Source organism: Schistocerca serialis, chromosome 9 (genome assembly GCF_023864345.2).
Source record: "Schistocerca serialis cubense isolate TAMUIC-IGC-003099 chromosome 9, iqSchSeri2.2, whole genome shotgun sequence".
Taxonomy (NCBI): Eukaryota; Metazoa; Arthropoda; class Insecta; order Orthoptera; family Acrididae; genus Schistocerca; species Schistocerca serialis.
In genome coordinates this window covers 80,088,597-80,232,775 of record NC_064646.1, presented here as the reverse complement: position 1 = coordinate 80,232,775, position 144,179 = coordinate 80,088,597, and positions in this window count along the sequence as shown.

The following is a 144,179-nucleotide window of genomic DNA, read 5'->3' as shown; positions in this document are numbered from 1 at the left end:
AGTTCCGAAATCTCATGAATTGTTCACTACGCCGGAAAAGCATCAAGATACACACTTATTAAATGAAGTAATATTCCGACTTCATCGCTTAATCACTATTATTTTGAAACTACACACCTTCACGCATTTCACATTATCTTCTGAATCATATTAAAAGAATGACTTATGCGCAGTATGTTGTCAGATATCCATATACAATCATACCGTGGGCTAGTCCACAGTTGTACGTAGGAATCCGACGAGATACTGTGTATCGACACTCTTTTAATGTGGTTCTGATGGTGAATTATGCCGAAACGAGTTTAAGTTCATAGGTTTCAAAACTTTAAGAAAGAAGTCCAAGACAGGAAATTACGTTGAGTAGTCACATAATGATCGCGGACTCGTTTAATGTTTTTTTTTGTCATTTACTGACAAAAAGAAACACATTTAATTTCGTCCGTAGGTCCTCTGAAAACTTTCTTATGGCTGCCATATGCCGTAATTGCACGAGAATCTACGGAGGGATTTGAGGTTTAGCCGAAATACTTGTTGCACAGCCTAGGGATCACGAATAATACTCTTCTGTGCCACTGCGAAACGAAAAAGAGTGATGGCAACTTATTCCCCCACCGTGACTGGAACACCTAGTGTGCTGGAGAATCGGTAGGAGTGCGGAAAGCAGTCTCGGGGCTGCAAACGGGTCCGCAACGCCGGGAGGTGTGTCGGGCAGAAGCTAGGCGCGTCAGCTGGCGCCCGCATAAATAAATGAGTCGGCTGACTCGGCCGCGAAGATGCGGCCACCGGCCCTGCTGTCTCCCCCCCCCCCCTCCCTCCCCGAGTCCTACAGGAATAGTGCGTGATTCACGCGCGCCCGCACGCGCTCTGCGAGGCGCCCTTGTCCCAGGTCCGACGCCTGACACGCACTTCACTAGCGTGGCGGCGCCCTGCCGCCCGCCGGCCAATGACGGCAATCAGCGAGAGGCTGGACCTGACTGCTGCGTACTGGCCACTAAGCGTGCAGATGACGAAGACTCTGCGAGTTTGTTGACCAGTGTTAAAGTCTTTCTTTACCCACGAGCAGCTCACTCCCGTTTTCAAGAAGAGTCGCCGAACAGGGGCACAGAACTAAATCGCCGACGCCAGTCTGTTGTAGAAATCTGAACACGTTTCATGCTCGCTTAGTATGACCTTCCTGGACGCCCAAGATCTCCTCTGTAGGAATCAACGTGGATTACCAGACTACGGGTGCGTGAAACGTGGCTACCTCTATTCGTCCACGAGACCCGGAAGGCAGCAGATACCGGCGCCCAAGTTGTAACCGCGTTCCTTGACTTACGGAAGGCATTCGACACACACGCTTTCGTGGCCACTTGTTGATGTATTATGTGTTTAATGTTATAATGGTTCAAATGGCTCTGAGCACTATGGGACTCAACTGCTGAGGTCATTAGTCCCCTAGAACTTAGAACTAGTTAAACCTAACTAACCTAAGGACATCACAAACATCCATGCCCGAGGCAGGATTCGAACCTGCGACCGTAGCGGTCTTGCGGTTCCAGACTGCAGCGCCTTTAACCGCACGGCCACTTCGGCCGGCGTTTAATGTTATAGTTCGGCACTGTTATCTACTTAACGTTACGTATGGAATTAGAGTAGTTCCTCGTATGAAGAACACAGAATGTCGTACGCTGTGGAATTTTTAGACTATTACTGTTTAGAAAACTACTACTGTTTAGAAAACTGCTGTGAAATGCCGAAGTTCAGACGCGCGTGACAGTGGAAGCTGAATCTCCGTATAAACAAAGGTGACGTATTACGCATTAAGAGACAGAAGAACCACTGGCAGCAGGCAGTGACATCTTTTAAACATCCGTGAGTATGCATGCGTACGGAGCGATTTAACTTGGAAAGACCACATAAAACCACATAACCGTAGGAAAGGCAGATGACAGAGTGAGATTTACAGGAAAAATGGACGTGTCATCCACCCACAAAAGAGGTACCGTACAAAACCATCGTTCGGCCGTTACTTCAGAACTGGTCATTAGCCTGGGCTAGCCTCGGAACGTCAGAGAAATTTTGTTGTGACCACCTCTACGGGACCGTCAGCGGAAATTGGCAGATCTCTGCAATTCCATCTCGTGTGAGTTGTCGCTAGATGTATGGAGAATCCATATCCACAGAGAAGTGTCAGAAATCTAAGGAAGCCAGTTGAAGTTAGTCGTCCCTATAATAGCGTGAACTTTTAGATGACTTATCTAGCTACGAGTATAGGGACCTGATGGTGGCAATGAGGCACCGAAGCTGGTAATCTAAAAAATAATTAATAAAATTACTTTTGTTTGTATTTATTTTCTTCACGAAGTTAGCAGATGTGTGCGAATTTCTTTGTCCGGTAGGACTTCTGCAGTTAGATTCGTGAGGATGTAGCACGACATTTGGAGCGACTGCATGGAGATGCCATTCCGCTGGAACTACAGGTAGGGCGTAACCCAGCGATCAGCGCCGTTTGGCAAGTAGGCTGAGGTAGCTCGAAGTCCCTAACAGCTCCTGGGAACGCCATTAGAACTGCTCGTTATAACAAGGGCAATCTAGCCGGTTGCGTTGGCCGCAGCAGGACCGATTGTATCACGAAGCGACACAATAATAATAATAATATTAATAACAGCAAGGCGGGACGAAGAAACAGCCGACCTAATTATACGACGCACGCACTGCCCCGTGGCTAGCACTATCCACCCTCCCCCCCCCCCCCCCCCCCCCACTCCTACGAAACCTTTTTCTTGCCTCTACCCCTCCTTAGGGGCAGCCCGTCAGTGACGTCACCGAAATTTATGCAAGTGTTGCGACCGGCGGGGCCGCTCAAACTGATTGGGGCCTCTCGTGACTATTCGGCGTTTCCTGCGGTACCAATCAAAAGGAAATTTACTACAGACTGCGCCGACTGCCTCCTCCCCCGCCTTTCAGACCCCTGACCACGCTCAGGCTACGACTAGACATCGCTACCGATTCGAAGAATGAAACTGATGTTCGAGCGGCTCCAGCAGTTTTGCTCCTAATTACTCCCCCTAACTAGTTGCTCAACCAAGACTATTATGTGGGAAAAAACGCTCCCGAACTAGTCCTCTCCAGAAACAAAACTGGCAGCAGTTGATTTTAAAACTGCAGAGCAACCGAGTGAATTTCCAGTCGTACCAGCTACTTAACAATCCCATGAACTTCCTTCGTGAATAGCAATTTACAGTCTTCAGCTTCTAGCCTCTCTGCGAACTGTTTGCTGTTACCAAGTTTTCAAACACACACACACACTTCTGGGACCGTCAACATAGGGTGCAAATTTTTCTTCAAATGGTTCAAATGGCTCTGAGCACTATGAAACTTTACATCTTAGAACTCAGAACTACTTAAACCTAACTAACCTAAGGACGTCACACACATCCATGCCCGAGGCAGGATTCGAACCTGCGACCGTAGCGGACACGCAGTTCCAGACTGAAGCGCCTAGAACCGCACGGCCACACCGGCCGGCCGCAGCTTTATCGCACCCTGCCAAGCGGAATCAGTGCAGGCAACCAGGCCATAGGGGGCGCAACAATCATGCTGATAATTGGGCTCACACTCCCAAGTGCTTTGTAAATTTGATTGTATTTGGTAATCACTGAAATAACATCACATATCCTCTCAACATGTGATGTTCCATCTTGTTTCATACTCCCTTCGAGGTGTTTCACTTTTCGCCGCGTGGGGTAGTTAGTTTTATTGATAAAAAGAACTTCGCATGTTTAAAGAAATGTGAACGACACAAATGTGGCAGTACAAATCGGTGGTTGTTGTGGACGGAATTCACCATAGCCATATTCTCCTGTTCGTTCGGAAGCATTCAGAACATCTTCGTTATTTATGACTTTTTATGAGAAAGCGCCTATCCAAAGGTTGCTTATGTTCTTTTCGTAAGACACATAAAGTGGGAAATTACAACATCTGTAGCGTCTTTCCGTGCGTTTAAACTTACATCAGCCTCAAATAAAACATTCTCTGGCCAGCCTTTTTTTGTTTTTTTGCTGTTTATTAGCTGCAAATGATCTTATCTACAGTGAAAAAACGGCAAGAACAGAGTTACAGAAAAATCTAGATAAGTAAATGAAGCTAACTTTTGTTCCCATCTAGTTCAGCGTAACCTGACGACTGACGCTTTTCGCAGACTCACACTTTGCCTTCAGATGTATCCCCGCATCAAACCATTGGATCTGCTTATGCATTTGTTTCTCCCTTAGCTCCTTCCAGATACGGCGCGCTTGATGGCTGTTGGAAACGCTACCTATTAAGAGCCCGATGTCTCTCAGACAACACAGGAGTCGGTCGGTATTTTTAGTCGCCTTATGAGACAGATATTTCTGGCGGCGTCCGTGTACTAGGGAATAACACACGTCCATGCGAGCTCGCCCTGTGTGTTATCCGACGTTCGGTGTGGGGGAGATACTCGACACGCATTTCAAATACTTCTGTGTGTCGCGTCTGAAGACACGACAGAGAGAGAGAGAGAGAGAGAGAGAGAGAGAGAGAGAGAGGAAGGGGGTGGGGAGATGTAGAGGGAGAGTTGGTTTAAGAATAGCTAAGAATGGAAAATTAAAGGCCACTAGTGGCATAGGGGAGCAGAAGAAAAAGAGGAACAACGTTTATTGGAAAACGGTTGAAAATATTTCCTTGTTCGTAGGACGTGTTGTTACCGGCTCGTTATGCTATGAGCGAGGCTACTACGCTGGCAATAGATATATCAAGAAAGACATGACAAGTTGCGTTATGTCGCTCGCTGTTGTACGAGTTGCCGATGTAATTAGGTTTTACTACTTCCACGTGCGAGGAAAAATGTGCAAGAAGAGGCCCATCACAGGGGGCCGTAAATAAACCGCAGTCAGTGGTCACGGAATTGCAATTAGTACACTGATAGATGAAATAGTTTGACCTGGATGTTAAAGCACATCGTGGAATAAGCAAATAAGAATTTTGTGGAGAAAAACCAACATTCATCTGAAATCGCGAATTGTTCAGCTAAGAAGAAAATCAAACATATACTTCTAAATGTAGACAATGTAATATGCCTTGTGATGACGACTCCTGGGGTGGAGGGCACTTCTGGTACAACTACAAGCGCTTTCCCCCTTTGCTGTTCTATTCGCGAGTGGTAGGCGAGAAGAAAGACTATAAGTATGTCTTCGTATGAACTGTTAAAATGTCTGACTCTCTAATCGTGGTCAGTTTGCGATTTGTGTATGGAATGAATATGTTGTGTGACTTGTTATTACGTATACTCTAGGAATTTTAAAAGTGAACTTGACGCAAAACGCCCCTCGAGTAGGATATGCCACCGGATTTTTATGCGAACCCATGGTGAAACGCGCCGCTCTTCGCTTTATCTCTTCTATTAATTCTACCTGTTACGGTGTCCGAGAGAAAAGCAACAGACACCAATCGACTGAACCCGAATTTTGTAAGCCTTTTCTTTCTCGGATGTATTATTTAATATACGATGGTTATTGTGTTAAGTGATTCATCACCAGTAGTGTAATCGAACAATTATGTATCTCTCCGCCTGTTAATGAACAATAAATTACACTTACTTTCGGTTGTAACTGTAAGTTCCTGCTCTAACTGTCGAGCCTCTACAGGTATTCCTGTGTACTGCTGCAGCCGTCTGCGTATATTGTAAACAGCAACATCCTTACAGTACTCTCTTGGATAACTTTCACTCAGTAGCAACTCATGGCACACACCACGCGAAGAATTCGGAGCAGTAGGTGCGCAAGTACTCCTGCCGTGGGTTAACGGAGGCTATATGTCCAACTGCGGAAATAAGATCATAAGACTTTCAGAACAGAGAACGTACGGGGAAGTATTAACTGAAACGGCAAAGTCTGCGAACTGATCGCGTCTCTCTGTAGCCTCTCCCCGACGTTATTCAATCTCTATATTGAGCAAGCAGTGAAAGAAACAAAAGAAACATTCAGAGTAGGTATTAAAACCCATGGAGAAGAAATAAAATCTTTGAGGTTCGCCGATGACATTGTAATTCTGTCAGAGACAGCAGAGGACTTGGAAGAGCAGTTGAACGGAATGGATGGTGTCTCGAAGGGAGGATATAAGATGAACATCAACAAAAGGAAAGCGAGGATAATGGAATGTAGTCGAATTAAGTAGGATGATGCTGAGGGAATTAGATTAGGAAATAAGACACTTAACGTAGTAAAGGAGTTTTGCTATTTGGGGAGCAAAATATCTGATGATGGTCGAAGTAGAGAGGATATAAAATGTAGACTGGCTATGGCAAGGAAAGCGTTTCTGAAGAAGAGAAATTTGTTAACATCGAGTATTGATTTAAGTGTCAGGAAGTCGTTTCTGAAAGTATTTGTATGGAGTGTAGCCATGTATGGAAGTGAAACATGGACGATTAATAGTTTAGACAAGAAGAGAATAGAAGCTTTCGAAATGTGGTGCTACAGAAGAATGCTGAAGATTAGATGGGTAGGTCACATAACTAATGAGGAGGTATTGAATAGAATTGGAGAGAAGAGAAATTTGTGGCTCAACTTGATTAGAAGAAGGGATCGGTTGGTAGGGCATGTTCTGAGGCATCAAGGGATCACCAATTTAGCATTGGAGGGCAGCGTGGAGGGTAAAAATCGTAGAGGGAGAACAAGAGATGAATACACTAAGCAGATTCAGAAGGATGTTGGCTGCAGTAGGTGATGGGAAATGAAGAATCTTGCACAGGCTAGAGTAGCGTGGAGAGCTGCATCAAACCAGTCTCAGCTCTGAAGACCACAACAACAACTGCCACCTTTCTACTATCAAGGTCCTGTACAGCTGAGAAATTCCATTACGATGTAATGAATTGTGCCTCATTTTCTACAACGACTGAGGATCATAGAATGAAGGCTTTCACGACCGGGTGACATGGCTGTTGATATACTTTCCGGTATGTGAGGTCATGGTCCAAGTACTTTTCTGCTCCTTACGTTTCGTCCAGAACTGCGCTGGACTTCCTCAGAGGCGCTGCTCCGCTGAGTCTTGCCGACTGACTGGTCGGGTGTCTGAGAGCGACTTATATATTGTGAGAAAGGGGGGCGTGGTTCAGGTGACACGTGATGAGCAGTGATAATCCATAGCAAAGATAAGGTTGACTATCGATTACCACCTTGTCAAAGATAAAAATTGTTAGCAATTTTGTAGAGCCACTGATAATCCATAGCACAGATAAGGTTGACTATCGATTACCACCTTGTCAAAGATAAAAATTGTTAGCAATTTTGTAGAGCCACTGTCCATATATCGCTAAGTTTCATAGCCTCCTCTTTCCTATTGAAATTATCGTGATGTTTATAAATTTCGATAGCTTCTCTATATAGCCGTGGATAGTAATTTAACGTTGTAGATAAACCAGGCAACCACCAAGTGAAGTTTTCGGATACCGAAGTTTTATCTACAACGTTAAATTACTATCCACGGCTATATAGAGAAGCTATCGAAATTTATAAACATCACGATAATTTCAATAGGAAGGAGGAGGCTATGAAACTTAGCGATATATGCACAGTGGCTCTACAAAATTGCTAACAATTTTTATCTTTGACAAGGTGGTAATCGATAGTCAACCTTATCTTTGCTATGGATTATCACTGCTCATCACGTGTCACCTGAACCACGCCCCCCCTTCTCGCAATATATAAGTCGATCTCAGACACCCGACCAGTCAGTCGGAAAGACTCAGCGGAGCAGCGCCTCTGAGGAAGTCCAGCGCAGTTCTGGACGAAACGTAAGGAGCACAAAAGTTCTTGGACCACGACCTCACATCCCGGAAAGTATATCAACGACTGAGGATCACCCAGAAGCCGAGTGGGGAAGAGTGGGTGGTTTTTTCTTCGGTGGTGGACCGCGGAAGGTGCGGCGCGCCGGCCGCCTCGGAAGTCGCCAGCTGCGCCGGGCGGCACCTTGTGTGGACGCGGGCCGGCCGTGGCGCACCCTGCGTGTTGACACACGCCAGAGGCAGGGCCGGGCGCAGTGTGCTCAGCGGGGGACGGGGAGGATCAGAACACAGAAGGTGAAAGGGTAAATACAACGCCGCGCCGCCTACGACGCGGCTGCCAGGCCCCGGCGCGCGTTTGAAGCGGCGAGGGCGGCATCATTAATTCCCGACACTCCGAAAACAGCCGGTGGGCAGTCTGGCCGCAGCGCGCGACAAAACTGCAAACAGGGCCGCCGCGTGGCCGCTGTTTACCCTCCTCCACCAGCAGCGGCGGCGGCGGCAGCAGCGAGAGGAGGAGGAGCGGCGCCTCTGTGCGTGTCGCCGTCCGACACGAATTAAATGTGCGGCGCTCAGCCGTAAAGCGGGGAGTGCCGTGTATTGTCCGCGCCTAGGCCGCAAACAGGCTCTCCTCCGCCGACAACTGTGTGTCACACCATCCCTACTATCGCTATCAGGAGCGGGCAACGTTTTCATAGAAACATTGCACGGGTTCGGTACCGTCACGTTCTGAAATGTTCCAACCTTTCGGCCGTTGCTGTAGGTAGCTTCCATCACGGCAATTTATACAAGGTGGTTGAAATTAAACTTCGCTACTGGAGAGGCCGTCCACAGCTCGTGGTGGTGTTCTCGCTTCCCGAGCACGGGGTCCCGGGTTCGATTCCCGGCCGTTGCTATAGGTAGCTTCCATCACGATAATTTATACAAGGTGGTTGAAATTAAACTTCGCTAGTGGAAAGGCCGTCCACAGCTCGTGGTGGTGTTCTCGCTTCCCGAGCACGGGGTCCCGGGTTCGATTGCCGGCCGCTGCTATAGGTATCTTCCATCACGGTAATTTATACAAGGTGGTTGAAATTAAACTTCGCTACTGGAGAGGCCGTCCACAGCTCGCGGTGTCGTTCTCGCTTCCCGAGCACGGGGTCCCGGGTTCGATTCCCGGCCGTTGCTATAGGTATCTTCCATCACGGTAATTTATACAAGGTGGTTGAAATTAAACATCGCTACTGGAGAGGCCGTCCACAGCTCGCGGTGTCGTTCTCGCTTCCCGAGCACGGGCTCCCGGGTTCGATTCCCGGCGGGGCCAGGGAGTTTCTCCTCCCCTGAGATGCGTGGGTGTTGTTTCGTCTTCATCATCATTCATTCCCATTACGGTCGAAGGCAACGGCAAACTCCTCCATGAGGACCTTGCCTAGTACGGCGGTGTGGGTCTCCCGCATCGTTCCCCTACGCTGTAAACAAGCATAGGACTTCATGCCACTTGGTCGGCCGGAGTGGCCGAGCGATTCTAGGCGCTACAGTCTGGAATTGCGCGACCGCTAAGGTCGCATGTTCGAATCCTGCCTCGAACATGGCTGTGTGTGATGTCCTTAGGTTAGTCTCTCATATGCGAGATGCATGTCGACAAACTCTTCATTAGTACGCCTTTCCCTACTGCTGTGTTTCAGTGTTGACGTACAACTAATAATGCCGGAGAAACAAGCCTGAGAAAGAACCGAAGAGTGAAGGGGGCATTACTGCTTGGTAGTAACAAGTACTGTGGCTGAATGTAATAAGTTTGTTTCAAAGCAAGATATACTGCACAAAGCGTCGACATTTTCATTGTTGTGCAGATATTTTCAGTGTAAAACAAATACAAAGATAAATAGGGGGAGAAATGAAACGAGCCGGCTGGAGTGGCCGTGCGGTTCTAGGCGCTACAGTCTGGAACCGAGCGACCGCTACGGTCGCAGGTTCGAATCCTCCCTCGGGCATGGATGTGTGTGATGTCCTTAGGTTAATTAGGTTTAATTAGTTCTAAGTTCTAGGCGACTGATAACCTCAGAAGTTCAGTCGCATAGTGCTCAGAGCCATTTGAACCATTTGTAATGAAACGAAGTGCAATTATTCCGTCAAGAGCCACCGGAGACCACTCGTCCATCAAACCAGAATACACAGAATACATCTCTGAACAACCCGAAATATTGTCGTTGGAGTGCCTACTCAGTCTGCGTATGTCACTCTGATGAAGGCTACCTATAGCAAAGGCACCACCGTTGCAACATCCTACACCAATACGAGGCATACATTCAAGTGAAATTCTTATAATTTTTTGTCATTTGCTATGCGCACTTACCCACCAATCGGCAGGGTAAGACCGCTACCAGTTAATGATAAATATCTTAGATTTAACAGAGAGATCGTCAGTCGAAGATCGTTATTACTTAATAATAAATACGAGGGCTATTCGGAAAGTAAGAAACGATCGGTCGCGAAATGGAAACCATAGTGAAAATCCTTGCACAGATGTGTTGGACAGTGTCTGCAGTATGCCCGTAGATGGCGTCACATCGCTCGGTACAGTTCAGAGCGCACAGTCAGCGCGTAAAGATGCATAGAACAATAGTGTCTCCCACGAAGTACGACGCCCTGGTGAGATACGTATTTCTCCTAATTTCGTGCAGCATTTCCTTCTTCGCCGCACACTGCAGGGGCAGTGATGACGCTCCTGCAGCGGTTTCGATGGGAAGCGTTTGATCACCCACCGAACAGATCGGACTTGGTCCTCTCTGATTTTCATCCCTGCTCAAAAGAACCGCTGGCTATGAAGACAACGCTTTGGCACCGACAACGAGCTGCAAAGCGCAGAAAATTTTCGGAAAACATTCTAGGGCGAACGCATTCGAAAATTGGTGCACAGCGCTACTACAGCAGTCGGAGAGGCGACTCTGTATAGAAGTGGCTGGAAGGTGTAGTTAACTCTTGCAAATAAAACATTTCTGGTTTTCAGTGTGGTTTCCACTTCGCGACCGAACTTTTCTTCCTTTGCGAACAGCACTCGTATCTTGTGTCCCACAGAGACCTTTGCTTCCACAGTCTGACCCTTATCTACTGAGCCGCCGAGTCACAAAAATTAAAATGATGCTTGGTGGTGGATGGAGTTGATAAGGGAGAGGACTGATTGCGGCCCTATGGGTCTGTAGCCTCACCAACGTAGCCGCCGAGGCGCAGTAGGCCACAGGGCATGGTAGTGCTACATCGTGGCAGTACTACGAGCGAAGAAGTAGGACAGCATCTTTCAGAGTACTCGGCTCGTCGCAGCTGGATGGGGAGTACTATTCTAGCAGCGGTATCGGGCATCAGAGCCCAGAGAGCACCGACAGCAGCCAAGACGGAACAGATATAAAACAAAAAGGAGGAGGGGAAAGGCGAGGACTCGATGACAACGGCCGTCGGTCAAGACGTGCCAAGAAGTAGTTTCACTTCCAAGAAATCTGCTCCGATACACGCGGCGGAGGTGCTTTGCTTTGATACCGTCGCCGATGACATACGCTGCGTGCTGACGAGTGAATGTACTCCGGGCTTATTTCCACTGCCCTAAAACATGCACGGACAGGAGCTTCAGGATGTTTCGAACGTGCGAAACGACGGTTGCAAGAGATCGGAGGGATCTTACTGCACGTCTTCTGCGCTCTCTCTCTCTCTCTCTCTCTCTCTCGGGCAGAGTTGGGGGACCATCGGTCACGCCGTTTCACGCCCGCCCAGCCGTACAGAAGCATACACGGCGGCTGGCGCGCGTGGATACAAGGAACAAAAGACGCGTCAAAAGCTTACAAACGAGCGAACGCTAAATCGCGCGCAGACCGCCCGCACCGCCGTTCGCTATTGGCACGGCAATCGTCCGCGGCGGCTAAAATAAGATGCGACGAGTGCGGGGCCATTGTCCCGCCTCCTTTCCGTATGACAGAGAGAATCTACGTGTGCGAGTCTGTGTATGTGTGAGTGCTAATGTGCTTGCGTGTTTTATGTGCGCCGTGCGTGGGTGACTATCTATTGGTACCCGCTGGACGTCTTCGCGCCAGTCTCAAAAAGTTGCGGGAGGCGACAACACAGCCATAAATCTGGTAGGCGCAGTAGTCGTTCGCCAATGTAAGCAGCTCATCGCTCGCCCGGTGTGTATTTTTCACCTTTGGTATTTGGCAACACTGATCCAAAACGACAGAGACACTGCGCTCGCGGCTGTTACAGTGCGCAGCTGAACGCGCTACAGGCCACGGCGCATCTCTAGGAAGAGACCAGCTGTGAACTAGATACACAAGCAAGTGTAAGTTCATTGGGAAAACCGAGCGAGGTGGCGCGGTGGTTAGCACTCTGGACTCGCATTCGGGAGGACGACGGTTCAATACTGCGTTCGGCCATCCTGATTTACGTTTTTCGTTGTTCTTGTTGCTGTGGTCTTCAGTCCTGATACTGGTTTCATGCAGCTCTCCATGCTACTCTATCCTGTGCAAGCTTCTTCGTCTCCCAGTACCTACTGCAGCCTACATCCTTCTGAATCTGCTTAGTGTATTCATCTCTTTGTCTTCCTCTACGATTTTCCGTGATTTCCCTAAATCACTCCAGGCAAATGCCGGGATGGTTCCTTTGAAAGGGTACGGCCGACTTCCGTCCCCGTCGTTCCCCAATCCAACGAGGCCGATGACCTCGCTGTTTGGTGTCTTCCCCCCAAACAATCCAATCCATTGGGAAAATGGAAAGAAGACTTAGAAGGTAAGGGTTGCGGATGAGTGCATATGCTACCTGCCTGGAGCGTGGGAATCGTTGCAATACACCGAGAGATATGGAGCAGTAAGACAGTGCGCGATCGTGTACAGGGTTCAATTCACACTTCGGCCATCGAGGTTTAGGTTTCGCTAACAACTTGGGCTTTTAAGTAGTAAGTATGAGATTACAAATCCAAAGATCCGGGACTCAGAACTTTTATCTGTGTTCTATGGCTTCTTTCAGCTCTGGCAACGATTTGTGGAATACGCATATATGTGAAAAAGGTCAAGTTCCACAGTGGTTCGGCGTCCTCATTAAACTGTTGTTCCCCCTATAACTAGTTGTTTAAGCCGGTTCATAGGACGGACGAAGTCAAGGGGATACCATCTACAGAACCACGCCTAGTGAAATACTGTACTGTTCAAACCGAACTTCGGGTTGATGATAGCCCTACTTCGGGAGATTAACTTAAATGCGAACATTTTAGTTTAGGATTCACCATGCCAGCTAAGTAAATCAATTGAAACTAAAATTTTCTGTAATCAGTCACTGTTGATTTACTTCCCGCTAAGCGTTTCGTACCATTGTATCCACATCATCTCATTTAATAAGACTTGGATATATATTATGTACCATTTCTGGGTAGCTTGTGGCAGTGTCTTTCAGTGTTCACAAGTTGCTTTTGCAGTCATATTTACACCATATACGCTTTGTACAAGCCGAACGAGGAAAGATGGCGTGCTAGGAACTGATACAATGCAATTTATAGGAAGTGTATGTGGTGTAAATACTACTACTAAAAACAGCCTGAGACTAATAAAAGGCGGCCACCCAGAAGCCGTACGTACGATACTTACATGCCTTATTAACCAACATAAAACCACCTGATGGGGGAGGTGTAATCCTCCGAAACGTGTAGTGAAAGTTTAATAAATGTGACTGGTTACAGCAATTTGTAAGGCGAGTTGCCGTACGGTGTCTGAGTTGGAAAAAAAAAGGAAAAAGCAAGTGTCACCGCTAATTGCTTGTACAATCCGAGTTTGTGCTCCGTCTCTGATGTCTTGTTGTCGATGGGAAGTTATAGCCTAATCGTTCTTCCTTTTTATGAGAATACGTCGCCACCAATAAAAACCTACTTCGTTCACATGAAGACTAGTACGCAAAACACTGAAAGGGGAAATCGTATTAAAAATTGTGTTTTGGCACAGGTAACTAAAAAGAGGAACAGTGTTTATCGGAAAACGGTTGAAAATATTTCCTTGTTCGTAGGACTGGTTGTTATCAACTCGCTATGCTATGAGCGAGGCTACTACGCTGACAATAGATATATCAAGAAAGACATGACAAGTTGCGATATGTCGCTCGCTGTTGTACGAGTGCCCGATGTAATTACTTCCACGTGCGAGGAAAAATGTGCAAGAAGAGACCTATCACAGGGGGCCACAGTCAGTGGTCACGGAATCGCAATTAATACACTGATAGTTAGCTCCTTTGACGCTGGCTGTAAGTTCCATTGACATTGAAGTGTGTGTAAACTACAACGGTGCAAATGGCCAATCGACACGCTATAGCAGAACAGCTCACCGTCCTAATAAACCAAGGAGGAAACTCGTAAGAGGCGAAAGAAGACTGGGGATCAAAAATCCCATCGATGCAATGGTAATTAGTGAGCATGCGGATGGTGGAAGCATGGGAAACGAAATCGACTGTGTCCTCTTCAAAATAACCACCCTGGCATTTGCCTTACACGATTTAGCGAAATCATGGAAACGATAAATCTTCATGTCCGTGAGCCCGGTCGTGGATTTGAGCGAGAGAGGGAAACACATAATTTTCATGCTAATTTGTCTAAAATTGACAAGTCTAAGAGTACGAGCCATTTCTTAAGAAAAAGCAAAAATGACAACCAGCCACTGTTAATGTTATTTATTAAAAACGACTAATGGCAGTTACCTCTTCGAATCGACAGGTTCATCCTTAAAGACTGTTGTCGAGTTTAAAAGTTACATTAACTAAAGCCGTACCTAGGATGGTGGTTGATTTCCGTTGCGGCTAAAGTTCTTTGTTAGGATATGCTGCAAGTAATTTTAAATGTGAACAGTTGTACGAGGATGTGTCTGTCAGTTTGTAACAGGTTACGGGCGGTATTTGCGCTAAATAAAGAGTCTTATTAACAGTTGCTAGCTGCACGTCTTACTTTTTTGTGATAATTAACCCGTAGATAATTTTCAGCCAGACCACGCTGTACTTTTTTTCGTTGTATGGCAAATATTTTCCTTTTGAAACAAAATTATGTTGACAGTGTTGTAACGTGCACGCCGAGAAAAATGAGCAGATGTCGATAAAAGAGCACGCTCCTGTCACGGATAAATCGAAACACCGGTTGTCCAGTGGCGAGTTGCGGAATCACGAAACCGCGATGATGTTTACGCAGCCGCTATCTGCGCTGGCCGGAAGTGGTAGATAGCCGGCGCAGTTTTCTTACGTCTGCGTGTCTGCGGAGCGTCATTTAAGTGTCGCTAAAACACTTGCTGGTGTCAGCCGCCCTCTCCGGGCAAGTCGCCGATCTGCGCTTCTGGGAGCCGCCACCGTCACGGGGCCAGTCTCGAAAGGTGATAACGCCATGTGGAAACGCTCAGCGAATCGCTTACCAAATCGCGTAATACGCTCCCTGGCAGGAAAGCGCGATTCGTGGAAAGTCCGAGGAATGACTTCGTCCGGGCGAGTGACAGCATTCTTCCGTAGCGCGTTAGTCATTTCCTCCTCCATCTATCTTTGTTTATTCCGAGGAACTTATCGTGATTACATTACAACGGCTTTCACAGTAAAAGTGAGAATTTTTAGTACCCTGATTCTTAAAGGGCGTAGAGCAAACTAAGTATTATTAAGTTGTAAAATAAAAGCACAGTGGCCCTATGCTCCCTGTTTTGTTTGGAAATGCATTATCACCGCTCTGATAAACCATAACTGCATGGAAACGCAAATACCTTATTAAGTAACATTATTAGGTACAATATTGTGAATATCCTGTTTCTGATCATTCGATTCCATTTCTTAATAACTTCTGTAACTGTGTTCATCTCTGTGTACGTATTAAAACTAACATCCTCCATAATCGTGCATGTTCCTACGTTTACCGAACGCCCCTTCCTATCCAGTTTTCTTCCGTCTATCTTACGCTACGTCTAACAGGACTTTTCTAGTTCTTCATCATCATCTTCTTCTTCTACATTTCATGGACTAGCCTACTCCGCGCCTGTTCTTTCTAGTTATATTCTCACAAATACTTCCTGCCTCACCTTTTCTGTTGAATATGTATTGGTTTTTGTATTTTCTCTTTTCACTTACTTCCTGTGGCGCGGTGCTCCAGACTGTACTTTGATTTTTGGTGTGAAATCATAAATATCAAGGAGCATGAAAAATAGATGTAGTCACCTAGAGTGGGCTATCGAATCAAAGGCTTTCTCAGAATTAAGTCGAAGTGACACGAACTCTTGTGTCTTGTCTGTGGCAGTTATTAATTACATTACACGCTATTCTTGTTGTGGCACAATGTCCTTTGAAATATGATGCATAAGCGCAAACAAATTTTTGTTAATTTATCGATGAGTTTCGGTCACTGGCCATTTTCGAAAGGACAGGGAATAAACTGATACAAAACATTTCGTCAAATCGCAAGTGGAAACTCACTTGCACAATGACTGTCCTTTATTAAAATGCTGAAAGTTTTGGAGGACTAATCGTCCATCTTCAGAAATTGTAACTTGGACAGTTAAGCCACATGGAAATGGGGTAAGCGACGAGCATTCAATTTTACTTACGCCGTTGCGCCAAGAAGCTAACATCACAGACCCCTTAGAGCGAAGTAGAAGTATAACATGCCGTATCGCGATCCCAAACTAATCCTATCCACGTTAATAATACCCGAAGGTGTAGGATTAATCTCAAGAAATTGGTAGCATTTAACAAAGGACATTAAAGGAACAAATGGCCGGCCGGAGTGACCGAGCGGTTCTAGGCGCTACAGTCTGGAACCGCGCGACCGCTACGGTTGCAGGTTAGAATCCTGCCTCGGGCATGGGTGTGTGTGATGTCCTTAGGTTGGTTGGGTTTAAGTAGTTCTAAGTTCTAGGGGACTGATGACCACAGCAGTTAAGTCCCATAGTGCTCAGAGCCATTTGAACCGTTTTTAAGGCAGAAATGTACTTTGATTTATTGCAGTACCATGTTTTGTCCCCTCTGCGGAAACGACAGTAGTGTCGAGACAAAAGAGAGAGCACGCAATTAGCCATTAACTGCATTAAATGCGTCACTTGCTGCCGAAGCGGTCTTTGCAGCTCCAATCAGCGACGGCTTCGGTTTGTCTCGCTGGCGTCACGATCCAGGGCGCAGATCGCCGAGGAGTCGCACGAATCGCGGCTCAGCCGACGCCGCAAGCAATTAACCTAATTATGTGGCCACCCACGAGCTGATAGGGCGAGACAAGGTGACAGGAGCTACCGACCAATCGCGGCCGGCCTAGCCGGCGATCTTATTATTCCCGATAGGTGACGTCAGCGCGCAGGGCCGCGAGGCGTGGGTTCGCGGCTCGCGACACTCCTGAGACTGCGAGAGAGAGAGAGAGAGAGAGAGAGAGAGAGAGAGAGAGAGGAGGTGTGAGAGGAGGGACGGGAGAGGCGAGATCCGACCAGTGCTGCCACGTGAGAGGCGAATTCCGCCGGGCTGAGGGCATTACTCAGTCGGACAAACCAGTGGCCACTGCAGGCCGAAACTACACTCGTTGTCGCTGTGAATTACTTACGGCGACGGCCATTCTTCCACCAACTCAGCTAGTACTTCATACACTACTGTAGTACGGTACTCTGACGTGGCGGTCGAAACGCTCCGAGAAAATGCAACGACTGAAATTATAGGTGTGCTTGCTAAGGTATGCCTTATGCGCTACAATGAAACTGTGCGTCTAAGGACAGTGTGAAACTGAATCCCACTCTCCGAGACAAATGCTTGCGCACCGATTCATGCGTCGCTGTGTGACTCAGCACATTGCGAATAAGTTCAGTGTTAAACACGTTAATCGTCTGCAGTTCTCTCCCACAAATCTACGCAAGGCCTCCTGCCTGCTACATGGTTCTACTGTCTTCGTGAGATAGGAAACGAAGAAGAAGAGTGCAGCCAGAAGTTTTGAATAATTTGTAAGCGATTCCTTGTGCTGCTCTCTAGCACTTGCACATACCAATGAAAAGAAAATGTCGAATAGCAAGGTGATAATCATGCCACAGGCACAGGCAATGGGAAACAACTGTCATTATACAAGATAGGAGGAACGACAGCATCGGTCGTACATTTTGATTTTTTTATTGCAGATCGATTTCAGGTACTATGTAGTTATCTTCAGCGCCTTATATATACAAGTCATGATGACTCACCATAAATAGAATAGCACATGGTACCAATTGACATTACAGATAACAAACATCAGTTAAACTGACGAACAAACTCAGTGTAAGTTGTCCAATAAATTTCGGACATGCAGCCGCGCAAATAACATTTGTTCCGCTGATACTTCGGCCACGTATCATCCGGCCATCTTCAGAGTGAGTCACGGCCGAAATATCAGTGGAAGAAATTTTATTTGCGCGGCTACATGCCCGAAATTTAATGATCAGTTCAACAGTTTTTCATTTGTAATGTCAAGTATTACCATGTGCTATTCTATTTATGAGTCACCATGACATGGATATGATGCACATGGCAGCTGAGCTGAAATCTATCTGCAATAAATAGACTAAAATTTACGACCAATGTTGCTATTCTTCCTCTCTTGAGTTTCGTTAATACGGTTGTGGAGCACGCTGTTCCTGATTGAAACAAACCCGAGATACCATTATATTTTGCCAAATTCGATATAGCTATTTCACCAAATACGACGTGGTGTACTTTTCGCGATTTGATCAGGGACAGAATTTAAATTTCGTTATAATTCATTTAACAGACCTGATAGCATAGGAGTAACTACCTATAGAAACTCTCAAATATGATTAACACGAACCACATTTGTACCTGTATCAAGCAAGATAAGTGATTATGGACTTAAAGGACGGAAAACGCCCATAAAACTAAATGTTGCTAGTAATCGGCACTGTCTATCAAATTACTACAACCCACGAGCATGCAGACTGCCGCATACATTTTATCTGTATGATTGAGTCACAACTATTATGTGCCTGTATAAGAACAAGTACTAACAAATTATTATTACACGTTTCTTGTAGTGGCCATTTTCGCATCAGCTGTATATAAATTGCAGTTGTTTCAAAGAAAATGCCTTTTTTGCATGCTGCACATCGAAAATTTTATTTTTATTTATGCACCCAGATGCGTTTCGCCTTTTTATTATTATTAGGTTGGTGCGTAAGTTGGTAGTATTTTTCTTTTTTATGTTGGTATTCCGGTTGCTGTGGATTTATTTATCGATTGTCATTTTTTATTTGTAGTTCACTGTTGCTATATGAGTTTACGTATAGTAATTTTGTGATATGGAGATAGTGAGTGGAGCTGTGGACACCAGAAAATGGAGTGCCAAGAGGTACATTTCGAACATAGTCTTCTGTTTGAGTTCAATAGAGGGGTGACAGCAGTGTTTGCAGACAGAAAATCATTTGCGCCATGTATCTCTGAATTCCAGAGAAGGAAATAAAGATACGCTGAAAACGCAATTTTTTTTTCGATACTGTCTATTTCGCTCGATACGCTTGTCTAATCGAAGCAGCCAGCCTTGTGGCACGACATTAATGTACAGAATTCTAATGCTGCCTGTTCCCCTAGACCACTTGTTAGGCAGAGGGACGCGCGCTGCTGGTGGATGGGTCCGTTGATATTTCAATGCGTTGTTTTCAACTAGGAGAAGGCAAGTAGCTCCAGAATGAAGTCCACTTCATTGATACGACTCCGGGGCCGTAAGTTAATAGAAACGGCACAGTGAGCGGCGGTGACCGGCGACGTGTTCTCTGGCCAGTTAAGAGCCGCGCTGCCCATTGTGCGCCCCTCTGCCGCTGCGTCGACCTCGCGCCCTTCCCGCTACTCGTGTCTTCGCCTGGCCGGCTGACTGACTTCGGGCGTCCCATTGAGCCATTAGGGATCGGGCGCGACGGATTCGCGCCTCGCAAGGCCGGAGGCGGGAGGGTGCCCGAGAGGGTCTGGGAGGAAGAGGAGGAGGAGCAGCAGAGGGAGGTGTGGCCACAAATCGGCGCGACGCGATGCAGGAGCAGAGGGGCAGCTCCGGAGGAATATGCAAAGCGACTGCAACAAGGGCATTGATTCCGGGCGAGACCGAACAATCGCGGGCCGGCGGCAGCTGAAGAAAGCGGATGTGGACGGCACCTCCCTCCGGCGTCTGCTCTTTGAGGTAATAACGTGTTCCAGCGCGACGGTCGCACAGTCTACAACGGCCCAACGACACTCTTACAGTGTGACCAACATATGCGGGGCTGCGCTTGCGAATTCTAACTGGTAAATTCTTTTCTTCTTCTTCTTCTTCTCCCTGTTCTCCTTTTCTCTCTTCTTTTGAATATTCTGGGCACGACACGATAATCCATAGACATGGACATAGAGAGGTAAAAAAATGTCAAATCAAAACACCTTCGCCGGCCGGAGTGGCCGAGCGGTTCTAGGCGCTACAGTCTGGAATCGCGCAACCGCTACGGTCGCAGGTTTGAATCCTGCCTCGGGCATGGATGTGTGTGATGTCCTTAGGTTAGTTAGGTTTAAGTAGTTCTAGGGGACTGATGACCTCAGAAGTTAAGTTCCATTGTGCTCAGAGCCATTTGAACCAAAACACCTTCTGCCGTCTAAATTTCCAATTTTATCGTATTTGTGCAACCAACTTCAGCATCACATTTCATCTTCAGGAATTCTGAAGGACGTGTAAGAAGAATCAACGTTTTGAACAATCGAAATAGGGGCAAGCATACCGTCTAAGAAGAATCAACGTCTTGAACAATCGAAATAGGGGCAAGCATACCGTCAATGGTATTCGTTGGTTGGTTGTTTTTGGGGGGAAGGAGACCAGACAGCGAGGTCATCGGTCTCATCGGATTAGGGAAGGAAGTCGGCCGTGCCCTTTGAAAGGAACCATCCCGGCATTTGCCTGGAGCGATTTAGGGAAATCACGGAAAACCTAAATCAGGATGGCCGGACGCGTGATTGAACCGTCGTCCTTCCGAATGCGAATGGTATTCGTAAATTCCTTTTTAACAAAGCTATCCCATTGATAGTCATTTGCACGCTTGTGACTGTTTGCGGGTCCCTGTTTCCAGTGTACAAGAGGTGAGATTTTTCCTACCTGTCAGTAGTCGGCCTGAAGACGACAGAATGTCACGCCGAAACTAGTGGCTTCATTAAAGTAAAACTGGGAATTTAGAGGGCTGAAGCATCTTGTAAAAAGATGGACTTACAGCAATAAGAAGTTAGAGGTCAATCCCGAACATGTCGTCTTTGAGAGTCCCACACAATTACGAGTAGCAACTGAGGTAAGATAATCTTCTCGCGTCTACAGATATGTGGGCCTTGCTAATGAACTGAACACGCCTTTTAGCATAAAAATAACTGACAAATGTGATATCGATGATATATACAAGGAATGACTTGATGAATCCTTAATGTGAAAGCATTCCATTGCATTTCGTCTACGGACAGGATTGGATGCCTCACTGCTGGTGCCGCAAACCATGGATCAGAGCGATGGGTGCAGCAATCTGTTTATGACGTTTTTCTGAAGGTCCTATGGGTGCATTAAAATGACAAATAAATAGGGTAGCTAAAGTGACTATAGTACATATGTATAACTTTCTTAGCAGTGTTATAAAAGTGGAGAGTGTGGACCAGAAGTTAAATGGCAGTGTTTTCATTTGTAGCAGAGGCTCAATTCTCCGAGACAAGGGCGGGTAGGAAAAGAGAAAAAAATTAACTTGAATTAACTTGTATTTCTTGACAAAAATGTGAAGAATTGCAAATTAAAGATAATTTTTTTTTCAGGCAACTGTCAGCAGCACCGATATAATTGGGGAAATGCACGATACACACTGTGCTGTCTTACAATACATTTATTCACTGCCGGTTTCGAACATGGCCCACCTTCACAGTGTTAGCACAAAAAATTGTAACTAAGTGAAAACTGTGAATCTCAACACGAATTAGATTTTCATGGGAGTTACTGGTCGGACTAACAGTTCTCATGAAAATGTAATTTTTGTTGAGATTCAAAGTTTTCGCTTTGTTTCCACTTTCGTGCAAGCACTGTGAAAATGGTCCATGATCGAAACCGGAAGTGAATAAATGTATTATAACACAGCACAGTGTGTATCATGCATTTCTCCAGTGATTTTAAACAACCAGATACAAAGATGGTGTTGTAACGTAGCAATGAATTGTAGTATTAATATTATAATGCATTTTGAGGCCCATTATAACAGTAAGGTAATGGCCTACAACTTGTTTCGTAAAACAGGAAAAAAGGAGAATATCCGTGGATATTAGTATCATCTCGTGGATGCATTTTTCTAAAGTGTCTGGCGAGTCAAAGCACTGCTCCTTGCATTGGTCTACGTTTCGGAGTGTCTATAAAAGCAAGTGTTTGTCAGGAGAACTCTCTTTCTGGATGAATGGGAGAAAAATTACGAGGTTATCCTTATTCCCACCATCTTTACGTCTGTGACCATGTTCAACAGCTATCTCTGGCGACGGTCAACCGAACGAATTGTGCGTCGCTTCGAACCGATATCGCGCGGGACCAGTTTGCGCCACTACGTCGTACATAATCTGGGCATCATCAGAGGCGTCGGTCAGGGCAGAGTGCCAAACACAACATGGAAGAAGAAGAAGATGAGCACCGTTTATATAAGAAAGAGCCTGGACAGAAAAGACATCGAAAAGAGTGGAAGCATAGCAGTAGGGCCACCATGATCTCCACTTTTTTTTTCTTTTTTTTTTTTTTTAACTCTCGTGGTCAGCGATTTTCTTCACAGGTACAAATGTCAGTTAACTGTAGAATTAAATTATGAAATCAGATGCAGATAAACTATGTGCACATGAGCGATCGCTCTTTCTCGTAAGCTTCCGTTCCTTTCTAGTGCCCCTATCTCGGCCGGGGAGGCATGTTACCGACCAGCAGAGCGGGGAAAGTGGAGAACAACAGCCGAATGTCGAATCCTCGCGGCTTTCCCAGCACAGGCCGCTGTTTTCTTCGATGCGGGGCCCCTTGCGAAAGCACGCTGCAAACGCCAGGAATCTCCTTCCGCGACTGCGCAGATGTCGGCCGCCTCTGACCTCAAGAGCCCCGCTGTTCCCGTTCCCAGGGAATATTCCGAATTCCTTATCGGCTCTCTCGCCAGGTTCTTAATTGGACGCACTGGAACAAAGCTGTCAGCTGGCGACTGCGCGAGGAAAAACGCGGGCCCAGAGCAGAGCAGCTGCACGGCAGAAAGAGGCAGGCTCGCCTCGCCGCCAGCTATCGGGAAGGACTGCCGCTTACACGGGGGCAACTAGTAGGCAATTACTTAACGTGCGCTCGGTGCGGCGGTCGCGGGCCCGAGGTGACGGATAGCTGCGACTGCCACGCACAAGTAAATAATCTGGAGTGGCCGCCTACAGTGACTTTACCGAGTGTTTTCTCGGGTCGCGCTGGTGCTGCGCAGGACGAAGGAGCCAGGTTCGAGTTCACACCTCGAGGCATCGCCGTGGGCTCTGAACGTGCCACTGCTAGTCTCTGAATATCTTCTTCTTTCTTTTGCTTGGTGCCTTGTCCCGCAGTTTCGCAGGGTCGGCACGGTTAGGAACGAATTTGGCAAGGTTAGTTATAAGGGGTGGCCGGATGCCCTTCCTGCCGCCACCCCATACGGAATTAGTGTACCCCAGCTGTCTGTGTCTAGTGTAATCCATGGAATAATGCGAACGTGTTCAGATGTCTGCGAGTGGTGTAACTGAGGCGGAACGAGGGGACCAGCCCGGTATTCACGTAGTGGGATGTGGAACACCGCCTAAAAACCACATCCAGGCTGGCTGACACACCGGCCGACGTCGGTAACCCGCCGGGCGGATTCGATCCGGGGCCGGCGCGCCTACCCGAGTCCATGAAGCAGTGCGTTAGCGCTCTCGGCTAACCTGGCGGGTCACTGCTAGTCTCTGACTATATTAGACTACAGTTTGTGGCATAAACTGCATTCAAGGCTTATGTGTTCCATGCTCTCTAACTGAGTTACAAAGTAGTTCTGGAATATATTTGATGCTAACTAGAGCTGTAAGAAATTGGCGAGACGTTCGGTGAAACTGTCCTCGCTTGAAGATTAGTTAAACGCTACAGTGCCTTCCTAGACACATCACTATCTTAAAATTCAAAAACGTTGGTTTTTTTTTCAATCGATAATTCTGTATCACGTTAGAAATATTGATTCCAATTTTCAGAGCGTATGGTTCAAAATGGCTCTGAGCACTATGGGACTTAACTTCTGAGGTCATCAGTCCCCTAGAACTTAGAACTACTTAAACCTAACTAGCCTAAGGACATCACACACATCCATGCCCGAGGCAGGATTCGAATCTGCGACCGTAGCGGACACGCGGTTCCAAACTGAAGCGCTTAGAACCGCACGGCCACACCGGCCGGCTTTCAGAGTGTAATTCATGCTACAAATTATGTAAAAGCGTTCTTGATCCTACCAATGCGCAACGCCACGAGACCTTTTCTACATGACGCTGCCACCGTTTGCAATATGTTGGCCGGCCGGAGTGGCCGAGCGGTTCTAGGCGCTACAGTCTAGAACTGCGCGACCGCTACGGTCGCAGGTTCGAATCCTACCTCGGGCATGGATGTGTATGGTGTCCTTAGGTTAGTTAGGTTTAAGTAGTTCTAAGTTCTAGGGGACTGATGACCTCAGCAGTTAAGTCCCATAGTGCTCAGAGCCATTTGAACCATTTTTGCAATATGTTGTTATTTCCTGCCATCACGGAAGACATCTGTAGAGTATTAGACGGCTGCGAGCCCATTTAACGATGCGAATAATTACGATTTATTTACAAAAAATGCACGCATAGTGGAACACAAAATTCGAACGATAGCTTTTATAACCACATTTGCAAGAGACGCCGAAAGACAACATTTTGCTCATTTACCAAAGTTGAAATTTCGTCATACGAAGCTTGTCTTGAGTTCAATGATGGCAACACTAGAAAAATCAGGACCCTTACGACACTAGAATCTGATGCAGGTGGCTTCACTGAAAACCTACTGAAGACGATTGATGAAGTGTGTACTGCTAGTTCCGAAATGTCTGTGAAGGATACTACCGAAAGGCACGCCACAAGTTTCAGACTAGAAGAAAAGAGCTACCTGAAGACCAAAAAGAACAAATGTATGGTTATGGTTAACATTTAGATACTTGTTTCAGGCATAAATGCCAATAAACTCATTTTTTCTGCATTTCTCCGATGCTTTCATTTTTCAATGTATAAGGAACATTTTCTGTTGAACCACTGAAGACAAAAAGGAGATATTTGCTACAAACTTGACTTCCTCTGGTACAAAATTTTTCGATGTGTTTTACTGTCAAATTTATTTCAGTTTCTGAGAAATAAAAATTGCTATGTAAAATACACATACATTTTTAAAAAATGTTACGACAGTTCTAAGACTGATATTAAAAACTGATACAGAGACTTGTTTACCAAATTATTAACGATAATCTACCACATTCTGAAAGTGATAAGTAAAGTTATCTTCCACAAAACGTTCTTCATGTGATAGCATGTTTTCTAAAAGTTTCCAGCAACGTCCTCATAAAATAATTTGACAAAAAAAGAAAAATCTAGATTATACCCAATAGCATAATGACAACATATGACAAATTGGGTTCAATTATTTCTCTAACAATAAAATTGTCAACTCCGTTTAGGTCCTGCTCTTAGAGAAAAAGTGAGTGACAGATTTAATTCCAGAAACATCGAAGACTTTTGATTTCTAGGTCCCCGGCGCTTACCCAAAACACAAGGCCACATTCTAAAATAAATATAACAGTGACAATACAGGCAAAAATGTTTGTGAAACAATACATAAACTCTGAACAGGCCTCGTATCGTCCACTAAATCACATTAGTAGCCCCCTTCACATTGCAAATAATCATTTATTTTATTTTGATTCACACCTCAAGATTCGTAGGACCAAATTGAGGTGCAAATCTCCAAGGTCATGGAACGTGTCAGTAAATGAAATTACAACATAAAAGTAATAACAGACAAAAATAAAATGTTTATGAACGCGAAAAAAGTCAAACCATAAGTTTACGTAAACGCAATCAACAATACAACACGACTCAGCTTAATTTTTCAAGGAACACTTCGACAGAATAGAAGGAGTGACCCATGAGCAAACTCTCCAGTTTCGATTTGAAAGCGCGTGGATTACTGCTAAGACTTTTCAATTCGAGTGGTAGCTTATTGAAAATGGATGCAGCTATATAGTGCACAAGAGTTAAGGAAGTGCGATTCAAATGCAGGTTTGATTTCTGCCGAATATTAACCGAGTGAAAGATGCTTATTCTTGGGAATAAGCTAATATTGTTGACAAGAAATGACAGTAAGGAATATATATATTGAGAGGCCAATGTCAAAATACCCAGACTCGTGAATAGGTGTTGACAAGAGGTTCGTGAACGTACATCACTTATTGCCCGAACCGCCCGTTTCTGAGCCAAAAATATCCTTTCAGAGTGGGAAAAAATCCCATACGACATAAACGAATGAAAATAAGCAAAGTAGACTAATTTTCGTATCGAACGATAACTCACTTCAAATACCGTTCGAATAGTAAAAATGACATCACTAAGTCTTTGAACACGATCCTGAATTTGGGCTTTCCACAACTCTTTACTATCTATCTGAACACCTAGAAATTAGAACTGTTCAGTTTCAGTAATCATATGCCCATTCTGTGAAATTAGAACGCCAGGTTTTGTTGAATTGCATATTAGAAACTGTAAAAACTGAGTTTCACTGTGATTTAGCGTTAGTTTATTTTCGACAAGCCATGAACTTAGGTCACTATTTGAAACCAGGCCAATGTTGCACACAACATCCTCTACTACCAAGCTAGTGTCATGAGCAAACAGAAACATTTTAGAGTTACCCGTAATACTAGAGGGCATATGATTTATATAAATAAGGAACAGGAGTGGCCCCAACTGATCCCTGCCCCCCTCCCCCCCAACTTGACCGTACCCCACTCAGCCCCGATATCACAGCCATTCTCAACACTGGGAATAATGACCTTTTGCTGTCTGCTGCTAAAGTAAGAGGTGAACAAACTGTGAGCTACTCCACGTATTCCGTAATGGTCCAGTTTCTGGAGCAGTATTTTGTGATCAACACAATCAAACGCCTTAGTTAAATAACAAAAAATATGCCTAGCGTTCGAAACCTTTTGTTTAACCCATCAAGTACCCCACAGAGAAAAGAGAATGTAGCATTTTCAGTTGTTAAACGACTTCTAAAGTCGAACTGTACATTTGATAGCAAATAGTGTGATATAAAATGATCGATTATCCTTACATACACAGCCTTTTCAATAACTTTAGCAAACACTGATGGCATAGAAATAGGTCTAAAATTGTCTACATATCCCTTTCTCCCTTTTTATAAAGCGGCTTTACTACTGAGTACTTCAATCGTTCAGGAAACTGAGCATTCCTAAAGAAAAAATTACAAATATGGCTAAATACAGGGCTAACATGTGCAGCACAGTACTTCTAATATTCTGCTAGGCACTCCATCATATCCATGAGAGTCAAAAACTCTTCAGTGATTTAATTATTGATTCAATCTCCCCCTTGTCTGTATCACAGTGGAGTATTTGAGACATCAAGCTCGGAAAGGCATTTTCCAGGAGAGTTACATGATTCCCTGTAGAAACCAAATTTTTATTTAATTCACCAGCAATGCTCAGAAAATGATTGTTAAATAACGTACACATATCTGATTTATCAGTAACATAAATATTTTTACTACGAATTGACTTTATATCATCGACCTTGTGCTGCAGACCAGACACTTCCTTCACAACTGACCATATGGTTTTAATATTATCCTGTGTATTAGCTATTCTATTTGCATACCACATACTCTTTGCGTTCCCAATAACATTTTTAAGCACCTTACAGTACTATTTGTAATGGGCTACTGAAACTAGATTATGACTAGCCTACTTCTAATATTTTGATATAACTCCCGCTTTGTTCTACATGGTATCATTATCCCACTAGTCAGTCTCCCGGGCTACCTTTTACTGCTACTACCACGTTTAGAACGTTATAATGGAAAGGAAATCTCAAAAAGCATGATAAATGCGTTAAGGAGAGCATTATATTTGTCATCTATGTTATCGGCACTGTTTAACATCCTGCCGTCACTAAACGATGTAATCAGAAAACCAAATCTACTTCTTATTCGGCCACCTGGAAATTCTTGTGCAAACGCTCCACTCATCCTCGACCAGTAAGTGTTCCTTCACTTCTTCATAAAACTATCATCGGCCCCATCTTGCCCCAAGATGCTGCATCAGACTTTCACGATGACAACCATCTCTGGTGTATATCAATTTCTGAGCTTCTATACCTCAGTTCTCACGTAGCTACTGCACTTGGAACTGGTTATCTACTCTCAGAGACAAAGCCTGCGCAAATAGGCAGCCCTGTCATCAAAAAGACCAAAATCATTGTCACGTATGCAGTCATTTTCCATATCATCGTATCCCAATCGCCACACAGGAAACACAGACTGCTTATTATTTAATCTGCTTCATGATGATCTTACTTTTTTACCTTTCTCCCAGTTTTCTGGTGTGGAGTAATAAAAAAATAGTCATAAAATAATGAGTACAAAGCATATGAAAAAACATATCAAACCGGATAATGGATTCCTAGAAGTTGCAGCTCCTCATCTGACTACAATTCAAAAGTAAAAGTGATTACTTGGAACAGTTTTTACACCAACTTTTCACTACTATGCGTTGATGACCATCAGCCAAATAAGCAGAAAACTGGACGAAGACAATCAATCACACTTCCAAGTTTTTCAGATGATAAACGAAAATAGTTTAGCCCGCGATTACAATTACACACACAGTGAGTGGTAGCTTCTCCTCACAAACAACAAACCTGGCATTTCTAGAGTGGTTTCTAAGCAAAGTCTACGACAGTTGATTCGTTATTGCTCCACATATTTTAAACTAGAGCAAAAGACCAAAGAAAGTCAAATGGATTATAAGATCACTGGGCTCTAATAATCTTCACTTTTTTGTATTGAACTGAGCCCCGTGGTGGTACGAAGGAGAACAGAGTGATTCAAGAAGTGCAAACTGAACGAAAAAAATTCCTTAAGCGTGTCGAAAGGGGAAAAAATGATAAATTGAAGAAGAGAGAGTGAGGATGACGAATAATAGACACACAGTAAAATCAGAAATGGAATTCGATGTGAGCACTAATGCTACACATAAGTTGGCACATTCTATAAATTTCATAGTGAATTAATTACAGGTGGTAGAGAAAACCTGCGATCCAACTTTCGCGGTAACTGGCAAAAGGAAATTAAAGCAACATCTACAACGTCGATGACGTGACAAGTGATCTGCGACTGACAGGATCAATGTACACTTTTTTCTGTCTCCACCACCATCGCTAATCACTTCGGAATTTATCGCTAATCACTTCGGACTTCACGAGTGAAGAAGAAAAGAACTGAGTTTGGGGTCAATAATTCCGAGAGTGGCCATTATTTAATTGCGGTCGTATCGGACGCGACGTGCAAAAATATTTGGCGTGTAGGAGAGCTGTTCGCCAATCCATTACGACCAACTGTGAACCGAAGTAATTGCCAAGTCCGTACACATACTGGTGCCGATGTTTTATTGCAATTAAAAACCGGACAGAGTCAGCTGACACGCTAGAAACGATAATTTTATTTCGTTTGAGGCCCTCTTTTTGTTGTGGTTGCTGAACGCGCCGACACGTGGTCATGCGTTACTGTGCCTGAGCTTTTCCCGCATGTTTTATCTCCCAATTGTCAGACTCGAGCCGTGCAGCACACACGCCTCCCACCGTCCCCGCCGTTCGGATGCACGGCCGGCGATTCTCCATTCTCCGCTTCTCGTTTTCCTGGCTAAATTATCGATTTTGTTTTCATTTTGTTGCGTTTTGGAGCGAAAAAGGAAATGATATTTATGGCCAAAATGTACCTCTTGGAAGAGACTTCAAAGGCAGCCGCCGCAGCTCGGCCACTAGTTAATGACTGGTGTAGCAGAGTTCGACTCCAGATGGTACACTTTTTGTTTTCTTTCTTGCAAACGTGCCGACATGGACGAGATCATCTTCTCATTCTCCCCTCCACCCCCGCCTAACATCACTAATACATACGTCCAAGTCCGAGAAATATTTTGTCATTTTCTTACTATAAAAGTACGCCACTTCAGTCAATTTCTGTTATTTTCGTAATCGACTGAGATGGCGCAATAGTTTAAGGAACTGTATCCGTAGGCGGGAGATGGGCCATGGGGCGGGGGGGGGGGGGGGGTCGGTTCAAATTCCTGTGCGCAGATTCAGATTTAGTTTTTCTTTATTAGTCCAAATAATTTGAGAAGAATAGAGGGATGGCTTATCCAACGATGCGCAGCCTATTTCCTCCCCTACTTGTTCAGCTGTGATTGTTTTTCTATTGTTTCAAGTAATCGCTACGACGATATCCACGATGGTTTGCTCACACGAGCAGCTGCAGCTTGAGTAGTCATGCAAGTAATCGATCACATGCACCGTCGATACAGAAATTCTAAGTTATATAAACAAAAATCGTAAGGACACACATATGGATTCCAGATTCCGATAAATACACTGGCACTGGCTCAAATGGCTCTGAGCACTACGGGACTTAACATCTGAGGTCATCAGTCCCCTAGAACTTAGAACTACTTAAACCTAACTAACCTAAGGACATCACACACAGCCATGCCCGAGGCAGGATTCGAACCTGCGACCGTAGCGTCTAGAACCGCTCGGCCATCGCGACCGGCTACACTGGCATTGCGACTGCTTATTAGAATATTTCATTTATTCTGAGCGTCTCAGGTCATGTGGGCATCCCTAATGTTTCATTAGCTGACCTAGGTATCGGGAAACAGTCTACAGCAAGTGCTAATTGCCAAAAAAGGGATTCTTTTATTAGAAAGCAAGTACTTATATTATATACACCAAGGTATTGGAAAAAATATACAGAAAGGTGAAGCCATATTAAGTGCAATCGCAAAATGTGCGAGTGAAATGGCTTAAGGAGTTGCTGAAAAGCTGAGAAATATGTTTTCTAGAAAAGGTGGGAACATGGCAAGCCACAGCTGCTGACGGAGTGCAATATCCGTCCCATTAGTAGATGTTTACGTGGTAATTGGGTGACACTGCGCTACGGATCAGTTCCTACCTACGTATACACGACATTTATCTTCGTCTGTGCCACAGGTTTCAGTGCAAATTTTGTTACGTGTTGTATCCCCCTCCTCAGAGATCTTGATGGCCTTAACACAAGAGTACATTGTTCTGTTAACAGACAAAATTACTGGATCCAAAGTTTCCATTTATTAAAAAAATACGAGTCTCAGCTATGCAGCAATGTACTGACCTCTTTTCGTAGGGTCATGGCCTCAAAAAATCCTTCGATGTCATCAATAGTTCAAGAGGTATTAGTAGGACAGCGTTTATGGTACAACTTTAAACACTGTGGTTCACTGTTGTTTTAAGGGAACTGAATGAGAAGGCTGAAAAACCTAGCATTAGGTCAGTTCAGTAGAGAGGAGTCTGACAGAACGTGAACACCTGCTGGTCTCGGGGAGTGGCGCCTGGCGGAGCGGAAGAGCGCCGGCTAGCGTTTTCGGGGTTATCTCCGTCGCGAGCATGAAGGTAGCTATTACGCCCGCCTATAAACTACTTATTGAACTGTAAAAAGTTCCCGAGTGCGGGTCGTTTATCAGCACGAGCACCGTTGCGCGCTCATTGTGAAATTAGCAGGCCTGTAGCGAGCGTTTGGCGAATGTATTTGCAACGTTGTGGCCGTAGAAAAATCACGTACGGCTTTGTCCAAACGCGCGAATTTTCACATTTCGAACACATTCATCATCGCTCATTAATGACCAAAGAGATACGTCAGACAGCGTGAGATGCTCTTCGGATTATGTTTATGACGTGGAATGAAATTCATTTTTGAAAAATATTATTTTATGGCCATTACGTGAAGTATCGTACTGCAAGCCTGTTCTTCGTTACTGATGGTGTGGTGGAACCGCCAGACACCACACTTGCTAGGTGGTAGCCTTTAAATCGGTCGCGGTCCGTTAGTATACGTCGGACCCGCGTGTCGCCACTATCAGTGATTGCAGACCGAGCGCCGCCACACGGCAGGTCTAGTCTAGAGAGACTCCCTAACACTGGCGCCAGTTGTACAGCCGACTTTGCTAGCGATGGTTCACTGTCTACATACGCTCTCATTTGCAGAGACGACACTTTAGCATAGCCTTCAGCTACGTCATTTGCTACGACCTAGCAAGGTGCCATATTCAGTTACTATAAGTACTATCTTCAAGAACGTATTCTGAACAGATAATATTGTGACTCATGTACCGTCAAGAGCGACGTTCATCATTAAGGGATTAAAGTTAAGTATCAAACTAATTATGTCCGCTTTCTGAATTCTCATTCCTTGTCATGTTCCAGACCTCACGTCAGTATAGTCCTTCCCTCCTCACGTCAGGCTGCGTGAGCTATAACGCGTGCATTTCGGCCTCCACTCGTAACACGGTGTTGGCTCCTCTGCTAACACAAAAGGTGGAATTTTATAACTCGCAAAAATATTATATACTGAAATCGTGCCCTGACGCCCGGAGAGACAGTCACCATCTGTGTGTGAATCTGTGAATTGTGCGTCTCGATAAGCCTACAGTAAGGGAGAACTCAGCTTCTCTTTTTCTTTTTTAATTTTAGCCACACTGTTTTTTCACTGTGGCTGGCAAGGATACGTATACTTATAAAAATTTCCGTAGCGAAGCACCCAAAGACGGTACCTAATGCAGAGGGTTATTCACTTATTTTAATGTGCGACTGACTTTTTGACCCTGTGTCACAGTTTGTTATAGTTTTGTGTAAGTGAACATTACTTTGCTGCCCACCATATGGCTGCCTTTAGCTATTACTTGCAGACTTTTTTTTAAAAATTAGAATAATATAATTCGGGTCGAACCAAAACTGCTGTAAGACACACAGTTTACGCCTCCTTCTCTACGTCAATTTTGGAACGTGTTCAAATTAGACAGCCTCTCCGTACTATTACGCTTTCCATTTATTCTCCCGCAGGGTTATAAAAGAAGCAGATTGTGCGCACAGCGATGTACTGGGATACCACAGTGCATATCGGGACGACTCGTTTCCAGTCATTTTTCTCGTGGCTGGAAGCCCGATCACCACAGCCAGTAGCACATTTCTAGCAGCACCACCAGCTCGCCAGGAGACCGGCCGGGGTCATGGTACAGCACCGGCTGTCGCCACCGCGTCCTACCTGGGGACGGATTCGCCGTCACCGCCGCCGGCGTCGACAGCTTTCCCCAAATCTGGGCGTGCCGATATATTGTTTGCTAATTCGACGCGCGGCGCGCGCTCTGCAGCCACGAGGCAGTCAGCCAGCTCTGGCGTCCCTCGCGCAGGGCAGCCGACCCGCTCCTGTTTCACTGCACTGCCGAACGCCTCTCCTGTCTGCTGTGCTACTGAATATGTACATACAACCGCATTCTATAAATCGCGTGATGTTATACAGGGTGATCCAGCCGCCCCTAGCGATGTCATTTTATGCAACCCGCAATGTTCTATCTTGCCTACTACACCAACGCGCGTGATTTTCATGTTCTGTCGCTCGCTACGCGCAAACTATTAGTCCTACAACAAAAAAATGAGCGTGACCTTTTTGTAGGAAATTCAATGGAGTTAAATTTTGTAGTAGGATATGTTTTCAAATTATTCCAGAAAAACATACGACAGTGACCTTCAATGGCACCTCCGTTCCCACAGTCGGCCTGCACCGGTCAGGTTTTCTAGTATGTTGTTTATGGCACTGCCTTCTACCACAGCACAAAAATATGGAAATGGCATGGGGAGGGGTCGCCTGACTGTCCACGTGGACAGTTTGCAAAGACTGAAGCGCGCCATCAAGTTCAAACCCCCAGGAATGTTGACGGACGGCATCATAGTGCCCACATCTTCCCAATGTTGTTTCGACTATAGTGCAGAATTTTCGCTGGGAAGCCCTTACACATACTCCATACAGTCCCAATGCGATTTCCATATTTTCGGAGCTATTAAAAAAAGGAATTGTGACTGTCGATTTGCTTCGGACGAAGAGGTGTACGCGAAGGTACAACCTTGTTTACATAGGCAACAGCAAACGTTTCATCCGTGAAGGCATTGACTGTCTTGTGTCACAGTGAGATAAATATATTAACAGTGATGGCGATTACTTTGGAAATACTAAACAGTTTACTTACTTTTTTCCATCAGTCTCGTTTCATTTCACTTCCCCTTATACATTATCTCCTGTCGACGGCTAGATCTTGCAGATGCAAAGCTACTTCTGCCGGGACTGACATGGATGAATATACAGGCAGTGGCCGTCCCGTCTTACTGATGTAGATATTTATGGAAACTCACTGGTTGTTTAAGTCATTCATTCCAAGTCGAAAAAACATCGCCATTTCCAACTGGTTCAAATGGCTCTGAGCACTACGGGACTTAACATCTGAGGTCATCAGTCCCCTAGAACCTAACTAACCTAAGGACATCACACACATCCATGCCCGAGGCAGGATTCGAACCTGCGACCGTAGCAGTCACGCGGTTCCGGACTGAAGCGCCTAGAACCGGTCGGCCACCGCGGCCGGCGATCCCTGTTTTCAGGTATGTTCGAGGAACTTGCTGAAATTCTGAGATATGAAACGTGCCCGTACGTCGTGTGGACCTCCGACTAGTGCTTGCACGGTGTACAGTTGAGATATTACATATACTTCTGCAATTAAAAGAGCGAGAGTGGGGGGACAATCCCCTTTACACGTCGGGAGAGCACCAAGTGGCCGCTCAAGGTTCGTAAGCAGCAGACCCCCCGTTAGTCAACAGTGTCACTGGCACACAGTTGTGGACACATTGCGGTGAGGCTTGGCGAACTGTCTGGTGATCGGGAATTGTAAACCGTCAAATCTGCTGCTCTTCCTAAGCAACTACCGCTGGTGGAAATTACGGGAAACGACGTATGCCAGCCAGACTTACTAGTGACGCTTTCTTGATAATATTGTTTCGAAATACAAATAAAACATGGTGACAGCCGACAGAATTATGCACGACGAAGTAGAGACACCACAATTCTGGATGTAGGGTTTAAAGAGACTGCTTTTTCTCATTTTCTGGTCCAAATATTAGAGTGATGATGAATCCCTACAAAATAGAAAAAAGAAATTTAAGTAGCATGGGCGTATGAAGAGAATGGAAGAGAAGGAGATGCCTAGGAAGACGCAGGAGATGAATATGGAGGGCAAGAGAACAGTGGCTATAAGGAGTGTAGAAAAGCATTCGGAAGAGAGGAGGGGACTGGGCTACAGTAGCGACAGGGAGGCGGTGAGGGGACCAGAGAAGATGGAGAGGCCGGCCGGGGTGACCGGGCGCTTCTAGGCGCTACAGTCTGGAACCGGGCGACCGCTACGGTCGCAGGTTCGAATCCTGCCTCGGGGATGGATGTGTGTGATGTCCTTAGGTTACTTAGGTTTAAGTAGTTCTAAGTTCTATGGGACTCATGACCTCAGCAGTTGTTAAGTCCCATAGTGCTCAGAGCCATTTGAACCAAGATGGAGATTCCCCTGACCCAAGCAGACCCTCCCTCTGGTGGGAAACTATGCGATATGGTGACGATGGTAATTGTAAGGGGTAGAACGGGCACCGAAAGATCCGGCCTATTACAGAGCAAAATAACAAGAGAGGCAGACAGGTTCCTAACAGAGAATCACCAGTTCCGGTGTTATCCTTACATTCTACGGACTGAGACTTACAAACATTGGTCGGGAGAAGCGGACGAGCGTCTACCAACCTCACAAAACGTGTCTGCAGATAGAATACGAAAAAGAGGGGAGAGAGGGGGAGGGGGAGAGTGGAGAGGGAAGAGAGAGAGAGAGGGGGGGGGGGGGAGAGAGAGAGAGCGCGTCCATGTTACCCAGGCTCTGCCCTGGCTGCAGGCCGATAGAGATTTTAGAAACGCCAGACGCGCGCGAGCGCGCAATGACAGCGGCGCCTTATTCGATAGGATTATGTTATTGCCGCGCGCGGGCACGGTGAGGTGGCCGTCGGAATGCGACGGGTCCGGGCGGGCCAGTCAAGAGGCGACGCCTGCTGCGACTGTGGACGGTGGGCAAGTGGCCGGGGGGGGGGGGGGGGGGAAGGGGGGGGGGTCTGGCGGCGTTCCAGAGGCGCTGACGGAGGCGCGCGGCTCACCTGCGGCGCAGCGCGGCGCGGAGCGGGCGCGCTCCCGAATAAATCTGGAGGACCGAGGACCGGCCAGCGGCCACCAGGCACCAGCGGCTGCCACCAGACGCATCCCTCCGGGCGCGGCCTGCCCTCACACCGACCATTTGTTAAGAGTGCTCGAGCAGCCGCCAGGCCGGCTGTGTTGACTCTGCCAGGGTAAACACTGGCCTGGCAGGCACCGAACACCGCCGCCGCACCCTGCGGGGGACGTGGCGGCCCGCAGGTGTCGCGCTCTGCCTCCCCCCCTCCCAATACCGTACCGCCGCCCCCCCCCCCTTCCCGCTACCACATCCATCTCTCTACACACTACTCGCACCGTACATTTTCGCGGTGGAGTGCGGGCAGTATTAAGAAAGAAATAAAATGCTTCGCTTGTAATTACAGGGAGCCAAGAGCTCTGATTACAAATCTCATATAGAAAAAAGGGGATAAGAAAGACCCATCCAACAACAGAGCGATAGATCTACTGAGTTCAGTCCTTGAACTCATAACAAAATTAATAGGAATAAATAGAAACACAAATAGGTAAAATAGAGCGAGTAAATAAATTTAAATACCTTGGAGAAACTATGCAACAGAATGGACTAGAAAAATCTGCAATAGATGTAAGAATTAACAAAATGGAAAGAGCATATGGTTTGACCAGAAATATTTACAACAAGAAATGTATATCTAGAAAAACAAAACTAAAACACTACACCAGAGTGGTACGACCAGAATGTTTATATGAATCTGAATGCCTAACGATGAACTATAAGATGGACAAACTAGAGGTACTGGAAAGAAGGATTATTAGAAAAATAATGGGTGCAATGAAAACTGCAGATGGTTGGAAAATAAGAAGTAATGAGGAGATCTACAAAAATATAGAGAAAATATATGAAGCAATGGCCAAACGAAGATTAACCTTTTTTTGGACATCCCTACCGAATGGATGGAAATATACTAACAAAACAAATACGCCTATATTTCTGGAAGAAGAAATCGACAATAACATGGATTACAGAAGTAAGAAAAGATCTTGAAAGAAACAACATCAAAGATTCAGAAATAGCAGAAAGAAACCGTTTTAAAAACAAAATACTAAATTTGGAAGGCTTTCAAAGCAGAAGAAATAAAAGATCGGGAACAACATGGACAGAAGAAAGGAAGAGACTTCATGGGGAGAAAATGAGGGAATACTGGAAAAATAGGAAACAACAACAAAGGAAGAAGAGGAACTGAAGCTGTTAACGTGATCCTAGTTGGTCAATACGATTGTAAAAATAAAAAAATAATAAAAAAAGCATTACAGCCATTGTTGGCGAGCAGTATGGTTTTTAGATCCGGTAGGCCATGCACAGGTGCAGTAATCACTTTTAGACGGTTTCTAGAAAAGTCCACAGAATACAACAGCTCGCCTTATCTTTGTTCTATTGATTTACAGAAGGCTTTCGATAGGATTCAGTTTTCTGGTGAATCTGCCCTACAACCGGGGGATTCCTTCCAACTTAATAAAAGCAACTGAACACATTTATTCCAACAACTACATCCAGGCGAAAATGGGTCCAGGTTAACTAGCTGCATAGCAGTTACTAGTGATATTAGACGTAGTGACTCAATGAGCACGCTACTTTCTAATTAAGTCGTGGATGAGGGGATAAAGAAGGTATTCGCTGGTAGTGGTTATAGCTTTGGGGACAAGAAAATAAATATCATTTTACTGACGATGCAGTTCTGCTGGCAAACAGACGTGGCAACCTAAAACATAAATATGATCATATTCACTCAAAAAACCAAATGTATGATGAAATCTGCGGAACCAGTTAGATGCAAACTGGTGGTGGACGGAAAAATTATGTGAGAGATAATGACATTTGAATATCTTGGTACTGGACTGTTCACCAGTGTAAATGTCGAAAAAGATGTTAGAGAACAAGTAGCAAAAGCAGATAGAGTTGCAGGGTGTTTAAATGATACTATTTGGAAAAATAAGCATGTAGGAGAATATGCAAAAGAAAGAATATATAAAACAGTACCGAGACAAATTATGACATACACAGCTGAGAAAGGGCTGGAAACATCAAAAACAAAAAGACTTTTGAAAAATAAGGAAATGAAAATTCTGCAAAGGATTACAAGGAACACACTACGTGATAGTACATAAGAGAAAACATGAATGGATGAACGGAAGATTGTGAAAATCGTAAGAAATAAATTACCATCTGGTAAAAGAAACACAGACCGTGCAAGGAAGGGTTGGTGCGACAATCTCACAGTAGAGAGGTGACAGTACTCATCTAAACTAAAACAAATTCTAAAAAAAAAAAATTAGCTGTATGGACCCACCCATTGAATGTAAGTTTCAATTGTGTTCTTCGTAGCTTGGTCAACACTCATTCAATATTGATTAAATGAAGACATATCTCCACTCAGGCCGGAACTTTATGTAATACTTTTATTTGCTATTGGCTAGTTTCATTTATCTCCTTCTGAAAAAGGGAAATTTGTTAATATCGAATTTAAGTTTCAGTTTCAGTTGTTTGCTTCGTGATTGGATCCACAGCCATCAAATATTGGTTAAATGAAATGTTTCCACTCAGGCTGTAACTTTATGAAATACTTTTATTTCCTCTTGGCCAATTTCAGCCTCATGGTGATTATCACCCATTTACTTGTTGAAACAAAACGAACAAACACGAATTACACTCGTAATTTAAAATAAACAGATAAATCGTAATAATCATCCTAACAGTTATCAAACTAATATCTGAGGCTTTATAACTAGGATTTATCGTTTTGTTAAAAGTTACTTGATTGATTCATGTTTGTCAGTTTTGTGTTATAAGATAAATGATTTATGATGAACATGAGATTGGAAAAGCTGGTCAATATCAAATAAAAGTATTACATAAAGTTATAGCCTGAGCAGCAATATGTCTTCATTTAACATGGTTATGCATTAGGAAGCCGTTTCTGAAAGTATTTGTTTGGAATACAGCATTACATGGAAGTGAAACGTAGGCGATAAACAGTATAGACAAGGAAAGAATACATGCATTTGAAATCTGCTGCTACAAACCAATGGAATGTTGCAGATCAGATGGGCAGACGCAGTACATCATGAAAAAGTGCTACATCGAATTGAGGAGAGAAGAGCTTCATGGCACAACTTGGATAAAACAGGGGACCGTTGACATGTTATGCCCTGAGTCGTATACGAATCGTCAGATTGGTGGCGGAGGCAAGAGTGAGGCTTACAGACTGTTGGGGTAGACGAAGGCATGACTACAGTAACCAGGTCTAAATGGAGGGCTGCTGTGGTGGTTGTGCAAAGACACAGAGACTTGGCGCAGGGTAGACTAGCGCAGACAACTGCACAACTAGTCTTCAGACTGAAGACCACAACAAAATTTCAAGCTCAGGTCACAGAAATGTTACTGCTATCCGTTTCGAACAAATACAATCAACATCTCAAGCGACGCGCTCGAAATGTAAACATACGTTCCCTCTGACTGTTGGAACTGAAGGCCACGGTTAACTACAAACGGTAATTATTAAAATCGCAAATTAAGGTTCAAAATATTCATAACATAAATTGATTGTGAGACACCCTTCTTAAGATGACGGCCAGTAAAAAAATACGTAATTACTGGTGAACAAAAGTTACACCAATATTACGTTCAAAATCTAAGACTTCTGTAGATGACAGCGTTGCCAGGCAGGCTTAGAAAGTATGGTGTACACGATGCTCAAGCTAAAGAAGAAGCTTGTAAGGAATTATTTCTTCCTAAGCTCCATATCCAAATTGAGGGAGAACAGTTTGCACGAAAATAATATAAAACTTATGACAAGAGATCGAAAGATGTCAGAAATACAGATAGTACTGTAATCATTTTTTATTAATGTAATAGCATTACCCACCGTCATGCAAAACTACGGTAACGTCGGCCTTCATAGTCTTGAATCTGCATAACAGGCCTGCAGAGAAATGGTCTGGGTAGCATTCATTCTTCAGAATTTGATTAAGAACAATATTTTGCGAGACAATCTATGAAACTGCGAAACGCTCCAAAATTTATTATTTCCCTCGTAGCTGATATTAATACGCGAGTAAGTGATTGAGAAAATTTCAGATGCTAACATTGCGTGTTGGAATGTAACGCTGGTCGGAATGTAACGCTGGCGATAATGTGGAGATTTGGACGTCGTTTTTACAGCACTTTGGGCATGCAAGAATGTTGTAGTTGTTCAGACAGACATCGCCGACTTAACAGGCTTTCTGGGTCGTATCTCTGGGATCCATGTGAAAAGTATCCCACATTTTCATCACTGTCACTTACACACAAAACTTGTGAGACAGTTATAGCTGCCACCAAAGTGTACAATTTTTTGTGCAAAAAATGAAAGAGAGTAAATATTAGCACGTAACTTACGTGACATGTCTTGACAACGAACGTGGTCTGACGTCACCTTCTTTAGTACCATGGACGCTAACAAACGCTCGTGCGGTAGCACACGACCTGGCGCTAGCCAGGGTGAATTCTGTAAGTGGCTGAAATTTTCGACACCAGTATCTGACTGGTAAGGGAAGTTAAGAGGGCGGCGTGAAGTTTCCTATCACTAGAGTATTTGTCTTTGCCCTGAACCCAATACCAAGAGTCTTTGCATTGTCTCGTGTTATGGGTAATTGAGTCGTGATTTCTACCTAGAAGTATTTGAGAGAAGTTCGTTTTATAGGCACCACATGCCACTACGTACCCTTCTTCCCATTCTGCAACTGTCCTTAATAACACAAAAATAAAGAATTGTGGCGTGAATGAAGAGGTATTTTCCGATTTTTCGAAGTCGAGCCGCTACGAGACTTTCGAACCAACAATGCAATATCATTTTCTTCAAGAAATATTAAGTGCTGATGGCTAAATTTAGCTATAGAGTTAATAATTGTCAGTCAGTACTAAATACTTCCTACCATGAATTAAACATGAAAACACATGTAATAAAGATAATATATCTTTGTAATATTTCTTTCTATCTTTTTGTGTTGCATCTCTTCAGAGGGGGACTGATCACATGTTGTATCCTAGAATGGGTGTTTTGCATAACTTTATTTTCTGATTTGGGGCTTAGTGTTTTGTTACTGAGGAGGAAGGAAGACTAGCATTTAATTTCCAGTTGGCAACGAGATAATCACAGACGGATTATTTTTCGTTTTTTCTTTTTTTTCATCTGAGAGCCTCAGTTGGGCAGGTAGATTCTTCAACTACATTGGTTTTGCCTTACCATGAAAAGCAGTATCATTGTTGTAGTTCTAAGACTTCCTTGTTTAGCCTCTGTTCACTTAGGTTTGCTCAGTTTTACACCAGGATTCCACAAGTTACACTTCTTTATTGGTTTGTAATACTTCCTGGTACTATATATGCATGAACGCATCTTCGAATATTGATAGAGTTGGCTGTTGATTGGTTGTGCTTATTTAATCTGGTGAGGGTCAAACTGTCATTAAGATAATTATAATTTATTGTTCCATCCGAGTTGTACATGTTCAATTATATTGTATGTATTGATCACGATGAATCATCTTCAGATCGAAGTAGTTGCGTCAGCAACCTGTCTTGTCTACTGAGAACCACATATCAGAGCACCTGATATATGGTTCTGAGCAGACGAGATGGGTTGCTGACGCGACTATCTAGATCTGAAGTCGATCCAGAATGATCGAAACATTTAATCTAATAAAAATGTGCAACTGAGACGGAACAATAATGAGAATCATATACAACAGTTGCTTAATCTCCCAAGGCGATTATATCGACAAAAGTCAAATTGTCATACTTTGCTTTTTCTTTTTCTGTCCGTTTGAAGACTTTCAAATTTCAGGGCACGCGGCAGTGATTGGCTAGGCGGTCTTGTATCTGCAAGTTTGCGTAGTATCACCGTTCTGTCAGGGCCAGCACATCTCTGTCACACTGGGATGAAAATTTGCTCCAGGAAGTTATGCTGTGTTCCGGTGTAGCTATAAGATACAAAGAGAGTCGTCAAACATTCTCCCACTTTATTCTTCAGTTTGCTTCTGGTGGCAGCTATTACAGCACTGGTTCCGTCGGCTGACACTTGTTTAAGATGCAGCTATCAATCGCGTACGCGGTGCCCGCCTGCCTCCTAATAAGAGTACGCTACAAACTTACCGGCAAAACCGCTACGCCGCCGCGGTACCCCCGGGGAAATTTTCGAGGACGCCGCCGGCGGAGTCGGCTTCGGGCGGGCGGCGCCCGCATCGTATTAACCTTCAGATGGGCCGCGCTAATTGACACCATAACGAATTATTGGCTGACATTCTGCGGAGGCGATCAATGGAACGGCGCGAAAGGCCAAGCGCGGCCGGGCCGGGCCGGGCTGAGGCGCGCGGCGGAGGGTGCTTGCTCCCTGCGCCCGGCCTGCCCGCTAATGAATAATTAGTTTCCAATCCAACGCTCTCTTCCTGCGCCCTGCCTCGCCCGACTATCGATTAACACTTTGCTGTTAAGTGCCGCGGCCTCTCTACGCCCTCGAATTTGGTTATTTTTATTTCAGTGTTTCTTTTTCTCCTCTTCCTCCTCCTCCTCCTCCTGTCGAGCGGGCAGCCAGCCGTTGCCACTCTGAATGGCGGTGTGCTCGATGTGAATTCACTTAATGATGGCCGGCGAGGTTGAAAGGCGCGGCAAAAGAGCTGTCAGCGATTCTATGATGTACTGAAAATGCTGGCGCCAGCGTTTATATCGCACTCAATCATCTATGCAAACGCAAGGTTCGGACGTCATTCGGGGGAAAGGCTGGCCTCGATAGCCAATGCCCAGAATGACAGTTCCCGCTGTGATGCCTGTCTGTGCCTCTTCCGCTTATGTTGGCAGTTGAAGAAAAGAAAGCCTCAACAGCATCATTTTTTCCTTCTTCTTTTCTCTTTCCCTCTATCAGCCCCCCCAAAATTGTATTTCGTGCCAGCAATTGGCCTGAGAATATTAGTGAAAGAAATAGAACCTAACACTAATGGAAACGCGTTTTCAACATGAGGGTTCAGATCCCCGAGTGATCATTCCGACGAATATTATCGTGGTTTCCATTTCACGAAATACACGAATAAAAACAACAGAACCTCGGGGAACAGTTGATATACATCATTTCGCCAATCTTGAGCATCACACCCAATTTCTATCGGCAATTATTATTTGTTAGCACGAGTCATAAAAAAATGACAGTGAAGACCGCGACGTTCGTATTACTTTTCTACATTTCGACAGATACGAAGAAGCATTTAGTCACACAGCATTTGTGTTAAAATTGTTGTTACAATGAAAAAAAAAGCGATAGACAAGAGATAAAACGACGTCCAGAGAATTCATTAAACGCAAAATTTCTGGGATACTATCAGCCAAACAAAGTGATTCAAATATAAATACGTAAGGTATATGTGCGGCAGAGTATGAAAAAATATCCGTAGGAGAAAAAATTAAAGCAGTGACTGATTCCAGTCTGATGCTACCGTACCTCGACAGGTGTGACCAGCCCATAGTGGCTTGCCTAATATGTATTCTATTTTAAAACTTTCGTGACTAAAGCTTTATATTTATTTTTATACGTGATATGTAAGTACTGTTTCTTTTTTGTACTCCTAGTAAGTACTTGCACTTAAAAACTTTTTTCTCTAATTTTGTAACTACGTTATAGGCCAGTTTGAGTGTTTTACTTCGGACGAAGGTACTCATAGCAGTGCCGAAACCTAGGTCAAAAGACTTTTTTTTGCGACCGAGGGCTCCTATTGCTTTAATTTTATTTTGTAAACGGTTGCTGACCACGCAGCCATGTTCGAAACTTCCGTAGGAGCCATGTTTACAAATATAATATAATTTCGAAAGAAGATCTGTAACATCCTCAATAATAAGTTCCAACCATATGCATCGAACGATGGTTGTTAGGACCACTAATTGTGACTGTGATAGTATGTCAGTTAGTGATTTAAAACTCGTCTTTTATTCCTGTAGGAGGAAAGAACTAATGAACTTTTTACTGAAAAATGCGCCAGCAGTTACCAACAGGTATCGACTGTTTATTGTTCATTAGGTACATAGCAGTGTTTATAATGCAAGCTAAATACATGTGTAAATCATCACATTTAAACAAAAATTTTTAGTGTAACTACGTAAAGTAAATCATGAAATATAATTATGCAGAAGAAACGTAGCTAGTATAGTAATACGAAGATGACAACATTAAAAAAACGTAAAAAATATCGTAGGAAAATAATTTCAGGTTATTATTGGTGCTATCAGTTAGTAGTCATACCAAGATAAATTAATCTAGCATAAACATAAATGGCATGTGTCACTGACGAGTTGGCTACACCGAGCACACAACAGGTCTAAAACACACGCAATTGCATGAATTGCCACTAAAGCAAAATAGTAGTCTCGTGTCATCGGAGAACTCCCTAGGGTCTCTGGACAAGAGGAAATGAGGAAAAGAGAATTTTCGATCCTCAGTTTGTGGTTCACCGATAATTTTGCTGCTATCTGTTTTCAGAATAGGTCAATTAGTATGTCATAGCGCAACAGTGCTAAAGCGCCACACACTGCTCTACAGTCACCGACAGAGACAAACGGACAGATTTCTCCTTTCAAGAATATTCATACTGTACACAGAAACACAAGAAAATCGTATTTTGATATCCTTACAAAGTTTTATCAAATAATAAACTTGCTGATTCTCTTCCACATTATGTCCGAGTATCTGTTGACTGGCTTGTTAGAGATTTTCGCGAATGATCTGTAAAAGAACGATCGCTGGCCGCTGAAACCTTTTGTTGTTCAGTATTACTTTCAGTTGAGACTGTCGTTCTATCCGTTTTCTTAAAAAAAAAAGTCATTCCTGCAACACGCATTATCGTGACTCTAATGACACTAAAAACAGCCAGATGAAAGTATTGATTACAAAACAGCGCAGGCAGCACCTGTTGTGGCAGACGTCAATTTAAATCTATAAAAAGCTTAGTGAAATGTGAGGGGGGCGTAACGCTTCTGGAACTCTCTTGATGCATCTTTTGTCAATCGCTTTTGTTTTGTTATTATAACAACAACCTGAACGCACGTGTTACGTGACTAAGACCTTCTTCGTATCTGTCGAAAGGTAGAAAAGTGTTACTAATATTGTACCTACAGCTGCACCGAAAAGATGATTATTAACAATATAATATACATTCCTGTAAATAAAAAAATTCATTCTGTAGAGGAATTCAAGGAACAATACTAAGCTCTTACAAATTTACTGAAAAACCTTGACGAATTATCATGTAAGCATGGCTAAACCTTACTGATCATATTATTCGTTTTAAACTATGACCGGATTAAAGGTGACAAAGTAGTTCACAGTGACTAAAAATAGCTTCGAGTGATTACTGGAGAACATTGTAAATTTTACATACAATGTTCAGTTTATGACCTGATTATTCAGGAAACCTCAAGATGGGTCATGCGTAATTAAATGGACTAAAATATTCTTATGCGAACTAGCTGTCGAGTGTTAACAAAAATCTTGCGCATTAACTTCTTGTCGCCATCACAGGATAATAGTGACTAGGTCTAAGAAGGTTCGTCAGCTTTGTACTTTTATCAATATTCTTCGATAATTTATTTTTTTCTCTCTACTTCCCGTTTTTTTCCATTGCGTTCTTGGATTTCATGTTGGAAACCTTCGGCTCCGTTTACTTTGTCTTTTATTTTGCTACATTTTCAATTACTTATAATTCGAATTTCTTTTGATAGCGAAGGATCTGAGATTCAGTTATTATTTTTTGTTATTTTAGCTTTATTCTGGTGGAAGGGACCAAGGCTACACGAAAACCCTCTTATTGTGTAAACAGCTCTTGGGATTGGTCTTGGAACTGACTAAGCAGAGATGAATTTCCATTTCCTACGGATGTTTTTCAACATCTTTCGCACATATTCATTACTTATTTACAATTGAATCACTTTATCTGGGTGACAAAATGCGAGAAATTTTGGTTTTTGCTAACAAATGACAACTGCCGATGGAAATTAGAGGCGTACATTGTGACGTCTGTTTGAATAACACGGAAACACGGGAATATTGGGGACCCTACTCTTATCGTCTTCTGAAGACGACAGTGTTTTATATCTCCAGTTCCCGAGGACCATATGACTATGGTTTACTACGTATCTTGAGTTTCCTTCACAGCACGGAAATACCAGAACTTCCATCCTGCGGAACTGCTGAGTATAACAGCCGATAACAACCTCGTTTGAAGCGCGATCTGCATCTGCTGCATTCCTCTGCTGTGAGAACCGTGTCGTGCTACCGCTGGTAATTCACTGGCTCACAACTCGAATGAGCTTACTAGACTCGATCGGACACGATTTCGAAACTGTATCGGGCGTCATATCAGCCATTACTATCGAAAACGATTCGCCCGACCAGTTTGGGATACAAAGTGTGTGCCGCAAACCACTCAAGGCTAATGTGATACAGAACCTCACATTCTCCAGAATCATCTGAAAGCTAGAGTAAACATGGCTAACTTCGGAATTTCAGATGGGAAGGCGGCAAAAACTTAGTATTGTTGAATACAGCTCTGAAAATGGAACTTTACTGCGTCGAAAGCGTTTTTTGTGTTGCGTCATTTAATAAAGAGATTTATTTACCTTTAAAATGACAAAAATACGTTTATTAAAAATGAGAAGTGCAAAATAAATGTTTCTTTCCCTGCAAATACGCTGAAATTATGTTTTGAAGTACATGTATCATTAAGAAAATTGTCTTTATTTTCTTCATCATCCGTTAATATGTTAACTCTTGGGAACGTTGTTTTAATGATATCATTTCAATGGCGCAATATAACAAAAATCTGCAATTTTTGAAGCGTTTCTGGACCACAGAAATTTTGAACTGTCTTCATCATAAAAATTGACCTTGATGGTGATAGAATGTACTCGTATTTAACCACACAGTCTGTCCCTAATGTAAATATGTTTTGGAAAGAATCTGCCTTGAGAAATCCAATTTTATTCTTTTTTCACCAATGTCTGTTTCAGTCAGTTATCACCGTCAGTGGCTTCTCTTTATTTTTCTGTAGAACTACAGGTGAAATTCCATGTGATGAAACATATAGTTTTTGGGATGATGGTTATTATATTCAAAATATCTTAAAAAATTATACAGGGTCTCCAAGGAGGAATGGTTAATGTTCAGGGATATGACAGGAAGGATCATTCGTAGCAAAAAAGTCTAGTAAACACGGGCTCTCAAATGCGTACATGGGCATTTCTTCATACTCGATACTGCGAAACAAATCTTTTCTGCTGCAAGCTCTTTGCTTTCGTTATTTTGAGATGTGGCGATATATATTAAAACAAGAAAAAAAAATGACCAGTAAACATAGGCTGTAAAGTGCGTCCCTTAAGAGCTATGAGCAACTGTTCATCGTCGCTACTGCGACACACAGCTCTTCTACCAAACAAGTGCTCACAGCTACTAAGGTATGCATTTTAGAGCCCACATTTATTGGACAGTTTACTCCTTTCTTGTCCTATCCTTAAATGTTCAGCATTCCTTGCGGAGCACCACGTGTACGTTAATAGTACGTACTGTTGTTCGTGTAGCTGTCTGTCATCTGCAGTAGAGATCGTATTTCACTACATTTTGTCACGTACAACTAATACTCTACAGTTCATGCTTTATAGGGAACGAAAAATTAAAGCCTGCAGAGTAATACGAGAAACTGTGCAAATTACAGACAGATACATGAACAAGTGTACGTCGTATTAAGATATATCTCAAGTGAAAAAGAGATTCAAGTGTAATAAGCCACAGTCCTATAACTGTAGTGTTATCATGCTACTTTTATCTTTTATTAGCTACAAAGAGTTAAAGGGAACTCATTACTGATGAAACCATGTGGCAGCCTTTAATCCTCTCTGTTTCAGTTGCCAGATGAAAAAAATAAGAAATAGAAGCAAAAACTGATATTGCTAAAGGCAGACCCATTTCAGAGCATATTTATTTTCTGAAACAAACACGGACACTAGAAGTGGGTTTTCATCTCGAGATGAACATCTCAACGCCTTACCAGCCTGTCCTCAACGGTTTATCTTAAAATCTTTTGAAATGAAATAAACAAGCAAGAACGGTAGTAAATGAAGAAGCTCTCATAAATCTAATATGTACTACACAGAGTGTACACTTCCTACAACTGAACACTGAACGTGACCATTATAGAAATATACATGGTGAACACGAAATCCACCGGCAACATTTCAGAGGTTGTTCAGGGAAATTTTGGAGTATTTTAGTACGACGTAGCTCAAATGGCTCTGAGAACTGTGGGACTCAACTTCTGAGGTCATTAGTCCCCTAGAACTCAGAACTACTTAAACTTAACTAGCCTAAGGACATCACACACATCCATGCCCGAGGCAGGATTCGAACCTGCGACCGTAGCTGTCTCGCGATTCCAGACTGCAGCACCTAGAACCGCATGGCCACTTCGGCCGGCGAAATGAAATAAACCTAGCATGCGAGGTTTTCGAGGAAATGGGCGGATGCTTTTTAGGTCTGTGACTGACTCTGATGTTAGCCATTTCCTCTGGTTTCGAACTGACACACTAGGAAGCAGGGACGTCTCAACTGCTAGTCATTCGGCTGCAGCGCCGCCAACACTGGATGCCGAAGAGGTGTTGCGAGCAGGTGAAGAAATGCTGCGCTGCGACCGGCGGAGGCCGATTGGCGGCTGGGCCTCTCCAACTATTAGCAGTGGTGGGCAGCCCAGTCAGGCGCGCAAAGTGTTTTGGGCGGCGGCGTCGGTGGCCGGGGAGGCTCGGGCGTGTTTGCGGAGGGTCACTACTGGGGGGACTCGAGCAGCACCGTGGGCGCTGGGAGGGGGAGGAGGAGGTGGGGGAAGGGGGGAGGGGGAGGCTCAGGTCAGCGGGTACGCCCACCGGCCCACGCGTGCTCGGACACACGCGAGCAACACGCGCCTCCGTCGCAAAAAAAAGTGGCTGCTAGCTGCCGCCGCTACTCTGCACGCCCTCTCCGGGAGGTCAGGGACGCCGCCACAGGGCGCTAACCGCCAAGACTGTGTCCACCAGAGGCCGGCGAGTCTGCCGACAGGTGCCCGGGGGGGCAGCGTGCTCGACTTGGCTGCCAGCCCGCGAGAGGGCTTCCAACTCGTTCGCGACGCGTGCCTAGTAAAACGCGGGGCCTTCCACACTGTCTGTCCCAATCGCAAAGCGCTGCTACGTTAATATGTACTGACTGCGGGGAGAGCAGACTATAACAAATATCAGAGCGACTGCGACAATGCAGTACAATGGCAACGAATCTCTTTGGGCAACAGTATAGGCAAGGAGGGAACAGAGGCTTATGAAATGCGGTGTTAAAGACGAGTGTTAAAAGTTATCTGGCTTCCTCTGGTAACTAGTGAAACGTAGTGACAGGAATCGTGGTTAAAACAGCTTTATGCCGCAATTTTTGGCCGAAAGAAGATATAGGTTAATACGACACATCCGGAGGCCTCGATGTATCTGTGGGAGGAGTAAAAATTGTAGAAGAGGGGTTGACTGCAATAGGTATTTTTAACTGAATGCAGAGGTGAAGACGCTTGCATGGGATATACTAGCACAGAGAGCCGCATCAAACTATTCTTCGTCCGGAAGACTGAAAAATTCAACACGGCCACGTAATTTCAGCTACGGGGAGGGAAGATGCAAGTTATATTTTTTCGAAGGCTGAGAGGGGACTATGAGAAATAGCGTACAAAAATCAACATGACGAAACAGACCATCTGCGGGTAAGATTCGACGGGGCACAATGTTTGGCAACTGGAACAGAGACGATTAAAGGCTGCCACTTGGTTTCAGTAATGGAGTGTGTCACCTTGTCATGAAATGTTAAAGTACGGATGCTGGAAATATTAAGAAGTATCAAAGGTAGTGCGAAATGGGCCAAATGAATAGTGTGCTATGGAGCACTGATCACATGACCTACAACTCAAATAAAGAGAATACTAGCACTTGTGAGGCAGAGACTTGGAAGCTGAACAAGCAGCCAAGGAATATGACTATTTCAATTCACAATCGAAACACCGAAAAATGTTTGGATTAATTTTTCTATTCCTAATAATCATTATTTCGGTCACTGCCAACTCCCCCCCCCCCCCCTCACCTTTTGCTGTACTGCTTGTTTGTTTTTAACGGCTAATATTCTGTTTCATGCCAACCTATTTAATTTCTAATATGGATCTATCTATGCGTTAGCTACTGGACCACTGCGTTCAAAGTAATGAATAATAATTGCTATACTTCGCATATACTAAACTTGACTAATCTTTCCTTCAATTCTTTCCTCTCGTTTAGTAAATTAATAAGTCTACACATCCACCGAAACTATTATTATAAAACACGATTCCCGTATATTTCGTTCCTCGTGTTTGTATTTTATTTGTTCGTGGCGTTGTTTGCAGCCGTCTATTCTATTGCGAGTGTCCTATTAATTTCCGGTCATTCTATCTCTCCATCTCTGGTGTCACGCAAGATTCATGCTTTTATGCACGATTACTATAGCAAGAGTCGTCATTACATCAAACTTTACCTACCTTCCATTGCATATTTTTCTTCCATTGTTGTTTCCATCTCTTAAGTGGTTTGTCTAAGGTGATGTTCCATGGACGAGTTTACTCTAATAGCACAGTACCGTACCACATTTTTATTTTCATACCTATTCATTTACTAGTTAAATTGTTCGTCTAACGTTGTGTAAATCTCTCCAGCTTTTTATTTATTTTTTAAATTATTATTACTATCTTTTTTTACAATTTCCCCAGAATCCAATATTCAATCAGGGCATACACTGACATCCAAATGTACTGCTACCGAAAATTCTTCTTTGGCACAGCCTTACCAGCGCTGTCTGATGCGAGATTGTTCTGGTTTGGTCAAATTGACGTTACATCTGTCATAGATTATGTAGCTCTTTCTTGGATCTCGTAAGTCAGTTGCGACACATCCTCGAACCAAACCCACAAGCGCACTGCAGTAACTGTATCACCGAAACTAATTCTCCTGGTAGTACCATCAGTTTGCAGCATGTAGTTGTTTATTATGGGTGTGCTCTAGCGCACATAGGCGAATGAGATACAGCGTCTCGTTGCCTTTCTCTATTGCGCAAGTAGCCTGTTGGAAACCTTTTAATTATCTCGGTCTCATGCAATAAATTTCTAGAAAAATTCTAGAACAGGTTATTTCATGTGCAGCACGGTACGGGTGAAACATAAGCCATTTCGTAAGAAAATTCGCGACATCAAATATCAACATCGACGTCCTTAGCAAGAACTGCTACAGTAAAACAGAATATTACAAAGGTAAAGGAAAACGACTGAAGCAGCACCTTTTTCGTTAAGCTGTCTGTAGCTAATCGTCGTCGACGATTTCAGATTTTTTTCGATAAGATTCTGTGTGTGTCCTTCAGAAGTTTAAGTAAGGAATACAGTAATCTATTCGAACGACTTATGGAAATCCCGGAATTAATTCGTGACAGCTCTATTGAGATCGCACTTCCCATTGCACGAACCGTAATTTATGATATTACAACTGTCGTTGCGAGGAAAGTATAATCTGTGTCCTCTGGTATTTCCCCAATCACTTGGTTGACGCAAGGAAATGGCTAGGTTCTGCAACGCCGAGGAAGATAAAACAAGTGTTACAATATGGGCTTATATTCGGGAGGACAGAATTTTAAATTGCAAGTTGGAATTGCCGATTTGGGTTTTCCGCGGATTTCTTCTCCATTTTAACTGAACAATAGTTGGCCGCATCCTTGTCCGAGCTACTGCCCGGTATTACATCATTTTAAAAATCATCAAATTCTAACGAAAAAGGAAAATGAAAGCAACCGGACTTTTATCTTTTCGACACAGTACCAGTAACTTAAATTTCTATTTAGTACTTCACCACCCGCAGTACTCTTAAGTCCTGCACAGAGTAACGGTCATAACTGGTGTTGACGTGAACACTGAAGCAAAGACGATATAAAACAGTCATCCGCTCAAAGCAACAGGTATGCAAAGTACAGAGTGCGAACTAAATCGTGCCATCTCTAACTATCCGTTCTGCCCCGTGGATTACAGCCCTGTGAACCTAAGGTTTCTCGTACGCCGCTGGATCAGTGGAAAACTTAGAGACAGTCTTGAAGTATTCTGATCCCCATTCCATATTTTGCGGTAAATGGAAACTAGCTGTGTTACCAGAAGACGTAACAAAAAGTCTGTTGATGGCACCGTGACGTACAGTGGAAACTACTGTCCGTTAAAAGAAGTTCCGTCTCACACGTATCAGTAGCACAATAATCCACATAGTACACCCACAGAAAAATAAAGAAAGAAAGAAAAATAACAATGAAACACATACGACATCGAGCGGCAAATGTATTTAATACAGCATCTAACGACAAAAGTGTTCAAAACTGGTGTTCCAATCTTCAGTCACGCCAATTCATTAGAGAAATAGCTCAAATGTCTAATAAATTGAGGCCTAACAAATAAACGACAAATCAAAATACCAGATGGCTATTTCGATAAAAGCAGAAATTTCCGGTGACTTGGAAGTTTTACAGAGCCTCAAAATATTGAACAAAGAAGGAATGAATTTAAAAGCATATATGTTGAATTTATTGTTTCTGGGAGAGGTTGTGTTATTTATCAACACACTTCACTGCAGAATTTCTACCATTGGTCATTTATGGGGGTAAATTCTCGAGTTTTTTCGTTGTCTGTGGATACATATATTTTACGTCTAATCTATGAAAGTAAAACCCTCAACAGTCAAATATCACAAATATAATTTTTATTGGTTATTAGTTTCGCCTTATCCGGAAGTCATCAAATCAAAATACATTTATTAGTGCACAACTGCCGAACGGTATTTTGTTATGGTGGCTTGTAGATAAGCGGAAACCGGTAATCAATAAAATTATATTTGCGATCTTGACTATGAAGGCTCTCCTGAAATCACAGTTTAACGCAACAGGTATCTCCAAATCTGACTATGTCAAATAGTAAGATGAAAATGTTGTCTAAAAGCTGTCGTGATTTTTCACCCTTCTTCTCTGTATGTAATAAGCGCTAGAAACATCACAGTGCCACGAAGGGCTGGAGCTAGAAAGAGTGGTAAAAATTTATATCTGTTAAACGATTTAAGAAAAAATTTGAAAAATAAAAAAGAAGGTTTTTGAGAAATCGCACCCATGAACCTCGTTGTTAAGCCGAAAACTAACCGGGACAACAAATAATTCTTGCTTTTTAGACAAAAAAAGAGCTAATTATTGGTCCGTGTTTTCAGCGCAGGTAAATCATTTGCAACACCAAATTTTTAGTGAAAAAATATAAAACAAAGAAACTAATAATAAATCAGCTCGTTGTACAGGTCAAAGACACAAACCAAACAATATTTGGGCAAGGAAACTGAATATGTTGAGTATAAGCGTTCTTGTACATTGATGAAGAGGCACATCCACAAATATTTCTAGAACATGAAAAGTAATGATTTGCTTTTATTTATTACTCCAAATGTATTTTCTTTTGCGTCGTAGTTTTTCTCTGCTGATCAAAGAGTAGCTGCATCCAATTTAGAAATCACAAGGTTTCATCGTCAGGACACGCTGAATCCACAAGTTAAAACTCTGTCGAGAAACACGAGAAGATGAAAGCATCCATGGGTTCTAGATGAAATCCGGCGTGTATCAGGAAGTCAATCAGGTTCTGAATGTACTGTGCTACTGGATCCCACTTCTACCACAAAAACTGTATATAGAGTGTGTTTGACCAGTAAAGACAGCCGTAAGGCTTGAAGTGGGATCAAGATGCCACTAGTCCCGGAACTTACTTGTTATGTTATTACAAGCCAGTTTTTGTTCCAGGATCCATGGGTGCTTTCAATTTTCCTGGTTCCGCCACAGAATATTCACATGTGGATACTCGATTAACCCCATCGTCTTTGACGGATGCCTTAATAAGGAATCTTATAACTCTGAAATCGAGCGCAGTATAATTTGATCATCGGAGTAAAGTAATATAGCTGAAAGGAATATATATTTGTTGCAATAAATAAATCAACAGCAGCCAGCATCTGTTTTAATTTTTTTTTTAATTTTTATTTGGCAGTCGATGATATCAGCAATATTAACTTGTATTATTGTACGTACTTTGAATGAAGCCATCAAGTAGCTAAATACGTTTTTACACCTGTGGATAGATACACAGCGTAATGTGTGTTCTTTTGGACTAAGATAAATGTCGAAATTAATTTCCTAAGCAGATTCCTCGTTTGTAACAGTGTGAAAATTAATTAGTATATGTTGCATAGTACACATAAAGCTGTAAATAGCTGCAGATTCCTAATGATGAGAGTTTGTTTGATGGTAATGTCAATTTAGTTTACTAAAAATTATCTAAAGAGTGAAAAAATGTCAAATTCTGCTTATGGTTAAGAGTCAATTTGAGCCTTGAAAGCAGAGCTGGGAGCAGAAGAAAATCTGATGTAATGAGTGAATTGTTGTAAACGTACGAAAGACTGCACTAGGAATATTTTCTTGTATTTCCTTGTTCTGAATAAACCTTTATCTAAGAAAATAAGTTTTTGCACAATTACATCATAAGATAGCGTAATATGTGCTCTTTTAAACTTGTAATGGTGAAATCAGACTGGAATCCGTATGATCTCCTTGCGCGCAGTAATCGTTGAATGTAGACAATGAGCCGGCCGGAGTGGCCGAGCGGTACTAGGCGCTACAGCCTGGAACCGCGCGACCGCTACGGTCGCAGGTTCGAATCCTGCCTGGGGCATGGATGTGTGTGATGTCCTTAGGTTAGTTAGGTTTAAGTAGTTCTAAGTTCTAGGGGTCTGATGACCTCAGAAGTTAAGTCACATAGTGCTCAGAGCCATTCGAACCATTTTTGTAGACAATGGAGGAAAGAACAGCAATCGATCGCGAAATCCGTGGTTTTATTACAGAAGGTCAAGGTTTCAACTATTACATAGTCATCTTCGGTGTATATAAAAAGAGGTAACGTTAGTCAAAAGTGTCACGTAATAAACAACACTGGTAGCCGTAGGGCGTACAGCAATGTAACGCAAATATGACTTTGTAACAGTTGACTGAAGATAACTAAGTAATAGTTGAAATCTTGATCTGCTGTAATAAAACCACGGATTTCGCGATCGATTGCTGTTCTTTTCTCCATTGTCTTTAATGGTGGAAATTTTATTTATTTATGTAACCTGATTTGATTAGGGCCATCGGACCATCTCTTACGTCGGACCAGGGTTTCGTCTTTTTAGGCAGCAGTAATGGAAAGAGTAAAAACAAAAATTATTTTTTGCCAGTTCTGCGAAAGGTTAAGATGCAATTTTGGCGCTTGACGACAAGGAATATAACGTCCAAGTTAAGGGGGGTAGGATGTGAAACGGGCCGACTTGGAGCAGGAGAGGCACCACAGGACATTTTAATTTACACTGTCTATACGTTTACAAATAAATTCATAAAACTTTGTTAGCATGACCAGGAAGGATTCAGGATTCACACTCATAGCAGAGGAAGTTCAAAAACATAACAAAACAAATTTTTTTTTACATGTGAAATTTCATCATTTTTTCACTTGGTATTGGCTGCATTTGTTGCTGTAGGTACACTTTTCTTCATAAGTAAGAGAGATTCTTCGATGAATTTTGCACAGCATAGAAACCATACTTACAGGTGTATGAAACTCTAGAATGTCCCAAATCTGTTAAAAACTATGGTAAAAACTGAGATAATTAACTATAAAATTCGAGTTTTCTCTAAACACGAAGTTTAAAACGTAACAGCCCATTCATTTTTCCATAGATTAAATAAATTCTAGAGTTTCATACGCCTGTAAGTACGGTTTGTAAGCTGTGAAAAATTCATCGAAGAATCCCTCTTACTTATGAAGAAAAGTGTACCTATAGCAACAAACGCTGCCAACAGTAAGTGAAAAAAATAACGAAATTTCACATTTAATAAAATATTATTTTTTCGTGTTTTTGAACTTCCACTGCTATGGGTGGGAATCCTGAGTCCTTCCTGGTCATGCTGATAAAGTTTTATGAATTTATTTGCAAAAGTATAGACAGTGCAAATTAAAATGTCCTGTGGTGCCTCTCCTTCTCGAAGTCGGCCCGTTTGACGTCCTGCCCCCCTTCAAAAATGGTTCAAATGGCTCTGAGCACTATGGGACTTAACAGCTATGGTCATCACTCCCCTAGAACTTAGAACTACTTAAACCTAAGTAACCCAAGGACATCACACAACACCCAGTCATCACGAGGCAGAGAAAATCCCTGACCCCGCCGGGAACCGAACCCGGGAACCCGGGCGCGGGAAGCGAGAACGCTACCGCACGACCACGAGCTGCAGATCCTGCCCCCACTTAATGTAAGAGTTGCTTTAAATGTAAGAATGACTCCACCATGTCGTGTTGCTCGATATTAATTTCCCCCTTATTTTAGGTCCCTTCACCGCCGTAGACCTCAACAGAGAAGGCGGCATCACCAGAATGCTAGCTAGGAGCTGGGCCACTGGAGAGGTTTCGGTGGCGGGCGCGCAGGAGCGCCTGCGAGGCCGACACGCCGCGCCGCCGGCAGGGGCTGCGGGAGCGGCGGGGGTGGGGGATGGGGAGCGAGGGAGGCAGATCGGTAAGTGAATTATAGGAAGAACACTGTTCTTACTGTGAATTAGCAGGCCCAGGCCCGCTCGCGCTGTTCCGGTCGATACGACGCCGCGGCGCGGCAGCTGGAGGAGGTGGCGATGGCGGCGCCCGAGTTGGCGTGCCTCGCCGGCGACCGACCGCAAACACACGCAACAGTCCAGGAGGGACGCCCTGGCCGTCAAACACACCCGGCAACGCTCCGCTGTGCGCCGCCAGAAACGGCACAGTGGGGCAGATAATACGTGCGGCAGAGCATCGACTGTTATCCGAATACCGATCAGCCGAAACATCGCTTCACCGAAAGCGCTCCACTCGGTAGTTTCATATTTGCGTGTGCGACACGAAAAGGTTCCACAGGCGCTGGGTTGCCCACTTCGGGGGTCTCAAATGGGTCAAATGGCTCTGAGCACTATGGGACTTAGATCTGAGGTCATCAGTCCCCGAAATCTTAGAACTACTTAAACCTAACTAACTTAAGGACATCACACACATCCATGCCCGAGGCAGGATTCGAACCTGCGACGGTAGCGGTCGCGCGGTTCCAGACTGAAGCGCCTAGAACCGCTCGGGCACAGCGGCCGGCAGTTCGGCGGTCTCTCTCTCTCTCTCCCCCTCCTCTTCCCCCCCCCCCCCCCCACCTCTGCCACCTCCTGACAAGGGAATCTCCCCATCGCACCCCCCTCAGATTTAGTTATAAGTTGGCACAGTGGATTGGCCTGGAAAAACTGAACACAGATCAATCGAGAAAACAGGAAGAAGTTGTGTGGAACTATGAAAAAAATAAGCAAAATATACAAACTGAGTACTCCATGCGCAAGATAGGCAACATCAAGGAAACGTGAGCTCAGGAGCGCCGTGGTCCCGTGGTTAGCGTGAGCAGCTGCGGAATGAGAGGTCCTTGGTTCAAGTCTTCCCTCGAGTGAAAAGTTTAATTTTTTATTTTCAGACAATTATTATCTGTCCGTCCGTCCGTCCGATGCGAAGTAACTGCGCCGTAGTATGGGGACGCTACACCTAAACAAACATCGAAACAAAACATATGTTTTGACACAGCACAGGGAAAACTGTGCGACTGTGAAACTGTTGCATTCATTTGTTGCAGTTTATGTGACAAACTCTTATGTATTCATCACTTTTTTGGGAGTGATTGTCACACCCACAAGAAAACCTATATCGGGCAAGGTAGAAGAATCTCTTTATCCATTCGCCAAGTGTACAAGTTAGGTGGGTCGACAACATATTCCTGTCATGTGACGCACATGCCGTCACCAGTGCCGTATAGAATATATCACACGTGTTTTCCTGTGGAGGAATCAGTTGACCTATGACCTTGTGATCAAATGTTTTCGGTTCCCGTTGGAGAGGCACGTCCTTTCGTCTACTAATCGCACGGTTTTGCGGTGCAGTCGCAAAACACAGATACTAAACTTATTACAGTGAACAGACACGTCAATGAACGAACGGACAGATCATAACTTTGGAAAATAAAGAAAGTAAATTTCTCACTCGAGGGAAGACTAGAACCAAGGACCTCTCGTTCCACAGCTGCTCAGGCTAACCACGGGACCACGGCGCTCCTGAGATCTCACTCTCCTTGATGTTGCCTATCTTGCACATGGACTACTCAGTTTGTATATTTTGCTTATTTTTTTCATAGTTCCGCACAACTTCTTCCTGTTTTCTCGATTGACCTGTGTTCAGTTTTTCAAGGCCTATACACTGTGCCAACTTATAACTAAATCTGAGGGGGGTGCGATGGGGAGGTTCCCTTGTGAGAGTCGTCGGCGTTGCTGCTCTGTGTTGACGTCATGAGACTTTGCCTGTGACGTCGCCATGTTGTACTGTTCGCAAAAGTGACTACCGGTAAATGTCAACGCGTTGTTCTTAGCGTTTCCGATTAAAATATGACTACATTGGAACGTCGCAGATCCGGGCTCGGACGGTCCGGCTTCCCGCTTAGCCCGCCCATCACATTTCCAGTGTTTGTTTACCAACAGAGGCCGCTGCTACAGTCAGGACAGAGCCTGTCGATGGCTTATCGTCTGCCACATGGATCAGTAGGTAGTTGGACAGTTGCTAGGTGCGGCAGTTCCATTACTTTCGGTATGAACTTTTTTTCTAACTCGATCAAAACTGTTGACAATGTTCTTCTTACATATTAAAGTGTGTTAAACTAAAACATGGCACCAACTAAATGTAAACATGTGATGCTGTCTTTACAAGCGGACGTTGAGCCCAGTGACGTAAATGACTGTATCAGTACAGCTGATGTTGACTGCACAAAGGAAGCAGAATTATCTGAAGACCAAGTCATTGGTGCTGTAACTCGAACAACCGTTGAGAACGAGAAACATGATGACAACGAAGACAGTGAATCGAAGGCTCGAGTATCACATATAAATGCTTAAAACGCATTTGATATAGCGTTTCAATACGTCGACCAATGCTCTAGGTCTAGCCCAACAGACATTTTGTGGATTAGGAAATGCCGGAACACGGAGGCAAAATCAAAGTTGTCGCCTGCTAAGAAAAAGAACATTGCAGAAATTTTTCGTCCTTCTTTGGATAAGAACTATGTTTTCATCGTGTCATTTCTCATGTTTGAAACGGTTAACTGCAAATCAGTTGCCTGTCAATGCAGAACTGCAGTAAGGTACGTGCAGATGTGAAACGTTCACTCGCAGTAACAATATATTACTTTATGATACAGACGTATTGTACAGTACATGCACTAGCTGTACGCCACTCTTCCGTGTAAGATTTTTCGGTGTGTGAATGTTTTGTTTCCGGTTTGTTACTGTTTTGACATGGAAGAACTTTTCAGATGGTATTTCCAGTTGAACATTAAAGTTGTGTTGCACTGTATTGTGACGGTATGGATTAATAAAGCTTTTCTTCCGGTTCAAAAATGGTTCAGATGGCTCTGAGCACTATGGGACTTAACATCTGAGGTCATCAGTCCCCTAGAACTACTTAAACCTAATTAATCTAAGGACATCACACAAATCCATGCCCGAGGCAGGATTCGAACCTGCGACCGCAGTGGTCACGGGGTTCCAGACTGAAGCGCCTAGAACCGCTCGGCCACATCGGCCGGCTTTCTTCTGGTAATCCGCCCCTTTTTGCGTTCCGAACATGCTCCTTCTCCCGCAGGGCACGGATTAGCGAGGTTCTTCTGTACCTGAAGATATGTGCTTAGCTCGGGTATACGGAGTTGAAAATGCAACAATATCGGACATTACAAAGAACTGTGATGTCACTACAAAATATGCGAGTGTGTGGGGCAGTGAAGATAGACGTTTGCACATAAAAGCGGCAAAAATGGCAGTAAGCTTGTATTGAGAAACTACACAAAGCTTGGATAAGCTGCTTCCTTCCACACTGCTCATAAACAATGTTTATCCAAGCTGTTCGGGCTGATTAAAGAATCTTGAGGATCTGACGAAAGTAATGGGTAAAATATTAAAGACTGACTCGGATGTAACGTTAATGACCCTAGCTGTCAAATACTGACCGACGAGGAAATAACTGTTAGTGTCGCCGGTGGCCACGATACTTGTGACTACAAAGAGCCTAGAGACAAAGACTGTGCTGCAAAACGACCATCCAGTGTGGAACATTTTCACTGCTTCGAGAGGGGTATGAAGCGATTAGAACTACGAGAAGAATGTGACGCTGTCGAATTGTCTTTAAAATATTGTAGAGAGTGAGCGAAAAAAAGTCGAGTCTCACCTCTCAAGCAAAAACAAATGTTGTTTTTTTTTCCTACATTGTAGGCTACAGTGTTAAAAACCATTCTGAACTTTCCAAAGTAGCTACGTAGTTTGTCAAATTGCCTACGTTATTTGTAACAAATGTACAGTTCTGTGTTTAATTTCGAGTTTCTTTGCTAGAGTTTCCTATGACCGTTGGTACATGTTTTCGTAAATGATCGGTTATCTGAAAAACAGTTCTCGAACACACGCGCCACAAGTTATTTCAGAAAGTGGATGCTCTGCTGTGCACTTTACTAGATCCTCAAACGTTATCTCGCTGCGTGAAAAACGAAGATAATAATATGTTAGGGCCACACCACAAATTTTCTGTCAATACTTGTACAGGTCTAGACTGACCAGAAGAGAATTTTGAAATATTGAGAGATGAAGTTGCCAATTCATAAAGGGTCCTATACTTAGGTATTGTGGTTCAACATGAAGCAAGTACTCGCCTCTGTGAGCAGAATCATTTGCCTTCACCTTGCTACAGTTCCTTCAGCCACTTCTGAATTATTTCACGTTTCAGATTAGTCTTATTCCACCAGGCTTACGCGATTCAGTTCATCCATCACCGAAAGTTGTGGCGCAAGATTTCAAAAATAGGTCTGGTATCGCTGTGGACCTGCTTTAATATTCCCAATCCAGCCACTCTGATTTAGGTTCCACGTGGTAGTAGAACGTCAGGTTGATCTCTACAACAGAGCTGCATGCGATTATCTTCCACCATCTGTGAAGAAGACTCGTACTCCATCTGCAACTACTCTTCTGCCGATATATCAAATACTGGAAAACAGATCTTAAGGGTCCCCAGCGCTTTCTATCTTAGCAACAAGTACTTTGTTCGTACCTTTCTTGTATCACCGGCCAAGCAAGATGAAAGTACTGAATGCCAGTACCCTGAGAAATGAAACAGCTTTATTTCGCTGTTGAGAACAACGAAGTCGCACAAACATTGTTAGGATAATTAGCACATCTTATTCAGATTGTTCGTAGCTGAAGCGGCAATGGAACATTCCACTCGGAGATTCCCCAACGCTACATGTACGGCAAGGACTACTATTTTCATTAGTCTTCTTGTATGTTTTTATGTCGGAAAATGGGAGATAATCGATTTTAAATAAATATTAGCCACAACAAAACAGCTTCTGGGACTGAAATGGCGAAGTATTTTCTTTCGTTTACTTCTGGACGAAAATACATAGTTCTCTGCGTCCCATTTCAACTGTCTGCTGCTTTATATTAAGCACAAAATACATTAGTCGAAGGTCCTTGAGAAATATAGTACAGACGTTACTGTTAAGCGTATTTTGTGGCCTGTGGCAGGACTCTGATATTTTCAAATGTCTCGGCAATACAGTTCCGTGTTGGAGAGAATGTCAAGAGAATCTGCGAGTAAGAAAAAAATTTCTCTTGTCGCACACAGAAAAAATATGTAATGGAGTGAGTTGGAGACACCTGGAATAAGTAAAACGACCGTGAGAGAAACAACTCGAGAAATGAAGAAGTAATTCGAAAGGAGACAAGAAAACAAACACAAGCCAGGAGATAGTAATAAATGGGCGTGCTCAACGTCGGAGAAACCGAATAATGTGTCTAAGATATTTTATATCCCTTTCTATTTGCACTCGTGTCAAATGTTGAAAAATACAAATTGCCGCAGCCGTCGAGATAGTCCTTGGATGGCGGCTGCAGTGAAAATCGGTTTGTAACGACCGGCACGACATCGATAACGCGGCGAAGGCCGACTTGGATCTTACGCAGCACCCATTCGCTAAGCACGAGGGCGACTCATTTTGGTCCACTTTGGCGCCAACAGAATTAGACCTAGCACGAGCACTGTGTCCGGGGTACGACCGTAGAAGGATTTCTAATTAATTAGCGAAAAGAACGAAACTGGAGAGAGCAAGTTTTGGTCGCTGAACGGATGCCATTACAGAAGATTCCAACACTGTCCATTCTAACATGCAAGTTTAACATTATAAACAACGTAACGAGTAAAAAAAGGAGCTTTTTCTGAATTTTTCTACAGGTAGGAGAATTGCCAAAGGCAGATTTTCTTCAAGAATTATGATCTAGGTAAGCAACTATTCTCGAACCAGGTACCTGGGCTACCACGAACTATGAAACTTCATCCTAGTATACCAAGAGTTACGAAGTTAACTTGACCGGGGAAAAAAGCTGAGGGTAAGGAATTTCGTGGAATTCTTTGTCCGCTGATATCGTTCTCCGATATCCCGTCAATACTACCAGTTCTGAAATACTTGTGAAGCGAAACCGAAATATTTGCACCAGCAGGGCACGGCAGAAGGTGGGAGGAGGCTGCTTCCTCACACGCTGTCAGGGCCAGTCGAACTGTGACCAGGAGAAATCCGCGGACAGCTGTCGGGAAACTGGCGGCTTAGGTTTGTTGGCGCTAGCCGGGAGATCAAAGGCTGTCTGCGGTGTCGCTACGACCAGGTCCCACTCGCCCCGAAATAACAGAAGATGCGCGCGCAGGTCCTTCGCGTAGTGTATCCCACAGACACTGCTTCCCTAAGGACGAGCTTCCAGCGGTGCGTACAGAATAAGAGCGCCATTCAGTCGGGATACCTTTGTTGCCCGCTGTTTTCGCGGCTCCGTGCCAAGTGGCAGTTGCCAAAAAATTTGTAAACGGAGAATAAAGTCATATAAACGACAGGGTTCTTCTGAGAGCTGCGAAGTGCACAACATTGACAGTGCATCTCATGCTGCTGGTAAAAATCTAGAGACAATTAAAAAGAGAGAGAAAGAGAGAGAGAGAGAGAGAGAGAGAGAGAGAGAGAGAGAGAGAGAGGGAATAACGCCTACAACCTGATCTAGGCAGGCTAACCAATTTCAGTGTTTAACATGAAATTATGCTTCCGCCAACAAAAAGTATAAATTTACACATTTTTTTAACCAACAGAATTTTTGCTCTCCAGCTAATAGTCTCGTTTCTCGACATATCTTGTATATTCAAATCCGCCGGTAATGTATGGTGCACACGTCATTCTCTTACACCGTAGTTTTCAGCCTGTTCCAACGATTCTTAGATTGATCACCTTACAAATAAACCGCTTGTAAGGTTTGGTGGTCTTCTGTAGACATTTTCCTGTGAGTACTCTATAATCTCAAAGTTATTGTCCTCTAATACGTACAGCTGTCATATGTCTGAAGGTTGACTTTAACACTGCGGTGCTTTACTAAGCATGGTCCTGCTGTAGGCGGTATGTCATTACCTTCCTCTGACCTTACAACCGACTTACGCAGCCAGTTTTAACATGACACCGAGTTATCAGGAATTTCTAACATCTCTAACTTAGTTAATTAGTCTGCTCCATATCAAATATCCTGTCTGTACCTGTGTGGATTTAAGCGTTCAGTGAAACTACGGTTGTCCTACCATTGCTGCACACACGTGATGCTCTTTCACCCAATCATTATTCCTGAAAAATACTGATAAATCCAGGTAACGATGATGGAGGTGGATAGCGGTCACGGACCTTTCTCTCTAATGTGGACGATAAAGCCTCAACAGTCCTGAGATCTAAAGACTGTGGTGGCCAGGACAGATGCAAAAATTCATCTTTGTGCTCACAAAGCCAGTCCTAGACGATGAGGCCCGAGTGATCAGGGACCGTAGCGTCTTGGAACACAGCATCACCACTGGGACCAAACACTGTGCCAGCGGATGGCCTGATCAGCCAACGTGATCACGTACTCTTTGGCAGTAATGCGACCTTGCAAAGTAGCCATGGGCCCATGGAATACCTAGATACGGCGGCCCAAATAATCACCAAAACACGGCCATGTCTCACTCTTGGGACGTAAACTCGACCGGAAGTTGGAATCACTTTGAAACAAGTGTCTTTCGACCGCGTGACATTCTTCCATTGCTTCAAGGTCCAGGTTTATCTGTTAGGGCATTTGCATCACTGATGGGTGGTTTCGAAATTCCATCTCGGTCTGCTGTCACCTGTATATGGAGCTCCTCTCTTGTTGTTTTGGTGCTGACATCGTTCGCAACATTGAGTTCGGCAGTGGTCTTTGCAGCAGCCGTCCTCTTTATTTTTCGTCGCAATCCTCTGCAATGACCGTCTGTCTCGATCACTCAACACACACTTTAGTCTGCGTTGTGATTTAGCGGATGATGTTTTCTCGCTTTCGCTGTATGCGATATAAATCTTCAATTTGATGTCTTTTGAGCACGTTGGCTACATTGTTAAGAAGCACCCACCATAAGATAATCAACAATTTGCTCAAGTTCGAATGCACTGAGCTCCGACATAATGCACTCACAACTACACAGACTGACAGTTGCATAGGTGCCGTTCGTGATCAAATGCAACAGCACAATCTGCAGGCTTTTCTGGCATCTGCGTTTATGTTCAAGCATGGCTTTCTCGCGGTGTTTCGGTGTTTTCGTCCACCCCCTGTAAGAGGGAAGGCCGTGCAGCCTTCTGTCGTATCTCTATGCGTACCCAGATGTGGGAAAAACTGCGACCAAATTTGCCAGAGGACCGAATCCACAGTTATCAATCCAGCGTGTGGATTCGTTTTGGATAACATTTACCAACTAGCAAATTAACGACCTAGGAGTTAGGTTATAGCAGAAAGCAATTATGGTACACACGTATTTGCCAACAAAAACAAAATTATTGTCGTAATTACTTTTAAGAAATAAAGACAAAGGCCACTGAAGAAAAGTCTTGTCGAAAGTAGTAGTTAGTTTTTGCCACAGCATAATTATTAAGGTCGGCATTTATTACTGGTACCCCGCTTAAGAAAAGAAAAATATGACTGAAACCTTCTGAGACAAACTCCTGAAGACGGGGAAAGTAAATAATTTGTCCTTCACGCTTTTCTCTTGGAATCTCTTGTATCTGAAAAATTATTCGTATTTGGGTAAACGTATCAGGTGTCAGGGAATATTCTCAAAGGTTGTTTTGCTTGTTTTAGGCGAAAGCGCTGACACTGAAAGAATAAGCAAAAGCGTTTTAGATCGTTCAGGTGCAAAACAAGCTATAGGCTGGGGAAATCGCTAAACCCCCAATAAGTGGATCGCTCTTTGCCCTTCTTAATTACCGCAGTAAGTCACACAAGCAAACGAAAGGAAATCGCGACGGAAAACCTGCGAAAGGCGGAGGCGCGCGCACACTGGGGCCGCTCCCAAAGGGCGCCAAGGAAAACATTCTGCGTTTGAACGAAGGTGAAATTTCATTCGCAAAGTCGAGCAGATTTTTTTGAATAGATTATTTTCAAACGTCATTGGTCTCCAGAGTGAGTATTCGATTAAAAAGAAAGGGGAAAAAGGAAACGGGGAGCCACGGGAAGGAGGTGATTAATTACGGGCAAAGCGAAGCGATGCGTGTGCTCGCGCCGAGATCAAACGTACGGTGCCTAAGCGGCAGCTATTCCGCCCGCGGTTTGGAAATAAATTGGGAGGGGCGGGGGGCGGCCGGGGGTTAAAATGAGTAACGGACGCGTCCGAAATTTATTGGCACGTGTTCAGAGATCAAACGGCCGCGGAGCCGGCCCGCTGCGTGAGAAGCGCAATTCGATCTGTGTCGCGACCAGAAATAAGACGAGACGGACACGACGCTTCGACCCCTCGCGACACAAAGTTTTGTAAGAGCTGCTGAAGCGGCTGGTTACTCCATAAAGAGAATGAAATAGTGCTAATCACCAACGACAATATATTTCATGGAGCATCTCTCACCGTAGCTAGTAAATTTGCCATTCGACCGGTCGATATCACCATGTTGAAAACCATATCCATCCGATACGAATTTTCACCATAATTACTCCGCCGGGATTCGCACACTTCACAAATTGCGAACAATATTTATGTTACACATATGCGTTCTATAACCATAACAATTCATAGCAGGAATAAGCATTGTTCTGGCGTTAGGCTTTTTCAAAAGTGATGGATATGTTCCGATGCAACTGGACGATAATTCGACGGAAACGGGGAAGGGGTAATTTTATATAGCCTTTTGGAAATAAATTCTGGACGCATACTGGGTTAAAAAGGGTAATATGTTTCTGGATTTCTTGTAGCGTCCATGTAAAGTTAAGAGACCAACGGAATTAGGATTGATAAGTCGTAAAAATTTTAGACTAATGTATAAGAAAACTTATTTACCACAGAACAATCATTAAAGAGCCATATGTTTTCAGAGGTTATTTTATTTATTCGACCTGTTACAGTCTCATCAACGCTATCTTTAGATCCCTATGCACTCCATGTGACCCTATGTGCCGAAAACTTCTGAAAACATAAAGCTGCTTGGTGATTTTTATTTGGTAAATATCTGATAGGCCGCTGTCCCGTATCCACGATGGATCAACAGACACAGACACATACAACCAGACACGATTTAAAAGAAGCAAGTCTGTCTTGTTTTACAGGACTCAATGAAAGAGGGAATCTAAGTGAAATAACGGAAGCACCACAGCAGATATCTGAAGCTGACAGAACGATAACCAAAAATGGACGTGCTGGACACTCGGAAATGCTCTGACAACTTCCACTCTAAATGTGAACAAAAAAAGAGTTCGGACTACGAATAAATTTTGAAAACGCGTACCACATTTGTCTCTTCATCACATCATATATGGATACGTTTTTCAACCAGATTTATATCGCCTTCTATATCAAGAAACAATTAATAATGCTCTTTCTAAGTGATGTGGCTCTGAATTAAATTAAGTTATTGAAATGCGACCTTTGGTATCACACTCTTTCATTTCTGCTAATTAAACTATCAATAAGCAGCTATAAAAATGGCCTCTGTTGAAGATGGTTTTATAGTCTTAATACCCTTGTTACGGGTTGCAACTGCGGCGTTTTCTATACGACTGTCTGCATATAATACTAGAACAATTCGCACAGGCTTTCACATAATTTACAAAGAAAGGCTCACGCAGCGATGTGAAAGTAGAGGAATATTTCTTCGGGTAGGCCTACTTTCTACGGAGCAAAGAACAAATGTATACGAGGGTTGGAGGCTGAACAGTATTGTTAGATAATTTAGAAATGCCAGGACTTCTCAAAAAATTACGATATAAAAAATAATTTTCGAAAAACAAACCAGATTTGTGGAAAGAGAAGGCACAATTTAGTTGTAATTATTAAAGTGTTTTTTTAGTATATATCATAAATTTTATTAGTTAGAGTGGTCTCTGTAAGGAAAGTGGTTAGGGGGAAAATTGTGTAGGTTTTTTAACAACCACAACGACGGGGTCATCGCAGATAGTTCGGAAGAAAATATTTAAAAAATAAATCTGAACGTAATTTGGTGTTCGAAAATGTCTCATTGTTGGAGGCTCCGTGAAGGGTATTTTTCATTTATAATAAGAAAACTATACACGACAGCTGCAGAGGATGACATATCTAACACAACGAGTTTCTCCGTAAAGATACCTTGTTGACAGAAGTGGGGTTTCAGCGGTTCAAATTTCAAACTCGCATCGGTCCTGATTCATAGGTGATGGACCCCAGCACTGATTTTCCCTTTCATTTGTGCTTGTTACTACTTGTGATAACTCCTCCTATATTCCATCACCCAACAGTTTTCAGTATCGCTACGTTTCTGTCGCTTTGTTCTTTGATGTTTTCCGACGTGCAAACTTTACTTCCAGTAATTCTTTCCTCTCTGCTCTACCGCATCCTGGGCTGTGTAGGTATGTTTTGTTTCCCAAAGCATATTTCTTTGGGAAAGGTTTTCGTTTCTAGCTTGTTTTCATCATCGAGTACTTTTAGTGATGGGATTGGCCATCTTGTAAACAGCAAATGGAACTAACGAAAAAATGACCATGACAGAGGAAGCAGACAACTGCATCCATTCGTTATTAACAGTACAGAACCTTTTGGCTTCGCTGTTCAGTTGAAAACAAACCCGAATAAAGGTTAGTCGCTGGAAGAACAGAAAACTGATTACTTGGTATATGATATTGATGTGGCCACTGGACTGAAAAAAAAAATGTCGATCTGATTTCCTAAGAAGAGTAGTAATAGCTATACACAAATCTTCATAGCGCTATAAATAGCAATCGGCATGGTTATCGCTTCGTAAATCTGACAGTTGGTTGCTCAATCTCTTCTTCTCTTCTAACGCGGATCCGTAGTTTACTTTGTCTTCTTAGAAAATTTTGTACTCCCGATGTATACTTTCGAAGTACAGCTAACGTCCTGTAAATTCATACACTTCTTTGAATTCTTATGACGTTGTTATTTTTTCACTTCGAAAGGCTTACTACTACTGTGCGACAGTGAGATATCGTACGTAATATTGTTGTGCTTTACAAGTCGAGTTTTTTTTTTTTTGCATTAGTACAAACTATGAAAATTGGGTGTGAAAACTGTCTACAGTCGATTTGAGTAACGCAGTCGTATTAATGAATATTTATTTCCACAGCACATTTCGAAAACTAAAGTGTTAAAACTACGAACAACTTCAGTTGGAAAGACCACATCGATAACATTGTGGGGAAGGCGAGCTAAAGGTTGCGTTTCATTGGCAGGACCCTTAGAAGATGCAACAAGTCCACTAAAGAGACAGCTTACACTACACTCGTTCGTCCTCTGTTAGAATATTGCTGCGTGGTGTGGGATCCTTACCAGGTGGGATTGACGGAGGACATCGAAAGGGTACAAAAAAGAGCAGCTCGTTTTGTATTATCACGTAATAGGCGAGTTGGGATGGAAGTCATTAAAGCAAAGACGTTTTTCGTCGCGGCGAGATCTATTTACGAAATTTCAGTCACCAACTTTCTCTTCCGAATGCGAAAATATTTTGTTGAGCCCAACCTACATAGTTAGGAATGATAGAGCTCGAACAGAAAGGTTTAGGTGTTCGTTTTTCCCGCGCGCTGTTCGGGAGTGGAATGGTAGAGAGATAGTATGATTGTGGTTCGACGAACCCTCTGCCAAGCACTTAAATGTGAATTGCAGAGTAATCATGTAGATGTAGATGTAATTGTTTCCGTCGGGAGAAATAGATATGGGAGGGCCTATTCAGCTGGCCATCAGGAAGAATATCCGCTACTCTAATTTTACAAATATGCTGCACGTATAATCTTCGTGTTCGAAGACGGCGCATGGTATATCTGCACAATTTATAATTATAGACAGAGCACTGCGAAATTGTTACTTGTACATTATTCAACACTGTCGATCATTCTGGGAAAATCTCAACAATCAGCTAAAAGCACTCTACGGGTAGTTTAGATTAACCTTTGCGGAACAGTATGCTCCTGCCGGTATCACCTATTCTTTTTTGCTGTCGTAGTTACTATTGGTGGCACTAAGACGGAAGCTTCACGCTGTAGAAAAACAGAAGGGCGACCGAAAGCCGAGTGCGAAGTATGAATTGGGAGGCGTTTGCAGGAGGAGGAGGAGGAGGGCGATACATTGGCCCGCGCTGCTGACAGCGGCCGCCGCTAGCTCAACAAACAGAGGCGCGCCGCGCCGCTGAGCGACGCCGACGCCCGCCCCCGCCAAAACCGCCACCGCAGACGGCGGGGGCGCCTGCCTGCCCCCAGGGGCCGCCACGCACCCGCTGCCGAGCCTCCAGCTCGCGATACGGCTTCCGCCAACTAGCTAAGATTCGTCTAAAATGCTGGACACAATAATGCCATACTCATTTTTTCCTCGAGAGAAATATTGCAATAAATGTTTACAACGCGTGAACACCACAAAAGAAATCGTGTAGCCTTTGGAACACTAGCAGCGAAGCACACATTAACGGGGTAGCTAGAAAATTAGATTGGCAAAAATCGAGAGGATAAGTTAACAAACGTTCCCTTAGTAGGCAGAACGAAGAAAGAAAGAAAGAGAGATTTGTCAGCTCTATCCTTAGGTGTGATTGCTTGAACACACAATCTCCATGAAAGACATCTACTCGTAACAACGAACGCAAGTAAGCTAACCTCCGAAATTAAAAAAAAAAAAAGTGAAACAAAGTAAAACTTTTCTAGGGAAAACATTGTTAAAATGTTTACCGCCACTAACGCACAAAATGACCTAAACGTTTCCTCCGTGTTTACTCACGAACGAGAATTAAAAATCCGCAACGTGGCTGATTGTAACAAAAATCGCATCGACATTTTCAATCGCTTAGAGAATGATGCATAAGGTAAATAACGAAATACGAAACATTTCTGTAAAAAAATAATAGATTTGTAATCACTGTCTTACTAATTCACATAAAAGCTAAGATGACTAGTTAAACACGCGCGAGAATGTGCGTTGTACTACGTAGCAACGTGAAATAACACACGCATCACAAGCGGTTATCTTACCAAATTTAGACACTGACGTACAACGAAATATAACGAAACAGCAATATTTTATAGAGAGAAATTATGGAAATGTCAATGCTCTCGGATAGTGGGATAAGCAATAATAGCAAACATCTTTCCTCGCACGCCTAAATAGTTTTTAGAAACCGGCTTATTACCAAAACTTCAGTATTTTACGTCTTGTTGAGTAGACGACCATTAGATACGAAGTAAAACACGAATTCCGTTACAGACTGCAAATAAAAATGTCAAAAGAGACGAGAAAAGTCTTTATGTCATTTCAATTTGTGACATAAATTTTACAGAATGGAATATGTCTATCCACTAAAAACGATATGCAGGTAATATACCATTTCTATGCAAAACAAAGGAACAAATAATTAACTGGGAGCTAAAATGCTGCTAACTATATTGACAAAATTGGAAGCGACTCATATCTTACATGTCCACGTAATTCAGAGAAATGTAACACTGCATTTGTCGTGAAATCGTTCAACACTGATGGAAAAAAAAATTGCAAATAAACGGCAATAGAATGCTTGTCGAGGAAAATAACAGCTTTTACGTATTATTATGTCACAGGTAAATTAATGCAAATTTTGTGGTCTCGTGATCTGTGGGGAAACCATTGTAAATATTTAAAAAAGGTGCTAAAACTACAACAGTTGTCCTAAACAAATACATTGTTGTTACCTGTGAAAAGAAAGCCTTTCTGTCACGACGAGACTGGCTGTGTTCTAAGATAAAAATAAATTTTCTATCACTTGACGATTCTTCTGAGGCAGTGTGTTCTTAGCTATTTTTTTTCTTTTTTGTTCAAAAATAGGCATTTCCACTAGTGGTCTTGCTGAAATATTCTCACGCAAAACGAGTTACCGAAGTGTCATTGAAAAATAGCTTCAAAACACGACTTAGACGAGAAATTTGTCACTTCGGTTAATGCTACTGTAAATATACGAATATTTTTGGTTTAAGCCTAGCTATAGGCCACACAAAAATGCTTTTTGTTTTTTAGCAAATTTTTCTCAGACCTGTAATAGCAGAAGACTCGTGAACTTGAGTTTTAATCAAAGATTGAATATTTTTTACAAAAAAATTATTGGCCTTGGTCGAGCTTCCAGAGTGTAGCCCTTAAACGGATATAATGTCGAGCCTCGCTTCAGAGAAAGAAACGCCTGTGAAACTCAGTTCACGTTAAACAAGAAGGAAACCGCTTCTAGCTCCTACCGCGTATACTGCACCGTGCGACCGCTATTTTCGCTAACAGCATTTCTTAGAAAAATGACTGGTCCTTGTGGAGTGGCCAGAAGCATCGCTCTTGTAGCTATAATTGTACACCAGCGGGATGCCGCACCTAACTACTAGGGAGAACGACGTCTCAGGGCGCGACACGTTATTTCCGAAGAAACAACGGTTCGACGAAGCTGTCACCTGAGAAAGAGCTACGGAGGAAAAGAGGGCCGACGGTACAAAACAGTGATCGCTTGTAAGCGGCGACTTAACACGGGCGCCGGCAACGGTGAGATCTTAACGAGTGTTCGACGGAGGTCTGCTCGGGCCAGAACCGGTTCGTTCTGCGACACCTCGTGCCGGCTGTTGCCGATAAAACTGGTGAGGCTATCGGCCTCAGTGTTCTGATACAACAGCAAAGAAAAAAAAAAAAAAAAGGAGAAACATGCGGAACGCAGTGGAAGGCGATCGTAGAGGCCTGACACTTGGTCATAATTCCGTCGCCGTTAAAACTGTCATCCGTTCTGCCAGCAAAACTCAAAATAACACGCTGGAATAACTGTAACACGTAACATCTGATGGATAATACGAGACAGAATGTTTTTGTGGGAATAACATTTTGTTGCACACCCTATTAAATTATTTTTTCTGAATTACTGCGTCCGTTGGCACGTACTTCGAGTGATTTTCCGATTATAGTGAAGACTTAACATGGAGAAAAGCTAATAATGCTCCAAGATGAGGATATATGGCAAATCCCATCAGGAGAGTAAAATTTACGCTTTTTTGGCTCGCGAGAGAACAGGGATTCCGAAGTCACTTCCATATTGAACGGTTGAAAAGCATGTGACAGACGAAAATTTCTTGAACACTGGACTGCGTCACGCACTACTAGCAGTGCACGTACGTTCGTTACTGCCTGACTCGAAGGGAAATAGTTCCGCAAAATTGAACAAGTGTCAGAATCACTGCAAAGATACTCGTTTATTGCGTCCAGCAATATTGCACGTGTTTCGTCAAGTGCGAAGAAGTAACCGTGGCATGGCTACTTAGGCATACACATACTGCCAAAAATGATTAGTTACACTAGTTCGGTTTCACAAAATGGATTTAAGGTTCCAGAGTATCTGTTGGCTTTCTATCAACTGCCAGTTCCTGCACGGTTTAGAAAGTATCAGCTTTTGATATAGCCGCTTTCACTAATGAACGTAAAAAATACTGAAACAACCGTAAAATCTTGAGTACTGGTTTTACTTAGTGAAGAGACTGGTTTTGGACACGTTTTGTCTGTTTCAGTACGCAGACACATCGAACAGTACAATAACCGTTAAAAACCGATCTGCTTAATTCAACGCGTGCGAATAATTACTGACATTGTAGAATAATGTCATTCACCATCACACGCTACAAGTTCTAGTGTTTCAGCGTCAAGCCAAAAATCGCAGTCACCACACAAAGGCGATTGTCGATAGTAACAATCTGTAGTAGCCGTCTATTTCTCCTCTTTGTGGGATAAAAAAATCGTGTGAGGCACCTTCATCTGTAGTTAGCTACAAAGGTTATTGTTTCAATGTCAAACCAAAAATCGCCGTCACCGCACAAAGGCGATTGTCGATAGTAACAATGCTGTAGTAGCCGTCTATTTCTCCTCTTTGTGGGGTAAAGAAATTGCGTGAGGCACATTTTACGTCCACACTGCAGTGCAAAAGATATTTCTCAAATATCTTTAATAAAACCTTTCACGTTGTACTGCGGTATTTTAATATATATTTATATTAAAACTTTGAGTGTAACGTAATTTTTTATGAAATATTCGTCAAAGAGGTTTGATAATGGAATACGGGGTTTTTGTCATTCACGTTCTCGTTTCGATACTGCCTCGGTACTATTGTGGTTTACGGAAGAAAATTAATTTTAGCGCATAGGAATCGTACATCACCTATCCAGGTAAGTGGTGAACAGTGATCGTCACGACGAACAGACACTGTGGGAGTACGGAAAGAAATAGCAGTAGAACTCGGGTAAGTGAGGGAGAACGAGAGGAGGGCAACACTTTTCGGTACACGGCGCTGCAAGCGAAGCAAGCAAACACGCTGTGGGTGTGTCACTTACCTGTTGCCAGAACTGCGCCAGCAAGTAGATGCGCTCTTTCTTGAACAGCCAGTCCATAGACTGCATCGCCTGAATGTCCATGGCTGGCGTCACATCGAGCGCTGTCCCGAAAATTTTGGCTCCTTGTGCGGCGCAGGTGGCCGGCGGCAGGCAGGGCTGCGACGTCGGGGTCGTGGCCGCCGCCGTGGTGGTCGTCGTGGTCGTGGCGACGGAGGAGGTCGTGCCGGGGGCGCTCAGCGGGCGCTCCGCGGGCAACGCCGGCGGCGGTGGCAGTGGCGCATTCTTAAGGTCCGCCGGGAGTCTGTGCTGGAGTTGCGGGCCTGTCGCCGCGGGTTGGGGCCTTCGCCAGTCGCACAGCTCCGCCAGGTTCCGCAGCGGCGAATACGACGTCGCGTTGGCCGACGAGCGCAGAGCTTCCGTCAGGACGGCGCGCTCCAGCGCGGGAGAACGCCCGTCTGCCGCGCTACAGATTACACGCCGGCGCGGAGACGTCTCCCCTCTCGGAGGTAAATATAGCGCGCCGCATCACTTATCTCGCTCTGACAGCGTTTCCGACTCATTAAAATATTACTTCTCTCGTCGGCGTCTCCTCTCCAGCTTCCTCTGCTCGGTGATCCAGCTCCCAAACAGTCCCACATAAACCACAACTGCAGTGCTCTTCAGTGTCCCCTCAAAACAGTCCACCAAAACACGCACACACAGAATGTAACATATATGGCGAAGCAACAGAACAGGTTCGCGTTAACACGACGTGACAAACTAGTGGCACCCGTTCTCTTATCTGCGCACAAGCAATAACACAGGTGTACAGTACTGCCGGCTCAAAAATTCTGAATTCGTTCCGGCTAGGCCGTCGTAGATTTCGTTACAAATGTGCCAGCGCGCGTATATCGCGTGATGGTCGTTCGAAAAACTTGAGGGCGAAATAAAAAGGAGGCAGAGCGTCAGAAAAAAAAGTCTCGTTCGCACGCGATACGCGGGAAGCAAATGCCGTGTTTTGTTCACTCCCTGGCCTAATCGCCAAGGACAGGTGTCGTCTGGTATTACACACACACACGCACACCTTATCACAATTTTTCTCCCAGAATGTTGTCAATTCACGCCACTTCTTCGCAGTCTTTCTACTATTCAGTCTTCTTGTAAAGCTTTGTAGATCAGTTCAAACAAATAGACTAAACAGTTTGTTGCAAATATACCATCCAAATACACTGTCTGCCGACTAGGGTTCGGTCACTAATTAATATTGTATAAAAGTCATCAATGAAAACAATTAACTCTAATGATATGCTGCGTTTCTTGAGATCTTTCTCGGAACTAGGAATAACAGAGCAAATGCGTCACACGAATAGACTATCGTGATTTATAACAACACACACACAACAGTATTCCGAACGGAATTTATCGTACGTCCTCTGTGACGAATCAGAGGTCCTATCACAGAGTTTCCTCAAAAATTAGACTACGAAAACGGCGGGTGCTCGGTATATGTTCGTGAGATGCACACTCGGAAGCACATGCAACACAAGTGGTTACTGGGCAGACGTCTGCTGACGGATTCTCGTGTCCACCTCCTGGTGCGTTCGCTGGCGGTGGCATCGCCCGAATCACTCTGCGTCCGACAGTCGCTCCTGGCAGCTGCTGTCCGTAGATCGTTCGTCCGAAGCGCCGAAATTCGTTTGTACACTGAGATGATCCGCAGCAGGACGCGTCGTTGCCATGACAACACCAGTCCGGATGATGAAGTCTCCGCCGACGGGGAAGAACTGAACAGAAGACGTTCGCTCCGTGTTGTCTCAGTTGACAGTCGACGTCCGCGGAACCACGCGCCGGAAGAAGGCAGCGGGTTGAATCTCGTGGTCTCGGCTTTCCAGGCAGACGAACTCGAGGAGAGGACAGGCGAGGGGAAAAAAAAAGTTAAGTGTTGCTCGTAACAGTCTGTCGTAATGCAGACACGTGACGTGAAAAGCGGAGGCACGTGCGTCGAGGAAGGATCGTCCGATCGTGAGCTCTCCCTCCCTCGGACTGAGAGCCCTAGCGGCGCGCCTCTGCCGCTAGGGTGCGGCGTGGTAGGGGACGCTGGCCGCGTGGTGGGGGATACACGGCGCCGCGGCTGCCGATTGGTGGGGATAGGGGTGCGGGGGGCGAGGAAGGCGCACCGAGAGGCGGTGGGGGAAGCGGCGGCCGGGTGGTGGGGTGACGCCAAACGACACGCCCGCCGCGAGTGCGCCTTGCCGGTGCTGCCACGCCGCGGACGCAGCGAGAAACAGGCCCGTCGCGATAAGGCCCCACCACGGCGGCCCGGCTACTGCAAGGGCGGGGATGCCGACGCACAGTAGTGGGGGGGCGGTGGCGGTCGTGCTGTCCGAAGCTCACCTCGCTCGGCGGCCGCGTGGTAGCCACGCGGGCGTGCCGCCCTCTCACGCACAAAAAAATTACTAGTTTTCCACCGGCCACGGCCGCAACAACACACTCCATCCTGCAGGTTCTGAGGGCGAAGACGCTAACGTCTGGGAGCTGAGAAAATGGAATGACAAGCGCGTTATATTCCCCCATTACATACTCTCGCACCGTAATGCGCACCGTAATGCGCGAGTTTAAATTGGAAGTAGCATATCATGCAGCGCCTGTCGCACTCCAAATACGACTCTGTGACGTTGAGCTCTAATAACAGTACTGAAATTCTTGGTAAATTCTATGCAGAAAACTTTGAGGAATACTGGACTGATGGTTATATCCAGGCCCCACATCATTTGGCATCCATTGTCTAGTTTAGTGCCGGTTTGCTCATTGGTACACTTGTCGCATGAGACGAAAAAGTTCTTTGTCGTACACTGTTTCTCTGAAAGTTTACTTCTGCAGGCCGTTCTAGTGACGTTTCAATGGTACCGAACCTTGCTGTCAGAGGTAGGCCTACGAGTAGCTTTCATAGTGGCGAGGAATGGTAGTCTGGTAATTTCCTTGCGAATCTTTCCGTTGCCACGTGCAGCTGGCGCGGCCGAGACCGGCAGGTAGATTTGCGGGGTCAGCGGTCCGAGGCGCCGCAAGACTTTCGCCGAGGGACGGAGGGAAAAAAAAAGAGGAAGAATAAGGAGAGACGTGGAAGGAGAAGACCAAGACGGCGGAGGGAGCGAAAAAAAAAAAAAGGAGAGCGAGCTTGGGAAGGCGTCGGTCCGCGCCGCCGCAGTGCTGCTGGAGGGGCGTCGCGACGCCGGCTGCCGGCCTCGCACAGTGCCTCGGCCGCCGGCGCCGACGCCACCTCCGTCTCCGCCGGGACACTCGCCGACGTCGCCGTAGCCACAGCAGGTGAGTGGCGGCAACTGCATCAGCGCTGCAACTTTTTTTGATTTCTGAAGCGTCACAGGGACGAGCGGTGAGGCGCCGATGGAGCGGCTGGGAGGGGTGGGAAGGGGAGGGGAGGGCGACGTCTTCGACGAGTCAGTTCGGTGTCGTTATCTGTCGCGAGACCCGGTGGTGGGGGCAGAGGGTCATCGTAGGCTGCAGCAGCAACTGGTCGCGAGGCGCTCATCTGTCCGCCGTCTATCTCTCTCGCTCTCTCTCTTGCGACAGGGGGAACGGGGATGAGAGTGGGGTGGGCGTAGCGATGGGGGCAAGGGAAGGGAAGAAAAGGAATCGAGGGACATCGGTTACTCCGTCAGAGGATCGCGGCCAAGGCAGGAGCCACGGCGGAGGTGGAGGTGGAACGACACAGAAGGGGTTGGAGGGGAAGTCCTGTAGGGGCGGTTAAAAAAAGGGGGGAGGGAGAGGCTTTAGTAGCTCTGTATTTGTCAATCGTGTGCGCACGCGCACCGTCGCTTTCTTTGCCTTGGGCGCGTCGGTGTCGGCGTCTTCGTGGTCGACGTCACCCTCGCGATCTCGAATGTCCGCTCCGTAAGCCGACCCATGCAGACTCGTCATAACCGTCTGTTTCCTAATGACAGCTGACAGTTACCGAACGTCCTCTATAACCAATGCCAACTGCACCCTTCACCTGATTGATTATGAAGTATTCTAAACCCAACTTAGTTTTCAGAGATGAAAACTCTACATTTACAGCCGGCCGGGGTGCACGAGCGGTTCTAGGCGCTACAGTCTGGAACCGCAAGACCGCTACGGTCGCAGGTTCGAATCCTGCCTCGAGCATGGATGTGTGTGATGTCCTTAGGTTAGTGAGGTTTAACTAGTTCTGAGTTCTAGGGGACTGATGACCTCAGAAGTTAAGCCCCATAGTGCTCAGAGCCATTTTTTTGTACATTTACAGGCGCTTATTTTCATCTGCTACCCTTCGAGATATGTAGGATCTGGAAAACTGTGATTGCAATAAGATGCCTGATAACCTCAGTGTGAGTCGCAAATCTTTCGCTAAGTCCACTATTAATTTAAGTTCGCACAACTGAGCGGTTACCTCCGGCGTCTATATTTCCACTTGTAATAGGAAATGACAGTTGTTAAGATTCGTTATTCTTGAAGAATCAACTTTGCCAAGATCAGTAGCAGTACTTTCTACTACTATTGAGGGTTTCGACAGATCTACGTTGTCATCATTGGATCTTGTACCACTATTAAATGCACATGTTTTTACAGCACTATGTGACTTTCAGTGTTGTAAGAAGCATGTAACAATAATGAAAAGAATTACCAGCGATCATGGCAAACTTGATTCTTCAAGAATAAAATAACTTTCAGATCGCCCGCAACGGTTCACTCAATTTCGAACATATAAAATTGTAACATATATTTAATAAACAAGCTTCAATGATCTTATAGGGAAACGTAATGACCTCATTTATTCACGGATGTTTAGTTACGAGCGCCATCAATTTTCGTGGGCACCCTTACGCAATTTACAACTATTCTGATATAAAACGACAGTCGTAAGAGGCATTTAATAAACCTATTCTCCAATACAGCTTCCATATGAATGCTTCATTTCCCTTCCACAAAGAGGTCTATCATTTTATCACCGAAGAAACGCAAACTGCGAATCCTCCACAGCGGTGGTAGTCATCAACCTAGCCGCTGCCGCCCCCTAGTGGGCGCTCCAGCTTTCGCGTTGGGCGGTGGGATTGAGGGTTCTAAAACCGTTTTCATTAGGTTTTCATAAAGTTCTGACCTAAAGTATTTTTAACTAATTATTATTATATGCTTTGACTTGCTGTAACTCTGCTTTATAAATTTCGTAAAGTTACTTCCCTAATTTATAAATCACCATTACTGTCGAGTCGGTGGGCGGTTAGAAAATGCCACTACTAACAGAGATAGAAAACTGAGCGCTAGGTAAAGAAGGGTGGCTACCCCTGCTCTACAGTATTAATTAAAGGCCGTCGTCAGAAAATAACTACTGTCTAATGGTGGCCTTGTAAGCCGAAAACTGTCTCACGAAATATATTAATACTGCACAACATTCACAATTGGCGTCATTTTTTGTGGATAAATATTAATTCTTCTGACAAAGAGCAGTTGAATTATTCGTTAACAAGAGCCACGCTGTTCGCTGGTGTTATTAGTAAGCAACTCTTTGTAGAGATTTTCTTGTCCAGTGGAGGCCAAGTTGAAAGCTCTGACAGTGATACAAATTTTCAATATTTAGAACAATCGGCAACCAGTCGCGGGATTTTCGCTCCTCGAAATGTTTATTTCTCGATCTGTTTCGTTTCAAGCTTTGCCACGCGTATCGAGAATACATCGTACATTATGCTCAGAAAAGTTGAGGCCTGATAGAAAGAGATACATGCAAGTTACGCGAAATCTGCTGTGATATATAACTAACAGTAACGATTCTCTTCTAAGCTGTTAGTGCTAGCGTCTAAACGTGTGTGTTTACACAAGCGCCACAGTTTCTTCGATCCCTGTGCGCTTTCAACGACGCCATCTGCTGCAAACGTTGGCGGTCTTCTGGTGACGACCCTCCCGGTGTTTGAAAGCAGGACACTGCTAGAGTAAACATTCAAAGCAAATAAGCAACTGCTTGCCTTTCATTATAGACTTAGCTCAAACTTCACAAAGAGGTTTTTTTTTTCTGACGCATTCTCCAGTTTGCTAAGCGGCATTACTTTTTTGCTGGCCGTTGAGGGAAGTGTTGCTTGGCAGGTTATCTACAGAAATCTTATCAAGAAATCGAACATCAGTTATTCCTGACTTCTATAAGACCACCACAAATTTTTCTTGGTATCCACGTGAGTAGTTCAACCTACAGTGTTACTGAATCTATTGTCTGTGTAACCAAGTTTGACAGTAGCCTGCGGAAGTAACGATTTGGCAGGCGGTTTCAGCTTGTTTCCTGTTGTATTAGGAACACCTTAGCAGCCTTTGTTTTAAAACTACTTCTTTATCTTTAATCAAATATAGAGAATAGTATTACGTTATTTTTTCCATTTTTTAAAGACAGCGTGCGTTGATTCCGCATGCATTTTCACCAGAACTGAAACCAAATGTCTTTAGGAAAGTCATTTCTAAGGGAAAAGTAGTCCAGTGATGAATAAATTGGCTTGATGCTACTTCAAAAATATTAAGAGATTCCTCAGTGTACGTAGGAGTGATGCGTCATGAATTCCTTGTAGCTCATTACTTGTTCAAATACGCGTACGACAACGCATCACATTGGTATTTGACGCAATAGGTGCATTAACTTACTGGAGTAAATTTTGTGTGTTCCAATTTAATTTGCTAGGAGAAACAGCCTTAATACGAAATTGGAACACACAACGATGTACCCACCGTTAGAACAACATTTGGAAGCGATTTTCAAGATGTTCTGGAATATTTCAACCTCAAAAAAATGTTACGATTCTAAAATCTTGCTTCAACTACTTGTCCAGTGTTTTCATTTCATCAGATTAGGCAACAGTTTAATAACAGGAACAAGTGGTTTCTTGCACAATTCCTTGTTTTAGTGATGCGAATAGCTAGCACAAAAGGAAATTTAGTGAAGCCAAAGTAAGGTGTGAATTAGTTATAACCAGTCCTCTGCCGTTGTGTTGTGTTAGCTCCAAGTGTTAGAGTTTTCAGAGACTACAGTAGAATGATATTTCCCGCCATTCAGGGATCCATTATCGAAAACGTTTGAGAAGATTGGAGCTTCACTCTTGAGTCTTTGTCGGACTAGTAACTGATTGTGCAATTACTCTAGATCAGCCCTTTTACGGACCGCAGTTAAGTCGTTTTGAAGGTTCGTTGTCTTCATTTTCAACGCTATTATCGATCTTTTTACCTATTTATAGGGAACAGTTATCCACTTTTCTCCCGCTTGTCGTTGTAGATGTTGTAGTAGCTCATGATCATATTGATTCCTGTAGAGTTGGGAATTCTGAACTACCCACATACCTATTTAAGCGAATAACAGTAAATATATGTAGGGAGAAAAAGGGAAACTATATTTCGTTCAAAGTAATGTGATGTTTCTTACTTTCTTTTTCCTCTTATAATGGCGTTCGTGTACTGGATGATTTTATCTATTTGGATACGTTTGCGTTAGTGTAAAGTTTATTAAACACCATAATTTTCATATCTCTCATTTTTGACTGAGACATCTGGCCATGAAGATTGAAAGAAAATGTCGTTGCTGAAATAAATTTGGCATTTTGGCGAATATTTCGAAAATTAAATAGTTTCTATTTTGTTAACCTAATTCCATTGTGGGGAAGAAGACCAACAAAGGAGTGAAGTTTGAGATAAAAACTGATTGTGAGATAAATATTGATTCGCCACCTGCATAAAAGCAGTCATAACTTACCTCGTAAGGGCGATACAAGCTTAGCTACTCATAATATTTCCCTTAGCAACGCCTTTGTACGAGAGGAAACTGTAGACTTGTGTCGTGTATTCTGCAAGCTGCGGACGTTTTCAGTTTATCTTCTATACGGCGATAGATTCGTGATTTACCTAGATGACTGTTGCATTACCGGGAAGCAGGGGAGGGGGGGGGGGGTTGCGTTCCGTCTACGTTACCCCGAGCAATGCAAACTCGTACATTGGATATATTAATGTAATAGTTGATTCAATTCGATTCTCTGTTATCCCCGTTTATTGTAGCCGCTCTGTAGCTAGTAACTACATGCAACGAATACGAAGGTCTTCTGTCATCTAAACACGTTTTCGTTCGGTAGGTTTCTAGTGCTTTGCTGATCTCCAGAGATTTGCTGATCTCCAGATTTGAACACTTTCGATTTTCTATAAAACAAATACGACGGGGCTAGTGCGAAACTGACCTAATCGCTTGTAAGGAGCTGAGTGTTCTTAGAGATGCTGCAGAAACAGACCAAGGTCGCGTCAGTGAGACAGTGATGTCATTAGATCGTAACTCTTCGTAAATACGAGTACAACGTGGCGTCAGCGACTCACTTTCCTTTCATCAACATCTGTCGAGAGTTATTTGTGTCTTCTAGGCAGTAACCATAGTTCCTCACAACTATGAAGCATGTGCGTGTTCGGAACGGAATGAAGATGATTTATAATGGAAATTCAACTTTTTCTACTAGAAAGTAAACCGACGTCGGCTGATGTGCCAGATTAAAAGAGTGCATTGAATAAGGACTCGAGCTTGTGTCCTGTGCTTGCTTAGGTAGCGCTCTGTCAACTGAAGTGTACGAGGGAGCCAGGTGTCCTGATTCGCAGCTTGAGTTTGCGAGAACTTCGGAGCTGCAGTTGCTATACCTTAGATTATCCGGAAGTAGTCACTTTTATTGAACATCTTCCCGTTGTGTAATCCGCTGATTTGTTGCTGAAGTGGCTCTGAGCACTATGGGACTTAACATCTGAGGTCATCAGTCCCCTAGAACTTAGAACTAATCAAGCCTAACTAACCGAAGGACAGCACACACATCCATGCCCGAGGCAGGATTCGAACCTGCGACCGTAGCAGTCGCGCGGTTCCAGACAGTACCGTCTAGAACCGCTCGGCCACCCCGGCCGGCGCTGATTTGTCTGAAACTTTTCCATTTGGCTGCTGTGCTTGCGTACGCGCAAGTGCACGTGAGCGCGATCTTTTTTCCCACGCGCATGCGTGTATGTGTGTGTGTGTGTGTGTGTGTGTGTGTGTGTGTGTGTGTGTACGCGGTGTTTCTGTATGTTTTCACTTAGGCCCCCGAAGAGTGACTTACATTAGAAGTGATCCTACCTTTGGGACGAAATTGTTTGGGGGTCATTATTAGGAACCATCACTAAAATTTAATGTATAATCGCAGAAAAACCGAGAGGTTAAATTAAAATTGATGTACGGAGAAGAAAAGTCTGTCCCCAGAAAGCAACGAATTGTGCAAGCATGCAGCGGAGGACCGCGCTTAATAATGGAGACTTAACTTTAGCTTTCTATGGCTTTAGTTTGACGTTGCACTACATATATCAGTTTTTGAAGTCTAATTAGTGTTTCTAGTTGTTTCGTTTGTGTACGTCTCATACAATGAGATTTTCAGATATAGCCATCAGGACTTCCTTCACAAAAAGGAGCGGTATAAACGGCCTGTTCACAAGACCGTTACGTCAATACTAGCTTTTAACACTAGGTTGTTTAGTACTCATCGTGGAATATTCTCTAAGTAAGTATATCATTACACATTCAACAACCGATCGCAGGAATCGTGTTTCACTAACTTGAGCTGAATCCATCCTCTGGATTCCCTCGAGATACCAATGGCTGACGAATATTCGCTACGTCCGTGTTGCCATGCGTGATAGGAAAGCCAGCACCACTTCGTTTCTCTCCCTCCGAATATCATCCACATGGCCGCCCAGCTCGACGTTTTGTCGTCGTATTGTGTTACACAAAGACCCATTACAAAAAGATCTCTCCTGTCGTTCCGTATACGCTTAGTAAAATCCGTATTTCTGAAGAATAGCACTGTTTTATTCTTGCATTATGTTTTTAATACGAATAGCTCCTCCGCTGAAACTGTTTTTTTATATTTAGTAATTTTCCCACTGGTTTCGTGTACTCAGGAAATTATGATCAAATGCGTGTTGATTTCATTCCGCTACTAATGCAATGTTACATTTTGTTTTAACTTGAAAAGTCCCCTTAGAAAAATTATTGAATTACTGTGCTGATAAACCTCTTACATTATTTGGTTTTCAAACAGCTGAGCCAAACTGAACGTACTCAGACATTACTCTCTTTACTTATTCTGATCAACACACACAATATTTTTAGCGCAACGCAATCTGACTTTCAAAAATCCTACAAAAGAATGGCCCTGACTAACATTAACCTATACCTTTCACAAATCACTTACCTCACAAAAATCTTCATTACTCGAACTACTGCAATACAGCGAGCGCCACTACTGCCAGCTAAATAAAAGATTCAAACTACTGAAGGCACTAACTACTGATAGGCATAGTTAGCAAATGAAAGATTTTGATGGAGAACAAACAATGTATTTACCTTAATAGTGTTCAAAAGTCATAATATATATAGCAGTTCATGACATCCATTCTTACAAATGTACTGTTTCTGATGGACACACGTCCAGATCATCCGCTCTCAAAAATCCGCCATCTCACTTCCCCACATCCACCACTGCTGGCGGCTCACCTCCAACTGCGCAACGCTACGCGCTGTTAACAGCCAACAACCCAACACTACAATAGCGAATATTACAACAATGCCACCCAGCCACAGACTGCACACAGCACAGCCAGTGATTTTCATATAGAGCGCTACGTGGCGTTACCAATAAAAAAACCTAAACAGCCTACTTACAAACTGATTGCTATTCTTAGAAGCTGTAGAAGTGAACTCTACACAATACCCAGGTAATAATCAGATCAGCATAAAAATATTTATTACAGTGTGTCACTGATGCCGTGAAACCGTGTAACGCGAGTACCACTTTGAATGTTGTGAATTTTGTCAAGCAGGTTTGACAGTAAATGCGCTGTGTTCAGATTTTCCACAGAGACAGTCGTATTCCTGAATTTGGTAGCTGTTTAGTTTGGGCTACTGTTACTCTGAACCATGCAGCAAGTATCTCGCTAATTATGCAAACATATATCTTCATTTTGGAGCTAATCTTGTCAATCTTTGTAGCTATAAGTCTGTGCGATATTACCATCACAAGAAAGAGATAGGTATTTTATATGTACGTATTGTGCAAGACATTTTCTGATGCGACACATTTTCTCAAGTTCCAGCGTTCATGCCCAGCTGTGTGGTGAAAGGTCACTTTGCATCAGAAGTGTTAATACCGTATTGCGGTCCAAAAATCTGACTTCATCAGTCGGTGGTTTCCACTTGTAAACTTCAGGTTTAAACACAACGGAAAAACTTCGCAGCAAACATTCTGCTGGTTACGCGAAATTGGAAAACATGGGTGTAAGGAACACTTCCTGTGTTTTTTTCCGCAGTAACGTGAATCCTTTATGCGACTTGTGTTATAATCATGGGCCAATCTGCGAGACAACTTTCCTTTGACGTAAATATAGTAAGAAAGAGTTGAAAGTAAGCTGGAAGCATGTATCGAAAAAGGACTACTATAAAACCGAAGTATATGTAACCACCCTAACGGAAACATGGTATCTCGTTTGGCACTGTGGAACGTGGTTAGTGGGAACACAACTCGTATCTTGCAGGAAGTGAGTTGCGAGTTTATTCGCATTTTTTTTCCCAGCAATAGTGCTCAAAATCCAATTAGTACACCACGCTAATGTTTTAGCCTTCAGTGAGACTTCGTAGGTGTAAGGCAGTCGTGACTCGACTAGCGTATAATTCAACTAAAAATGCACCACATGTCCCATAAAACTATACTTTCTCCGTTTTCACAATATTATATAACCTGTTAGGAATGAAGTACTTGGGCAAACTGTCGCCGAACAAGTAATCATGTCAGTTTGTCAAGTTAACCTACAGTGAATGTATAAAGATCAGAATTCACGAAGAAAAAAAATTGGTTTTATACAACGTGCTTACATCGCTTGTCAATGTATTAGTCATTTATGGTTCGCCTATACAATAGGGGAATGTAAGTTACCTGTGGCCGATAGGGTTTTCGATGCTTAAAGAAGTCACTTCAATCTGCAGTGAATCACGTCGTTTTCTCCCCTTAGTTTACTTTTCACGAGGGGTACCAAGGAGTTCCAAAGGTTTTACAATTAAAGCAGAAACCTATTAACATTACATTTCTCTGTATTCTTAAAAGAAAGTTTTTCGATTAGAAGCTGTTCTGCAGCTATTAGTGATTATCTTCAGTCATGCTCCTTCGGTCTTTATTCCAGTATTTTTCTACCAAGGAGTAACGGGAGAGTCTATTAAAAAGAATATAGAAGGGTTCAACTCTTTGTGACACTGTTATGAGGTGACAGTATGCACGGGAAATGGGAAAACTGTCGGGACTCTGAGAGCCATCTGAGGCAGTGACTATGAACCGTAGTAGCAAAGTTTCATTCTTCCGTTATAAAAATAAAAATACATAGATTTCTCTTAAATGTATGTATTTGATATTTGTAGACAAGTTTCCAGAAACGTGCACGCAACGTTATTTGTTCGAAATGGAGTCTGCGTCAGTAGATGGTACATTTTTTGCTGGGTGCTTATTTCAGTTTTAAATTACAACTGAAACCATCACTTCTTCGAATACTGCTGCCGAGAACTACACAGAAAAATTGAAAAAACAAACAAAAAAAAATACATATGAGGTACTGGTAGCATTTGTGCGGATTACCGTACTTCATATGTGTAAACGACAAACTTAGATTTGAAATTTTATTTTTTAGCCTTTCTAAAACAAAGAACAAAATGCAGAAAACGTGGTCTCTGTGACAGAGCCGAATAATCAAAAGAATGAAAAACTATAAAATGGTTGAGATAGTTTAATTGCAAGTCTTTAGTTTCACGGTTTATTTGGAAGACATCGAGCGTAAAACACTTACTACGGTAAAGATGACAATGACCGCGGCGAAGAAAATCCTTACAAACAAGCGCTAAAAAAGTATTTTCGTATTGAGCATTACCTCTACAAATGTTGCTAAGGCGGACCGATTTTTTCCCCATGTGAGGTGTATGTTCTGGATAACGTTATCAATGTCTTGGTTTCGGAAAAGGCTGCTAGAGAAAACCTCATTATAATGTGGCCCACTCGTCAAACGTCAACATAATGCAATGCCAGTATCCAGTGATATAAAAAACATTAAAACAATATCTGCATACTTTCTTCATTATTTACGTTCCATTTGGCATCTTCAGTATGAAGAGATGAGTGATGAGGGAAAGGGTGTTTGAACAGTATAGTGCTCTGCAGATATGCTACAGCTATGTCACGCTGTCACTCTCTTTCCCGTTTTAGCTGGCTTTTGGGACATGCCCATACAGACATTTAAACAGTGGAAAAGACGATACGACAGTACGTTGCGACATTCATTAGGATCAAGCCGTACTCTCTACGAAGTTCATAGGCTTAGACTTGTCATGCGACGGTATGCAGGCGATTTTCGTATCGATTATGACGGTATGAAGATAAGGACTACACAATACGACTCCTGGCCGGAAATCGAACACGGCGCCTTTGGATAGAAACCTGCCGCGCTGACCCGGTGGCTACCGGTGCCGACCTTTTGTCTGGTTAGGAATTCGGTAAACCGAAGAAAACTGCTATCGAAATTCCACTTTATGCAAGACATTCTCGACTAAGGCAGAATTTAGTTGTCAATTTCTCCGAAGTATGGAAACTGAATGACCTCCAATAACTTACAAATGATTCTTCTCTAAGTAGGTCATTTTTCTCTAGAATAAGTAATAGTAATTTAGATATGTACGTGTTTTAACTCTGAATATTGTAACACCAGTTTGCTACCACTTGACGCTGCAATGCGCAATGTGATACGTCATTTTGTTTCATTGTTTCACTTCATACCTTGCCATAAACAAACGAATAATTTATACCCCGCTATTAATAAATCATAAAGACTTGATGTTTCCGGTTTCAATCGACGTGTAGATATAAAATTTTAAAAATACTCGAATATTTTCTATCTTTCCACCGACATAAATTTATTAGTGGTCGAACAGGTCCACTCACTTGATAGTTTAGATTTCTTTTCCTTATATTTATTTGGTTCTGTGACTAGAAGTAAAATTTTTTGGCTATGTGAATATTTCAGTAATACCAACTATTTAAATTCATAACACACAAAATTCAGTGTCATTCATCTGTGTGGAGCTCATTCTGTGCACTTTACACAGACGTAGCATATTACGGTAATGTTTCCTCTGTCTTGTGTAAGCTGAACTGCAGTTTCATAATAGCACATGGCTGAAATATTTTTATGTTGTTTTCTGATGTCTTTAGATTCTTCTAAGGAAAATAAAAAGTCTAGTTTACGTCGGTAAAACTACTTGACCTAATTATCAACCACTTACTTTCACACGGTGTTGAAGTTAAATGTATTAAAGTTAACATATTAACTCCTGTCTTCCATTAACTACCGAAGATAAAATTTATTCGCACTTTGGCATCAAGTGAAACATTACTGGGATCACAAGAAAGTGACACACCTCTGTTGGAAGTGTTCTAACAGAACGCATTTTAGCTTTGTTGGATACAAATTGTGACTCCTGAACCGGTCAATCCACAGATTTTAGAGACCATATTTCACTGATGCTACAGACCAGATTATAGCAGTGATTGCTTTTAATAAAAGTATCTGTCTTCAATGACGACTTTTTGTAAGAAAATTATGTCTCACAATTCGGTGAATTGCGTTAGGATTAACTGGAGAATATATTGGTAGAATACTGTTCCTCGAGACGAGATATGTTCAGAGAGACTGCATAAAAATGGAAAAGAAAGCGAAGAACTGAGAAATGTATAAAGTTTAAGAAGATACTGGGACCAGGTGACAAGGCACGTTAAAATTTGGCGATATTTATAGAGGATAACGTAAAAGAAAGAGGCTGGAAATGAGAAACAGTGCCAACAATAAACGACAGGTATATTAATGGAAGCATCGTAATGAGAGGAAGATATGAAAGCAGCTCAGAGTTTTCGTTATTTGTGTCTTTGCCTGAACCTGATTGTTCCGTCGCTTATAACGTTCATATTCAAAATTGTGCAGTTAAGAGTATTTTTTAAAAAAATAACGCATTAATTTAAAAAAAAGTTAATTTGTTCCAATACCCGATGTTTGTATCTTGGATATGCTTTAGGGTTCTGCAACAATAAACAGAACTAAGTCCATCGCGTATGTTCGAAGAAAATTATGAACTACTGCTTATTTTCGAATTAGAGTGTGGAGCTTTGCAACGGGAAAGTGGTGAAACATTATTAAAATATTAACAGAGAATGAGCGGCGAGCAGCGATTTGAAAATAGAATGTATCGGCGAAATTGTAAATGGTAGAAGATGAGTTCATACTCCGAAAGGAGCTCTGTGGATTAACCGATAGAGACCAATACTTTATCAGTAACTGAGAACGATGTAGAGTTTCCAGTGTTCTCCTTATTTAGATAAAACCTTCAGAAGTCCGTACCAGTGGCTTCATGAGCGCCTCTTGAATGTAGCTAGGATGGATCACAAACATGAAATTTGGTTCATGTTTCAAGGGGGGACGATATGTTGTATACAATATTAAAATTTACGATCGTTTTTAATTTTCTTCTTTAATAGGATGAAGATAATCTCATCAGCTACTTTGATAAGCACAATACGAAATTTTCTGTAAAAATTGTTTTGGCATTCCCTGGGCTCTTTCTATGCTTAGCATTTTAAACTTTATATTTAACTAAGCAAATTCATGTTAGTAGAATAAAAAGGGCAAATCAAAAACAGAAGTAGCGGAAAAGATAACTTTTCTGTCGGCGGACGACAGCCTTCAACAGTTTACCGGCGATGGCTTTCACTATAAGCGATATATTATTGATACGTTGTGTATCAGCTCATGTTCTGAAACCGCAATCAACAGAGAAAACGAAAATGGTGGTAACAGTAATGGCAGTAACAAATACAGTTTCAGTTTTTTTTTTTTCAAACCATAAGGTACTTGACCCAAAGAATAAATTTCATGCTTAGAGTACTGCTACAATAACCCCGGATTTCTGATTATTCATATATGCGCCACAACGCGCAGTGAAGATCGACACAAGTGTTTTCAATGAAAAAAGCACAATTCTTCAGCGAATAACTTTTATGGCAGTTATGGTAATATCTACGTTTCTGTCCGCTTAAGTCTCGTTTTCTCGGTATGGCACAGTGTGAGTCTTTATTGTGTCGCGGTTGAAATTGGAGTTTCAGGGGACTTATCACAACGTCGCACACATCTGCCTTGTTTCATAAAGTCGTTTTTCGCACCATGTTATCGGCTACGTATCTCTTCAGACAAATGCTAAATATCAATATTTTTGTGAGTCCCATAGCGCAGCTTCTTTTCGTGTGATTATTGCTTAAAAGTCACCACAAATAATCTGCTTTACTTCACAATGTACTAACAGTAACAGGGAGAGACAGTCGGAAACCGTGAAAATCTGTTTATGTGGCACTGTGGACGTTGGATAATAACTGTATTCAGATATGATAGTAATTAGTAATTCAAGCAAGACAATACAGAAAACGTTAAAGCAATGATAAATAACGGTGTTTTACATAAAATTATTGACAAACGTTTCGTCTTTTAGGTTTTAAATATCAAAAATCAAGTTGCGATGTTACATTATTCTGTTTAAATTCAACGACTTTTGGAGCTACGACTTCATTTTGACAGACTACGTTGGTATTTCGAGTGTCACATCTCCTTCAGTTAATCACCAAACAGTGGAGGGACGTCATAGAATAACCAGTCAGACGGAATAGTGAATTTCGTACTATGCTCCTCATTCGGGCACGGAAGATTTGTCGTGCGCTCCAGTGTTTTGCATAATGTGGAATTTTTATAACAATATATCACGCTGAAAGGATGATAAATAAGTGTGCCTTGCCTAAAGCTGTTACAACTAATTTCCTCGTGACTGGCATTTCCACGTTTCAAATTAGTTGATGCATCTCGATATTTGTAGCTATATTTAATTTCACCGCGATCTGGGCTTCTTCATTTTCATGACTATGGTATTTATTTAGAGTTACATCTGCTTCATTTATTTATCTAACATTTGAAAGAACGTCTTAGAATAGCACCTTTGAGGAAATTTGTTGTACAAGCAGTGAATTTGTTATCATTCATTCAGTCGCGGAATAGCTGTCATCTGCTGAAGTGTTATACATAATATGGAATTTTCATAAAAATTTGTCACGTAATGTAACACGTGTTTTTCTATTCGGAGTTCATCAAAACTGAATAAATTCCCAACCTCTGATGACAACGATATTTACTAGGAAATGCGCTTTGCGTTTACGCGGTCCCTATTTAGAACCGAGAGGCGTGAGATCTGCGGAACTGCAGGTTGCAGGTTGTTCAGGGGAGCGAGCCCTACTGCCCTTGCTGAAGAAAAGGGCTGCGCGAGGGCTGTGGACTGCAGGGACGAGGCGCGAAGGGAGTGTTGAGGGGTGAGGGGAGGGGATGAAGAGTGGTAGTTACCCTGCAGATCGGGTTGCGGGGAGAGGGTGGTTATTGTAGGGAGTGCGGAAAAGTATTGAAGCGCGGCCGCCCAGCTGTCTGGCGGTGAATGACCAGGCGACGGAATTCGCGAGGTGCGCCGCGCACGGTCGCAGCAGGTGCGACCTGCGAACTGCCGGTCTCGGCTTTTTATACGGAGCCGCAGCAACAGTTGAGTCACACCCCCGCGCACCGCCGCCGCTCAGCCTCAGCCGACAACCGCCCCCGCCGCCGCCGCTGCCGCCGCCTCACACCTGAACCTCTCATCGATGTACTGAAAATGCCGGCTCTAACGACAAGGCCGTAAATTCGTCTTCTGGCTCCCTTTATTAGAATTCCATTCAACTCTACGGGACTCGTATCCAGTATGGAGAGAGCTCACGCGAATGGCTATTTGTCCGACTACATCTGCGTGCCGGACCGTGGTGGACAGCAGCTCGGCACTCATCAATCCGTCCAGAGCTGCAGTAGGCCGACCGGCCGCCTCCGTGGTCCTTTGGGGGTATCGGCGGCAGTGTTAGAAAGCAACAGTGAATAGTCGTGACAGAGAAGGGGCAATGTTGCTGTAGCAGCAAACGCTACGATGGTTGAAAACACAGTGATGTTCATTCCTACAACAGTAGAAGAACAAATGACCTTTATTACCCACCTTTAAAAATGTCAGTGGCTTAGAGAGGAGTTCAACATGCAGCAACGAAAATTTTTTACTTCTGCACAATAACATAAAACGTATGGCCGGTAGTGAAACAAGTTTTAAATACAATTTAAAATCATTTTTGCTGGACAACTCCTTCTATTCCACTGACGAACTTCTAATTAAAAACTGGTTGCCAGTAAAAATAATTAAGTGCAGGTACATGAGTAGGACGAAAAATAATAATGTCACTGTAAGTTCATCTTTATACAAGATGGTTGCGGTACCTCGGCTGTTCATTATAAAACGTTAAATCAAAACACCTTCAGCCGTTTAAATTTCCACTTTTATTTTATTTGTGCAACCAGTTTCAACGCTACATTACGCCATCTTCAGGCCCTTTGACCGGCATGTAGGAAGAATTCCACCTCTGGTCCAGTCAAAATAGGGGCCAGCAATCAGTGACTGGTATCCGTAGATTTCATTAATGTTAACACCAATCATATATAAATATTCTGTAAACCGGCTCGTTCCACATTTCGACAAAAGAACCGTCCGGGTGATCTACGGAACATGTAACTAACTAACGATCGATTTTGAACAGTTATCAGCTGATAAAAGCTTGAAGAACTGAATTCTTGTCTATGTGCCCTTAGTGTCCATAGTTGCTTCTCTCTCTCTCTCTCTCTCTCTCTCTCTCTCTCTCTCCCTACCATTCTCCCCTTCTGTCCATCTCATCACCAATTCACTCACACTTTTACAAGACTATTAAGTACACTGTAAAAGATTAATGAAATATACTCTAGAATGTATCCAAATCAAAATCAAAATTAATTAAAGTCACCGCAGATTATAAATTTTAATGAAGTAGGCGGTAGGCTACATCACCAGTTATCCATAAACGCCTGCTTTGCGTTTACTGTTCAACATTCTGTTCTTATCACAGCCCCTCGCCACTCATCTACTCTCTATTTGAATCTTCCGCTCTCACACTACTTCTTTATTTCACTTACCTATTAACTAAACAGCCGGCCGAAGTGGCCGCGCGGTTCTGGCGCTGCAGTCTGGAACCGCGAGACCGCTACGGTCGCAGGTTCGAATCCTGCCTCGGGCATGGATGTGTGTGATGTCCTTAGGTTAGTTAGGTTTAACTAGTTCTAAGTTCTAGGGGACTAATGACCTCAGCAGTTGAGTCCCATAGTGCTCAGAGCCATTTGAACCATTTTTTATTAACTAAACACATGTTACCGTGATTAAAACGATATAACAGACATACTGTATAGCAAACCACAAATGAAGAGAACATTTTAAGATCAATTGAAAACCAAAGTCAGCGGTTAAGTTCGGAACACTACATACACAAAAATACTTTTAGCCAACAGTATGCAAACAAACACTGTTGGTGCTCTTGTCTTGTGTATCACATCAATAAATGTGTAGTGCTAGAAACAAACGTAAGAGTGCGAAACGAAGGAATAGCTCAATAAAGTGCAACCAGGCATCAACCGATGAAAGCAAAAATCGGTTATAAAATAAGTAACTAAAAATCACAGATCTAGAAAGCAAACCAAAAATGTGAATACGTTCCATTGCAGACCACTGACGATGTTTTGTATCAATGAAACGAAACCCTTGTGTTGAATAGATATGCAGTTTCTAGTAGCTGCACAGACAGAATTTAAATACCATTTATAAATATAAGTAGTATAAGGTACATGCAGAAAACCGCCTCAGCTGCTGTTAAGAAATGTTTTAATTTTCACTATCGGTTACGTTCATTGAACACTCTCATTGAACAGTTTCAGTAACTTGTTTTCATGTGTGTCCAAGGACTCGGCGAAGTCGTAGGGAAGTGTAGACTGAAGACATAACGTGGACCTTCTCACTTACTGATTGCTCTTTTTTTCTCCACATGTGTGCAAACCCAGCGTCCTGATCCTATGAAACATGACATTAAAGAAGAAACCTTAATGTACACCATACTGCCACGTAGTGACAAGGTGGCATGCATTTCGCTTTATCAGGAGTGTTTTGTCGCACTCGACGTCTGCCGATGAATTGTGATGGTAGCAAGTTCAGCAAACATCTGATATGTGGCTCTGAGTAGACAAGACGGGTTGCTGATTTAACTACTTACTCGTAGATCTGAAGATGATCCTGAATGAGCGAAACATGTAATTTACTTAACAACGTCCAACTGAGGCTGAACAATAAATGAGAATTATCTTAAAACTGATGAATCGGTAAACAATAAGTTGATCATGTAACACGTTAAACACTTATGTAAATGCTTTGGAACAGTATATACAATTTTTCTCATCTTCTCGTATTGCTTGGAGTGTAGTGTGCTAGCTTGCGAGGCAGGAAGATATGCCAGACCAGGTTCGAACCTGCGAAACGGATTAACAACCGTTGATCTGGTACGCCGGGCAACCTGAGAGTGGTTTCTGGGCAGCTTTCTACACTCGTTTAGCCAAATGCTGGGCTGGTCCCCAAGTTCTGACTTAGAAAACACGATAGACTGTGAAAACACGGTAACACACAGAATGATGTTAACGCGATTTACAGGCAAATAAGCGAACGACTTTCTTCCATTATGTTGAAAACAATAGAATTTGACAAATCGTACTCCGCACGACGGGCTAGGAACCAGAAATTAATTAAAATTGTTCTGCCTGTTACATTGCCAGTTTCATTAGATTGATGGCTGTTTAAGTAGTTTTGAATAATATAACCACTGTTGATAATTTCATTGTTGATGCTGTCCTACCCCTTTTTCTCAGAGTAATATTTAAGACCAACGTCCGCAAGAACTTCCATTTGGAGAATGCTGATATAACAGCACCATCCGTACCGATCATATAAGCCGCTCGCTCGTCGAAAGATCTTTACTTTGAAGACTGGGAAGTTGCACAGGTTACACCCATACCCCAGACTCGTACCACTAACGTCGATTTGCAGTAGGAGTTTGGAACATATACTACTTTCGAACATTACAAATTAGCTGTAAGAAAACGATTTATTGACAAACAGCTTACGCGCGTTCGGGCAACACAATTAGCTCTTCATTCTGACGAAGTAATGAAAGCTGTCGACAGGGGATCTCAAACTGATTCCATACTTTTAAATTTCCAGAAGACTTTTGACATCGTTCCTCGCAAATGACTTCTAATTAAACTGCATGGCTGTGGAGTACCACGTCAGTTGTACGACTGCTTTCGTGATTTCCTGTCAGAAGGGTCACAGTTCGTAGTAACTGAAAGAAAGTCATCGAGTAAAACAGAAGTAATATCTGGTTTCTTTCCAAGGATACGCCTTCGGCAGTACCTGATCTACATAAACGATTTAGGAGACGATCTGAGCGGCCCTATTAGGCTGTGTGCAGAAGATGCTGTCATTTACCGTCTTGTAAAGTTAGCAGATGATTGAAAACAATTACAAAGTGATTTAGACAAGATATCTGTATCGTGCGAAAAGTGCCAATGGACTCTATGTCATCAAAAGTGTGAAGTCATCCACACGAGTACTAAAAGGAATCCGCTAAATTTCGGTTAGACGATAAATCATTCAAATCCAAAGGCTGTAAATTCAACTAAATTATTAGGGATTCCAATTATGGATAACTTTAATTGGAACGATCACATATATATGGTGGGGGAGAGCAAACCAAAGACTGCGATTTTTTGGCCGAACACTTAAAGTATGCATCAGGTCTATTAAAGACTCTGCTTACACTACCCTTGTCCGTCTTATTCTGGAGTATTGCCGCGCGGTATGGGATCCGCATGAAATAGGACTGACGGAGGACATCGGAAAAGTTCAAAGAAGAGGACCTGCTTTTGTAATATCACGTGAGAGAGTGCCGTGGATATGATACGCGAACTCGGGTGGCAATCATTAAAAAAAAGGTTTTTTTTTTGTTGCGACAGGATCTTCTCAGGAAATTTCGATCAGCAACTCCCTCTCCGCCTGCGAAAATATTTTGTTGGCATGCACCTACAAAGGGAGAAATGATCATGACATTATAATAAGAGAAACCCAATTTAAGTGAGATACAGCTTGAAGGTGGTTCGATGACCCCTCTGCCAGACACTTTATTGTGAATTACAGATTAATCATGTAGATGTACATGTAATTCCTGAATAGTTTCCAATCTCTGGTTTCCTTCTACTGCTGCCCCTAATATCACTGAATTTATTCCCTAATGCCTTAACATGTACCCCTTCTTTCAGTTACCCTTTTCCACGCGTACCTTTCCTTGGCGATTCTGCTTAGAAGGTCCTCATTCCTTATATTATCTTCAAAAAATAAGCAGAGAAATAGATGCGAAAGTGACAAGTCAACCGGCTTGTACCAGGCTGGAGATGCATAAAATTAAAAAAAAAGAAACTTATTATCCATCAAGCATGCAATGCATTACACTGAGAGATGTGAAGTCATAGTGCCATTTATCTAAGTTGAAGGATTTTGTGTTCGAATCACGCTTGTCTTTCTCTTTCAATGCTGTTGAAAATTCAACATCCACGCCATTCTCAAGCAAATGAAACCATGCAAACGTATAAGGAAGACGTAGAGATCATAATGGAAGACAGATCGAAAGTGTGAATAGTAACCTTAAAAATATGCTAACATGCACTAACTTACGAGCAATTTGTGCAATTGCATGTCATAAATTTATGTCGTAAGGTACGACAGTCATTATACGCCACATCCGAATTTGTAAATACCGGGCCGGCCGCTGTGACAGAGCGGTTCTAGGCGCTTCAGTCTGGAACCGCGCGACCGCTACGGTCGCAGGTCCGAATCCTGCTTCGGGCATGGATGTGAGTCATGTCCTTAGGTAAGTTAGGTTTAAGTAGTTCTAAGTCTAGGGGACTGATGACCACAGATGTTAAGTCCCATAGTGCTCAGAGCCATTTGCAAAAACCCGGTTTTACAAATCACACGTAAATAGATGTTATGAAGCTTCAACTTCAAAGAGCGCTTGAGCACAAAAAGCGTCACTGAAAGTGACTGAAAGAAAAGAAGAAAGTGAGCACAGGAACTACCGCCATAATGGATTTATCTAATTCGTAGCAGCTACATCTGAATTAGAAAAAAGCTTTTTGTATATTTAGCATACAAACTAAGGCTGTGACTTTTAAATTATGGTTATTAGCTACGGAAACGATGGGATAATTTTGTAATCGGCAATTCAATGTATACTCAACAACAGTCGAGTGATTGATGTCAACAGCGTGTAAGCACGACTGACAACACACCAAGGAGATTGTGTTCAGTATTCGGCTAAGTGACAATGGCCTCTATCACTTATTTTGTTCAAATTTACGATCTTCTGTTATTTTCTTTAATTGAGATTTATGTTTGAATAACCAGTGATAATTCGAGAGTATATTTCACTTAGTTCTTAGAGTCTCCTTAATGTTCTCGTATAACAACACGGCAGCTATTTTCTCCAGTTCTTAATTACACAGTTACGAAATCTCCTTTTTATGAGAGGGGCTTACGACACTGTATTTTTGTTAGGGCGGCACGTATTTTACAAGAACCGTCATGCTGTTTTAGGGCTTTCTGTGGTATCCCTAAACAACTTAAGGAAAGTGCTGGTATATTTTTTTAATTTGAATTAAATTTAATTGTAAAATAAAATCGTGAAAAATAAATTAAAGAAAGATAAATCTGCGACCATTATGTATTCGGCTATCTTCCTATCAAGCGGAATGCTACTCCCACGTATCACTTACGACAAGCAGTAACTTCCTGAATATGCTGTAACATTGAAAATTAAAAATAAGTGCAAAAATATATTTTTCCTAAAGACGACAATACGTCGAGCAGAGGTACAACGAGGGTGAATATTTTCAATAACGGTAAGATGTTCTAATAAGACACTAATACGACTTATCTGTATAGTAGTGCCTGACCATATACATATTAACTAAATTTCACATTTTTAGGACTAGCGGAAAATTAAGATTTACTGTTAGTATCTGCCAACTGCATTGCCGCGATGGATACACCGGTTCCCGCCGTATCACCTAAGTTAAGCACTGTGGGACGTAGAGAGCACAGGGATGAGTGACCATCCGGGCTTGCCGTGCGCCGTTGGCCTGCGGGATGCACTCAGCCCTTGTGAGGACAACAGATGAGCTTCTTGATTAAAAGTAGCAGATCCACCTCACATTAACTGACAGTGGCCGGGAGAGCGGTATGCTCCACCGTATCCGCATCCGATGACGGCTTTGGGATCAGGATGACACGGCGGTCGGTCGGTACCGTTGGGATTTTAGAAGACTGTTCTGACGATGTATGAGGAAGCTATTTTCAATTTTGGATGCATTCGAGGAAGAAATCCCAGGGTGTTTTACGTCTTGTCAGTTTGCAGTTCATTAGGTAAACTACACATCACCGTTCACTCTAAGTGATTTAGCGAAACCATGGAAAACCGAAATAATGATAGCTACTCAGTAACTTGAAGCCTGCGTCTTTGACCATTGCGTCTTCTCGCTCAACGCTATAAGGAAATTGGATATCACGGAGTTCATCCAGGCTCCGTTATTTTAGTCGGGCAAAATCATTGTTGTGTAATACCCAGTCAGCGATCTGCCATCCCACACTGTCACACAGCTGCATGACAGTAAAGATAGGATGCCAAAGCCTCGCTGTAAGTAACAATCTTTCCAGCTTTCGCTGTTGTGAACAGGCAAGAAATTATGGAACTTGTTATCACTGATGGTTTAATTAGTTCGTTGCATTAGACGGGTACCTTTCACAGTACGTCCTTTATTTCGATAAATTATGCGCAGAACAGTAGCAGTTGTTTGCAATTTGACTGTTTCGAAAGTTGTGTGGTGGGGACAGTAAACACTGACGGGATGAATGGCCACTTCCAACAGCAGAAAAATAAATTGATTAGTTTCGACTTTAAAGTACGTAAGCTGTTAAGGTGATAGAAACTCATACGGCCTCTATCTGTGGTTTAGACTTGCCTCACCTGGGAAGTGGCTAAATAAACTTTGCGTTTTGTTCCTGACTGTCGCTATATCTGCGAGTACCGAGGGACATGGCGCAGTGGTAAGGTTCTGCGACTCGTGTACGGGAGGCCATACAGATCTGGATTTTCCGTGGTTTCCCTATATCACTTATAACAAATGCTGGGGTGGTAATCCTGAAAAGGAGATTACAGGACCGATTCCCTTCCCTCATCCTCTCCTAATCCGAGCTTGAGCTCTGTCGCTAATGATCACGTCGTCGACGGGAAGTTAAATCCTTAGCTTCCTTCCTTCCTTTTTTTCACGAATTTCATGCATCGATGTGGAAAGTTTTTCTTAGCGCGTGACGCGAAAAGACGTACTTGACACCAGAATTATAGATAATTTCTTTTTTATTTCCAAAAAGTCTATTATGCGAATCTATACAAAAAGACATGCACTTAAAGTATGTAAGCGAATAAACCTCAGATTTTAAAAAGAATGCAGTAATTGCTATTCAAAAACAGTCAGGTGCTGTCAGGTTTGAATATTACTTATTTACCAGTTTAGTAAGTCATGGGTGCAAAATACTGACACGAATTATTTCTAGATGAATGGAAAATACCGTAGAGGCCTATCTCGGGGATGATCAGTTTGGGTTCCGGGTAAATTTAGAGACGCGCGAGGCAACACTGACTACACAATTTATTTTAGAGGATAAGTCAAAGAAAGGCAAACCTGCGCTTATAGCAGTTGTAGATTTAGAGACAGTTTTCCACAATGTTGGCTGGACGACACTCTTTGAAATTCTGAAAACAGGGATAAAATAGAGGTAGCAAAATGTTATCCATTGCTTGTACAGAAAACTGACTGCATTCATAAGAGTCGAAAGACATGAAAGGGAAGCGGTAGTGGAGAAGGGAGTGAGACAGAATTTTAGCATGTTCCCGGTGTTATTCAACTGAGCCAACTGTGAAGGAAACAAAGCAGAAATTTGAAAAAGGAATTAAACTTCAGAGAGAAGAAATAAAAACTTTGAGGATTGCTGATGCGATTTTAATTCTGTCAGCGAAGGGAAAGGATTTGGAAGAACAGTTGAAAAGAATCGATAGTGGCACGAAAAGAGAATATCAGATTAGCATCAACATAATAAAACAAAGGTTATCGAATATTTGAATTAAATTATGCGATTCCGAGGGCATTAGATTACGACAGTCGAAGCAGGTACAATGTAAAATACAGACTGCTATAGCTAGAAAGATGTTTCCGAAAAAGAGAAGTCTTTTAAGGGTGAATATTAATTTAAACATTAGGAAATCCTTTCGGGAGGTATTTGTACCGAAGTGAAACATCGACGATAAGGAGCTCAGACAAGAAGAGGTTACAGGTTTTAGCATGAGATGCTACAAAATACTTTTAAGTGGGTAGATCGAATAACTAATGAAGAGATACTGAATCGAATTGGGGCACTATCGGACTAAAGAAAGAGATCGTTAGATAGGGGACATCCTGAAGCATCAATGAACAAATTTGGTAATGGAAGGAGGAGACCAAGGGTTGAATAAAGTAAATCAGATTCAAATGCATGTAGGTTGCAGTAATTATGCAGAGATAAAGAGACTACCACAAGATAGACTGGCGTGTACGGCTGCCGTGTTTGATCTGAAGACCACAACAGCAACAGACAAAACAACAACAACCACAAAGACAAAAAGCCCCCTCTTGTCGCGGAACAGACTTACACACATTTACTGTACACCGCTGTTGGCATTTCCAGAATATAACGCATCACGATCGTCGTCCATTGCACGTTCCAAAGTCAGTGTTTCACTTCGTAGGCTGTGATGCTGTTCTACACACACAAACTAGCCATATATCCAGTTATTGATGTATTTCTTTTAAATTGGAAGTCGTCAGGTTAAAAAGAAGACTCAAATTACAGAAGAGTGCGTAGCCTGCACATTAGTTGCTGTCATTAAATGTCTGAAAAAATAGCGACAGTTATTTAGCGGTAACAGTACAACAAATTATAACTTCCTGTGCTTTACCGTTTCAGGGCTCTGCGAGCAACAGTGTTACAGGCGAGAGAACACCGTACGTGTACAGCGCGTGTCTTCCGAAAACCTTAGTTATGTGTAAAATATAGTTTTCCGGGTTTCGTTTCCACCCACGTCGTATGTCAGACACGAAGGCTGTAGAACTTAACGTCCGACTACATAGAGATCACTAGAGCTACTCGAGAGCGCGTTATTTTAAACAGATATTATGTGCCTGCGGTTTAGAGTGTTGAAGTGAAGTGAATCTGTATCTGAAAAACGTTTTTCCTGCCGTCGTCCCCAAGCACAAAGTCTTAAATTTTTATTGAGAGCCATTAGTTTTTTTCTCTCTCTCTTTCTTTCTATGTTATATAAGAAATCATCAACAGTTATTGAGAAACCGCAGCGCTGGAGATTCTGCGGTTTATTTCCAATGAACAGAGTTCCGTGCTCGTTAGCGATTATGTTTGATCAAGCTTATAGCGGCATTGAGTTTTCGTAACTGGAAATTTTGCCGTGTCACTGCGTCATCACACTGAGTGGCATCGTTACCCGTTGAGAATAAAACAGTCCGATACTCTCGGGATGCGATTACCGCAAAACAATTTTTGTTTAGACAGCTAGACCTGTGTTTATCAGTCTTTGGCCGTAGAGGCCAAAGTGTTTTTGAGAAGGAACGAAGGCGAGGATTTAACGCCTCGTCGACGACGGTATCATTAGAGATGCGGCACAAGCTCGAATTGGGGGAGGATAATGGGGGAATTTGCTATGTTCTTTGCAAATGAACCACTCCGGCATTTGTCTCAAGAGACTTAAGTAAACCATAGAAAATCCTAAACCTCGAGAGTCGAACTTCTGTCACATCGAATGCAAGTCCAGTGTCTTCATAGTTGTGCCATCACGTTTCGACACCAGAAGGGATAAAGGTTACGCTTCCGACTGCACTACTTGATGTCCCATAAGGGGAGAGAATCACATAAGTAGCTACTAAAGTATATGAAAGTATCTCGATTACAGAATGAGATTTTCACTCTGCAGCGGAGTGTGCGCTGATAAGAAACTTCCTGGCAGATTAAAACTGTGTGCCCGACCGAAACTCGAACTGGGGACCTTTGCCTTTCGCGGGCAAGTGCTCTACCATCTGAGCTACCGAAGCACGACTCACGCCCGGTCTCACAGCTTTACTTCTGCCAGTATCTCGTCTCCTACCTTCCAAACTTTACAGAAGCTCTCCTGCGAACCCTGCAGAACTAGCACTCCTGAAAGAAAGGATATTGCGGAGACATGGCTTAGCCACAGCCTGAGGGATGTTTCCAGAATGAGATTTTCACTCTGCAGCGGAGTGTGCGCTGATATGAAACCTCCTGGCAGATTAAAACTGTGTGCCCGACCGAGACTCGAACTTGGGACCTTTGCCTTTCGCGGGCAAGTGCTCTACCATCTGAGCTACGACTAGTTCTGCAAGGTTCGCAGGAGAGCTTCTGTAAAGTTTGGAAGGTAGGAGACGAGATACTGGCAGAAGTAAAGCTGTGAGACCGGGCGTAAGTCATGCTTCGGTAGCTCAGATGGTAGAGCACTTGCCCGCGAAAGGCAAAGGTCCCGAGTTCGAGTCTCGGTCGGGCACACAGTTTTAATCTGCCAGGAAATATCTCGATTACATTATATCTTTATTTCAAGCTGTGATGCCTTGTATTGTCATTACACGGCGTTGTGGCTTCACTGAATGTCATTTACAGAATAGGAATATTGAAGCCTAGAAACGCCGTGTTTCCAAATAATTTTTCAAAAACCTGCGTGGTTACGTTTTAACTTTTCCCGACTTTGATCAACAAAAACTTGTGGTTACTATTCGCGCTCCAAACATTTTTTAGTTATAATATCCACTTTTCTTAGTATGTCGGCCAAATTTAGTGTTGTTCATTTCCTTCTTCTGGAGAAATTTGATACAACAGGAAGCACTATCGACTTATGGTACCACGATGATGATAAGGTTATCAGACACGAGGTAACTTTGAGTGCTTTTAGTGGGGTCTGTAACGTGTCTCGTTTCAGTTACACTCTCATTTGGATTCTGTGTGATTATATTGTTACAAGTGAACGCCACGTTGTTTGCATATAAAGAATGATAGGCATCGGGAGTTTCAATCCTTCCTCGTCTCTAAGGACTTGGCTTTTATGTCTAAAAAGGAAACCGTGAGCCAAAGCAGGACCATCGAATCAACGGCCATGCACTGACGTTTACAACGCGTAAGATAAACGAAAAAACAATTATTCTACTAAAATAATAAAGCATGATTTTTTCTGCGTCGTATTTTAACTAGTTTACGAACTTCCATTCTATATGGTCGTTACTTTAACTAGATAAATATTCCTACATAGTTCGTCATTACTTACTACGTTCATGTCTTGCAGACATGGAAATAACATTCAGTAATTTAGCCTCGTCCTCGACAAATTACTTTGAACGGCATGGATATCTTCGTAAGAAATACAAGTTTGGTACTAGTTTTTCTGCCTCCTTGGTTCATCAATTAACGAGTGTGCCCTCTGCTGGCTGTTCGTGCTGTCTGACTTCTTTATTATAGGTAACTTTACGACAAAATTCTGTCGTTACTTATTCCAAAACGATTTTCTAATTCGATTTCTTTTTAGACATATTTTTTGATTATGTTTTCTGTCTTTTTTCGTATGTGCTCACATATTGCTTTTTGTGCTGGTTCTCACTTAATTCAGTTATATTTGTACGTATACAAAACACGCTGCCACAGTGTTTGCTATGCACTTGTCGCGCAAATGTGGTCGTAAATAAGGAGCTATTTGTGAAAAAATCAGAATGCCTATTTATGACTATCGATATATAGCAGCTGTACTGTCTGTTCGTTTTACTGTTCTTGAGCTGTGGGGTGTTGCCGATAAACAAGCGAAGTTCTTCAGAGAACCTGTGCGTGATGCAAAAAAACGTTACTGTTCATTTCTTGTGAATCGCAGTTGTCATACAAGCACTCCCTAGCAAAAGTCTGATCGTTTTGTTTGAGTATAAAAGGAAATGGAAAGAGCTTGTATAAACGAACCATATGAAGTAATCTAAATGTTTATAAATTTCAATTTGCAGTGTCGTAAGTTCAACAGCAGTAATCCCACAAAGAAATGAAAAGAGCGTAATTTACACGATATCAGGAGTCTAAACATTGGCAACCTTTAATAGCTAGAGGCACAACGAATTCAGGGGATGCACGGTTACCCCGATAACTTTAGTGTGAAAACTTCGAAATTGACAATAAATACGTTTTTAAAAATTTGGATATAAAAGATTGTATCTCCTTTCTTTGTTGTTCACGAAGTGTCGCTACTTACACAACTGCAATCCAGTTGTCGGAACAGAAGACCTTTTCGGTGAATAACTCCAACGAACACCGTCAAAAGTTCCTGTTTTCTACGTTAGTATTGTCAAACGCAGATTTTATCGAAATTTACGCATAACACAGACCTATGGCTTATTTGTGTAGAGTCCGAGAAGCTTTGCTTCGACATTTCACCTCAAATATTCACGCCATAAAAGTTGTGTTTCCTTGGTGGGTGGTCTCAAATGTAGTGTAGTGGAAGCTGACGCATAGTTAAAATTTGTGATCGACTTTGCGTTTGTAAGTGTGCCTCTCAGAAATCAAGCGAATCTTAACGTAGCTTCTGTAAAATATCCCTCACATATCTCACACAGTGTCGAGAGCTGTGGTACCAAACTCAATTCAAACAATCATGCCAACAGAAAGAAATCTAAGACAGCTATGTAGCTGACTGTAAATTGTTGTTGTCGAACATTTTGTTTTATTCGGTACATAAAACGTTTAACGATACTGATATAACAGGGAGAGCTGCGGATATTTTCGCGAAGCCTAGCTCACATACTGTTAAACGTGACATGTTCATTGCTAGACAAAAGTATAATGAAGTAGTGAGACTTCTTGCGTGACGTAGTAAACGAACGCGTAGTACGATGTTTCTTTCGTGTATTGCAATGAATTTTTATTTTAGACGAAAGAATGACAAAAGTATTCTCCCACTGAAAAAAGATAGCATGTTAAATGTGGAAGAACGTTGTAGACATAATATTTTGTTATTCACACCTTTATACAAGCAGTTGTAAGAATATGAAGTAGCGAAAGCAATGCGCTTCAGAGTAAACAGTTTTCTCACGTGAGGCTCCGCGCAGAGGACATCAGCATGGCTATTGAGCCCGCTGCTGGCGCCAGTATTAGAAATGCCTTTCAGCCATTTTCCTTTTGTCTCTTGTTATCTGATCCGAGATAGAAGTTCGCTTTATGTGCATTTTAATGAACAGTCTTCACTCGTAGCTTATACCAAATAGATTTCGCTGAAGTATGAAGTTAATGTAGAACAGCATGAGTGTTTATTTTCTGGTGTTATGAACAAATCTAATTTGTGGAAGTATGGCTTCACTTCAGGTGTTGCCTTCCGTGATGTTACTTTTCGTAAATGCTAGTGTATTTGTATTTATCGAAAACTGCACCACGACAGAGTACCGTTGAGGTTTGGTACTCAGATTTGATTTGGCAGATACTTGTACAACTGAAGGAGTATAAGCTCTCCATAAAGTAAGGAAATTTGTTCTGTATAGCTATATAATCTACGTACGAGTACTTCAACTCACAAGGACGAAATGCCAGTGCATTTTTATAACTTAGAAACTCACTTTCAGGTTTACTTTCTAAAAGAGACCAAAAGTCATGTGATCTACATTTAAATCTATATCTGTTCCCAGCAACCCGCCGTATATTGTGTGTGTGTGTGTGTGTGTGTGTGTGTGTGTGTGTGTGTGTGCGCGCGCGTGCCTGCTTGTGGCCGTGTGTGAGGGGGCGGGCGGGAAGACGGAGGTTACATAGTGTGCCATTAAGATTCCTTTCTCCCCTTCCCCCTGAGTCCTACATTTCGTGATCCAAACCCGGATAGTGTGCAGGAAGAAAGGAGCATCTCTCGTATACATCTGAATGTCTCACGCTTTTCCTTCGTGATCATTGTGTGAGGTGTAGTTTGGAAGAGGCTGTATGTTTCTCGACTCGTACTGAAACGTGTTTCTTGTATAGCGTCTGCAATGGAAGTCTGCTGAGCGTATCTGTGAAGCTGTCGTACTGACTGAGCAAATCTGGGGCGAAATGTGCAGCTGTTCTTTGAATCTTCCCTATTTCTTCCCATTATTACAACATGTTAATGTTTCCAGACTGATAGACACTGCTCCATAATTGGCCAAATGAGGGTTTTACAAGCGACCTGTTAGTGCATGAGTAATTACACTTGCCACTGACCGACAAATCTCAGCTTGATGTCTGTATTCCCCGCAATTACAATTAGATGCTCACTCCACCATGGACAAACATCCCTGAATTTCTCGCCGACCGGGCACTCAAAGTAAGTATCACGTCTTTTCGTTTGTTCGCAGGATTTATATTGCGTTAATTTATACCGAGGGCCGTCTGTGAGTCTTCGTACCAAGCGCTGACACCTGTCAGTCCTCCTGTAGCTCATAACCATTTGCTAACACTCTGTCGGCCGTGAATACAATAACATTTCTGTGGGAATTACATTCTGCTACACATTACATCTTGTCCATAAATAATCGTAGAATTCACAGCCTTGGTATTTATTTATTTTCATGTCTTCGGGAGCCGTCGGTTTCCCGTTGTAGATCTACTGCTTCAACTTTTCCCTCCGATAAAAGTCCAATGGCGGTAGACCTGGGGAACGTGCATGTTAGTTTCGGTTTCCCTAATGACTGATCCAACGATCTCCAGAGATACTGTCAAGAAGATTTGTCATTATCTGCACGATAGGGTGGGACGTCAAATGGTTCAAATGGCTCTGAGCACTATGGGACTCAACTGCTGTGGTCATCAGTCCCCTAGAACTTAGAACTACTTAAACCTAACTAACGTAAGGACATCACACACATCCATGCCCGAGGCAGGATTCGAACCTGCGACCGTGGCAGTCGCACGGATGGGGCGTCACGTTGGTATCAAATGTCTTGTGAGATATCTTCAAATAGGGATGATAGCTTATCTGGTATGAACTGTAGTGACTATTGAATACTTAGGGTCCCATTAATAGATCAGGGAACAATGCGCTCACCACACGCTGACAGGCCAGATAGTGGCTTATCCACTTCTCCCAGCAATCGTTGAGGTCAACTGACCAACAGTGCTTAGTGACAACACTTATTTGACCATAGTTTGTAAATGATGATTTATCCGTGTGCAAAATCTTCCGTAGGTAGCCCCTTCATTACTTTGTTGATTTCGTAGACACCATTCAGAGAACAGCAACCAATTTTGAAAGTCAATTCGTCAAGCTGTCAGTGAAGTGAAAAGTGGAAAGGACGAGAACAGCAACCAATTTTGAAAGTCAGTTCGTCAAGCTGTCAGTGAAGCGAAAAGTGGAAACGACGAAATTCGTTGGAATGTATAATTCACAGAATGTACATTTGGCTAATCCCACTTTTACATTCGAGCTCCCTGGCAATGGCAAGCGTATTGTGTGTTGCCGCTGCTAATACGTTACTTGCGTTTCTCTCGTCGGTTTATATTATTTGCTTTGGTGAGTTTTATTCTTTACATTTGTAGTTTATTAAATATTTAAATAATATTTCGGTAAGGCAGGACGCGAACCCTAGGCACGATTAGGGTGTCTTAAAGCACACAGCTGCATCGCTGTTCTGTTTGGCGAGATTCGCTTTAAACGATAACCGTATTCATTTTTTCGGCTGCTTTATACACGGGTTGGACAAGCATATGGAAACAACGCGAGAAAGGCATGCTTGAATATACAGGGTGTCCGAAAAGTCTTTCCCTGATTACATAAATTGATAACTCAGGCTAGAAGTAAGATACAAATATGAAACTTGTGTCTAATTGTTTACAAACTATCAAAGTTTTTTTCACACATCAGTAAACTTCCACATGAGCACGCTTGGTAGCACGTAGCACATCTAGGCTATATTCAATTTCCGTCAACACATTAGCCAACATCACTGGAGGGGTCGATTCAATGACTGTGGTTATCCGTTACCGCAGGGTTTCAAGAACTGGTACACGTGTTCGGTAGACCTCGTTCTTGACATAACCCCATAAAAAGAAGTCTAATGGGGTTACGTCAGGAGAGCGTGGAGGCCAAACCGTTGGCCCATCACGACCAATCCATCGCCCAGGAAAGGTCATATTGACATAGGCACGGACGTCCAAACGCCAATGAGGCGGTGCACCGTCTTGTTGAAACAAGACATCGGGGTGATACTGAAGCAGCTGAGGAACAGCATACAGTTGCAACATGTCCAGATACACTGCAGATGTGATAGTAGCCTCAGCGAAGAAGAATGGCCCGATAATTCGATCGTTCAATAGCGCGCACCAAACATTCACCTCTGGTGCACTCCATGACCTCTCCAGGGGGTTGTGAACCCCAAATGCGCACATTATGGCGATTCACTACTCCACTGACAAAAAAGGTCGCTTCGTCTGAGATAACCATCATCGTCCTCAATAAGTGATAGCCTTTCGACCGCAAAGTCATATCGACGTGTACTGTCATTGGGCAACAAGGCCTGAACGATTTGCACTCTGTATGCACGAAACAATAAACGTTTGTGTAAAATGTCATGGAGAGAGCTTTTTGGCATCTGTAATTCACGTCAGGCCCTGCGCACCGATTTCTTCGGACTTCTCAGGAAAGACTGCCCTACAGCTTCCACACTGTCTTCTGAGGTTCTTGGTCGACCAGACCTCGGAAGGTCAGCAACCTATCCTGTGTTCTTGAACCTCTCATACCAGGCTTTAATGCTCTTGACTTCAGGTGGATTCCTTCTAAAGGTTGTCTGGAAGTGTCTCTGCACTGTGGCTGGTGATCGTGTCTCATGGTACCACAGGACACACTGTGCCTTCTCCTTATTGGTTAACATGGCTTCTTGGGCACTGCACCTCATCCACTACTTACGTACTGCGAACCTAAAACAGAAAAAAACTTTGATAGTTGTAAGCAATTCGACACAAGTTTCATATTTGTATCTTACTTCTAGCCTGAGTTATCAATTTATGTAATCAGGGAAAGACTTTTCGGACACACTGCAGATGCAGATGCTAGCCGAGCCTACAGGTTGTGGCACCTGTGCAGTGCCCTCAGTACAATGCAGCTGTCAGTCGTGGTCGGAACAGTGTTGAGTGTGATGGCGAGTGCATCATGTCGGCATGTCGGAACTCAGTGAATTCGAACGTGGGAAAACTGTTGGTGTTCGTATGGCGTGTGCTGTATCGAAGATTTAGACCGCGTACGGGGAAAGCGAAGAACATCATACGCCATGTCACAACACGGTCGAAAGTGTGTGCTAAACAATCGTAATAGATGGTAATTGAAGAGCATTGTGACGAAAAATAAGAGGTCTACAGTTGCAGAAGTCAATGCAGAACTGTATGTCGCACTCGCGAACCCCGTCGTCATCAAAACAACATGAAGGGAGCTCCATAAGAAGGGAATTGCAGAGCCACCTGGAATTCAAGAACCAGAAATCAGTGATGCAAACGCCCCTAACAGGAAAACGTAGTGCCGAAGCCATAAAACCTGGACTATGCGGCAATGGAAGGGTGTCATTTCGTCGGACGAATATTATTTCATGCTGTTTACAACTTCTGGCAGAGGTTACGTCAGAAGAAGGAAACATGGCCGAGATTCGATGATGGATCGGGCGGCCATATCGTGGTATTCTATGGACCCCATGGTTTCTCTGAAAGGCCGCACTACTGTCAAGGATTATGTGACCATTTTATATCATCAGGTCCGTCCCATGGTACGATGTTTGCTCCCCAGTGGTGATACTCTGTTCCAATAGGGCAGGGTGCCTGTTCACAAAGCTCTCATGTCTCCCCTAGCCACCGCAGTTACCAGATTTCAATATCATTAAGCCATTGTGATCTAATATGGAGAAGAGAGAAGCATGATCATTATCCACCTACATCATCGTTACCTGTGTTTGTCAGATTAACCCTAGGACGCCTAAGCGGGGGGGGGGGGGGGGGGGGTTCGTTGAACCCATAATTTTTTTATGTCCCCTGCTTTTGCCCAAGTAACTTTCATACTACATATTCCCTTTGAGTTATTGTTTGTCGGCTATCTTATGAAACGTTAGTGTCAATATATTTTATAGAAAATTCCTGCTTTGAAAGAAAAAATAAATAAACTTATTATGGGTCCAACAACCCCCCTCCCCCCTTAGGCTTCCATGCTACTGAAAATTTCCCTTAGTAGGATTTCGTATTTCTCATCTCTACAACAATGCAAGTTAGTTTCTTGTTGGTTGGTATTCTTGATATTCACAACAATCGGTTTACTTTCAGAGGAAGTGATTGTTGATGTCAGTCAGCTGTTATTTATCTTGTAAACTTGCAGTGAGTTAGTGCAGTTCCCAACACGTAGGCTTCCAGTAACTTTGGTGTCCTACACAGCAAAAACGAAACGAAGTAAAAACTTACTGATGTTGTCAACAATGCACCAAGATAAAGGCACTGTTGGAGGAGAGAAGAATAAAAGATAAATGCATATTATAATTCCACTGAAGGTGGAATTGATACCATTGATCAAGTGACGCGTATGTACACCTGCAAGAGGGGAACAAAGAGATGGCCTCTATATGTATTTTACTCTCTCATCGACATTTGTGATATCAATGCAACCACCATATTCATCCAGCAACATCCAAGATGGAATGAGAAGAAACACAACAAACGGAAACTTTATCTTCTGCAAGCTGGGACGGAACTAGTGAAATTGCAGGTAGACGAAAGAAGTACCAATACAAGAGGGTTATCTAACCAAATTGTTCAATCAATGGAGACTATTCTACAAAAGAAAATCAAAGAAGTGACAACAGAAGCACGTCAGCCTCCTGCAGGGAAAGGTCGGTGCCATATTTGTGTAAGAAAAGCTAAAACAAAGAAGCAGAAGTACAACAATCTAAGTAAACCAAAACAGTATTGTGCACAGTGTCATAGACATGTGTGTAACACACATTCAGAAAAAATTGTGAAGCGTGTCTCTTAGCTTGAAGTTGAGGACTGAGAGTAATCTATTGTATATGAACACATCTGTATTTTGTATTGTAATATGTCAATTTTTTATTCACTCAATCCAATATTTATAACAATTAACAACATTATTAAACCGATGCCTTAGTTAAAATACATAAACCATTTTGAAAGTTGTAACTTTTCGTCAGTAAACTTATTTAACACCTGTGGGCTCAACGAACCCCCCCCCCCCCCCACTTCTTGGGCAGCCAAGTTAGAGAAAAAGGCTTGGGCGTCCTAGGGTTAACTTGAAAACCATACAAGACCTGTGTTTATACATTCCGAGACAACCGGGAGCTGTTGTGAACGCCATCTAGGTTCCTACATCGCATAGGCAATGTGTTGAGTTTTGTGTATCCATGTTTGTGTCCAAGCCCTGTACATACCGAAAGTCTGAATAGCTTCACGATGAAGTTGCCTGATCGTAACAACGGTAAGGCACGGAGTGACGACTTCAAGCGCTACGTGTTTGCTTGCATTTAGTACGTATGCAGGAAGTTTGTCCGACCGTCTCCCTCGCGGCGGCCTGTCGTTGTGATTTGATCAGGTACTACACACGATGGGTCGCTCAAGTCCTATTCGAAAACTCATTCCAGTGCCACCGAAAAAAGTGTGTGTTTCGATTAAAAAACAAAGAAAGTCGGTGTCATGATTCGGTAGCAATAGGCGGCCTGTGGAACACTTTACTACTGCTCACTAATACACGAGTATTACTACGGAGCACTTGCCACAGGTCTACGCGCCGCCGAGTAACACGGCAAGAATGGCGCTGTGGCAGATGTGCCGGCGCCGTCTACTCGCCGACAGAGTGCCCGGCGAAATTAGTGCTGCGTCCGCAGGAAACAAATACACCTGCTCGGGATGGGACGGGCCAGGCGTCCTACTCCTTCCTTTTAGTCGTTTTCCCATTCTTTTTTTTACTCCTTCTTCTCCCGTTGCCCCGGTCGTGTTGAAGGTGGTGGGAGAAACTCGTACATAATTTTCTTCCCTGTGCCCGTGCCACATCTGAACACAGCAAAGTAATTCCATTAGCCTTCCCGAATCAGACGAACCTAAAGAAAAAATCTTAATAATAAAAGGAAGGAAGGAAGGACGGAGTCATTCAGAAGTCGCCGGCCGGCAAGGAGGATTACACAAATAACAGTTCTTGCGCGGTCGGCTCCGTTTGGTTGTTACGCGGGAATAATGACTGACGCGCGCTGCGTTAGAGAAGAAGGGGCTCTGCCAACTCTGGCCGCGCTTACCGCCGGCTGTTTGGATTGTTCCTGGCAGCCGGCGCGAGGACACCGCCTTTTTTTTTTTCTTTTGCCCACGAGAAGAAGCCATTTGCGACTGTGATTGGACAGTCGCGTCCACCGGACGCATCGGGACATGTAAACAGACTGCGAAGGCTGCAACCGACGGCGTGTAAATGTTATGGATAAACGACATGTGACGTTCACTCGGCTTCCTCTCCCACGCTATGATTGTCGCAGCAGAGAGACCGGCCCGTTTGCCGCACCCGTGATAAGAATTCAGTAATCCTTCTCGTGCAAGGCTGGTCACTTGAGAATACATTTTAATTACTTTCTCAGCACAAATTTTACCCCTTCTTCTTTCGTCACAGATATAAACTGTGCTTTTTTTTCTAATATAGCTACTAACTATTTTCCATTATTTATGGAACAGCTGTACAGAGCTGTACCTTTTATTATATGTAAATCTTTTTATAGGATGTGTGTCGTTATTGTTGTTGTTGTTGTTGTGGTCTTTAGTCCAGAGACTGGTTTGATGCAGCTCTCCATGCTACTCTATCTTGTGCAAGCTTCTTCATCTCCCAGTACCTACTGCAACCTACATCCTTCTGAATCTGCTTAGTGTATTCATCTCTTGGTCTCCCTCTACGATTTTTACCCTCCACGCTGCTCTCCAATACTAAATTCGTGATCCCTTGATGCCTCAGAACATGCCCTACAACCGATCTTCCAGTCAAGTTGTACCACAAACTCCTCTTCTCCCCAATTCTATTCAATACCTCCTCGTTAGTTTACCGAGCGGGGAGGCGCAGTGGTTAGACACTGGACTCGCATTCGGGAGGACGACGGTTGAATCCCGCGTCCGGCCATCCTGATTTAGGTTTTCCGTGATTTCCCTAAAAATCACTCCAGGCAAATGCCGGGATGGTTCCTCTGAAAGGGCACGGCCGACTTCCTTCCCAATCCTTCCCTAATCCGATGAGACCGATGACCACGCTGTCTGGTCTCCTTCCCCAAACCAACCAACAAACCAACCTCGTTAGTTATGTGAGCTACCCATCTAATCTTCAGCATTATTCTGTAGCACCACATCTCGAAAGCTTCTATTCTCTTCTTGTCCAAACTATTTATCGTCCATATTTCACTTCCATACAAATGCTTTCAGAAACGACTTCCTAACACTTAAATCTATACTCGATGTTAACAAATTTCTCTTCTTCAGAAACGCTTTCCTTGCCATTGCCAGTCTACATTTTATATCCTCTCTACTTCGACCATCATCAGTTATTTTGCTCCCCAAATAGAAAAACTCCTTTACTACTTTCAGTGTCTCCTTTCCTAATCTAATTCCCTCAGCATCGCCCGACTTAATTCGACTACATTCCATTATCCTCGTTTTGCTTTTGTTGATGTTCATCTTATATCCTCCTTTAAAGACACTGTCCATTCCATTCAACTGCTCTTCTAGGTCCTTTGCTGTCTCTGACAGAATTACAATGTCATCGGCGAACCTCAAAGTTTTTATTTCTTCTCCATGGATTTTAATACCTACTCCGAACTTTTCTTTTGTTTCCTTTACTGCTTGCTCAATATACAGATTGAATAGCATTGGGGAAAGGCTACAACCCTGTCTCACTCCCTTCCCAACCACTGCTTCCCTTTCGTGTCCCTCGACTCTTATAACTGCCATCTGGTTTCGATATAAATTGTAAATAGCCTTTCGCTCCCTGTATTTAACCCATACCACCTTCAGAATTTGAAAGAGAGTATTCCAGTCAACATTGTCAAAAGCTTTCTCTAAGTTTACAAATTCTAGAAACGTAGGTTTGCCTCTCCTTAATCTGTCTTCTAAGATAAGTCGTAGGGTCAGTATTGCCTCACGTGTTCCACTATTTTTACGGAATCCAAACTGATCTTCCCCGAGGTCGGCTTCTACCAGTTTTTCCATCTGTCTGTAAAGAATTCGCGATAGTATTTTGCAGCCATGACTTATTAAACTAATAGTTCGGTAATTTTCACATCTGTCAACACCTGCTTTCTTTGGGAATGGAATTATTATATTCTTCTTGACGCCTGAGGGTATTTCGCCTGTGTCATACATCTTGCTCACCAGATGGTAGAGTTTCGTCAGGACTGGCTCTCCCAAGGCTGTCAGTAGTTCTAATGCAATGTTGTCTACTCCCGGGGTCTTGTTTCGACTTAGGTCTTTCAGTGCTCTGTCAAACTCTTCACGCAGTATCATATCTCCCATTTCATCTGCATCTACATCCTCTTCCATTTCCATAATATTGTCCTCAAGTATATCGCCCTTGTATTGCCCCTATATATACTCCTTCCACCTTTCTGCTTTCTCCTCTTTGCATAGAACTGGGTTTCCATCTGAGTTCTTGATGTTCATGTGTGTCGCTATCAACATAATGTAAAATCTGTAGAATGTTTGGATAGACTAAGAGACGGTATAATCTTGCTAAATGAATCAATACATAAAAATAGAAAAAGCGGCTAAGTAAGTCTTACGATTTCTCTGCTGCTCGTCCTGAACACTAGCTTCTTCCTTCTCGTTTGTTATCCATTTACTGCCCTGCCTTCACGAATTACTTTGTCCTGTGAAACTTGCCACTTTGTCTTCAATTTCTTGTTTATTTCTTCTAGGTCTTCATACACTGTCCTGAGATATTGGGATTTACCTTTAATTTCTTTAAACTATACAGTTTTTCATGCCAGTCTACCAGGACTCATTGATTGTATGCCCCAACGATGTATTGGCATTCTTTCACTAATATCGTCTCTGAATTTCACTGCTTATTTACAGGGTGTTTGCAAATCAATTATTCAAAAGTTAACTATAATCGTGGTAAGGGTAAATAACTTACAAAAATGTTTCATACAGCAGTGAATGCAGTGTATCTTCAAGTTTTGTTCCCACGCAACAATTATAGCTCTCGACGATTTCGATAGGTGGCAGGTGCGAATGAGTTATTCCAACAGTCATCATGGAACTAAAGTTAAAATCTTCTGGGATGTTAGGCCGCGTCATATTTCCTTCTAAAATAATCGACGTCTCGACACCGAAAAATCCTAATGAGGATCCAAGCAGAGGAGTCGAAACGTCTACTATTTGAGAAAGTTACGTGACGCGCCCTAACATCCTATAAGATTTTAACTTTAGTGACAACGGCCACGAAAGCCTGCAGACTTACATAGTCATCATGGAGTCGTATAACGGTGCAGAGAATGCAAAAAAATGGTTCAAAATGGCTCTGAGCACTATGGGACTCAACTGCTGAGGTCATTAGTCCCCTAGAACTTAGAACTAGTTAAACCTAACTAACCTAAGGACATCACAAACGTCCATGCCCGAGGCAGGATTCGAACCTGCGACCGTAGCGATCTTGCGGTTCCAGACTGCAGCGCCTTTAACCGCACGGCCACTTCGGCCGGCCAGAGAATGCACAGTATTGTTTACCGTTTCATGAAGCCAAATCGACTCCCACAGTTCAGAGACAATTCATGACTAAATATTGCAAGCCGCCGCTTCAAAGACAAACTGTTATTAATTGATACATGCGTTCCACCGAAAATGGTTGCGTATCACACAGAACAGAGCAATTCAACTAGTTCGACAGTCTTTCTTTTTGCCGAGTCAACTGTAACTGGCATGTTGTACGTGGACGTGCTTCAGTATTATCTAATGCATCAGTTACAACAGAATGTGGGCACAGAATTTATTGTCCAGTAAGATGGCGGGCCACCGCATTATCATCGCGAAGTTGTCGCATATCATCGCAAGAATGTGCCGACTGGGAATGGACGTGGTGGATCAATATCCTAGCCACCTCAGTCACCTAATTTAACCCCAATGTACTTCTGTGTAAGTGGTTACATTAAAGACAACAGTGTTTGTTCCTCCGCATCTGGGTAACGTCGACGAGCTGCGACTACCGATTCATCAAGGCTTGCTTCATAATATCTGGTAAGAAACTGATTACAGATGGAACATTTGTCGTATTACAGCAGGTAACCACGCTGAACATTTGTAAATAAGAGGTGAAGATATGCCACATCCAGTGCTGTATCAAACATTTCTGAAACTTATTTACCTTTTCACAATTAAAGGTTACTTTTGTACAACTAATTTAAAAACACTCTGTATGTGCTTCAGTGCTACTTTTTCTACCCTGAATAAATATTTGCTAATGTCTTTCTTTCCTTTTTCATGATTTCTTCTTTTACTTTACTGAAACTGAAATTATTGTTTCTGAAACACATACGCTTTCAGGTAGTATTACTGCTTTGTTAATACGATAATTTCTGCATTTCGAGACAGTGACCTTTTACTGTAAACCCTTTTGGTGGAGTGGAAAGCTAAGTCCGTCTTTCGAGATATTGCTCTGATGGCTTCTTTCCGGCCCCACTCCGTCCTCCCCCCCACCCCCTCACAGTAGGCGTGATTTCTTTTAGATACTTAATTTGTCTGTTATTCTAACGTTTCGAACATTTGCGCTCAATTTTGATGTTACAATCTAGCTGTGTGTATCTTTCTTTGTTCTGTTTTTCGCAAGAGAATGGTAGTCCCGTTTTTCCTGTTGTTTGTTTAAAATTTTATGGTATGAAATACACAAGCCAAATTCAAGAATTTTACAAGTGTAGACTACTGAGAACCAATTTTTTTTCTTCTTATCGGTCCTTCAGTTGTTGTCCCGAAATGGGCTGATATCAATCCTACAACATCTACAGCGCTGCAAAGCGACCATTGTGCTCTTTTCAGCTGGTGACTAACATTTTGTCTGGTGAGCTTATTTGCATCCACATCTAAACAGCTTTGCAGTTTCTCTGCTGGGAGGGAATGCTTTCAACTCTTAACACGAGACGATCGAAAAATAAAAACTGAATGGCGTACTGAGAAAACTGTTTTTCATTTCACGACCCTTTCTGTTGCTTCCGATAAGTTCTGCGCGGGTACTTCAGTTTCTGGCACTTGTTGCCGTTTATTAAGTGTACGCTGCTTCGTACCGTGGAAGCATCAATAACGCTAACGAACGGTTCATTTCATTCGATACTGTTAAAAGTAAGCACCGAACGTTGAAATGCGAAACAAGTAAACCAGCGACAGATTGGTTTCTACGTTTTCATGGCTTGATGAGGCATGTTGCTCATCGTGGAGACGTGGAGACGCTTGTTTTATAATGTATTCTGCGGATAGAACAAACGCGAAACTGACTCATCTGTTCGAAAAATTCGAGAAATTTGCGCGAAATTTTGTGCTTTTGGGTCTTTCAGCTGTTGAAAAAGATTTGTCTCATCATCAAATATGTCACATGTATCTAGAGTTTTAAATGATTACAGAAATCTGATAGTGTGCCATACAACTGAAATACTTCGAAGTTTTATAATCGTAAAGGCTATGTGAACTTCATATCGAAATAGCCACTTAGTTTCCTTCACAAATGCAATGTGTTAGAGAAGGTACGAACATTGACGCTCGTTTTAATGCACTAATAAGGTAGTATGGTGTTGCCCTAGGCTCATATTCGGAAGAATAAAACCGTGTCGTGCTAATTTCGCTTTGTCCTTTATTCCCTGAATCGTTCTGGCTCATTCCTCATACAGTCTAGTTCACCTGTTCATTATCAAGCTCGCGATATTTCGACAGTCTGTTTCAATGACCTCTTTTTATACTGGGTGGTTATAATTAATGTGCAGCTACTCGCAGAGACCCATTATGGGCTGCGGAACTTGGTAAATATTCTATTGCGTTAATGCGCAACCGATTTACGCTGAAAAAAATCCGATTTTGGCCTCCAGGTGCAAATCTGGCACTGTGAATGCAAGAAAGACGTATAAAAATGTTTCCATATGTAATGGATTAGGCCGGCTGAAGTGGCCGTGTGGTTAAAGGCGCTGCAGTCTGGAACCGCAAGACCGCTACGGTCGCAGGTTCGAATCCTGCCTCAGGCATGGATGTTTGTGATGTCCTTAGGTTGGTTAGGTTTAACTAGTTCTAAGTTCTAGGGGACTAATGACCTCAGCAGTTGAGTCCCATAGTGCTTAGAGCCATTTTTAATGGATTAGGAACAGGGCTTGGGCAGAAAAGTTCAAACAAGTGAGAAAGGCATAATGTTGATTATTAACCGCCTATTACAGGGTTTATTCAATATGAGCACCGGAGACTTCGACGAGATCTTGTACAACGCCAGATTTGCACCTGGTGGCCAAAATTGGAACTAATTTTTTTCCAGCGTAAATCTGTTCGTCATTAAAAGCATTCATGTCTACAAGTTTCGCCGCCATACCCTAATTACAGCCCACTCTGGACCTCCGCAACTAACTGCACTTTAATTAAAACCACCATGTACTGTTCTTCTTTGGCTGTCTGTGATAGAGTTGGCTCATTGTATGATCGTTAGTTTTGAGTTATTTGGTGTCTTTTTACATACGTGAATAAGATTACATTATTACACTGAAAAGATTATTGCATCAGCCGGGGAGAGGTACAAATACTGATCTTTTTCCGTTTAGACAATTACAGAAACATGCAAGGTGAGAGGGAAAACAAATTATGTGCATGGCCTTGTGATTCCGTGGGATTTTTCAATCATTGTGACCAGCTTTGGAGAGTACATAGTTCATTCATATCAGTAAATAAATTTTTGTCACTCTGTATACTACAAAATATCCTCTTCTTCATCTCCCCCTTGCGATCCGAGTATTATTTTATAATAGATAATAGAACCTGTTGTCCGTGAGACGCTTCAAATATTCTTTATATAGCTTCACGGTTCTTTTGTTCAACGTTTTAATTTCTCGTTTCGTCTATCCTTCTTTCAGAATGCATACATTGGTTCGTTGTCAGCCATGTAAACTTTCATATCTTAAAAGTGTCTCAGGTTTATGTTACTTCAGATGTTTCTTTTCGTTTCAGTTGGCTAGCATTCACGATCTCCGTGTACATTTTAATATTTTCATATACTCTCCTCGAAGATTTTGGCTAATTGTCTCTGACCTAATTGGTAACGCAAAATTCTTCTACTTTGAAAGGATGTTACTTCCGTGATACTGACTTTGATACAAACTGTCCTTTCTTAATCAACTGCGCAACCAAAGCAGCCCATTCCTTCTACTTCTGCGGATGTTGCTATACTTAAATTAATCTTCTTCCATTTTATAGTCTTTCGCAATCGCAATTTCAGTTTCACAGCAGTGTATTTTTAGTTGCAGTTTCTGTAGAGTTCCTAATGTCAGCTTACCACTATCGTGATGAATAACTTAAATTACTCGTACATAATTAAATAAGAGATGTGTGTAACTTTATGTGTCTTTATTCACAGAATTTTATGAGTGTATACAAATGAGTTAATTAGAGATTAACGATTCACTTGTTTCAAAACAGCGATTAATGCCGACGGATAGTGTATGTGTGTATTTAAATGAAACAACCACGTCGAAAGAAATTAATTGATTGATTAGATTCTGACGTTGGATGGGAAGTGCATTAGATTTGTTCACCGGCGTAAGACGTCAGCTGTCACTCACATCGTCTCATCTTTCTATTCTATCATGTGAGCGATGGGTTTCAAGCACTAGTCGTCTGCGCTGAGGTGTCCATGCGGGCTATAGTGTTCTGTTTGTGTTTGTGTTGTTGGGTATGCAGAAGACAGCGGCTGAAATCCGATGCTTGCACACACAGCCTGCCCCTCTCGAATGTCACTGAGGCGCGGACGTTTGTCCCCATCCGGGTAACCACCAACAAACGGGGCGCAGAACGCCTGTAGTTACAATAACAGCTCATCGTGATCACCAGTGCAAACTTTCTTCTCTCCCTGCTTAGGCGCCAAATTCACCTGATGAAATTTATCCTGTTACCATTTATCGAACCCGCTGCCTACTGAGCTATAGCGCCCAACAAGCCGTTAGACAGAGGTAGGGATTACAAGCCATTAGACATATCATTTTTGAGGAAGATGAAAAAGATTAGTGTCAGCTGTTTCTTTCACCTCAAAGAACAAGGTTTTTCGCAAGCCGACGAGCAATTTTATTTTCAGCCTACTCCTGGGCCCAGTGCTCTGCCCTCAAGTCGTGGCTTTGTGACCCAGTGATGGCAAGTTTGTCAACATCGATTGCTTGATGGCGTCGCATCCCGCAGAACTGTGTCTGGCACACATCTGAGATTGTTTCCCGAAATGTGACACCTTGGGCCGGCCGGAGTGGCCGTGCGGTTCTAGGCGCTACAGTCTAGAGCCGAGCGACCGCTGCGGTCGCAGGTTCGAATCCTGTCTCAGGCATGGATGTGTGTGATATCCTCCGGTTAGTTAGGTTTGATTAGTTCTAAGTTCTAGGCGACTGATGACCTCAGAAGGTAAGTCGCATAGTGCTCAGAGCCATTTGAACCATTTTTTTGACACCTTTGCTCAATTAGTCAGCCAATCGACACCGACAAAATTGATCCCATGATATCTTGGAGCCAGCATCTCGAGGACCGAATACAAGACTGGGGGGTGAGTTAGAGAGAACACTGCTCTCCAACCCTCACGTGCCACATGACGCATACCTCTTATACTAAGCGGAGTGAAACCCAAATGTACAACTTCACACTGACTTGACAGAAAATCCTAGGAAGTTCTGGTCTTACGTTAAACCAGTAAGTGGCTCGAAACAGCATATCCAGACACTCCGGGATGATGATGGCATTGAAACCGAGGATGGCACGCGTAAAGCTGAAATACTAAACACCTTTTTCCAAAGCTGTTTCACAGAGGAAGACCGCACTGCAGTTCCTTCTCTAAATCCTCGCACAAACGAAAAAATGGCTGACATCGAAATAAGTGTCCAAGGAATAGAAAAGCAACTGGAATCACTCAACAGAGGAAAGTCCACTGGGCCTGACAGGATACCAATTCGATTCTACACAGAGTACGCGAAAGAACTTGCCCCCCTTCTAACAGCCGTGTACCGCAAGTCTCTAGAGGAACGGAAGGTTCCAAATGATTGGAAAAGAGCACAGGTAGTCCCAGTCTTCAAGAAGGGTCGTCGAGCAGATGCGCAAAACTATAGACCTATATCTCAGACGTCGATGTGTTGTAGAATTTTAGAACATGTTTTTTGCTCGAGTATCATGTCGTTTTTGGAAATCCAGAATCTACTATGTACGAATCAACATGGGTTCCGGAAACAGCGATCGTGTGAGACCCAACACGCTTTATTTGTTCATGAGACCCAGAAAATATTAGATACAGGCTCCCAGGTAGATGCTATTTTTCTTGACTTCCGGAAGGCGTTCGATACAGTTCCGCACTGTCGCCTGAGAAACAAAGTAAGAGCCTACGGAATATCAGACCAGCTGTGTGGCTGGATTGAAGAGTTTTTAGCAAACAGAACACAGCATGTTGTTATCAATGGAGAGACGTCTACAGACGTTAAAGTAACCTCTGGCGTGCCACAGGGGAGTGTTATGGGACCATTACTTTTCACAATATATATAAATGACCTAGTGGATAGTGTCGGAAGTCCCATGCGGCTTTTCGCGGATGATGCTGTAGTATACAGAGAAGTTGCAGCATTAGAAAATTGTAGCGAAATGCAGGAAGATCTGCAGCGGATAGGCACTTGGTGCAGGGAGTGGCAACTGACCCTTAACATAGACAAATGTAATGTATTGCGAATACATAGAAAGAAGGATCCTTTATTGTATGATTATATGATAGCGGAACAAACACTGGTAGCAGTTACTTCTGTAAAATATCTGGGAGTATGCGTGCGGAACGAAGTGGAATGATCATATAAAATTAATTGTTGGTAAGGCGGGTACCAGGTTGAGATTCATTGGGAGAGTCCTTAGAAAATATAGTCCATCAACAAAGGAGGTGGCTTACAAAACACTCGTTCGACCTATACTTGAGTATTGCTCATCAGTGTGGGATCCGTACCAGATCGGGTTGACGGAGGAGGTAGAGAAGATCCAAAGAAGAGCGGCGCGTTTCGTCACAGGGTTATTTGGTAACCGTGATAGCGTTACGGAGATGTTTTAACAAACTCAAGTGGCAGACTCTGCAAGAGAGGCGCTCTGCATAGCGGTGTAGCCTGCTCGCCAGGTTTCGAGAGGGTGCGTTTCTGGATGAGGTATCGAATATATTGCTTCCCCCTACTTATACCTCCCGAGGAGATCACGAATGTAAAATTAGAGGGATTAGAGCGCGCACGGAGGCTTTCAGACAGTCGTTCTTCCCGCGAACCATACGCGACTGGAACAGGAAAGGGAGGTAATAACAGTGGCACGTAAACTGCCCTCCACCACACACCGTTGGGTGGCTTGCGGTGTATAAATGTAGATGTAGATGTAGATGTAGATGAGGTGACAGAAGTCATTGGAAACCTCCTAATATCGTACCGGACCTACTTTTGCCTGGCGTAGTGCAACAGATTGACGTGGCATCAACTGCACACGTCGTAGGAAGCCACTGCATAAATACTGATCAATGCTGCCTATGTAGCCGTCCGTAATTGCGAAAGAGTTGCCTGTGCAGGATTTTGTGCACGATCTGACCTCTCGATTACATCCAATGTCGGGCGATTTGGGTGGCATACTCATTCGCTCGAATTGTCTCGAATGTTCTTCAAACTCACTGCGAACAGTTGTGATCCGGCGACATGGCGCATTATCGTCCATAGAAGTTCCATCGTTGTTTGGGAATAAGAAGTCTAGGAATGGCTGCAGTTGGTCTCCAAGCAACCGAACATAATCATTTCCAGTCAGAGATGGGTTCAGTTGGACCAGAGGACCCAGTCCATTCCATGTAAACACAGTCCACACCGTTATGGAGACACCGCCAGCTTGCACAGTGCCTTGTTGACAACTTGGGTCCATGGCTTCGTGGCGTCTGTGCCACACTCGAACCCTGCTATGAGGTCATACCATCTGAAATCGTGACTAAACTCACCTGGCCACTGTTTTCCAGTCGAATAGGGTCACGAGCCCAGTCAAGTGCAGGCGATGCTGTGCTGTTAGCAAAGGTACTTGCGTCGGTCGTCTGCTGCCATAGCCCATTAACGCCAAATTTCGCCGTATGTCCTAACGCATAAGTTCGTCGTACGTCTCACATTGTTTTCTGCGGTTATATTACGCAATGTTGCTTGTCCGTTAGCTCTGACAACTCTGCGCAAACGCCGCTGCTCTCGTTCGTCCGTGGTGCGGGGTAAGGCCCGAAATTTGGTATTCTCGGCACACACTTGACACAATAGCTCTCCGAATGTCGATATCCCTAACGATTTCTGAGATGGAATGTCCCATGCACCTAGCATAGCGCATTAGAAGTCTGCTAATTCGCGTCGTGCGGCCATAATCACGTCGGAAATCTTTTCACATCAGTCATCTGAGTACAAATGATAGCTCCGCCAATGCACTGCCCTTTTATAGCTTGTGTACGCGGTACTACTGCCATCTGTCTGTGTGGATATCGCTGTCCCTTGAATTTGCACCTCACTATAGATTACTTTTTCCGACTTGCAATCACTTATCGAATGATGTAGCTCGATCAGCCCAAGAACCTGTTATTGACACGATAGGAATTACATATTTCACACGGATGTCTGCTATAGTATTCGTATGAAATTGAGACTAAGCCTCTACGGACGCCCTTAATTTACTACACGTATTGCCTTATGGTGTTTCTAAGCTAAAGCTATTGTTAACTGGAAGCTTGGTTACTGTGCTTCGCTAGATGCGTTCCTGTTGGAGATGATACTCTATGTCCTTACCTTCCTCCGACATACGGACTGACTTACATAGTCACTTATAAGGCGATCCACAGTTTAATGTGGACTCCGAACCACGGCACAAATGGTTCAAATGGCTCTGAGCACTGTGGGACTTAACTTCTGAGGTCATCACTCCCCTAGAACTTAGAACTACTTAAATCTAACTAACCTAAGGACATCACACATATCCATGCCCGAGGCAGGATTCGAACCTGCGACCGCAGCGGTCGCGCGGGACCAGACTGTAGTGCCTAGAACCGCTCGGCCACCGCGGCCGGCTGAACCACGGCAGAGTTATGCATATTTCGTATTAACAGATATTGTCAGAGATGAAAGAAGTGATAACCGACAAAAAATTCTAGGACTGAGCAAGCACAGGCCTTTAGACCCGCAGTGTGGTTCTCAACAACTGAGCCATCGAGCGACAAAAATCAAAAATATATTTTGTGATTTGTCTGGATTTATATGAGGGATACAAAAATCTCTAGAACATGAGCCTAAGAAGGGTGCTATCATTAACTTTCTATCTTTGTCTTCTTCCTGGACTTTTTTAATTTGCGCAGCAATGTCGACACGCGATGAGTAATCACGTCTGAAGTAACATCAAAATGGTCCGTAAGTGTGTCTCTTGTTAACATAGTTACCATTACGATTTATGTTCTCCACCCTTCGCCGGAAATATCGATCGGGAAGACATTTATTTGTATAGAAAAATATTTCAGGTTGTAGAATGCCTCTGGTTAAAGCTCGGTAAGTGTGACTGGATGCCACAACAGAACAAGACTGGAGCCTTACTTTCCAAACTGATGCAGACACTGGACGCAGTACATGTGAAACGAGAGTTATTAGTTTCTGTTGTAGCTTGTCACTGCTTTGTTAATATTTCATAACTTTGTAGCAAACATTTTCTCCATTGTATCGAGGGAAATCGAATGTGCGTGAGCTCTCGCAACGTCCTGCCACGAACGAGAGGTCACTGGCAAACTATTGAATTTAGTAAAGGACTAATCGTGAGGGTACTATAATTTACCTGCTCTTATTGGTGTTGGGACGACGTTGTACTGTGTTCGACCTAATGGTTCAAATGGCTCTGAGCACTATGCGACGTAACTTCTGAGGTCATCAGTCGCCTAGAACTTAGAACTAATTAAACCTAACTAACCTAAGGACATCACACACATCCATGTCCGAGGCAGGATTCGAACCTGCGACCGTAGCGGTCACGCGGTTCCAGACTGAAGCGCGTTTAACCGCACGGCCACACCGGCCGGCCTCGACCTAATGGTTTTAATGTATCTGAAACGAATGAGGAACTTGGGACTACAAGCAGCTGTCATCGGCAAGCAGAACGAGCAGAACGTAAATTTCTCTTACAGATTTTATAGGCGTAGCGTCTGCTGTCGAGAGTGAGAAATCAGGTAATGTGACGGCTCTCGATTCGGGCCAAGGCAGATCGATTCCTGGCGATGGGTGAAACTATTATCAGCAATATTTGGCCCTCGAGTGAAGGAAAGGTGGCAGCTTCATTTCGTCATAACCGAACTGTGCACATCTCAACTGTCCATTCAGTGAACTATATAGACCAGCAGTGCGTGTGAGGAGAACCAGAGCATGATACCATGTTATGGTATAACGAACATAAAAGCGGATCGACCCCGGATTAGAAATTAGATATGGAGTTAGATATAGTATGAGGCTGTTGTTAGATAATGAGTTTTTGTTGCTAGAATTTATTTTGTTACATAATTAGTGTCATTTTCGTTGTCTTTTTCTAATTGATATGATTGTTGTAGCAGTTGTGTGTTTTGCTGTAGCCTCTAGGTTGCAATCTAAAGATAATAAATTCGCTGAGGATGTAAATCTGAGAGCCTCACTTTGTGGCTCGTAAGCGTATAATAAAAATCATACCCAATGTAAAGTTACGCATGTCATCGACGCCAATCCACACGAACGCCGGAATAAATATCCAAAAAACTACACATATGTAACTGTTGTGTACCTGTGGTTGCACTCCAAAATTTCTCACTGTTCTGGTTATGTCGTACTGGAAGCTGAAAAAGTGATGTATACATTGTTAAGTATACTAACATCTGTCTAATCAATGCTTGTTTCTCAGCGACCGACAGTACAGAATTTGCTGAAATTGAATCGTAAGATTTCTCAAAATCTATGCATTGAGTATGAATAACCACTTGTAATGGGTTCAGCGCGAATATACATACTCGTCGCTTCGTTCTGTAACTTGGGACGCGAGTCGCAAGTGACTCGCCGTGCCACACCCACTTCTAAAGCCAGTTTTTCCTTTACTGGATTAATTTTTTTTCTTTTTAGTTGGCACTGATTTTCGTGAGTCTCTTGTAAATCACGGATAGGCTGCTGATAGAGCTATAATTTTTTACGTTTTACCTGTTTCTTCCCTTAGAAATACGACGGTCAGAGCATTACTCCACTTCAGGTGAATTGTCTCACTCTGGGCATATTCTGTGAACAATTTCGTGAGTTCATTTAGTATTACTTATCCTGCGGCTTCTATCATTTCAGCTGAAACATCGTCATCTTCTAACGCCTTGACTTTCATTACATCTCGAATGGCTCTACACACCTCATCCAGTATTGCTTGCGGAATGCCAATATAATTGGTATTAACAATCTGTATTTATGATTTAACTCTTGCCCTATGCAAACAGTTAATGAAATGCGCCGATGTGTGTGCGGTTTTCTCTGTGTTGTGAGTTACTGCTTAACCTGACACCGTAACTGACTGAATGTATCTACCCACAATCAGCCCATGCTACATCTTCTTCACATTCTTATACAGGGTGAAAAGTATTTAAACCGACAAACTCTGGGAGGTTGTAGGGGACATCAAAACAAATATTTTTTTCTTAATGTCATTTTTTCCTATGAGAAGTATTTAAACCAGTAGAGGAAGATTTCTCTGGCGGCAAATTAATTAAACCAACAAACGCTTTTCCATTTTTTTATGACCAAGAGACAACACATTAACACAACACAATTTCAATTACAGTAGATTTTCAAAAATGCCTCCATTAACACGTAATCAAAGGTTACACCGTCGGATAATGTTCTGTTTGACACGGGCAAAAACCCCAGGATTATCCTGAATTGTTCCTGCTACTGCTACTATCCGGGCAACCAGATGCTCTTCTGATGTAACAAGAGTTCCGTAAACAAGGTTGCACATATCTCCCCACACAAAAAAGTCCAGAGGTGACATATCTGGGGATCGAGCAGGCCACGGTACAGGACCACCTCTGCCGATCCACGTTTCTAGGAACCGTCGGTTCAGGAATCGACGCACACGACGACTGAAATGTGCCGGCGCCCCGTAATCTTGGAACCACATGCGTTGTCTTGTAGGGAGCGGGACGTCGTCCAGCAATTCTGGCAATGCTCTGGCGAGAAAATTGTGATATTGCCTGCCATTTAATGGCCTAGGTAGCAGATACGGCCCAATTAAACAGTACCCAACAACACCGACCCACACATTAACGAAGAACCGCACCTGATGAGCGCTAGTAACTGTGGCATGTGGGTTATCCTCACTTCAAACATGCGAATTGCGCATGCTGAAGACTCCATCACACCCGAATGTTGCTTCATCAGTAAACAACACAGAGGATGGAAATGTAGGATGCATTTCACACTGTTCCAGGTACCACTGCGAAAACTGTGCTCTGGGTGGATAATCAACTGGTTCCAGGTTGTGGACAAACTGTAAGTGAAATGGCCGTAACAATTTCTCTCGAAGGACTGTTCTTACATTCGTCTGATTCGTCCACATGTTGCCGGCCGAAGTGGCCGTGCGGTTAAAGGCGCTGCAGCCTGGAACCGCAAGACCGCTACGGTCGCAGGTTCGAATCCTGCCTCGGGCATGGATGTTTGTGATGTCCTTGGGTTAGTTAGGTTTAACTAGTTCTAAGTTCTAGGGGACTAATGACCTCAGCAGTTGAGTCCCATAGTGCTCAGAGCCATTTGAACCAATCAAAACGTCCACATGTTACGTGCAATTGCACGAGTGCTGACTGAAGGATCCCGCTCTACATGCTGCAAGACAGCTGCTTCCCGCGCCCGGGTTCCCGGGTTCGATTCCCGGCGGGGTCAGGGATTTTCTCTGCCTCGTGATGACTGGGTGTTGTGTGATGTCCTTAGGTTAGTTAGGTTTAAGTAGTTCTAAGTTCTAGGGGACTGATGACCATAGATGTTAAGTCCCATAGTGCTCAGAGCCATTTGAACCATTTTTGAACCAAGGCAGCTTCCTCAAATTGCAGCGTTCTTACCGTGCGACGGCGTCCCTGTCCAGGTAATCTGCTAAATGACCCGGTCTCACGCAGACGCTGGTACACAGGAGCAAAGGTCGTATGATGCGGGATACGGCGATTAGGATATTGTTGTTGATAAACCGGCATTGCAGCTCGTCCTTTGTGGTGAGCTACGTAGTACGCACCAACCATAACAGTGTACTCACTCCAGGTGCATCGCTCCATTAGTAAACAGAGACAGTGCACTACTACACTGGTGGACAGCAGTTGCCTACAACTGAAGAGCGTAATGCGGTCTCTAACAACTGAAGAGCGTAATGCGGCCTCTAACAACTGAAGAGCGTAATACGGCCTCCACCGGTTTAAATAACCCTCAAAATAAAAAATGACATTAGGGAAAAATATTTGTTTTGATGTCCCCTACAACCTCCCAGAGTTTGTCGGTTTAAATCCTTTTCACCATGTATAAAAAAAAAGTTCCTGCATGCTTTTCCAGACATTTTTAGCTAGAAGGTGCGAGGATGTTCCAGTGAACAAACCGTCTAGTACGAAGTGTGGTGACGTGCTGAAAAGCGAGCGCCGCCTACCTGTGAACGCGCGTCGAGCTAGAAGCAGTGCTCGACTTAGTCACGACTTCAGCTGCTGCGGGCAGCCCTCCAAGCGGCGATTCATCCGCCGGCGACTCGCTGAACTAACCTCGTCCTCGTGGGCGATCGTGAGCTGTGAGCGTCCGCACTGGATTTACACGCGCCATTCTCCGCTGCCGAAACGTTTACTCGAACGTCCGGCTGACGTCCAGGGGCGTTAAAAGCGGATGTACGAAAACAGACGCAGCTGGATTTCATAAGCATACGCGGTAGGAATGATGTCCTTGATTAGACAAAAAAGAGATGACATATTTTCATCTCATTTGCATAAATGCAGGGCACAGTTAGTTTCCATTTGAAGTACGGTAGTCACTAATACCACAGTGACTGCACTGTCATTTATGCAGGACGTTATTGGCCTCTATATAAACGACTTTGGAGACAATCTGAGAAACCCTCTCACTATGATTTTGTCATTTACCGTCTAGTAAAGTCATCACGTTAATAAAACCAGTTACACAATGATGTAGACAGGAACTCTGTATGGTGCTAAAAGTGGCAATTGACTGTAAATAATCAAAAATGTGAAGTCATACACATGATTTCTAAGAGGCATCACACCAAGCGAGGTGGCGCAGTGGTTAGCACACTGAACTCACATTCGGGAGGACGACGGTCAATCCCGCTTCCGGCCATCCTGATTTAGGTTTTCCGTGATTTCCCTAAATCGCTCCAGGCAAATGCCGGGATGGTTCCTTTGAAAGGGCACTGCCGACTTCCTGCCCCGTCCTTCCCTAATCCGATGAGACCGATGACCTCGCTGTCTGGTCTGCTTCCCCAAAACAACCCAAATCTAAAAGGAATCGGTAAAATTTCGGTTACACGGTAAATCACACAAATCTAAAGACTGTCAGTTCAATTTTAATACCTGGGGATTACGATTTCGGACAACTTAAACTGGAGCGATCACACAGAAAATGTTTTGGAGATGCGAAGACTGCGTTTTATAGGCAGAACACTAAAGAAACGGTCCTTACTACGCTTGTCCATCCTCTTCTGGAGCAGTACTGTACTACATGGGGCCCGCTTCAGAGAGTATTGATGGAGGACATCGAAAAAGTTGAAAGAAGGGCAGCTCCTTCTCCAATATCGCGAAGTGGGGGAGAGAGTGTCACGGATATGATACGCGAGTTAGGGTGGCAATCATCGAAGCAGAGGCGTTTTTGGTTGCTGCGTGATCTTTTCACGAAATTCCAATCACCAACTTTCTCCTCCGAATGCGAAAATATTTTGTTGATGCCAGCCCACAATGGGAGAAATGACCATCATTATCTAGTGAGAGAGAGTAGAGCGTGTACGAAAAGATTTAAGTTTTTTCCGCGCGCTGTTCGGGAATGGAATGGTAAAGAAATAGTCTGAACTTGATTCGATGAACTCTCTGACAGGTATTTGAGCGTGAATTGCAGAATAGTCATGTAGATGTAGATTGTCGGTGAGAGGGGAAGTGTTGCACGCGATTTGCGAAAATCATCTGAGTTCTGTATTGTTTTTACTGCGATACCATTGTTTATTATCTGAAAGTATCTTTCAGTTTGTTCCCTGCAGTTTAATTAGGTTAGATTAGATATACTGTTTATTGATAGATCCGTACTGAGGAGATCCTCAAGAATGTAGAACATGTCAATACACAGTACAAAGAAGAATAGATATGCTAATGTACCTTCCACACGTTCCAAGTGAAATTGTCCCCATAAATGTGGAAAAAGTAAAAACGTATTGAAAAGAGTTTACTTTACTAGGTAATAAGTAAAATTTGTCACAAAACATATACAATTTTCTTGTGGCCATTACAGGCACAAATCATCAAAGAGAAAATCAGTTCACAGCATTTATTTACGTTGATCACATAACTGCGCGGAACATGTACAGAAGTTAGTATTTATATAATACACATTATTATTGCCGGCCAGTGTGGCCGTGCGGTTCTAAGCGCTTCAGTTTGGAACCGCGTGACCGCTACGGTCGCAGGTTCGAATCCTGCCTCGGGCATGGATGTGTGTGATGTCCTTAGGTTAGTTAGGTTTAACTAGTTCTAAGTTCTAGGGGAATAATGACCTCAGCAGTTGAGTCCCACAGTGCTCAGAGCCATTTGAGCCATTTGATAAATACAATTAAGGAATTAGTATATTCGGAAGCAGTACTTCGTTTCCCCGGTAAATTGATCAGGTCTCTGCTGGAATTTCCTATTACCCGTTTTTGGAGTCGGAAAACTTTACCTTTGCGTGCTGAGTTACCTCAAAAAATGACACCATGACACATGTGATCTAGTTTTTCTAACATCCTCAGTGTAACCACGACGGATTTAATTATTTTAAAACGCCACGTTTACAGGTCTTAATGCAAAGCAACGCGCTCATTAGTACGAGCTGTGTTGCGTTAAGTCAGCTTGACATGAGCTACCCGTCTCTCATCTGTGGTGCGAATGAGCTACAGTTCCATTTCCTAGAACACTGTGGTACAAATGCGCTCAGGGTTTCCGTGAGGCCGAAGGCGTTGCATCGTCCGATACTGATGAAATCTCACCTTTTGTTTAAATTTTTAGAGAGCTTCTCCAAGTGAAATATATGTATTATTGCCAGACTGTTATTATTATTAATAGAGCAGAACGACTGAGTCTTTAATTCTTTCATGGTTAGTAACGTATTTTGTTTCATGGCTTGTTTTGGGAAAGGTATAACACGATTCACTGGTTTATTCAGCCTGATTTTTCATCTGATTGCGTTCTTAACATCATATCAGAAATGAATTCGGTTGATACTTATTTTCTTCTTCCGCTCATCCTTCGTTAGCTCTCGAGAATTTACCGCGACTGATTTGGCATCATTTCTAGACTATTAATTGTAATAAAAATAAAAAAAAGACTACTCTGAGTGTGTAAATCGGATTTATAACACGTCGGCAACCGTTTCGAGTAAAACGCGCTCCGTATCTTTCAATGCCATTTGAAACAATCTAACATTGATATAATTTTAGTCAGTTTACTGCTTTTCCTTTCAAATTTTTTTTCTTTGATAGTAGGATGTGTGTATACCCTTTATTCCTATGTCATCTGGGACAAAAAGTTTAAAACGAGCTCAGCTGAATCCTACACACACACACACACACACACACACACACACACACACACACACACACACACACCTCCCCCCCCCCCCCTCCTGTCTTCTCCCGCTCACTCAGTCACCGTCCCCAGCACCCTTCCGTCGCTCCCATTCATTCAGGCTGCCTCACCTGGCCACATCTGTAGAGTTAAAACCACGTGATGTTCTTGCATCACTAAGCACTAGTCACGAATTCTTTTTTAGACAACGTGTTACTATATAAGCCATTCGAGAACATATTGATTATTCAGTGATACCCATACGTTTTTCAACAATAAAAATCCAGTACTCATCTTTTAACTCACCCTCCACAAACAGAAGGAAGGAAGGAAGGAAGACTAGGGTTTAAAGCCCAGTCGACAAGGAGCTCTTCAGAGACGGTTCATCAAACAATGTAAGATAGAATACTTTGTGTGCTGCGTAATGTGCCATTAGCATTGTCATTTCTGAACAAGTGAAATGTTCATTGGTATTGCGGTTTTCTTATTAACTCGTAATCTTGAGTATAGTGTATGTAATTAAGTACGACTGCAGTAACTTAATTGGGCTGAAGGATGCTGGAAAGTAGTAAAATCCACAGCTTAGGGGCACGTTGAAAGTTCTTTATTAGTTGTATTGTTAATTTTGAACATTTTATCATTAAAAATGCAGTTTGAGCCTTACATACACTCCTGGAAATGGAAAAAAGAACACATTGACACCGGTGTGTCAGACCCACCATACTTGCTCCGGACACTGCGAGAGGGCTGTACAAGCAATGATCACACGCACGGCACAGCGGACACACCAGGAACCGCGGTGTTGGCCGTCGAATGGCGCTAGCTGCGCAGCATTTGTGCACCGCCGCCGTCAGTGTCAGCCAGTTTGCCGTGGCATACGGAGCTCCATCGCAGTCTTTAACACTGGTAGCATGCCGCGACAGCGTGGACGTGAACCGTATGTGCAGTTGACGGACTTTGAGCGAGGGCGTATAGTGGGCATGCGGGAGGCCGGGTGGACGTACCGCCGAATTGCTCAACACGTGGGGCGTGAGGTCTCCACAGTACATCGATGTTGTCGCCAGTGGTCGGCGGAAGGTGCACGTGTCCGTCGACCTGGGACCGGACCGCAGCGACGCACGGATGCACGCCAAGACGGTAGGATCCTACGCAGTGCCGTAGGGGACCGCACCGCCACTTCCCAGCAAATTAGGGACACAGTTGCTCCTGGGGTATCGGCGAGGACCATTCGCAACCGTCTCCATGAAGCTGGGCTACGGTCCCGCACACCGTTAGGCCGTCTTCCGCTCACGCCCCAACATCGTGCAGCCCGCCTCCAGTGGTGTCGCGACAGGCGTGAATGGAGGGACGAATGGAGACGTGTCGTCTTCAGCGATGAGAGTCGCTTCTGCCTTGGTGCCAATGATGGTCGTATGCGTGTTTGGCGCCGTGCAGGTGAGCGCCACAATCAGGACTGCATACGACCGAGGCACACAGGGCCAACACCCGGCATCATGGTGTGGGGAGCAATCTACTACACTGGCCGTACACCACTGGTGATCGTCGAGGGGACACTGAATAGTGCACGGTACATCCAAACCGTCATCGAACCCATCGTTCTACCATTCCTAGACCGGCAAGGGAACTTGCTGTTCCAACAGGGCAATGCACGTCCGCATGTATCCCATGCCACCTAACGTGCTCTAGAAGGTGTAAGTCAACTACCCAGGCCAGCAAGATCTCCGGATCTGTCCCCCATTGAGCATGTTTGGGACTGGATGAAGCGTCGTCTCACGCGGTCTGCACGTCCAGCACGAACGCTGGTCCAACTGAGGCGCCAGGTGGAAATGGCATGGCAAGCCGTTCCACAGGACTACATCCAGCATCTCTACGATCGTCTCCATGGGAGAATAGCAGCCTGCATTGCTGCGAAAGGTGGATATACACCGTACTAGTGCCGACATTGTGCGTGCTCTGTTGCCTGTGTCTATGTGCCTGTGGTTCTGTCAGTGTGATCATGTGATGTATCTGACCCCAGGAATGTGTCAATAAAGTTTCCCCTTCCTGGGACAATGAATTCACGGTGTTCTTATTTCAATTTCCAGGAGTGTATATGCGTTTTCCCTGCGTTGTCATCGCAGTGGATGTCTTTCAGTATTGATCTGAAGTCCTGAAGATGAGGCTGAGTTTCGCAACGCACTTCAGTCACAACACAACAGTTAGTTGGTTTGCGTAAGTTCTACATCTACATCTACATCTACATCCATACTCCGCAAGCCACCTGACGGTGTGTGGCGGAGGTCACCTTGAGTACCTCTATCGGACCTCCCTTCTGTTGCAGTCTCGTATTGTTCGTGGAAAGAAGGATTGTCGGTATGCCTCTGTGTGGGCTCTAATCTCTCTGATTTTATCCTCATGGTCTCTTCGCGAGATATGCGTAGGAGGGAGCAACATACTGCTTGAGTCCTCGGTGAAGGTACGTTCTTGAAACTTCAACAAAAGCCCGTATCGAGCTACTGACCGTCTCTCTTGCAGAGTCTTCCACTGGAGTTTATCTATCACCTCCGTAACGCTTTTGCGATTACTGAATGATCCTGTAACGAAGCACGCTGCTCTCCGTTGGATCTTCTCTATCTCTTCTATCAACCCTATCTGGTACGGATCCCACACCGGTGAGCAGTATTCAAGCAGTGGGCGAACAAGTGTACTGTAAACTACTTCCTTTGTTTCCGGATAGCATTTCCTTAGGATTCTTCCAATGAATCTCAGTCTGGCATCTGCTTTACCGACGATCAACTTTATATGATCATTCCATTTTAAATCACTCCTAATGCCTACTCCCAGATAATTTATGGAATTAACTGCTTCCAGTTGCTGACCTGCTATATTGTAGCTAAATGATCTTTCTTTCTATGTATTCGCAGCACATTACACTTGTCTACATTGAGATTCAGTTGCCATTCCCTGCACCATGCGTCAATTCGTTGCAGATCCTTCTGCATTTCAGTACAATTTTCCATTGTAACAACCTCTCGATATACTGCATCATCATCCGCAAAAGCCTCAGTGAACTTCCGATGTTATCGACAAAGTCATTTATATATATTGTGAATAGCAACGGTCCTACGACACTCCCGTGCGGCACACCTGAAATCACTCTTACTTCGGAAGACTTCTCTCCCTTGAGAATGACATGCTGCGTCTCTTAAGGTGCAGAAAAATTTGCGAGAGATTGTTGTTGTAAGACTGTGTATACGCCCTATATTACTCTCGTGGTCCCTAAGCTAGGTGTAGCAGAATGGTCGCACGGCTTTCCCAAAGTACAGCTTCTCTAACTATAGCGAACAGGGTTTCACGTGAAGTTGTTAGAAGGATCCCCGTTTTAACTCCCCTGATCATCATTGTTACCTGTTCATATGAATGTACCAATATGTTACAATCCTGCAACAAGAAGTATGAACGGATATTCAGTTTTCAATGTGAGGTGAACTCAAACATTTCATTATTGCCTCGAAAAGGTAATTACATAACTGAGATTTAGTTTCTTTGCAGATACATGTCTGGCATACACTGATGTCCCTGCGCCACAGTACCGTACTACACCGCTAGAGGAACCAAAACTACACGGTATAGTCCATCGATAAGCGGGAGTATTGTTCAGTAGTTACGTTTCCTGCATCTGAAGGGTAACAAAGCTGCAGCACACCATGCTGATTTGCTGGAAGTGTGCGGCAACAGTGCACCATCGTATGACACAGTGGTCTGGTGGCGCAAATGCTTCCAGTCAAAAAGACGAAGAACGAAGTGACAGGCCATCTCCCTGCAAAGGCCTTGTACACACTAGTACACAACACCGAGCGAATTTTGTTTCTAAGGCAGTATCTATAAACAATCCGGCGATTGTGTATGTAGGCAATAATGTATAGACAGGCTTTTGTTACAATATCGCAGAGATTTTGACTTCCATTTGAAATGGGAGATATGAGATAATCCTTAGACAATGTTGCGCAACGTTTCATAGTGAGGCCGTCTTGGTAGACATGGCCTCCAGTTATTCTCTTTACGCCATGGAAATCACTTGGTCGGTTTTTTACTATTTTTGTTTTCCTTACTGTTAAACATCACTTATCGAGTGTGGCCAGTGGAGAAAGCGTTGCAGTTGATTGAAGATTTTCAGGCAGTATCGTGTTTGTGGGAAGATAGTAATTCCAAATATGAAAATCGCAACAAGATGAAGTTTGCCAGAATGGCATTTTCACTCTGCAGCGGAGTGTGCGCTGTTATGTAACTTTCTTGGCAGATTAAAACTGTGTGCCGGACCGAGACTCGCAGAAGAGCTTCTGTGAAATTTGGAAGGTAGGAAACGAGGTACTGGCGGAAGTAAAGCTGTGAGGACGGGGCGTGAGTCGTGCTTGGGTAGCTCAGATGGTAGAGCACTTGCTCGCGAAAAGCAAAGGTGCCGAGTTCGAGTCTCGGTCCGGCACATAGTTCTAATCTACCAGGAAAGTTTCGAGATGAAGTTGGTTGTCGATCTCTTTCGATTTCTTTCACTATCCATTATAATCACTGCGCAACCCGAGATCCCAACGAGGTCAGCCGTATTGAGCAAATATCGAGGAACAAGGCATTGAAGTATGTGCCTCCGCCTCCGACCAAGTCTATAGACGCTTTGCTTACACTGTCTAGCTACGTATCTATAGACAGTCCCTCTATAATGTCAATGGAACTGGGAATCGCAAGAGAAGTGGATTCCGTTGTGCTCGAAGAACTAAAGGCAGTCATGGACCAATTTTTAACATGTTACACGACAAATCGAAAATGACAAATGTCGTCACCGACTGATTTCCACTACGGCAACAAACGAAGCTGGAGCGGAAATGTTACAGCTTTGTCAGCCCAATCCAGATTACTTCGTTAGTCACCTGTAGCTGGAGTCACAAACGAGGGCGGTCGAGTTTAGGCTTATTCTGCGCACGCACGTCGCGCATTCTACGACAGTCAAAGAGCGTTCGGCAGTGTTCTGAGCCCTCTGTTCTGAATGTCGTAGCCAATGCCAGCATTAGCCGCGATCGCGGCGAATTATTTTGTGAAATTTTATTCCATTTGTTACGACTCGTCATGATGGTGGTGGTAAGCGACAAATTCTAGCCGCGCGGGATTAGCCGAGCGGTCTCAGGCGCTGCAGTCATGGACTGTGCGGATGGTCCCGGCGGAGGTTCGAGTCCTCCCTCGGGCATGGGTGTTTGTGTTCGTCCTTAGGATAATTTAGGTTAAGTAGTGTGTAAGCTTAGGGACTGATGTCCTTAGCAGTTAAGTCCCATAAGATTTCACTCACATTTGAAAATTTCACACACAAATTCTACAAAACCAAGAAAGAGACATAATTTGGAGGATACACGCTTTCTTCAAGCGCAAAGCAGGCGTCAGCAACTATCGCAACTGTCGCTTGGACGCGGCAACAATAGAATGCTCGTCCGTGCCTCGATCTGCGCGAACCGCCATCGTTCGTGAATAGGACTGTACACGCCACAGACGACTCGTAATGCGTGTCACTGTGATCCCGAGACAGCAAAGGAAAGCAAACAGAAAAAAAAAAACACGCGAACTCACCACTGCTGACAAAGGCGAAGATCCAAGCATTACTGGATACTGAGTGTTTTTGGGACTGCCACGGTTGGTTCTTGCGGATTGTGCCCATAATGGACATACGGTCGCAGGGGCGAACTAACGAAATCTCCTCGCTAGTTTACAGGAGGCTGTCAAGACGATGTAAGAGGTCCATGATTAAGGAATTTGTTGCTAGCGCACTCGAGCAGATGTAATTTCGATGGATTGATCTCGCGCTGCCTGCGATATGTAAGCTGTAAGAGAATCTCAGACCAGAGAGCAGTGTTGTAAGCAGTAGGAACTGTGTAGCAGTTGGAGTAAGTAGTTTCCAGCAGTCGTGTGTATGAAGTTGGCTGGGCCGGTCGTGGGGAGCGATGGCGGAGCCTGAGCGATATAATATTAGGTAAAAGCAGCCTCGCGCATATGTAGTATTCTTATATCAAGTCCCATGTAAATTAAAAAAAATCTCTTAATAATAATCTTTTTTATAAAAATTAACTTTTGACAATCATTCATCTCAATTTAAAGAATTCACTAATTTCTCCAATCCATGGGCATCCTGATTATTGTAAAGAAAAATCAGTTGTTTCCTTTTATACACGACCAATCTATCGGCCAGCATTGCACTGTGCTGTGCCAGAAAAATTTATTGTAACAGCTGATATATATGCGTTATCCGGCGACTTCATTGAGGTAAGAATTTTCAATTTATCCAGTATGATCTTTCAGGGCCATCACGCAGCACTGCTGACGTCCAAAATTTACCAGTTTAAATTCACAGCCAATTATTGAAAGGTTATCTATGACTCACATTTTTTGTTAGGAGATTATTCACATTTTATTGTTCCAAGGTTACGGAATTTATTTGTTGGGAGGTTACACTGAATGCGAATGATATAATTATATAATTATTATTTATCTTTTGGGAGGTTACACTTGAATGTGAATTATATAATTATATTATTTTTTCTTTTGGCAGGTAATGCTAAATGTAAATGTTATAATATTTTTTTTTGGGAGGTTACGCTAAATGTGAATGCTACATAATTATATTTTTTTACTGTTGGGAGGTTACAACGAAGCATTGCGGGAAGCTGTCCCCAGGACTGGGACGTTGGGTTTTTGCTCCACGACGATGCCCTACACCATTCGGTCGTCAAATTTCATCTCAAACCCATATTATCCTGAACCCTGTCTCCTGGGTGAAGAAAGCATTTTGTGGCAGACACTTTCAGAATGACGACGAGTTGATTTTCGAGTTGGAAAGTTCCTTGAACACTTTAAAAGCAGATATCTGCAGTGGAGGTCTGCGCTAAGTCATCCATCGCTGAGAATTAAGTGTCGCATTGAAGGGGCGGGCGGGGGGATGTGGGGAAGAACTACACCGTCACCAAGTTTCATAGCCACACCTTAATTTTTTCGAGGTGATAATTAAAAGGTTCGAGTAAGCGTCGTGGAGAGGGAACAGTCGAATTTCACGCTACTAACGACCCTTGGATAGCTGTCCCATGTTTACGACGCAGTTCCACGGCTTCGGCGCACCCTCTTTGTGCTCTGAGTAGAGATGGGTAGTTCGCGAACGAACGGGTGCAACGGAACGGTTCACCAAGGTGAACGAAAGGACCGAGGAACGAATTCCGAGGAACGATCGGTTCATAGTTCACTTCGGTCGCGGCGGTCTACTTATAGTTCTTGGGAACGAGGAACGATCGGTTCATAGTTCGCTCCGGTCGCGGCGGTCTACTTATAGTTCCCGGGAACGAGGAACTATCGGTTCATAGTTCACTAGTTCACTTCGGTCGCGGCGGTCACTTCGGCAGTTCTCGTTCCAGCCTCGGTCGCGTGCTCGTCTCAGTCTCGGTCTCCCTCGGCCGCACTCGTTCTTCGCATGACCACCTGTCTCAGTTCCACTTCCGACTGCTCCTAGTTACTTCAGTATCCAGTTGTTCGTTTCGTTCACTGCGCTCGGCCATTTTACTTGTGTTCCAAACTGTTCTTGCACTTGGGACTGGCTATTAAGCATCCACGACCGGTAATCAAAAAGTATTTTATAGTTACGTAAATTACATAAAAATTACGTTGTATCTAATAGGTACGTCTTTTCAGGTAACAAAAGGGCATATCAACTCACTTCATCATATCGGTTAACAGCAGAAAACATACTTATATCAAGGCAAGGTTTTTTTGTTATTCATATATTCTTTGGTTTCATCGATCTGATTTAGCAACTAACTTTCAATAATTTGCTTAATTTTTAGTGTAAGAAAATTGATATAAAACGATTTTCGTGTATCTTTCATATACAAAACATTACATTTAGGAAGGCTCTAATTATATTTAAGTTTGGTTGTTTCCAATTTGCATTACCTGCTAGTTTGGTTTCTTTGAAAAAAAAAAAAATGTGGGTTGTGGGTCATTTTGGCTCAGTAGGAAAAGTGGTGCCTCTCCATTTGAAAAGACGTAGATTGCCATAAAATCGTATTTATTATCTCAAAAACATTTATTCAGAAGGAGCTTTCAAACCAAAAACTTTACTACTGCGAACTTAATTATTATTATTATTGCTGCATTAACTTTAATAGTGCAACATAAAAACATAATTTTTACGAAGCGTGTGACGCAAGTATGATGAGAAAACCACATATTATTTGTGCTTCCATAAAGCCACTACTTCGCCTACGAACTCAGAGACAACGTGAAGTATATACAGGGTGTAAACGATTATTGTTTACAACGTAGCATAGCTATGTAGTGGAAGTCGAAGAATTTTATACAAGACACTTGTGGTCCATAAAGCCGGGAAACAGCCACTAACAGGTTTACAAAACTACATGAGCTATAGCCTATGCGCGTCGCTTGAGATTTCCAGGTTCTCTTCTCCAGCTCTCTACATATCCTCATCGATTGTTTCGCAATTGTTGCTTGCATTAGCTTGTTATTTCTTCACTGCCTAATTATGTTTGTCTGTTTGTTGTATCTGCTCGTAACGGGCAACACATCGCACATCGTCCGTAATTGGCGAGCAGTCAGTGGTCGGGGCCGGTTTTCCGTGCGCCACCCTATATTATTTCCCTGCGATCAGCCACTCAACGGTACAGTTGGCTAAACGAGAGGTTCTGCAGAATCACAGAAATTACTTCTAAAAGTGTGTAATAATTCTGTAACGAATAAAAACTCTATACTCCAGGGGGGGAGTGGTGCCCTCCATCCCTCAGTCACCTACACTACTAGTTTTCAGTTTTTCATAAGAACCATATACCAAGCAAAAATGAACGGTGAACGAGTAAAAATGAACGATTCCCAAAACAGAACGATCAGCAGTGAACTAGTTCCCAAGGATGAACGAGTTTGCCCATCTCTAGCTCCGAGGCGACCCAGGCTGCCCTGGCCCTTTGCTTCGGCGGCAGAGGCAGAGGTGTCCAGCCTGCCCGCAGCCCGCGCGGCACTCCTGGAGAGTCGCTCTCGCCCTCTCATCGACGGCCGCCCGCATGGACGGCTCGACAAAAGAGCAGCGCTCACCCTCGACAGAAAGGCCAGCTTGCCCGCAGCGTGCCCTCTGGTCGCGCGTATTGTCTCTTAATTTGTCAATTGCTGACCGGTTGCACCCTCTACCCCTGCCCGTTATACCACTTTCGACGAGCACTCTCGGTAAATTTCATGTGCGATTTTAAGATGAGATATTGCTCAACGTCCGCATCTGCATCTGCTTGTACGAGGTTTGTCCAGAAAATACGTATAAAAGTTGAATAATAACTTTATTTTACAATTATTCAGGTATTACAATATGGTCTCCTTCAAAGTACTCGCCCTGAGACGCGATACAGTTTTGCCAACGCCGTTTCCACTGTTGATAACATTGCTGAAAATCTTAAGTTGTGATGTTGTTCAGTTGCCGTGTCGTTTCTGCCTTGATGGCTTCCACATCTCCCAAGTGCCGCCCCCGAAGCACCATTTTGCATTTCGGGAACATGAAGAAGTCACACGGGGCTAAATCGGGTGAATAAGGCCGCTGGTCTGTCACGGTGATTGAGCTTCGGGCCAAAAACTCGCGCACAACGAGCGACGTGTGAGCGGGCGCATTGTCGTGATGAAGGATCCACCTGCCCCCTTTTGCCAACTCCGGTCGAACTCGGGCCACACGAGCTCTGAGACGTATCAGAACTTCAACGTAAAAATTTCCGTTCACTCTCTGGCAGGGAGGGACAAATTCCTTGTGAACAATGCCCCTAGAATCAAAGAAAACAATCAACATTGTCTTCACATTGGACCTTGATTTTCGCGACTTTTTTGCTCTCGGTTCTCCTGATAGTTTCTATTCCTTGCTTTGAGATTTGAGCTCCACATCGAATTCGTAAAACCAGGACGTCTCCAGTGATGACTCGGTTGAGAAAGTCCCCTCGTTCCTCTGCTTCCAACCAATCCTCACAGCACTCAACCCTCTTTGCTTTCGGTTCTGGCGTCAAGAGCTTCGGTACCATTTTCGCACACAATTTCTTCACTTCAAGTTTTTGTGTCAGGATTTCGTGAACGATTGTTTCGGGGATTGACAGCTCGTCAGCAATCATTCTGACTGTCAATCTACGGTCTTTAAGAACACAAGCCCGAATTCGTTCAACGTTTGCATCGGAACTCGATGTCGACGGGCGTCCTGGGCGAGGGTCATCGTTCACTTCTTCTCGGCCATCCCGGGGCCTTTTTAACCACTTGTTCACGGTTGGTTCCTTCAGAGAATTGTCTCCGTAAACCTGTTTCAAACACTCAAAAATCTCACGGCCATTCTTGCCTAGCTTTGCAAGAAACTTGATGATGTCGCTCTGTTCCTCAATCAGAGAGAGCTCCATGCCGACGGCAGGTGAAAAAGGGTAACTGTCAAGAAGCTGCCGCACACTCCCACCTTCACGCAGAGTGCTCTGACGTGATGGGATTGATTACAGCAGTAGTCCGACCTGGCGGTGACTGCAACCTGTAACATAAAGACATTATTCAACTTTTGTACGTATTTTCCGGACAAACCACTTACTCTGTAAGCTACCTTACGTTATGTCGCAGAGACAGCGTCTTTCACGGCTATCTTTTTCCCCCCTTACTTGTTCCTTTCGCGAATGGCTCGCGGGATGAATGATTGCCGGTATACCTCCGAATCAATTACAGTTTTCCTGATCTTCTGTTTGTACTTGTCTCGCAAAACTTACGTGGTAGGAAGTTATGCGTTATCCGACTCTTCCCGGAACATTCTCTCTCGGAATTCTTCAAGAATCGGTCTTACAAGTGTACTGTAAACAACTGCTTTCGAGGAACAGTTACATTTCTTCCAGTGAATCTCAGCCTTGTTTCTCCTCCATTTAGTTTTATGCAGTCGTTCCAGGTTAGGTCGCTCCATACGGCTGTGGGTAGTATTTTACGGTTGTTACTGCTTCCAGTAATATTTCGCTAATAGCATAGCTTCTCACCTCCTCATGTGCAATATTAGTATGGCTACCAAAGTATTGTGTCAGTACCAGCTCAAATACAAAGTCACTGTGTATCCTAATACGACATCTACGTCTTTATAGCAACTGCAAGGTTTAAATTCGAGGACACCCATTATGATATCTCATGCCATGGTTACTCGCTCCCCTCACATCTCTAGACCAATTGTATAACTTAAAAATTCTCCCTATTGGCTGGGGAGGGGGGAGGGGGGGAGAGGACATATAAAAAAAATGGTTCAAATGGCTCTGAGCACTATGGGACTTAACATCTGAGGTCATCAGTGCCCTAGAACCAATTAAACCTAACTAACGTAAGGACCTCACACACATCCATGCCCGAGGCAGGATTCGAACCTGCGACCGTAGCGGTCGCGCGGTTCCAGACTGTAGCGCCTAGAACCGCTCGGCCACATCGTCCGGCGAGAGGACAGATAGATTTATCCCTTGTAAACACTCTAAGATCAGGAATATGACGTGTCGGAAACCGCTGACGGTATTCTTCAACTGCAGCAGGAGCACAACCATTGCAGAAGCTGCAAAAAT